The sequence below is a fragment of the Enoplosus armatus genome, chromosome 11 (assembly GCF_043641665.1).
Source record: "Enoplosus armatus isolate fEnoArm2 chromosome 11, fEnoArm2.hap1, whole genome shotgun sequence".
NCBI lineage: Eukaryota > Metazoa > Chordata > Actinopteri > Centrarchiformes > Enoplosidae > Enoplosus > Enoplosus armatus.
In genome coordinates, this window is record NC_092190.1 from 9,743,084 (window position 1) to 9,875,758 (window position 132,675).

Here is a 132,675-nt window from a genome sequence, read left to right on the forward strand (position 1 = left end):
GTGAAAATAAAAAATAAAATAATAAAAACAGGATTGTCAAACTTAAAGTGTTCAAACATGGAGGGGTGGGCTATATATATATATATATATATATATATATATATGAATAACTTTTAAAAAGTAACTTTTAACTGACAGTACAGAAATACAACACATTAAAATGAACTTTTTATCTCAAGTTACAACAAGTCATTTCCATCCAATGCTGAAATACATCAGTGTGCAGCATAAAAACACCAAATTGTGAAAGAAAAACAGCAGACATTCATGAGTACTGGTATGTATCCTGTCTCCCCCTTGTGGTGGCATTTTTCCGCAAACCCCCCTCACAAAGTACAGGTGTGAACGGGCTTCTCCACTGACACAAGTCTGCGTATTTTCATCTTTTTTTGTGATTTTTTAAAATATTTTTTTTATTTCTTAAGTAGATTAAAGCAGGTTTCACTCAGTCTTGAGTTAGAAATGAGGTATACAACAGCTCCATTTTGCCTTACTGGTGCTCCACACTTCCTTTGTCAAGGCTAAAAACCAGCAAACCAGTGTGGTGGGTCAACGTACTACAACTCGATGCACAGCTGATCCACGAGAACGTCTTGAAATTTCTCAGGATCACATTATGAAACTAAAGCTTTAAAGCCAAGCCAATGCCAAAGAAGATCGGCAGTTGACAGTTAATAAGATCATTAGTAGAGATGAAACAGTCAGACTATGACCACAAACTGTAGTTTTACCTTTATAAACCAAATACTCGCTTGCTTTAAAGGCTTTAGTTAATCAGTAGAGACACACACACCCCCCCCCCCCCCCCCCCCCCCGCCTTGGACAAAAACAAAAGTAAGTACTCTGTCTCACCATCTTTTTAAAAATCACTCTCATAACACCCGCTGGAAGATGGAAAGAAAAATGCACCATAATGGTTTGCAGACTGCCCTCCCTCTTCTCTCGTTTTAAGACACTCACACACACACACACACACACACACACACACCCACCTGCTGGAATTATTAGTAAAGCTTTTCTCACAGGTATCCTCAACCTGTCTGAGTCTCACCTAAAAAACATAGGTAGCAACATAACCACGCTCCAAAATGCCCAAAGTACACTGTATTGTTTCAGTGAAAAACAATGCACCAGGTGAGCTCAACGTTCAAGCTCTCTCTCACACACACACACACACAAAATGCTACAATGCGCATGTCTTCTACGTAACAATAAGGCATAAATGATAACGTTAATCTTCTTTGTCAAAACTAAGAAAGCCAGTGATCTTGCCCTCTCACACTATACAAAACAATTAAAAGGCATAAAGTAATAGTTAAAAAAAAATCAAATGATTGTTAAAGACAGCACAACAAATCAAGTCCACAATTACTCAACCCAAACAAAAACAAACAAAAAAAAAGAATCTATTAAAAGATTAAGATCAGATGCTTCAGAGTCAGGAGGACCTGAACAAGCCCCTCCTGTTGAAAAGACCTCGCAGATACACGACAGACACAGGTGTCAGCAACTCACGCACCTCCGAGGCGTGGTCTCAGGTTTCTTCTCTTATTTTTTGGTCTTGACAGTTTTCAAAAAAAAAAAAATCATATTTTGCGATAATAAAAAAGAAGATTTAGGGGGGATTTTTTTTCTTTCGAGTAAGCATGATAAACACTACATTCAGTCTTGATAACATACTGGTTCAAATATAAAATATGAATATCTTACAAGTGTTTATATATATATTTATATGTATAGAATTAAGAAAAGATCGTTTCTCTAATTCTTAAGTCTTTCCTCAGATAAATATTTCAGTAACATCCTATGGTGCCGATGGCGACTGGTTCATCTTGCTAGCACATGTTCAACTCTTTAGTAACTACAAACAGCACTGCAACAGGACCTGTTGTGGCCTTAAAGACGGGGAAACCAGCAACATGAGCAGCCAGACACCAGCCTAGCTGCAAAGAGAAAGGCTTTTACTTTGGCAAGAAGGATCTCAAAATAATATTAAAACCTGGAAATACCCCATAAATAGTAGTACTAGAAAATAGCAGTAGTCGGTTGTCCTTTTATGTATGGTTCCTATGTATGGTTCATCAGTATAAACTTTGAATGGCAAGCCAGACAGTACTTATACATTCTACACTGCTCTATACACAGAAATGTCTAAAGGTGAACCATATGTTTAAGTGCTGCTGAGGTATATTCAGTCAAAATAATAAGAGAAAAGAAGTACACAAGAGGATAACATGGACAAATTTCACTGCTTAGCATCTCAATGATTTCTCTGTGGTAATTCATTTTGATGTTTGGAAGCTATGCTGCTTTTATGTGGGGTTTAGTTGAACGTGTAGCACACAACAGAACAGCCCAACGCTGTGTTGGGTAAGATAATTTATCAGGTTTTAAAACTAGTCCACAGACAGATTTAGGGAGCAGCATATTGTTTCATAACATGCTGGTTCAAAAATGGCGGTACTGAGAGGAGGAGTGGTATGTTTTTTGATGATCAGATCTATGCATTTACATAGGTGAGCCCTCCAGACAGGAGGGTCTAAACCACAACACCTGATTTTCAGGCTGTAGTCATAAAGCTATAGGAAAACATGCAGGCCTCTCAACAGCTCAACTCCACCAGGAGTTTCAGCAGCAAGTTGTTAAAGCTAAGTTTCTGTGATCCTTATCCAGCAGCACCAAATCAGGAATATCAGATATTAACCAAGGGGGGAAAGGAGGGGTAATAATTTATCAGCAATGTGGAGAGTTAGAAGTCGTGTGAACGGCAACTTGTGTGCTCAGACAGGCACAGCAACTACTGAGGAAAACCACTTTGGTTCAAGCTGTTGTTTTATGGCTGAATATTAGTACAAAACCAAAAAACAGAACCTTTCCACTATGCTTCAGAAAAGTCCAAAACTGCTACCAAAACTGCCAAAACAAAGGAAAACAAGCCATCAAATGGCTCAAAGAAAACCAGGATCAGGCGTTAGGGGCGAGGCCCCGGTGATAAAAACCAATTCAAGAACAGTAAAAGGAAACTACTTTCTCATGCCCCGACCCGCCAATCCTTCTCTTTTTGGTCAGTCGTGCTGCCAATTAAAATTTTGAGCTATGAGACACTTGGTCAAATGAAAAAAAAAAAGGTCATCTTTGGAAAATGATCATCAAAATATTGCATTTCTATATTCTGTTGACAATGAAGAGAGATTCTGTACTCATAAATATATTGACTAGACTAAGCTACACCGACTACACACAGCAATTATTTTAACAAATATTTTTGGTATATCTTAAAGTACGTAAGCCAGTCAAAAGACTGCAGACAAATAAAAAGACAGAATTTCATTCCTCCCAAAACAGGCAGACTGCAGCTCATCAATCCAGTTTTTTGGTACAGATACTGTGCACAAGTAGATACGACGGTACTACTATTAAAAAAGAAAAAACAAAACAAAAACACAATACAATAACCCCATCTAGCCAATGCCACCATACATCTGGTATGATGGCCATGCCCACTGACTAGTCCGCCACAAAACAGACCAGCACGCTGCAGAGCCTCGTGGATCATGCAGTTAACTGAACTCTCAGCATCTGCCTGAGCTGTAGACAACACATGCAGACTTCTAATTTCTACCTCTGAATCCAAACATAATATACAGTTTTCCAATGGACCACCACCCAAAACAAATTATCCTTAAATCGGACACGGGACTGCACGTCTGCAGCTCTTTTTAAAGCTCTCAATGTAATGTTTTCAGTCATCTTCTATCAGTGTCTATGATCCACACTCAGACCGTCATTTTACAAAAGCTGGCAGTTACGTTGCCACCGCCGCGAAATGTAAAACTCAGTGTTTCCAGAAAGAGAGACTCAGAGAGACACATCTGGTCCCTCCGACCCTTAAAGCAATGATAACCTTTATATCGGCCACTTATTACTTGTTTTTAAAGCCTTATAACCTCGATTAAAAATTGATAGTTAAATCTTAACTTAATATTAGACTTACAAAGTTCTGAAAATGTCCAAAAATATAGACAGCAAAGATAAAAGGAAAAAAAAAGTCTCTACAATATAACTTTGATATGAGTTACGTCAAAGGCCTGTCCAAAATACTCAAGAGATAATTAAAGATGGGGTGACACACAAATCCCCATTAGTGATGATGAATATTGTGAAATTAGTAGTAAATCAGTTTAGCTTGAATGTTAAAAGAGCAAAATCCTAAAGTTTTTGGTTAGAAGTATTTCAGAGAAAATTCTGACCTGGAAATAGGAGGATACATATATACAAAATGTGAACAGCTTGATGGTGTCGAGGATATTTTTCTTCCTGGACACTTGTCAAGGTTCATGAGGAGCGGCAGGCCAACAACAGTGTCCATCTGGCTACTGTTTGTGGAAAAAAAACATCCAAGAATCATAAAGGAAAAGACAGGAAACAAACTTAAAAAATCAACCCCAACCTCATTTGAGGTTGTTTTCTTTTTGGTGGCAGCAAAAGGATTAAATAATGATAGATACAATGGAAAGAAGGTGGGGTGGTTAGTGAAGCACAGAGCCTATATCAAACGACCTCCCTATTCCCTACATGGTGTGATAGGAGTAGTGCACGACATAAGAAATAGGGCGTTAATTCAGGACGCAGCCCGACTGGCGTCACTGAGCCTTGGAGGCAGTGGTAATGGTCGAGGCTTGCACAGGCACAGCAGCCGTGGTGGCTTGATGATGACCATCAGCAGTGACCTGCAGCCCCCCCGCCCCGGCCGACACCAGGCTGACGGGGTTGCTGGTGAGCAGCGACAGGTTCTGGGGGTTCAGGAAGAGCGGCGTTGTCACCAGGTTGGGCGTGCTGCCAGCAGAGGTGTTGGCGAACAGCAGGTTACTGCCATCCAGAGAGGTGATGGGGATTGTGCCGCTCGATGCCAGAGCTGTGGAGAAGATGAAGAAGTTGGTCATCAGTTTCAAGTATGGAAGACCAATCATGTCTTAAAAAGAGTTTTTACTGTCACTGCACAACGTTTCTTTCTGCAGGATTTGTTTTTTCCTCATCGAGATGTATGATCACTCTGCAGGATTCATTTCTCCATCCAGAGAAGTAATTTTCTCTCAGCAGGATTAACCTCGTGGGCGTGGCCTGAATTATTTTGCTGTTAATATGCAAATCAACTTTGGCCTCATTAAATCTTAGCATTCATTATACAAATTATACAAACAATGGGTTATCTTGATTAACCCATGATGGAGTTTCACAATCTTTTTTTACAATTTTCTTAGTAAATTTTATAGTTATTAGTTACTCATGTTATTTTTGTTCATTTATAAAATCCACTTCTTTGGCCACTTTATTGATTCATTAATTCATCTGTTTCCTAATGAGTCAGGTTTGGTCCTCATACCAAAAGGCTTCCCAACCCACAGACCAGTACTAGGCCTTGGAACATTTGCTAACTGGCCTCAAAGAAATGACAGGATTTCTCAAAAAGTATGCGATACTTATTTATACAAATTTATCACAAGAGGTCTATATGTATTTTTTTTATTTAGTAATAACCATTATGATGTCCTCTGCAGAGCAAACAATCTTACTTTAGGCTTCTCTCTCTCTTTGCAAAAAAGGTTGGGAACCCCGGCTACATACCATGCGACTGCCTGTGAAACTGGGTATGTATTGGGTGTGTATTGTTTCAGATTAGAAAATATTTGTACTGTATTTACCATATTGTCATAACATTGGTACACACCTTGGATGGTAGCCAGGGTGCTGTTGCTCATGAGGGCAGGACTCAGCGCACTGCCAAGGCCACCAGGTGTCAGACTGAGCAGGGCCCCCCTGGACACACAGTCAGATAATTTAGACACCATCCACAGAAGTAATAATCAGAGGCCTTGTTTGAACATGACCAATACTAACCCTGGAGCGAACTGGGAGGAGGCCATCAGTCCTGGGTTGAGCCCCGCAGCAGCAGCAGCCATAGCAGCAAAGCTGGCACTGGTGGAGAACTGGCCAGCACTCTGCAGTGCCGCAGACAACCCTGGAGCCGTCACCATCACCTGACCAGTCCCTAACGTGGTGGCTAAGGAGGTCGGGGCCTGGGTGAAGATGGTTTGCAGAGTGCCAGCCCTGCTCTCAGTGGTCGTGGGCTGAATGGTTGTTGGCGACGGGCTTAAAGATGGAGAGGTGGTTGCTGTGGTAACCATAGGTGCAGTGGAGATGACGGATGCTGTGTTTGTGCCTTTGAGGGAGGGTGGGGAGAAAACACAAGTTAACATTAAATTTTATTATGCGTTATTTAGATACACACTTTCATCAAAGGCACATGTCAAGCACAGACGTTCACACCTGTGAAAGACAAACTGGAGACGCTGGTGCTGGTGAGAGGCATCACTGTGTTTACAGTCAGAGTGGTGGGTGTGTTAATAGTTGGACTGCTCACAAGGCTTGCTGTGCTGGCCACCTGGGTAACAGAATATCAGAGAGGATTTAATGAGCTACAAAAAAAAAAAATAAACATTTTGGCATGTTAGCTAATTCCAGAGAACACATAACAAAATCCCTACATCATGATAAACCTCCAAATAAAAGTGTAACTGATCCTCAAACTACATGTGGGTGTGTCCATCCTTACCAACGGGCTACTGGGGGTAAAGATGGTTTTGATGGGGGTGTTGCCTCCTCCACTGTTGCCACTGCTGGGAGGGTTAATCCTCTTCTCTTTCTGCCGGCGATTGCAGAACCAGACCCGAATCACCTCTTTCTCCATGTTGAGCTGGTCGGCGATCATGGTGATCTCTTCAGAGGTAGGTTTTTGGTTCTGCTTGAAGGGGGCAAAAGAGCCAGGGATTCCCTGTCAGCACTGAGGAGACTATTGCAATCACTGCTACATCTATTATAGGGTTAGTCAAGATAGCCCGGCCATATATCAATACTGTTAACTTCAGGAATATGAGTTTCTCACCTCCAGAAAGCTCTTTTCTAAGGCCACTCGGATGTTGGTCTCAATACTGGTCCTCTTCTTCCGTCTGCGGTTGATCCCTTCTAATCCCATGCCTGGGGAGCCCAGGGCACTGGGGCTGGATAGGGACTGGTCAGAAGTCAGGTTCTCTGCACAAACAGCACCGACACAAAAGAAGAGAAGGGAGGTAAAGACAAGGTAAAGACACAACACCCACACTGCCCTCTGCCCATTACAGAATACATATGCAGTGCTTCTGTATCGCTCATTCAGGTGGGTTCAGGGACAAACCTGCATCATTGAGCCACTTCTCCAGCAGTGGCTTGAGTTTGCACATGTTCTTAAAGCTCAGATTCAAGGCCTCAAAGCGAGAGATGGTAGTTTGACTGAAGTCGTTTCCATACAGCTTCCCCATGGCCAGGCCGACATCCCCCTAGTGAGAAGGAGGGAAACGGAGAGAGAGACAGAGAAACATGAAAAATGTAATAACCAGCATCACGATTAATTGTGCCTGCAGAGAATATCCACACAAAAAAATACATGGAAATGAAAATCTAACAATCACTGAATATGTGAGGATCTACTCATTCTTACACACACCTGTGTGAAGCCCAGTTTGATACGCCTCTGTTTGAAAGTCTTGGCAAACTGTTCCAGTTCCTCCAGATCACTAGGCTCCTCCAGAGTGGGGGTATCCAACCGTTTGGGTGGTGTCTGACTGTGGGGCAGGGACTGAATAGGTGTGGCTGCTGTTGTGCGGGTTGGAGTTGCAGGCTACAGAGAACAGCAAAATACAAAATGTGATTGTTATTAAGAAGAGTCAGCAAAGGGGAAATGTAGAAGCGTTGGCTTTGTAGTGTGTTTTCATTTAAACACCTGGAAAAGTGTCAGCACTGCCAGTATAACTGAGATACCTCTTTTTAGTTTTAAAGTGGTGTTTGCATCATTACCAACCTGAGTTGCAAGGGTGATGCTTGGTTGAGTCGGCAGGAGGTTAGCTTGGCTTTGAGGTAGTTGAGTTAGAAGACTCTGGGCTTGCAAAATGCCTACAGAGTGAAAGACAAGGGAGTTCAGATAAAAAGAATGCCTCTATAACAATCAAATACTTGGAATCAAGCTCTTTTCAAACACTAAAGGTGTTTTACTTACCCTGTTGGGCCTGCGGTGTCTGTGAGATGATGAACTGAGCGGGCTGCAGTGACGTGGCGATCGGGTGGCCAGGCTGCACCAGAACAAACTGAGGCAGACTTAAATGATTCTGCTGCTGTAGCTGCTGCCAGAAAAAAAAATACATCAATAAAACCATGTAGAGAAATAAGCTGTTCATAACATAAACCAGATTAAAATTACATCACCACAGCAGAAGTTTTGCTGTGGCACCATTACAACTGGAAAACATACATCCTAACTTTGTTTTTTGTCAGACTAAACTGTGAATTACAATACTGTCTGATCATTGTATTTTAATGAACAAGGTAAATCAATTAAGCCAATAAATATAATATACACCAACCAATGTTGTATTTGTATTTTATTATTTGCAGTAACACAGTTCAATGTCGCTGTATGTATTCATGTGGAGTAGTTCTTTAATTTAACAGTCCTCAGGTACTCTGCTGTCTTAAAGCCATTACCACACACACAGTCAGAGCTGTTATTTTGGTCCTTGTCTTCGTCTAGTCTGAAACCTAAACATGAGTTATTTATTAAATGTCCATATTATTCACATTTCACTTAGTGATCTGATTGTCCAGAAAAGCAGTCAGCAGTTGATTCTAGTTGTAAAACAATAACAGTCATACGTTCTGATCGACTACAGACTCCTCATCTATAAGATGTGTATTCTCTGTTTGGATCCATTATTCAGATCAGATGCAGAATGTTCATGAATGCAGTTTTATTTTGATCCTGATAAAAATGTGTTCACTTAACACAGAAGGTAACCTACACCGGGAGGTTTGCTTCAGCACAAATTATTTTCTAATACTAATTCAAATCCCAGAACCAGATGTGAACTGTCTGAATTTAGGTTTGAAAACAGAATGAAAACATTTATATTATTACTATATTACACAGTGTTTTCAGATTTAGCCTTCTCATAGCGGTTTCTTAATCAAGTTGAAATGGCATATACTGTAAGTCCCATATTTCTTTGGAAACTAACTGTGGTGGCGAGTTTACAAACAGGAAGTTTTGTTAAAATATTTGCAATAACCCTGGTGAATGGGTGATTGTGTCCTACCGGGGCAATCTGGATGGGCTGTGACAGGGGCAGCTGGGTAATGGGTGTGGCTGCAGAGGCCGAGATGCTGGCCCCAGTGGTGCTGCTCTGCTGGCTGGCTGAATGCTGCACGGCCGCAGCCAGGAGCTGAGCTTGGGCCTGCTGGATCAACAGCTGCTGCTGCGCTGGGGTCAGGGTCAACTGAAGAGCAGAGAGAGAGAGAGACACAGGAGACACAGACAAAGATAGACAGACAGACAGAGAGAGACAGAGAGAGACAGAGGACCACAGTAGTGACAAGAGGTCAGAGAGAGAGAGGGGGGAATCAGAAAGACACACAGTGAGTAGCGTCTTGACAAATCAGTTTTACGTTACATCATAGAGATAGGATGAGTTAGTGTTGTCATGATAATTGAGTTTTGGCTTCGATACCCATGAAAAGTTCAATATCTAACATGATAATAATTACTACAAAATTACAATGGGACATTACAAGAACGTGTGTGTTGCAGAAAACATTCACAACACATTTTACACAATAGTCTCGACATGTCGACTAGGAATCTGTTTTCCTTCCTTTCCTTTTTTTATTCAATTAATTCCTGCAACAGGTGGACTGCATTATTTGATGCTGTTGCCAACAGTTGTTTAAATGGCTGCTCCAGTTTGCTGCCATGAACGAGACTGTCTATTCAGATTTATCCTTTATTTTATTATTCCAATTTGTATGAACACACCCTTACAGATGATACTGAAGTGGATCGCCAACGCACTGAATACATCAGGTCAAAGGTCAAAGTACTGATTGTTTATCAACATTTCTCTATTTAATTGAACTTTTCAGAAAAGGTATACAAAGTAGTATTAAAACTTTCCATATCGTGGAAACACTAATATGAGCCCAGACAGGCAAATGGAGAGAAGACTCATGCAGCTGAGCCAGGCACAAGTGCAAATGAGCATGTTGATGTCATGTTCAAGCTCAAATCCACATGCACAGTAAACATTCACTCCCGCATTCAAACCCGGCCGGTCTTCTCAACTACAGGAATGGCCTCAGGGAGGAACATGGATGGATATGAAATGTCTCATGTGGTTGGCCTGACCATGAGTGTACAGACACATCATGGCTATGTCCAAACACATCCCTCCGTGGAAGAATTTGGACATAGCCTAACAACCACTGGGATGAACAGGCAGACAGGCAGAGAAGACACCAGCCTCAGCCACAGAATCAGGGCAAGCGATCATTTCATCAACCAATCCTTCAGCCAGGGTTGATCATGTTGAGATGTGACCCCAGATGCATGGCTACGACTAGGTTTTAACTCAAAGAAATTAGGCAACAGGCCACTTACTCCAGCAATCTGTCCCCCAGCCAACATTAGCTGGGTTTGAGGCAATACGCTCTGCTGGACGGAGGTCGGAAGAGCACTCGAGTCTTCCGACTTAGACTAGTGGAGGTGAAGCAAAGAGGGAGGCTTAGAGGAAATCTTCCTACGAGTGTAACTGAGCATTGTTGACAGCACAAGGTAGGCCTGGTCAAATAAGTCATGTCATAGTTATCATAAAAATATAAATAAAATCATAAATGTTTGAACTCAAAGACAGTTGAAAGCATGTTTAATTCAGACAAAAAGTAACAGTCTAAATAAAAGAAGCATAAAACTGAAAAAATAATGAAACATGAAATCTCTGTGCAACCTGAACGGCTCTCTGAGAATGAGCCTTTAGTCTTTGAGCAGGGAGAGGAATTTGAATTAAAAAGGAAGTGAGAAAGTGGGTATTTAAAATGTGCTGCAGCCTTCAGAGACAAGGAAAGTGAATGGGAAGGGAGGGGAGATTTGAGATGCTAATTAAAATAACTGTTATGCAGTGCATGTAAATTCTGCATAGATTTGCATATTCTCGGCCATCTGTTTCCGAGCAACCGCAGAGCAGCTAATTAGCATACAGGCTTGATTAATCTGCCGTGTTGCCAGGCGACACAAGGAGAGCCTGGCTCATTTAAATGAACTCTTTCTGCTTGTGCATGTGTGCGTGCTGATGAGCATTCCTCTGTTCAAACTTCATACCGTATTTCATTGTAAAACTACAGTTAAGCTGTGTCACTACACCTATACAATAACAATAGCTGTTCAACACAACAAAAAGTAACTTAAGGTAAAGTACGTGATGGTGTGCATCATGTGTTACCTGTTGGAGGAGGGCTTGTGCATGTGCATTAGTGATTGCACTTGTGGTTGGCACCATCTGCCTCTGAAAGTCCAACCCATTGGTTTGGATTCCTGAGGACAGAAATACAGTTAATGAAACGTGCTGTCAGAGCGAGTTTTTTTATTATTATAATCAAAGCTGTTGTTGGTTAAACACAAAAATGAGAATCACAATACTAGAAGCCCAAAGTGAACCTGTAGAAGGAGAATAAACTGCTGTCAGGTGCAAGAAAAATAGACTAAAAACATATTTTTAATAAGTGACAGCATATGTAACTGCAATGATGATCCAAAGTCATTACACAGCTGCATAAATCTGCTCAAATGCAGGCTGGTGAATCATCACAGAATTAAATATTAACACTATGGGATTACACGAAAATTGGAAGCATACATTAATATTTACTTCATTCATTGCACTCTCCATTACACAATAGGAATATAACGCTGAGCACTGAATCTACAATGTTCGTTCTGAGTTTCAATAATTCGGATCACAGATTCACTGAAGCACCGACACAGAGCAAATTAGTGTGATATTCAATAGGCACAAGCAAGGAGAAACTGCTCTGTGAGGTAAACACTTAATTTGACAAAGAGGATTGCTCACAAGGATTTTGGAAGGCTGCCATGTCTCTTTTCTTTTTAACTGAGTCAATAGCGAGCTTTTTCTGATTTGCGCTGCAAACATTTTGGCTATGAATTTGAAACCTGTTGAATGAGGAGGTAAAACTCCTGATTTCAGTCCAGTATAGAAGAAAAAAAAAAAAAAAAAAAAGCAGGTGGTCACTCACCGGTGTTCCCGTCACCACTTTCCATTGCACATTTAGTAGTTTCTGACTGATTATTCACTTTAGCATCTGGAAGAGCCAGACAGAGACAGATAGTGAGACAAACTCACACCCACTGTCAGTAAAAAGCATAACAACCTCATCTCAATGATAAGAGGAGCGCTCTCACTTTTGTCACCTTGAGTATATCCCATAATTGCCTGATACACCTATTCTGCAATATAACAGTTCAGTCACATTCACAATTCAAAGCAGCAAACAACACAACCGAACACCAACACAATCCAATTGCATTTACAGTCACGACCTGTCAGAAAGAATGCCATGATAACATCGTCAACGTCACATTAATACAATAAACGCTTGTAAGTAACATTCGAATGCAAAGAGTGCCAGATCAACCTTCCCGATTTCACACAAGGACACGAAGCAGCAACAAAACTCAGCTGAGCCCCTCATCAAAAACTCACCCGCTCTTGCTCCACCTGTGTTTTCCAGCATGGCTGCAAAACCTATCATGGAAAAATTGCCTCTGCCGGGCAAACCCACCGACAGGGTGTCCGGCACTCTGTTCCTCCTCCTACTTCTCCCTCTCTTCACTCTCCACTGGTCAGCAGCGAGCAGAGTTCAATACAAGCAGAGCTACACACAGACACAGTGGCACTGTCCACCGCACGGTTCACTGAATAACACTGGGATACGCACACTGGGAAAGCCAACAGGGTTTAGGCAAACAGCTCTCCTTCCCTCTCTCTGCACTCTTCTCTTTTCTTATAGCTCTGCCCCTTTCTCTTTTACAGTGCCTACTTCGCTCTCTCTCCCTCTTTCGTGTGCCAAGATTGTACTTCTGAAAAAGTTCAACCTCTCCCTCTCTTGCTGGAATGAAACAAACGACAAGTGCAGCTGGCGGCCTCCTCCAACTCTGCTCCCCTCCCTCCAACTCTTATAATGAAGCATAATCAGTATTCAGCTGATTAAAGCCGTATGCAAATCTGCCCCTGCCTCGTTAGCAATGCAAGGCTTTGAAGTCCTGCGAGCGACGCATTTCACACCGGGCTCTGAAAGCTTTCTGCATAATTTAAACCCCTATAAATATTTATCAGCTCATTAGCATATTAATTGGATGGCTTTTGGAGGACGATAAAAAACAGGGGAATAAGGACGACACAGAAGGGGGGGGGGGGGGTGCTCAAACTAGCACTTGGCGCAGCAGAGGGAGGGGAGGCAGCAGCACAAGACCAATTATTGTGCGAGTATGCGGCTAAAAAGTAATTAGCTAAGAGCAGGTAAAGGGCTGAAGATATCCCAGAATGCAGTGTGAGGCCTGTCTGCGGTGGTCTGGGCATGTTAGCAAGGTGGACTGCATTAATAGAACGTCTAAGACTGCTCGTTCGTAGTATCTCCAGGAGTCATGGAGACCTGGCCTAACTGCTAAAAAGGGAGGGGGGTCTGGAGTATGAGTGGGAGGGGGACTCGCTCAATCGGAAATAAATAACTCCACATTAATCCACCACAAGCCTGTCATTACTGCTAGACCCCCTGTGGCTAAAGCATTCCACAGCGAGCGACTACAGAGAGTGGGTGGTGGGCTGTTGCTGTCTATGTTTATGAAGTGTTTGAGGATTAGCATATTTAGATTAGCTGTACATTCCATTAGTATTTCATTTTGGAGCCCTTTTAAATTCACTTCCAGCATGCTCTAAGAATTAATACAGCGGGGAAACAGGCCTGCGATGGTGCACAGGTGTCCAGTGAATCAGAATGACTGGACTGGCTGGCTGTATTGTGGTCTACAGGGGAAGGGGCTTACCAGCTAAATCCACAGCAACTGCTCCTGGCTGAAGCTCTCATCAACTTCTTCACTTATCCTGCTGCCTGACAAAAGGCATTTACATACTAGTTGACCGAACCAAACCAAGAGGCCAAGAGGGCAGGGTGGTATTAACACGGTACATACTGAAAAACAAACAGAGTGCGAGGACATGAGGGGAATAACCTAAGACCTTAAACCAGTGGTTACCAACCATTTTTTTGTCTGATGAACACCTAAAAGCCCCATCAGTACCGCTTCATCAACACTACTCATCATGTCCCAAAAGTGCTCATTTGAACTGATCATAAACAGGATGTTATTTAACTTTATTAAATATGGCTACAACTAAAAAAATCTTTTGTCTGATGAACAGTCGAAAACCAGTCGAGTTTACAATTATACAAAAGATAAAATGTCCACAATTGAGTGCTGGAACCAATTAATATTCCGTATTTTTGCTAGAAAAATTACTTAAAATAGTTGCTGATTAATTTTATGTTCTTGGAGTGGCAGAAGCTAGAAGTTTACACCATTTTTTCATTACTTTTAGACGTCTATTTCAACTTTTCTACACCCATGCTACCTCAATTTCACAAACTCTCAATCTGATCTGTGATGTTACAGTGTTACAACTGACTCAGGTTGGTGGGAGGCACGTCCTGTGCAATGGGGGTAGTGTAGCTGGTAGTTTATCGATTATTATGACAAAAAAATATTCTAAAGATTAGCCTCACTCCAATTTGTAATTCCATGTATGTCTCTATAGCTCTCAATTAATCCCCTGGCTATTTTTCTATGAAATGTCAGAAAATTGTGACATCTTCAAACGCCTTGTTTTGTCAAACCAAAAGTCCAAAACCCAAAGATATTCAGTTTACTATGATATTTGACGCAGAAAAGCAGCCTAGTTCTCACATTTGAGAAGCTGTCTCTAGTTCTGGTAACTGCTGAAGTATCCCTGTTTGGAAGTCACTGCCCTAAACAATAAATGAACCCTGCATTATACTCCATACCACCCTCACACTGTTGATCTCTTCAAACAGCGCAGTGTTTAGTTAAACTCCAGCCTACTGTTTACCAAGACGGCCACTATAAGATCTATGCAGATACCACATTAGTGTAAAAAATCTGGAAGGGTTCGTCTGTCTGACCTCTTCAACAATCACATCATGTAACCAAATGAAAAAACAAAGGAGAAGTGAATGCAAAGGCAGTTATCAGCAGTGCGCTTCAACACATATACAGTTACTTGGTTGAATGGTTTGCAAAACCCTGCTGTGGAACAATGCATTACACAAATATCCTGCGAAGAGAATTTTAAATAGGTACCTCATTAGCACTGTAATATGGGAAGGCTGGCTGAATACTGCAGAGCCGTTAATGTGAGCAGAGAGATTCAACATGAGACGGAGCAAAACTTAATTAGCACATCCACATTCTGCCCTACTATCTATATTATTTATCTTAAACACAGAATACATCAAGACCACTTTTCCAAAGCTGAGCCAGTCTGAGCACTAAGCAGATTTTGGAATGGTTAGGATGTATGGTCACGACAGATAATCTTTCAATTTGAGGGAATTAATAATAAAACAACCTAAAGCTTCCTGGTTTAATGCAGACTCCACATGAATATCCAAACAATTTAAAAACAGTTTTTAGCACTAGTCAACGTATTAAAACAATACAATCTGACCACACATAGCACAAACAGCCACACTGGACTGAGCCCACAAATGAACCAAATACAGGATGCAGTGTGATGAACAGCAACGGGGCTAACGCTACTCTAAGTTACTGTGGTATCTCTTGGGTGGTCATTAGCAGTGTCTATAGGCTAAGTGGGATCTAACCAAATAAAAGCTAATTTTCTAAGGAGTGCCAAGTAGGAATATTGAATGATGAGTAGGAATATGAATTCACCACCTAGGAAGCTGATATTTGCATTAACAGATGTCTATTCGTGATGTGTATTTCACTTTCTTCTAACAGCAAAACATAAAACTTTTTTTTCAGATTTTAGAACTGTTCACTGCAAAACTCTCCCACTTTTCTGTCTATTTATTTGCAAAGTCCTCTGTTTTCACAACATAGGTTTAAACAATGTATGAAACTGTCTGTAACTTAAAAACTGTTCATTAAATTCTGGCAAATTTTTATTGGTGATAGTGGTGGACACATTTATCAGGGACAACACAGCACTTGTTTGGTAACATGTTTGGTAAATGCAACAACTTGTAGGTCATCCACCAATCATAAGCTCCTCTGTGTCTACTTTTCCTGAAAGCCCCAATTTTGTAGCTCATCTCCTGTACCTACATGGTACATAATCTTGGATCCTCACTATTTTCCAAAACCTAACTCTTCCAAAAGCTTAGCATACAAAGCCTGATATAACCTGACAGGTTAGTATGTTGTGTGTGCGTCTTAAAGAAACCCTGTTTTTACAGATAAAGGCCAAATGTCTGCTCTACCTTGCCATGTTCATAATAAGGCGTTCTTCTTCTTGGAATTGCTCACTTTACAACAGATCACCAGAAACAAGTTATCTGTTTTGAGCACACCACACAGCCCTGATTAGTTATGATTTTCTTCCTCCACAGTGAAAAAGCTTGTCTAACTGGAGCCTTCATGGAGGCCTTCTCAGTACTTTGAGATGGCATGTCCTGAATTTATTACTGCGAGGTATGCATTATTCATAACAACTGTGTTTACATCAATGAATATTCATGATGGAACTACAAGGCTGGAATGAGGGTGGAACTGTAAAACTAATTAAATGAGAAAAGTAGCCTAAGTGTGAGGATGACAGAATTATTTCTCATCTGTTCTTTAAGCAGCCCAGTTTAATACGTTAATTATATATTTTTAAGTAAGTGAGCCTATTTCCAGACAGAGGATGTCATTTTACAAAATGCTAACAAACAAACAAAAAAACTCCTTTTCTTGGCTTTGCTGGAAATAAAGGATATAATTTAGTAGCATGACTGTGTTGCAATATATCACACAATTGCCCATTACGCGATAGCATCATTACTCCGAGCAAAGTTACCCTGTGATTCTCCTCATAACAATGCAAGCAGGGTATGAATTTAGTGTATTTGCATTACAAAGAATACAATTGAAATCACCACTTAAGCCCGAGACATAAAGCTGAATTTCATTATTTAAACAAACCAAGCAAAGAAACTGCAGTTTCATTCAATATCCTGTTCTGACTTGCAAAGATAGGGATGTCTATCTTAGCATTTATCCCTCAAAACTCACAACACAATTCCATAACCCCTTTACTGCAACATGGCCTGTGCAAGTCAAAACCATCTAGTTTTGAGTGATACACCTGGTCCATCTCACATGTATCCGTCTGATGGTAAGGATACTTTTTCGGGTGTAAAAGCAACTTGGACTGTGAAGTCAAAAAGTAAAGATTCTTGTATGACAGATAATAAAACCCACCCTCTGTGGTGTCACTACAACGCACTTCGGACGGTTTCTTTTAAAAACAAACTAAAAGGCAAACTTGACTACATGGAGTGGGAAAAAAAGTGCCATCAAGCTGTGTCTTGCCCGGCCATGAAACCGGCAGAGTGAATAGTAAGAATGCCCTGCCTGTTATTATTGTGGCCTTCCGGAAGTGGGCCTCACTACCCCTCCCTGTGCCCGGGGGGATACACAGGTACAATCTTTGTATTCAGCACGCACAGACTGGGTCAAAACTCCTGCAACAACGAAGGGCACGACACCCACAAACTACGTTTTAAAAGCTGTTCCGTCGGGAGCAATGAAAAGTTGTAAAAAAAATTTTTTATTAAATATTCTAATGAGATGGATTAACAGTTCGCCAGCCACACCAGCACCGACCCGACGCCAGACTACTCCCACCTCAAGTGAAAAAAAAGTGCTCGGCCCAACTTCAATCAAACTGTACTTTTAACGGCTTAAACAATGGCGACGCGAGAAACACCTTTAAACACAACACTACGGACATCATCTTCAACAGCTAACAGCTACAATCCCGCTTGTGTTTAATCTGAATCAAATTAACGCAAATGTAAAGTTAGCTTCTAGACGAGTGGACCAAGTTAGAGAGGGTAGCCAGTTAGCCTCTCGGAAAACAACCGCTTTAAATTTGAATACACGAGACTAGATTTTACTGACGCTCTGCAGTCAATATAGTCATAACGTGTTGTGTTGACATGTAGTTATTGTGCCGCGCAGGATGAGCTCCAGCTTCTCGTCGGTTGACGGAATATGCTGAACTCCGCACTCTGGCTCAGGCAGGCCCGCATGAATAACACAACAGGCTGCTGTGGCTCCACTGCGCCGAGCACAAAAGGCTGAGGGGAAAACGCTCTGCTATAAAATCACGTCGAGCTGAAGCACACCGAGTTGACACTGTATTTGACAAAAAGCCACGTTGGCTACAATTTCATGTATTCCCCTTCAAACAAGCACTCGAAAAGAAACAAGCGCAGCCACTGTCCGGGCTCGCCAAAAATGAATATGCAAACCTCTTTCAAAAAGCTTCACGCCAGAGTGTGCATCAACACAAAGCCAAGCGTTAGCAGGCGAGCTAACGTTAGCAAGCTAGCATCCTCATTTCAACCAAACTGCGTTAGTGATTTATCTAAATATGTCACATATGAACCAGAGTCACGTCGGCGATTACTAATAAAATATGCTAAATTGTATTTGTCGACAGAGGTATGAATATGTAGCGGCGTACAGCCGTCTAATCACACAAAGGGGGGAGGCATGTTTCCATGTAATTTGCCGTCGCACTGCAATAGCTCGTTTCCTCCTCTGTCAAATTACAGTCGGCTAGCTGTGTGTAAACTCAAACAGCGCTGAATATCATCCCGATCTGTTAGTCAATCTGCGTTTCATCTGTATCCCGTTTATCATAAATTGTGAGTAACACAGTTTGAATATGAGTATGAATATGTAAAATGCTGTAATCATTACCTGGTCCTGAACTCTCATCTTGACTCGCTGCTCCTCCGTCCGCCATTTTGAATATTTAACCCGAAATCCCAGCCCTGAGCCTGCCAGTGCTACACACACACACACACACACACGTGCACGAGCACAGACACGCGCATACTCAGCAGGGCCTGGGCAAGTACAGAGAGAGAGGAGTGTGTGTTGTGATCTGTGGCATATTTACATACTTAAATAATCATTTGACTTTTCTTACACTGTGAATTTAGGCAGATCTGAAAAGTGTAGTCCCATCGTACAGATACGCTACTGTCTTTGACAACAACAATATTATAGCCCTACTAAATACTTAAAACTGTTAATGTTATTTGATTAAGGAATTCCTCAGAGCCTTTAGTCAGGTAAAGTCAAATCTATTTATATAGCCAAAAGGGACAAATCTGCCTCTTCGAATTTCATCTTCACACATCATCTTTATCTGTGACTAAGACCCAGATTTTTAAAGACAGGAATAACAGGATTTATGAGTAATCTAATTGTACCCAAAAATAATGCAGTATTACTCAAGATACATAAAACTGAGTTTTGTTTGTGGCTGGAAATCTAGGTGCAGCAAAATGTTTCCCATTTTTGGCTAGACATATTGATGAGATTTAAAGTTTTATCTCCAGAAAGTTTTTAAAATCAAATACGAAGCATGGAGCCATATTGGTTGCATGTTGTTGTCCTTTGTGTCTCCTTTGTCATATTTTGTGTATGTAATGTAGCCTGATGAAAGTTGTATGTTATTTTGTTTAGGTGTAATTAGTCACTTCTGGTACTTTCACTGTTTTTATTTGTCACTTACTCATTACTGAGGTAAAAAGATGCTTGGTTCATACTCGCACCAGCTCATAGATATCCAGAAACCATGTAGAGAGACAAATTGTCAGATGTGTTGCTGACCTCGCCTTGACCAGAAAAGGGAAATTTCACTTCTCTAATATGTAGGGATGTGAAGTGGGGGAACATTTCCTTTTATCTTAGCCACTTCCTGCATTTTGCACATTGATCTCATCTTAATATACCAAGATAACCCATTAGATTACATCACCTTCCTTGATTCAATCACCCAGTGTGCAGATTAATGAACATTTGTAAAGGACCGTACCAGTAGTATTGCATGTTTTAGCCCTTTTTATTGCCGATCACACATACTTAAGATGATCACTTTAAAAGATTAAAAGATTTATCAAAAGATCCAGAAAAGTAGACCTTGAGTTAAGAATTTTTGTCTGAGGTCAAGAATGAACCTTCAAGCTCAACATGTCTTCATGAGTTTTGGACACAATAATTAAATTTAATAATTAAATATGTTAAGTTTTGATCATTTTATTAAATGTACTAATCATAAACTCATCCATAAATGCCTACATAACCAGGCTCCCCAGGTGCTCAGTGACCTTGTGGTTCCACTCGGAGCTTTGGGCTCAGTAACACGTGGAGCATCCAGTGGGAACTATAAGGTGCCCTTACGTAAATCCTCATTTGGACAAACAGTTTTTTCTGTTCGGGGGATCAACATATGGAATTCCTTACCTACAGAACTAAAACTGGATCCTGACTGAAACAGTTTTTGAAGAGGGATCAGTCATGCAGTCATGAATGATCTGGTTTTATTATCTTGTTTTATGGTGCTTTATTGTATTAGTTTGTGTCTTGTATTGTTTTGTCTGTAGTTCTTTTGTTGAGTTCTGAGTTTTGTGTTTTTAATGTGCGTACCTATTGTTGAGTTTTTGTTTTGTACTGTCTCTTGTGTATCTGTTGTTGAGTTTTACTTATTTTAAAGGCCCATCTAGGGACGGGCATTGCAAATTAGCTTAGGCTACAAATGCTGTGGTGTGTGGCATTGATTTATGCTACATACTTGTCCCTATACCAATAAACATTAAATAAGTAAATGTTTGATGATGCTATGAAGATTCATGTGATTACAGCTATGTCACACAGTGTTATCAATCATTCATTAACTGTTTATACACCAGTTACAGATGCTTCATAGGCGAGGTTACAAAATGTTGATAAAAACAACAATGAATATAATACAAAATCTATGTTCTTATATCTGTTTACAACTATATTTTATTGTGTTATAAACCATTTATTAAGTGTTTATATACTGTTTATAACTACAAAATGGGGGTTAAAGTGTTAATAAGTTGTGTAAACATCTTAAGTCTGCATTCATTTTTGTCAAAGATAAAGTGTTATTACAAGATAATGCAATACAGTATTTTCAAATCAGTCTGCACTTCAGCTGCATCAACAGTCAATGATAGTGTAACACTGACAAACATTAATGCAGACTGGATCTTTAATATGGTTGATTACACAACCCTATAAGGCTTGATTACCAACCAGTTAATAGGGCAGTCCCACGTTCACTGCATGTCACTTTTGGTTTAATTAATTGCAAATTTGCACCACTAACAAACTATATTAACTGAAGCGGGTGCTGCATTATTACCTAATGATGTGGCCCTGTGTCAAAATGTAGTTTTAATAGTCTTATCATTTTCGTTTAAATTGTGCTCACATGGTACATAATGAAGTTGCCATCTACTGTGGGAACTGTACATCATGGGGTACAACAGGGTATATAGAGGACAGTGACAGAGGGGTTAATAGGAGTCCAATGGCTAATGTTTCCCCTGGGGCCCCTCAACAGGTTAATCTGGCCATGCACAGCTTGAGAAAGTCTGCTAATTGATTTTCATACCATACAGAATTGGTTGATGAAAGATAAATAAATACATAAACTCTAAATTAAGCATGATTAAAGAGCTAAAACCAGTAAATTAACTCATGTGGTCCTTGGGATCCACTGCTACTTACACATTGATGTGCCAGAATTAACAATGTAATAATTTCATACATAATAACATATCAGTCACAGAGGCCGTTTTTCTGCAGAACCAGTACTTTTACTTTTGATACTTTAAGTATATTTTGCTTATAATACTTCTGTACTTTTAATAAGTAGGATTTTGAACACAGGAACTTGTAATGGGGTATTTCATATTGGTACTTTTATATAAGTAAAGAATCTTAATATTTCTTCCATCATTGTTTAAAAGGAACAATGTTAATAAGTGAATTCAATACTACTTTTCCTTTGGGTGCTTATTATGAAAATACCTTTAGTTTTCTCCTTTTAGTTTGTTGAGTGGGGAGTATGTCACAGTTTGTCATTAATCTCTTGGCTCTCTCACACAACAAATGGTTAAAAAATTAAATAATAACCTCTCTGTCACAGCTCTAAATGAGAGTCTATAGCAGGTTAAAGCAACCAGATCAATGGTAATTATCTGATCAGATACTGATCCTTTTATATTGTCTATGCTATGATAGATTTACTGATTAGTGATCAGTTCTTGTATTGAACACATGCAGCATCATTGTCAGTCCAATACTGCTACCTGCAGGTCAAACTGAGTACACCACCAGATGTGGATATTAAATACACAGGTCAAAAAAGGTCAAAAACAGCAAAACAGTGAATCAAACTTAGTTTCTGACTGTGATCAGTTAAATTATGTATTTCAGATTGGCTTCATCATCTATCTATCCATCTATCTATTTATGTTTCACTATATCAAGGATCAATTAACAGTCTGTTTTTCCTTCTTTGTATGTTATATTTTATTATTTAAGGCTTTTTGTTGTCCCCTCCTTATCACATTCATCTCTAATGGGCAGGTTTAATCAAATGGATAACCGATCAATGATTGGCCCTCTGGTGACATGTGACCTATAGCTGTTGACTTATTACCAGGAAGTGTCAACTTCTCCATACCGGGGAATTCACCGTGAAGGTTAGGCGGGCACTCGCTCTCAGACTGAGAGCATCAATTTCAGATTTTTTAATGGCTGGATATTTTGATCATCATTTAGCAATGACGACAAAGAGGCAGCGTGTGTGGCGGAAGCTGTTTCTGATACTCACAGGTAGGCTTTATGCTTGTATTCTTTTTCTTTTCTACAAACCATACCACACCTTTATAGTATTATCACCAGTGTTAATCATTAATCCAACTTCTTGCTACTCAACCGGAAGCAGGATTATGGTTTACTCAAAAGAGACCTGTAGGTTAAACCATTTATTCAGTTTGCCCTGAAAGAAACATACTGTATGTATGTATTTTTCCTCTACCAATTTTGCAAAAACACCAAATAAACTACTATGACTGGGAAAGAGATGATCTGTTATTGTGTATTTCTTTTTTATTTCAGTACTCCCCTGCTGCAGGAGTATGCAGGTTTCCATTCCAGAGGGAGAATATGAAGTTGCAAGCGGAGATGATATTAACTTGATCTGTTCCTTCATCCCAGCCAGACCGGGATACAACACGCTCGTCCTCACATGGGAAGCTTACCCTGACAATGCGGATGGTACAATGGTGAGAGGTTAAACTAGCTGCATGCACAACGTGTGGTTATAACATCTTCCATATTGTAGTGAGCTACCTAAAGGGGAACTCCTACTGATTTTACATATTGCAATCATTTATGAGTGCTACGCAGCCTGTCTTCTGTTGCTCTGCGGCTTTGTGGTGGGCGGAAAAGTCAAAGTATGACAGACAATAAAACGTGACGTGTGAAAGACAAGGGTGTTTACCAGACAAGGAGGTCAAATGCAGGTCTTTTCAAACAAAGAACATTATGGGAAGCGTCTATTTTTTGGAGCTCTCTGATGCTTTGATTTTTAAAATTTGTCTCTCACAAGTCCCCCAACTTTATATTAGTAGCATACTAAATTGCTGGAGTACCCCATCAGTAACATCTCCATTTTATATTCATATTATTGTGTACCTTCCACTCTATTAACATTCTCAATCACATTGGTATCAGAGAATGTTACTCACATAAAATCACGGGGTTAAAAATGTACCCTATGTAAGTGAACATGGAACATTTTATCCATGGGTAAAAAACCACCCAAGACAAGGGGATGTTTTGAGCCAACACTGGTTACATTGACCCACATAGGGTCAATTTTTAATGTGATTTTTTAAAGTGGTTTTAGTGTGTAATAATATACACTTTATTCATATCAAGACTGTGGCTTGACAATGATTCACTGTGGTGAGTAACAGTTTCTATAAGGAGGTGTCCTGTGCTTTAACTGAATGTGATACCAAATGTACAAGTTATGTAGCAGTAATGACCTTTGGCCAGTGGATGATGAATAAGTCAAGATTGCCTCATGCACACAAACTGCTGCAAGTACCTGCTGAAAATGAAACTTCTTACCGATTCTTCTTCTTCTTTAGATATAGGGCCGCAACTAAAGATTATTTTCATTATCGATCAATCTTCAGATTATTTTCTCCATTTATCATTTAGTCCATAAAATGTCAGAAAATACTGAAAAATGCCCATGACTCATGATTTGCGTAAAGTCTAAGGTGAAGTCATCAAATTGTGTGTTTTGTCTAACCAACACGCCAAAATCTAAAGATATTCAGTTTATTTTAATACAGGACAGATAAAAGCAGAAGGTGGGGAAATTTGGGCATTTTCGTTTGAAAAATTACTTTTTCTTTGACGTTTACCAAAATAGTTAAAGATTATTCTTCTGTTGAATGAGCAATGGATTAATCATTTCAGCTCTAAGCAGATATAGCCCTACTTATAGTCAGTTTTATTTATATAGCCCAAAATCACAAATTTGCTTCAGAGGGCTTTACCATCTACTTCTTACTATGGAGCTCAATATTAAATAAAGAAATAATTATGAGATAAATAATGACACGAATAAACTGTGGAAAATATATAAATGAAACAATAAATTGTGAAATAATTTAAGATACGTCTGCAGTAGTATACAATACACTGAAACATTGAAACTCAGCTCATTATTATCAATTGTTATTTCATCCTCGTTATTTTCCGTCTTTTATAGGACTTAATAATAAATATAACAGACATTTTTATTTTAAAATACCCTTTTTCATAATGTTTTCATGACAGTGGTGTGATCACCGCCCTCTCACCTTTCAGCCAATCACGTCCCCCCTGCCTCTCTTAAGTGAGCAAACTCAACAACTGCTACCAGAATTAGCCAGTTAGCGCCTGTTAGCTAGAGCAATGTCAGTATCATTCTGAATCAACTATCTAGTTACTGCTGTAAATAAACACAGTACACAGACACAGCTAACTCATTTAATTTATTTAGCTTATCAAGGCAGCACATGCTACCTACATAGCTGGCTAGCTTGGCAGGGTTGTGAGTTTGGTTTATTACTCATCAAAGTGAAGAGACAGTGTTAACGGCAGCAGCTAGCTAGTTGCTAGAGTTTAACTAAGAGTTGTTTTCACAAATTGTTGGTTTATTTATATATTTTACACAGTTCATTCATATTATTATTCATTTCACAATGTTTTTTTATTCATTTAATAATGAACATTTTGGCATTTCATACTGTACAGCATACGATACACTCTGTTCTTAAACATTACGTCATATCATGGTGAAATGTGGCATGGATTTGCGTGATTATATTATCATTACTGTTGAGTATTGAGCCGGCATTATTGTAATATTATATTATTATATAAAGAATATATTTTTGTACACATATGTTTGTGTTTATTTCTCTAGAAATCCGTGGCCACCTACTTTTTAAACAATCCGATTGACATTGCACCTGCTTATGAAGGCAGAGCCTTTTTGGAGGTCGACATCAACAAACAAGTGAGCACACTCCGCTTAACAAAGGTGACCATGCAGGACAGCCGCCGTTACCAATGCAGTGTCATGATCCCCAATGATGATGAGGGAACAACAGCCGCCACCACTTCCCTTTTGGTCCTGGGTGAGAATAAAAAAGTCTATTTATCTGTCTATTGTTAATAATTGTAAGTATATGTTGTCCCCATGAAGATGTAAAATCAATTCTGCATTTTGTTGCACTTCTTGTGTAATAAAGTGATCATAACTTTTTATGTTAAATCCTGTGTTTTCTTCTAGTGCCTCCCTCTCCGCCAATTTGCAGGATTCAGGGGAAAGCAGAGTACTTTCAAAACATCACCCTCACCTGCCTGTCTGAGCAGGGATCTCCAAAACCTGTGTCTGAGTGGAGGACCTACAGTGTGGAAAACCTTCCCAGACAATTTCCATCTAAGACAACCGAAAGTATGCATTTCAACCATCTATGTGTTACTATGAAGCACACATCTCTGGCAGGCTGCTGGAGAGTTTGTTTACCATCATCAGTGTCAATGTTAAGAATGGCAAAATGAGCTCAATCATTTCAGCATTGTTTAGCCTTATTTTCGTCATTATGTTGCAGAAAATGGAGCTCTATCTCTCTTCAATATTTCAAGAGAAATGTCTGGATTCTACATTTGCACGTCAACAAATCGAATAGGTTCTGCCAGCTGCAACCTTACCTTAGCTGTGATACCTGGTGAGTGTATATTTTGCTTAGTTCAAAATGGTTATTGAAGCTGTAAATGCAGGCAGTGTGAAACTCCTCATCTTTCCTCCTTTCTCTTCAGGCAGCATGAACGTTGGGTCAACTGCAGCTATAATTGGAGGAGTCCTCGCAGGTCTTGTGTTTTTGGGGATTCTCATTTACTGTTGCTGCCGGAAAAAGGGCAAAAAGGACAAGTATGCTGAAGGGTATGATATGTCCTGTGTGTTTCTGCCATTATAAACCACCACTAACATTTATGTTTAAGTGTATTGATTGTTAGTAAGTGGTGTTTACAGGTGCTTTAATTAATTCATCTAACCACCCAGCCTCACCATCCTTTTGTGTATTTTGTCCCTCTTTGTCCATCAGGTCCCCCGGAGAAGTGGAGTTTTATGACAAAGATGCTCCTGAAGCTGAGCAGTACTGGGACGACAAGTCAAACAGCAGGCCAGAGCAGCTCAACCAGCACGAAGACAAAGACGTTCCTCAAAATGTTTACAGCGTAGGAACAGCTGGACATAAGTTTGAGGACAATCAACACAGTTATAATAGTGGAAAAGAAAGACATGATGCTAAGGGCAGTGATATTGAGTCTCAACGTTACCAGGACGACCAGCATGATCACTATCGTGGAAGTCGTGATCGTCTTGACGATCAGCGTGATCGTTCTAGTGGCAGTCGAGATCGTCTTGACGATCAGCGTGATCACCACAGTGGAAGTCGTGATCGTCTTGACGATCAGCGTGATCACCACAGTGGCAGTCGAGATCGTCTTGACGATAAGCGTGATCACCACAGTGGCAGTCGAGATCGTCTTGACAATCAGCGTGATCACCACAGTGGCAGTCGTGATCGCCGTGACGATCAACGCGATCGCTATGGTGGAAGTCGTGATCGTCTTGACAATCAGCGTGATCGTTCTAGTGGCAGTCGTGACAGGCTCGATGGTCAGCATTATGGTACTAGTGGTAGTCGCGATCGCCTTGACGATCAACCTGATCGTTACCGGGGTAGTCGCGATCGCCTTGGCGATCAACGTGATCATTATGGAGGCAGTCACGATCGCCTTGATGACCGCCGTGATCGTTATGGTGGAAGTCGCGATCGTCTTGATGACCACAGTAATCGCTAATGTAGCAGTCGGGATAATCTGTGATCACCATGGTGGCAGCCGTGAACACCTCGATTACACTGACGATCAACATGGAAACCGATTTGAATAACTTTGTGTTACTGAAACAGTTTTTTCTTTTTTAAATATTTTACTGGGTTTATGGATTGACTTGTGTCTGGTCTCATCATAAAGAGACACAGCTAAATTAATTTGCACATCACCACAAATATCTTGAATTCTGTCGGTATTCAAATAATAACATTGGGAAATTAGAAATATAGGCTTGTCTCTAATATAAGCCTGTCCCAGGCGGTGACATTGTGAGTTTCCAAGGTACTGTAGCTGAGCTAACTGGACTTAATTCACTCCCACAAGTGAATCCACTAATCCCAGTGATTCAATTGTTTAAATGTTTGCGGTAAATAATGCTGGTCTGACTTTTAAAATTAGTTGAGAAAAATACACCAGACAACTTTCCAGCAACACCAAATATGCTTCAGCCAAACCAAGTCAACCTGGTAACGTCTGACACTGTCTGCGTTAAAACTGACGTCCACTTTTAAAGTTTGTTTGTAGTTAGGTTAGTTTCACCAGTGAGAGTAAACTGGTAACATGATAAAAATGAATCCTTCAGCAAAAATCTTCTAATGTTAAGCACAGAAAATGTAATTTTTAAATTCTTTTTAGCATTGATATTGTTTGTTTGCAGTCGCAGTACTAATAGTAATACATTTATAGTTCACATATTCAGGCCACCTATACTGCACTAATTTGGGCATTGTTGTTAAAACATTGTTTTGGGCCAAAAAAGGGCATTCTTTTGTCACTCCACCATGTAAAATGTGTACATCATCTAGGATTTTAAGTTTCTTTTTAACCCATTGTTTGTGAGTAAAAGTAATTAAGTGCCTCAGCTGCACCTGCATGAGATTTACATCTATTTTAAAACTTGTTTTTAACATGTGTGTGGAAACTTTGTATAGGTTATATTGCATTTTTGCTTTTGCATGATTTTTTTTTGGTTGATTGGGGGCTAAGTGAGTGCCAGTTTATATTGAATTGATTTTTTTGTTTTACTTAAAGTGATCATTTGTAACATCTTAGTGTGCAACTTTTTGTTAATGTTTTTGAACGATAAATGATTTCCCTTGAAGGTAAGGTAATATGAAGCAAAATCAAATCGAGTTCAATAAAGAAAGTGGGTCAAATGTTGCCCTTTAGTGTGCAGTAAAATTCCTCAAAACTCACAAGTCTGACCTGATTTCATGACCGGGCTGCACCCCCCACCCCCACCCCTCCACCTCCACCTCCTCACCGGGCAGACCTCTCTACTTTTCCCGGTATGCACTGCTGCTACACCCGCTGCAGAACATTACAATTAGCCTCCAGAAGATGAACTAAAGAAACAACTGCACTAACCTCATGTTTTATAGAGACAGCAGCGGAGGGGTAGTCGGTGTTTGAGAGCCGTGTTTGTGCCGGGACTCACCTCTGTGTGAAGTGGTACAGTCCCGTTAGTCGCAGTCTGTTTGTTAGCGGCAGCAGCAGTTAGCGGACAACGAGAAGCTCCAACATGCGGATAAACTGCACTTTACTGTAAAAAAGGACTCTATAATGAACTTTTACCGGCTGCTTATTTTACTGGGAGCATCAGGTAAGTCTTGTTCTCTTCATTAAAACACGTCTTCTTCTCTAAAATGTGTCGTCTTTACGGCAGCAGCGCAACAGGTTGATCCTCTATGAGCTATTACACAGACGTATCTGTGTACATAGGACTTAATAAAGTGCTTCGTTTTGTTTTATATTTCCATTTGGGTGAGTTAAGCGAGATGGATGCGCCATTATAGTGATGGTTTGCCCCGTTTATAACACATGAGGGGTTCATGGGACAACCCTAACGGTAATAATCTGGGACACTGTAAGTGTCTGTTTAATATTGCGTTATTGTACTTTATAGTTTACTTTACCTCCTCAGATATGACAGTAATATTCCCTAGGGACTTTGCTGTTACAGGCCTATATGTGTTGTACACTACTGCCGTTTACTATGTTAAAGTGTAATTGTATATTTTAAAGTACAATGTTTAATGGTAGAGCAGGACTTTAAAGGTACAATATACTATGGTAGAGCTGCAACGATTAGTCGATTAATCAATTAGTGGATCGACAGAAAATTTATCTACAACTATTTTGATAATCGTTTCATGGTTTTAGTCATTTTTCAAGCAAAGATGTGAAATTCTCTGGTCTCAGGTTCTCAAATGCGAGGATTTGATGCTTTTCTTCGTAATTCATGATAGTAAAATGAATATTGTTGAGTTTTAGAGTGTTGATCACATAAAACAAGTTATTTAGATACATCACCTCGGGCTATTGGAGATTACAACCAGCATTTTTCACTATTTTATGAAATCTTTATAGACAAAATGATAAAGTTATTAATCAAGAATATTATTGGCAGATTCATTCTAAACTGGAAATAAACGTTGCAGCCCTGTATTATGCCTGTACTATAATTTAAACCTTTAAAACTACATTTAGAGACCACAAAGTGCTCATCAGGTCTCAAGATGTACCAGTGATCTGTGAGTTCATCTGTGAGCAAAGCACTCCTGACAAAAATGCTCGCTTCACAAACTTTTCACACACTTTCTGAGTGTTGCATTGAAATCATTTATCAAACATGGAGACTATATTCAGTCTTATCAGTGTTTTTATTGTTGGACTAATGAGTCAATGTGAAGGAATGTACGACTCAGTAAAAGCAGGAAATGTGACAGCTTTGGAGAGGAAACAGTCCGACCGTGTTCAGGAAACATGCAGCGTCCAGCCGCAGAGCTTTGACCTGGAATACATTTGTGGCCACACACTTGTTTTAAAAGGTGGTGCAACACTGAAATGAGGCCTTCAGTCTGTGTGCAGGTGGAGGAGGAGACTGTCTGCTGCCTCTGTAACCTGTTCATTAACAGGTTACAGAGGCAGAAGTGAGTCACACCTGATGTGAACCTCATAAACAATATAAACAATAGTTAACACTTTGAGGCTTGGCCATAACGCATCCAGCAGTTTCTCTGTTTGTTTATCCAAACCTCCTCTCACCTCAGACTGATGGCATTCATGGAGTAACGGTTCGGTTTAAATCTCGAGCAGTTAATTGGTCGGTTCACACCCAGCTGGAGGATTCCAGATACTCCCATTGGTTGGGAGTGTGTGACCTCCTCCCCCTCTCAGCTCCTCAACTGGGACAGAGGAGGAGGAGGGGGGTTTCAGCACAGTCCTAACAATGGACTGGTCCATGAAAAAAAGAAACAAAGGGAAGACCACAGCTCTTTCGTGGGAGGAATTTAGGAGCTCAGTCACCCCTCCTCTTGTTCTCTGTAAATATCATTTGGCTTCATCCCCACCATCACTGTACTTAGAAATGTGCGCTTAAAGTGTAGAAGAAGAAACCTGATGATGCTCATCTGTCTGGACTCAGTATTCATTAAAACGACCTGATTTAGGTTTGAGCTGAAACGATTAGTTGATTAGTCGACAGACAGAGAAATAATTGGCAACAATTTTGATAATCTATTATTAGTTTCAGTCATTTTTCAAGGGAACATGAAAACCATTCTCTGGTTTCAGCTTCTCAAATGTGAGGATTTACTGCTTTTGTCTGTTTTATATGATTGTAAACTGAAGGTCTTTGTGATTTGGACTATTAGTCAGACAAAACATCTGAAGACATCACCTTGGAGAAACTGTGATGGGCATTTTCTTTTCATTGTTTTCCAACATTTCATACACTGAATACTTCATGGATTCATTTAAATGGATTGAAAATAACTCTTAGTTGCAGTTGTAATGGTGGCCTAGGAATAAGCAGACAGGCACTCAAATTAGAGGGAAACCAGGAAAAGCGTCCATTTTAGATTTTAGATACGGCCCTAAGGAGAGGCAGGCTGGTGGACTTGCTTTTGTTTTGATTTCCTGTCTTCTGGTAAATGTTTAGAGCGAGTTCCTGCCCCACCTAGACTTAACATGACTAACAGAAAGCACCCACGAGCGTCCAACCTCTCCATCCCCTCCCTCTGTGATGATTACCCCCTGCCTCTCCACAGGCCTCCCCAGACTCCCCCCCCCCCCCCCCCCCGACACACACACACACACACACACACACACACTGGAATTTAACCTTCCTGACCCTGGTACCGAGCAACAGAGGAGCCCCCCCCCTCCACACACCTAATCTCTGTTCCTGTCTTTGCTCCTGGTTTGATACGATCCGAAATATCTCCCAGGTGTCGTCCCCCACACTCGCACATTCATCATTCGCACAGACAAAGAAGAGGCACAGCTGTTTCTTCTGTGATCAAGATGTCATCCTTTTCCTGCTTTTAAACAGTTTTTGTCAACACTCAGCTAAAACTAATGCAGTTTAATACAACAGTCCTGCAATGGTTTGTCCACCTCCATTAATGTTAATGAGGGTGGACTAAATATGACTAGAAACTAGAGCTGAAATGATGATTTATATTTTAGTCCATCAACAGAAAGATAATCCTCAACTATTTGGATTTTCAAGCAAAAATTCCAGCCTCTAAATTGTGTTGTGAAGATTTGCTTGTTTGATAGTAAACTGAGTGTCTTTAGGTTTTGAACTGTTTGTTGGACAAAACAGGACATTAAAGAAACGTCAACTTGGGATTTAGGAAATTATTCATTCATCATTTTTCTGTCATTTTACATACGATTAACACAATGAACGCCATTAACTGATGAATTACTATAAACTGCTCCTGATATAACCCAATTCAACAGCACCACAAATGTCCATCTCTAAAATAATCATAATGTTGACTCAAAACCTAAAACAGTTTCAAGAAAAACTGAACATTATAACCTTCATGAAGGGAGGATTTATTGCAGGACCACTGTATTATGCTGCATTAATTCAAATATGTGTACCTAATAAACTGGCAACTCAGTCAGGGATGAACCTATTCATTAGCTGGTTTTATATGATTGTAAACTGAATATCTTTGGGTTTTAAACTGTTGGTTGGACAAAAAATGCAATTTGATGTCACCTTGGGCTATAGTCTATAGGATTAATCGATTAATCAAAAAATGATTTACATGTAAATCGATAGTGAGAAAAATCATTAGTTGCAGCCCTAGACTCAGTGATTTTCCCCTCTAATGGACTAAAATGAGTGAATAGACTCTATGTGCAGGTGCCTGGTTTTAATTACTGTGGGTTAATTAGGTGAACATGGTATTTCTCAATGTTGATAACAATGCTGTGTTTGAAGTTTTCAGCACACATCTTAGAGTAACATTTGCATGGCTAACTGAAGACAAAATGTATATATATATATATATATATATATATATATATATATATATATATATATACTGCATGTGTGTATATTTTTTTAAAGAGTGACATTTTCATTTTTACTCATTCCCATTTTCTTCCTCTCTGTTTGTTTTGTCGGTCAGTGTGTGCGTGTGATGGTGTGCATGTCACAGTGCGGGAGAAGCAGCGGTTTGCGATGCTCTTCCAGTCCGTGGTCCTCCCGTGTCAGTACCAAACGGCCTCCACTCAGACCCCGGTGGTGCAGTGGTGGTACAAGTCCTACTGTCGAGACCGCACACGAGAGTCCTTCACCCTGCCGGAGAGTCTGGGCGTCCAGGCCTCTGAGCTGGGTGCCACGTCCCACCTGGAATGCTCCGACAGCAGCCGCACAGTTCGGGTTGTGGCCTCGGCGCAGGGAGCCTCCATGACGCTGGCTGAGCACTACAAAGGCAGAGACATCGCCATCGTAAACAGTAATGTCATCATTTTTATCCTAAAGTTATGAATTTAGGAGAAAAGGCTGCTGCAGCTGTTTGCTCTGAGGAGTCAGAGCTGATGTGCTTTGTGTTTCCTGTCTTTGTCTCACAAAAGAGTCACACACATGATCACAACCCCCCCCCCCCCCCCCCCCCGCTCTCACTCCTATTCATGTTGACTCCTTGTTAAACCTCAAGCCTTATCAAGTCAAAACACCCGTCTTCTATCCAAATGTGTCAGTGGAACGTACCACGTTCAATGATGGCCTCATGTCGTCCTTTAATACAGTAAAAAAAATAATGATTGAGAAATTAATATATGGTGGTGATCACTGAATTCTGTTTTAAATAGTATTGTTTTGTTTTTCACATGTATATATTTAGTTTTGTCTGTGCAGATGACAAAAACATGAACAGTTACAAGATTAGATACACGTCACTTGCTGTAAAGTGTCCAGCTACAGATGAGTTCATTAGGACTGCATCTCAAACCTCAATGCTTCTGGTACCAACCAAAAGGTGTCCATAGCGCGGCGTATAGAAATTTGTCAAGTACTGAAAGCTGGCATCAGTCTTTTTTACTTATTCATTGATCAGTAGTTTCTGATTTTCGACTATTTCATTTAGGCAAAGTTCTTGTGCAGGTGGTTGTGTTTCAACAACTTTTAACGTTTGGCTTCTTTTGTTAAATGTAAAAAAGGGTTATGTAGAAAAACATGATAATACTTATTAAAAAATATAAGTTTTGATATCGGTACTGAAACATATTCATACATAACTGCGCAGGTGTCAATGTGTTCTGCACCCAAAAACTGTTTATACATTTAGATGAATGTCAGAAACCAAGTCATTTTAGTCAGGTTGTTGTCAACGCTCACCTCTTACAGCACATATAACCTTGTTTCCCGCCTCTTTGCAGGAGCAGACCTGCGTATTGGGGAGCTGCAGTGGGGCGACAGTGGAGTGTACTTCTGTAAAGTCGTCATTGCTGATGATCTGGAGGGGAAGAATGAGGCCCAGCTGGAGTTACTGGTGCTCGGTATGCCCACACTTACATATTTCAAGACTCAAAAGGAACTTCGAGCCTCATCGCGATCGGCTGGCTCGCTTGTTTGTTTGGCTTCATATTAAGCTCAGTGAAGTTTCTTTCTATATGTTAGCAAAGGCTTTAGAAACAGTCTCTTTGTTGCTCAGCGTTCCCAAGTGTCTTTACAACAGTTTCCATGGAGACGGCCAAATGATGTTAGCCTCTTTACATGATTTAGCCAGCGGTTCACTTCACAGGGTTGACTGAGGGTTGGACTCGGCTGGACTGGTCGACTTTAGGTACATCTTCAGTTAGACACAGGGACAGCTGTGATGATATGATCAGCTGTATAACAGTGTGTGTGTGTGTGATCATTTGTTGCTGATTAATGATTATACAAGGCTCCTCACACCCACCCAAATATTTCAGTGCTGAAGGTCAGAGATTCACCGTCTTCTGTCAATGAAACTTGAAACAGCGTGTCCATTCAGTGAGAGAAATTGTGCAGACTGTTGTTGCCAAAGCCACTCCTTAAGCTGTTACCATAGCAACGTGCTTTTTAAGAGGAGACTGGGGCATTTTAAGGGTTGCTGCTGGTGTAGACATGAAGAGAGGGAGAGACGCAGAAAAAAAAGGGGGCAGGCTAAACTCTCACAACAATGTGATCCGAATGTTACCCAAAATGGTTTCCTTTAAGTTTGACTAACCCGATGTGCTTGTAGTATTAACGTCTGCTCATTCATACAGCCCTCCTCCACTGAGCACTAATCTGATTATAATCAGCTCACAGGAGAGATGGGGGGGGGGGGGGATTAAATGTGTGAGAATAACAAGACTACACTGGGTTTTGGTAGTAGATTTTTTGTGACATTGACAAGTTGGAATTAGACAGTGTGTAAAACCACTTCAGTGCCAGTTTTATATACTAAAATTGAAAGTAATAGTTTGAGAGAATTAGAAGACAAGATTGATGTCTGTCGGCTCAATATCAAGCTAATGACAGCAGCCAGTTAGCTTATCTTAGCAGTAAAGACTAGAAACACCTAGCCCAGCTCCTCATACCAGCACTTCCAAAGCTCCCTGATTAACACGTTATACCTTGTTTGTTTAAACCATAAAAAGTCTGAACATAACCTCCCACAAAAACACAAATTCTTGATTTTAAACTTCTGATTTTGTACGAATTAAACGAACGAGATACAACATGTCAGCTAGCTGTTTCCCCCTGCTTCCAGTCTTTATGCTATGCTAAGCTAAGCGTACATACACGACAGTGACGTCAATCTTCTCACCTAACTCTCAGCAAGAAAGCAACTGATCTATTTCCCAAAAAGTATTCCTTTCAACAAAGTTGTGGTGTTTCTTCTCTCGCCACCTCTCTAATCTCTGGTTTATTTTTTCTTTTGGATTAATTTTTCTCTGACGTTCACTCCCTTTCCTCTCCCTTTTGTCTTGCAAAATCTCTGTACTCCTCCATTACTCATTCCTGCATCTCTCACTGCCTCCCTCCCTCTCAGGGCTGCATAGCTCCTCGGCTCTCTCAGGTTTCTCAGTGTTACTGAGCTTCATGGTATGTAGATGAGTGTGCCAGGCCAGGGAACCAAGATTACTTTTTTTATCAGGTGGGAAGGGTACACTGTTTTTTCCCCCCCTCCATAGTAACAGTCTACTCAGCAAACTCTGGAGCCAGTGGCTGTTTAGTCTATCCCTGCAGTCAGACAGTGACTGCTCTTTACTGTAATTATAGACACCTCATGATAACCACATACATGAACACCTGTTGTGTCTCAGTCTCAGCACACCTGTTGTAGTCCCTTTATTTTTCTTTATTTTACAGTTTTCTAGCTGCCTTTGAATCTTCTTTGACCTGTTTATCTTGTATATGAAGCACAAAGAAGACATTGTTTCACAACCATACAGCTTGTGTGACCTTCTTCTCATGAGCTCCCATGGAAAGCTGTCCTAGAATCGTTATGTGCCCCCCGTTCCCAAAACCCCCTCTTTGTCCTCACACTGCCTCTCTGTGTGTCCGTGTGCATGTAGCATGTTTGTACGTCGGCATGTGCATTCACTAATTTGTGTGCAGTCTTTAGAGGGAGGCACATGTGTGTGCACCTCATTACAGAAATATAATACAGCTGGCTTCCTGCTAAAATTAGAGTCAAAGTAAAGTGCGTCTTGAACTCTGAACTCTGACTCACATGACTTATGTTCATGTTCACAGGTTAGTATTTCTGAAAACACTTCTAAGAAACTCTATGGCATCATGATTTAGTAGCATGGACTCTGGACACCACAACATATCATTCATGTGATTACAAGAGTCTACAGTCAAGCTAGCAGCTCTGTGAGGCTGGACTTAGGCACAGTGGTGTTTTGAGCTAAATGCTAATATCAGCATGCTAACATGCGCACAATGACAATGCTAACATGCTGATGTTTATAATGTTCACCATTATAGGTTAGATGCTTAGAAGCTTAAGTCTTCGTCTAGATTATCAAAGTTATTACAATTCATCCTGATGGGAACATGAATGTCTGCGCCAAATTTCAAGACGTACGTATTCAGTAATTGTTGAGACATCTGACTGAAGATATCAACCTCATGGTGGCGCTAGAGGAAAAGTCAGGGAATAATCAAGATCATTAATATTTATCCTCTGGGGACCATGAATGTCTTTACAAAATTTCATGGCAATCCATCCAACAGTTGTCGAGGCTGCTAGCATGGCCGCTAGCATGGCTAAAATTGTCCTCATTCATCACCATGACAGCATATCAAAAGATTAATAATTTTCAAATTGAAGTGGGCAGGTACATTTATTTCTACATGAATTGGAAGATTAATGCGTTGTTACTGTGTATTTTCTGATTTTGGTTGTGTAAAAACTTTGTCCCTTCAGTTTCTCCATTAGTGCATGACCGTGAATCATCCACTCTGCTACCAAATTTTCTGATTTGCCTGACCTTTTGACTCTTGCTTTCTGCTTGCTCTGCCGGCCTTCACCTGTGCTCTCCCTCTCTCTGCAGGCAGGACAGGTCAGCAGGACGATCTCCTACCTGAGTTTGATGTGGAGATTATGCCAGGTACGGCGCCTCACCTGCACTATTGTCTCGCTGCCTGCCATCTTCTAGCTTCCCTAATGCCTCCTAATGTTTAATTCTCACTGACCAATCAAAACCCTCTTTGACTAACGAATGTATATTCATGAGCCTGTGTTGACACTGAACCTTGATCTGACGGTAAATGTACAGAAAGTAACTGACAGCCCTGTTGAGAGAGCGTCTAACCCAACCTGAAGTTACATACAGTCAGTTATTGAAGCTACATGAAGGAAAAATACACAGAGTCACAGTTCTTATCCTTTCCTCCCCCTCTGGTCATGATTTAAGTTCCACAGGGGATGTATGTTGACTTACCGTGGGGTTTTGAATGGATTTTGCTTCTCGGCACACCCTGAGGAAGTGTGTTGTTAGGGTCTAGATGCTTTAGAGATGTGATGATGGATAAGAGTCATTCAGAGTTCCCAAGAGTTTGCCTGAAGTTTCCTTTTTTGTACTCTGTGTCTCTGGATGCTTCATTGAAGGGGAGGCAGAAACATCTGCATGGTTTTAAAAGGAACATTCTGGTTTATTATAACTTGATTTTTTTTATTATAACCTTGTAATCACGAAAGTAGTTGCTGAGATCTGGAGGTGAAACCAGAAGCAGGTGCACCCTGTTGTGTGAGCGCACAACTACGGCTACTACAGCAAGTCAAAGTTTAACCAGGAAATCGGTCCGCAAACTGTGATGCCTGCTTACGGTGGACGTTTTTGTGATATTTTTACCATTCGCCTTCATTATCACTTCTAAATTAAGTTGAGTTAAACTTGTGTGATCGCCTGACTGTTCTTGTTTCTCACCCTGTTGGACTTTTAGTCAAACTTTTTAGGGATGACGCTGACATTGTCAGACCTCAGCAATTAACGTGATTATTTTATTATCAGGCGGAATGATATGAAAATACAAGCCAAGTTGTAAAAACCCAGGATTGTCCTTTAAGTATAGTGTGTTTATGACGTTGGAGGTTGTCAGTAAGTGTTGCCATATTTCTAAGTCTAACCTGTAACTTGTAATTTTCTTGTAATCTTTTGAGGGGAGCACACCTGCTGTCAGTCAGCTAAGAGCATCCTGGATAAATGTCAGTTATCCACCCACAACTTGGACCAGGACACCAGTTATTTTGCTCATCATTCTGTTAAGTGCTTTAGTTGTTTTACATGAGCAATAAAAGATGTCCATGTGTTGTGATACTTATTGACTGATCCTTGCAGTGTATATAAAGTTTTTTCCAGTTGTAGTAAAGACGTCTTGTATCCACATTTTAAAGGAAGGGGGGTTTGTGGGACAAAAGGAAACAAATGAAGGACCAAAACATGATCAAGAGAAATCTAATCGTTACATCTAGGAGATAAAGGACTCACAGACGTCTCTGTAATACCTGAAACTCATAACATGCCTTACAGAAATGTAGAAGGAATAATGTGTGTGTGTTTCTTAATTCCAGAGTGGGCGTTTGTGGGATCTGTAGTCCTGGGCAGCATCTTGGTCCTGTTACTGTTGGGGATCTGCTGGTGCCAGTGTTGTCCTCACTCCTGCTGCTGCTACGTCAGCTGCTGCTGCTGTCCTGATACCTGCTGCTGTCCACGACACTGTGAGTAACACAAACAACTACACAAGTTCCTTAAAAAACATTATTTATTAACTATAAGTTCCGTGTGTGTGTGTGTTCTCACTATCAATCGTTGTTCTCCTACGCAGTATATGAGGCAGGAAAGATGGCAAAGAGTGGACCGCCGGCTCAGGTTCCTGTGTATCCCTACTACATTCCTGGTGTACCTACAGTGGTTCCTCTTGCCCCTTCATCCCATGTGGACCCGAAGATTGCCTCTCTCCCCTCAGTGGAGAATAACCTGGCTGGAGGTGAGTGTCAACAAAACAATTTATAATTTATTTCCTTTCAGAAACGCTGACTTGACTAACCATCATTTCATCTATCATCATTCATCCTCGAGTCCGTCTCTAACCTTCATAGAAGCCGTAGAAATGACAGAGATGTCTGTGGGCAACATGCATGTTTGTTATTTAATTTAACATATTTGAGTATGGTTGTTAGTTTCTGCTTTGCAAGAAAGTTCATTGGACACGTACATGTGTGTGTCTCCTTGCATGGGTATGCCTGTGTGTGTGTGTACATACTGTGCGTGTGTGTGTGTGTGTGTGTGTGTGTGTGTGTGTGTCCACAGTGCGCAGTGGTTATCGACTGAAAGCCAGTCCAGACCAGGACTCAATGAAAGTTCTGTGCTACGTAGAGAAGGAGCTGGCTCAGTTTCCCTCTGTCAAGATGGCTGCACTCAAACGTAAGCCTGCAGAGATGAGGCTGTGAATCTGTGCGGCTGTGTGACTGTTGATGTGTTTCTCTTTTATGTGCATGGTTTGTGTAAATTAACTAGTGCTAGTTTCCATCTAATCCTGACATCCATTTCATAACATCTAACTATCTGTACTGAGATGAGAAAAACATGCTCCTCATTTTCAAAAAGGAAGGTTATTTTTTACACAATTTAATTTGTGGTGTAAAGACACGCACACAGAATATATTTCATTCATCATCACAGTTTCATATGTTTTTTGGAAAATCAATTGTTTTATAATAAGCATATTAGATACCTGTCAAATCAAAGTACTTCATCACATTTATGCTAAAATCAGAAAAAAACATATCTGCTGTTAATATAGTCTCGCGGTACATATCGTCATAACGATACGACCCCTAGTTCACTATGTTATGTATCAGGACATCTCAGAGTGTAATTATTGTGATGATGCCAAGGTCACTTTCAAAAAAGAATGTTTCCAAAGTTTGTTAGTAGTCAGTTTATTTTTAGGTTTATTTCACTGGGGATATCTGTTTGTGTCAACAAATTCCATGAAAACACCTTGTCCGTCACTCAACTTCGACCAGCCTGTCTGTAGTTCTCAGGCCATTGGTTCCTACTGAAGATGTAAAAGATCTAAAAACACGTGTAAAGGTTTATTTATTAAAAAGGCTCAGTAATTCACTAAAACAGCTATTATAACTATTTTCAGCGGTGGATTAATATACATTTGGTGCTGTGGAGAGTATTTATGGCAGGAGGACGGTGAATGTAGATTTGACGCAAAATAAACTGAAGGAACATGTCAGCCAGTGCAACAGTGTGGCTCATTGATGTGTTTTGTAATCGTTTTTGGGCAACAATGGAGGTCTATGGCACAGAGGAGCTGTATCAGGCAACATGTTAGTAAGTGTAAAAGTGTTGTTAGTGGGATCAATTCATTTTATGTTTTGGTCCTTTCATAGTATTTGTTGACAATGAGGAAAAAGGAACATCTCTAGACTCATCCTTTTAAGTGGTTGTGACAGTAGTTTGAGGTGGCACATGAGACATATCTGCTCTGAGTAATTTGCAGTCAGCTATAATCAGTGCTCATAATTATATAGTCGTAGTCATCATGCTCTTATCCCAAACACCTACATAGTGCTTCCAGCTGACCTCGTCTTACTCTGAAACACCTGAAAAATGTTTTCCAAATGAATTTTATGACAAAGATGTCGCTGTACTGATGTGTCTGTCCCAACAGCCAGTAGCCTATCAGAGCTGAGCTCTCTTCATGATGGAGGAAATACAGACTTCAGACATACCTATCAGACGGTGCAGATGAAGGCACTCCCTCCCATCGCAGACCTCGACGACCAATCAGTGCTGAGAGCAGCTCCACCTACACAGAGTCGAAGGCTCAGGCGGGACAGAGGCAACCACTCAGACGATGAGCTGGACAGAAGGTTTACTTACCGTGTTATTTACTGCATGCATGTGTTTATGTGTGAGGAGGGTAAAGGTCCAATGAAATGGTATTATTTATTATTTAGTTCTTCAATGTGACCTCAGTCAGGGAGCAGAGGATTGTTAGAAAATCTCTAATTACTTTTTGGTTGAACTTTTTGGTAAATCCACTCTGTGCATCATGACATCACCACTAAGGATGAACTGTTTTCCTGGAAGTAGTAGTTTTCCAGGAAGTTCAACATCCCCCCCCCCCCCCCCCAACATTTGGGACAACTGGTCACTCTCTTGCATAGGCTACAATATTTAGCTTTACCGACAGATATTACAGGCATATATTTGCTGGATTTTATGATGATGTCCAGCTGTACATATCCATTGAATCTCCAACTCACTCCACGCTGACCAACTGCCTCACTGAAATCTTGGGTGCCGAGTCATCTAAACACAAACGTTTTCTGTTCCCCGCACATCCGTGTCCTTGGAGTGATCTTCGACAGCAAGCTTTCATTCAAACACCACGCTAATCTCATTAGCAAAACTTCCTTTTACCACTTGAAAAACACCTTCGCTGCTGCTGAAACTCTGATCCGTCCCCCACATACATCCTCCAATAAACTTCAGTACTGTATATCCAGAACTCTACTGATCATCTACTCCCTCCCATCTTTCAGCACCTTCACTGGCTTCTTTGTCCCACAATAAATTCATTTCAAACTCTCTTCACTCACAAAACCCTCCACAACCAGGTCCCTTCCTACCTCCTAGTCCACCACACTCCCCCCCTTTGCTCCTTCCACACCACCCACCAATTGTCTTTTATTTTTCAAGATTATTTTTTAATGTAAAGTGTCTGAGTACTATGTGCTCTATTAATAAAATGTAATATTGTTAGTACATGTCACTGTGTGCTGAGTTGTGTGCTCTTGTTGTAGGTGGAACCCCCGCTCAGAGCACCTGCAGAGAAAGACGTTAAGCAGAAGAGGGCGCACCGGCTCTCTGGACGAGCTGGAGGACTTCGCCCGGTCTTACGGCTCCCGTGGTCGTCGGGCTGAGCATCCTCCGGACCGTGCCTACGAGCGGGATTACAGCCCTCCCAGGCGTTTCTACAGAAATGAAGATGAAGGATGGGGCCGCCGCAGCCCCTCACCTTTACCCCAGAAGAGAAGGGACACGTGGGACAGTGATCGCCCCTGTCGACCGCCCCAAAGCAAAGGATACGACGACGCCTTCCTCAGCAGCGTGCTGGACAGCAAGGCGAGGGGGCGGGGAGGGGACAGAGGTGCTGCTAGACTGGACGAGGACAGTGACACTCCCTCTAAAGGCAGCTCCAGAGGAAAGGGCAGCGACAGTTACTACAGCCGGTCGCCTAGCAACCGTCCAGAAGAGGAGGACCCTTTGCCTCCGTACTGTGAGTGGGAGGCGGAGCGGTACCGCAGGGCTGCCCCGACCACAGACCGGTACCGCACTGTAGAACCTCCCAGATCAGAGCGATACAGGACCACTGAACCAGCCATGAGGCCTTTCTCTTACACCCGCCCCCACCAGGGGATGTCCCAAACACTACAGGGGGGCAGAGAGGAGAGAGATAGGAGCCGAAACCTGGTGAGTTACTTGTAGCAGGAACAAGGACTCCTCTTCAGCTCTTCAGGAAAGAGCCTCTAAATCCTGTAAATAGTCACAGGATAAGTCTGGCTATATTCTACATTTTTCTTATTGTCAACACAGCCCATGACACGTCCAATGTTCTGTGTAGCCAAAGCCTGATGTAGGTTGTTCCTCCTTATTCCTCGTTGTCCATAAACTAGTAAACACACATCAATGAGCCACACTGTTGCACTTACCGACAGTTTCCAGTAGCGTAATTGTTCTCCTCACATCAGCACAGGAAGATAGAGTTCCCAGCAAATGCACTCTTTACTCCTGTTTGAGTAGCGTTTTCTAAAAACTGCAGTGCCCAGCTGATTTAGGAGATTACTTAGCCTTTAAAAAAGAAATAAAACTATGAGATGTCATAATGACTCAAGGGTAATTGCAACATCCCCGGTTCAAGTCCAGCTGAGACCTTTGTTGAATGTTGTCCCTTCTCTTGGGGGCGTCTGAAAATACTGAGAGATGTTTTTGGTCTTTTCATGGGATTTGTTGACAATAAGAATAGAATAGAATAACGGCAGCTTTATGCTTAGACATTTGAAAGTGTTTTACAGTATTATGTACATAATCTGATCATCTCTTGTGCCATGTACATACAAGATTTATGGTCTTAACACTGAATCATTTTAATTTTGTTCTGACATGATTTTATCTATTTAGCTGTAACATTTTTTTGAGTAAAAGAAATTACAAATGTATGATTTAACTCAGATATGTACTGTATAATCTGGCCACGCTTGCAACCATCACAGTGTTACAAATGCTCACCACAGTCATTACTACTTACAGCATGATTTCTGTGAATTTTAACAAAACTTGGACGCCTCAGGCACCAGGCTGGACTAACCTAGCATGAAAGTCTCTAACGTCTGGCTTTTTGGTGTATTTCTTTAACAGAGCACTGCACTGAGCAGGGACTCTCTCATAGTGTGACAAGGTTTCCCAGCCTCGACCCGCACAGCACTGCCAATCCATTCATTTAAACCGTCCTGTCGCTACGCAGGAGAGGCTAACTGTTCTGCCGTCAGCCACATGAAGTCTGGCTCGTCTCACTGAAATAACCGCACCGAAAAAAAACATCAGTAGTGGATGGAAAACGCTGAGAAACTAACCTGCACATAGCAGCATGTGCAGTCGTTTCTGTCAGTACAGGATGTTTTTCCTCATGTGCATGAATTATATCTGGGTATTTCTGCATGTGTAGTCTACAGATGTTACGTATGTGGTGTGAGTTTGATGAGTTGAGTGACTGGATTTACTTAAACCAGTGCCAAGATGTTTTTTTAATTATCTGCCAATTTCAGAATGGTCTTTTCTAACACGAAGCAGGACGCCACAGTCTTGTGTTCTCCTACAGACTTCATTCTTCTCACTCAGTACTCTGCGACTCAGGTTCACTTTGTATTTGTGTGTTTGTCTGTTGTTGATATTGCATGTAAGTACTGTACCTTGACTTTGTTTTGCAGATTTCAAATTGCACTGCTTAAATACTTTTTGAATAAATAAAACTCTAAGAAGTCTTCACTGTCTCACATGAATGTATTTTTATTATCTCGGCTGGAAGATACGCACAGCAGCTAATGATTGTTTAATGATATTCAGTTCACTGTCACATAAGACAAAGAAAAGCAGCAAATCATCCCATTTGAGAAGCTGGAAACAGAATTTTTGGATTGATTTTTTGCCTAAAAAAAATTTAACGGCTGATTAATTTTGTGTTGATGGGTCGTTTCAGTTCAACATACATCACAATAATATCTTTTAGAGAAGTAAGACATCACACTTACACAGATAAAAACATATGTACATTTGTCATGTTGCTCAGCAGTCTCAACACTTATTCATTTATTTTTACCAAATAATGAGATCCAGTACTGTCGTCAGACATTAAATGATGTAATATCAAAACCAAGGGTACAAAGGCTTACTGAACAGTGAAGCAGGCAAGGGTTAAAACCAGGAAAGTAGTTCAAAACAGGAAAACAAATTCAATGGAGCAGGCTGAAAGTTCAAAGTCCAAAACAGGCAGGTAACAGCTGCAAAGACACAAGGCAAGGAACAAAGGAACAGACTGGTAGAAGTGGTGAGCGGCTGATGAGGGAAGTGAGAGCAGGTGTGTAGATGGGTGGGGCAGTCAGGTGATGGGGAAAGGAGGGATAGTTGGAGGACATCTGGTGGACTAGAGGAGAATAGCACTGAAGGACCTGAACAGAACTGTGGCTGGAGAGGACGGACAGGGAGACAGACTGCGACAATGTAAACACTAAAGAATTTGATGTGTACATGTAATTAATGATAGGGAGATCAAATCAATTTATGAAATTTCTTAGTAAGTCTCCTTTAATTTTGGTGTGATTTTGTTCTCAACACATGACAACAGCTGGTCCTCGGGCTTGAATTTATTTTGCATTTCAACAGTTTTGACAAGATGATTCTGATGTAAAATACCTGTTGACTTCTGTCGTCACAAACTCTGATGTTTGAGTGGTTATTATGTTTGACAATATGTGTGAGTGTGTGTACCTTGAATAAAATCTGTGTTTTTTTATCGTAGCTTATCAAATATACACAACTAAATAAACACTAGAGGTTTACACACAGTCAGCACACGTTATCATGTAAAGCGTGTTGGAGCTTTAAAAGGTTTATAGAAAGTATTAAATGGCACATCATTATCTCAAAACGTTACAGAACTACATATTACAACAGTTTTGTGTCTCTTGTAACCATTGTATGACTCTTTGTGGTCGCTTTGTGTGTATTTGTAGTCATTTTGTGTGTATTTGTTGTCATTTTGCAACTCTGTAGTTTTTTGCGAGTCTTTGTGGACGTTTTGTGTCTATTTGTAGTTGTTTGTGTCTTTTTGGTCCTTTGATTGACTTTCCAACAAGAAATGGCTCTGGCCTGTGCCCTGTCTGTACCCAGTAGTCCTGTCCAGTAATCCATCCATGATACTAACAAGCCAGCTACCTATCACCTTCAGGCTCTGGAAGGGGGGGGGGGGGGGGGCAGTGGTGACAAGCCGGGCTCACCTGGCTCATGCGACCCCTGGCCGCACCTCTGGCCCCGCCCCTGCACGTTTCCACTGTTTATTTAGAGCAAAATGAGACTGAATGTTGATAGAAAGAAAACATAAGAACATTTGGTATCGTTTTAAAACAAATTACAGAGTAGATATTTTGTTCAGACTTGATATAGAGACATAGAAAACGAAAGGTTGTGTCTGTCCTCTCCAGAAACTGATAAGGAAGGAATTTAACTGGCATGTCTTGAGGTTCAGAGTGGAGCCAGACACGGATGTGATGGCAATGCTTTTCATCCATGCAGCATTTTTCACAGGATTTCAAGCCCACTGCAGTGAGCTGAGAGCAGCACTTGAGTTCAGCTCAGGCGAGCATTTTTGTGTCAACAATGGAGCTCGCTGGGGTCCATGTCCTGGATAAGAGTAATGTAAACATCCTCGCACAAAGAGCTCCAACACTCGTCCAACATGACTCATCCTGAGAGTGAACTTTACACTCGGGCTGTTTGTGAATAAACGAATGAATGAAAACCATCGTGACAGACGAGCTGACCTTCATCTGCTTTCTATTCTATTTATTCTGATTATGCCAGCTTCACTCCTTCTACTTTAATTGTTTTTTTACACACTTCTGAGGTCCAGAAAGCCGTAAGATTGATGGACTGGATGTTGACATTTACATAAAGAATGATTTTATCTGCCATGTAAACAGCATTTGAATAAACTCATCAGAGGCGCTGAACTCAAAACACAGCAGAGAATAGAACAATGACAGTACTAATTAATAAATTAGTAATTTGCTAATCAAGCTGTGTGTTTTCCTTATCATACTTTGGACCATTAAAAACTACAAAAGAAGAGACTGACTAAAAGAACGGGAGTGCTTTCTGCAGAGATAAAATTTATTAATTTGTATGTTCAACATATGTGTATGTTTAACTCTGCCCTCAGATTATCTGATTGATTATCTCAAAATAAATCAGCATTTAGCCTTAAGTCATCCTTCTCTCATCGACATTTGTCATGATGTTTTTGATTTACATCATCACAGTAAAATGTGCCAGTTTTATTAAGATCTTAGGCTGACACACATGGAAATACTGCCCAGCCTGTATATGTACCCACATTAATAGTGCAGCTGGTAAAGGTTGGTCTAATCTAAATTAATTTATATATATTGATAAATGAAACGATATTGATATAATAACATCATAATGTATTTGTTGAATATAGTATGTATTATTAATCTGAATCTGGAAAGTAACTAAAGTTATCAAATAAATGTAGTGGAGGAAAAAGTACAATATTTAATATTTACTAAAAGTATAAAGTAGCTGAAAATGGGAATACTCCACTTAAGTACAAGTACCTCAAGTATAGAACTTGAGTAAATGTTCTCAGTTACGGTTCAAGGGTACAATATCAATAAGTCTAGTGTAGTATATTTTAAAAAAATCATTTATCTGAGAAAATGAATTGTTTAGTCATGAATTAACAATATGAGGATCACCTCGTTGCTCTTCCTCTTCCTTCCTCCTCCTCCTCCATGTTGCACCTGCCACGGGGGGCGTGGTCAGTGATGTCACCTGAAGATGGAGGAGGGGGGAGGAGGATGATCCGCCTCTTTGATCGTCTCTGAGGGAAAGTTGTTCTTCAGTGCGGCTGTGGATACTCGTCTTTTTCCCCTCAGAAAACAAACACAGCCTGACCAACATGTCGTCCTAAGTCTGTGAAGTGGAGTTACTATGCAGAGCAGCGGCTGCGTGACGTTTCTCTCCAAATATTCCGGGTTTCTGGCGGGTTTTGAGTCGCCTAAAGGATAGAGAGTGAAGCTTCCGCGGAAGGATAAAGAGCAACGAGATGGGAAATTTGATACTGATGGCGCTTCTGCTGGTTCACCTGCCGACAGGTGAGGCTTTAAAGGCGTTATAGTAAACACACTCTCTGCCTAAAGTTTAAACTGTATACAAGTCTTATCTGGTGTTATCTGTTTATATGCAGGAATTTAGAGTGAAGCCACTTCAGCAAACAGCCGAAACCAACAGTAATGTGTAAAAGTTAATTATCGACAGGTGTAAACAGGACAAGGCCAACTGTTGTCACGTGACCGCAGGACATTTTCCTGCGTGTTGTCCAAAATACAAAATATACAACATGTCGCACACTGGAAACAGCATCGTTTTGTGGAAGAAAACATTAAATCAAATTATTTATCAGATCAAACCTCCACAGAAAACAAATGTTCGTCATCAGAGTAGAGCTGCGTGTTAAGATTATTGTCATTATCTGTTAATCTGATGAGTTTAAATAAGTATCGACAGAAAGTGAATCAATCATTTTGATAACGGACTTTACTTCAAAGTCGTTTAACAAGCAAAAATGACAATTATCCGATTCCAGCCTCTCAAACGTGAGAATTTGCTGCTTTTTTTCCCCAAAGAAATGCCAACATGGTATCCACATTACTAATTAATCGAAATCAATACTTAAAATTACAGACCGTCATTAAATCATCTCTCATGTCACAGACCCTGCGGGTTTTTTTATTGTCTTAACTAACCTGCAACAAGTGAAAAAACACGCACTGCTGAGCTGTAGAAACATCTGATCATGATGTCATGCTGATTCAATTACTGGATGAGTTGTTCAACAGAAAACTATTCTGTGACAATACACATAATCGATTGGTCACAATGCCTCGAAATTCACTGGTTCCATCTATTCAAATATCTTCTACGATAGTAAACTGAATATCTTTGAGTTTGAGACTAATTGGTCCATGAATGGATTAATGGAGTAGGTTGAATTATGTGACACAATTACAATAAGAGATTTATGAGGCAAAACTGCCAAACATATGCTGGGTCCATCCTCTCAAATGTGAGGATCCTCTGCTTTTCTCTGTATTATATCATTGTAAATGTAATATCTTTGGGTTTTGAGCTGTTGCTTGGACAAAAAAAACTCTTTGAAGGCGTCAACAATGATGAGCATTTTTCACTATCTTCTGACACTTAATGCATCAAACATTAAACTGATTTCTTAAGAAGATAATTGTCAGATTAATCAATAATGAAAATACCTGTACTGTAGTTGCAGCTCTAATCTATCTTTGTATTGTGAGACATAAAACTGATGACACATGTCAGACATTTACTGACAAACATGCATCTCTGTCAGAGATTTTGACAACAAATTCAAAGAGAAAGTGTTTAAACTTTGACTTTAAACCTTATCTGATACTTTTCTCAATTAGCAGAGGTTGCCTGTCACCAGCTTGTTTTCTCTACATTCCTGATCATGATTGACAGCTGGTATTACGTCTAATGATTTAGTACATTGCGAGGCTTCTGTAGTAAACTGTTAACCAGTCTGGTCAGATTCTTTTCAATCCCGCATTCGACAGCCGTCACACAAAACACACAAGAGTACAGTGATTTGAATATTGTGTCATGTGTGCTGCTGGTTTACATTTTATCTCCTCTCATCATTGTCAGAGCTGCTGTCCATCCAGGTGATCGTTCCAGAGACGGAGAGGAGCACGACTCTGTTCGCCTCTGTGATCCTGCGCTGCGACTACTCGACTTTAGCGAACCCTCAGGATGTCCTGGTCACCTGGAGGTACAAGTCCTTCTGTAAAGACCCCGTCCTGGAGTACTACTCCACAGGTGAGGCTGCATTTGGAAGGAGATGGTGATTTTAATGTGTAATAATGTAGCTGAAACAAAGCATGTGATGGAAAAATACAGCAGTACTGAAGACGTTTAGATAGAAAGATAGTAACACCTGAATTATATTTTTTTAATCAACATAATGAGGAAACATGTCAGTCGAAAAATGTTCTTACAACTTTTTTCATTTGTTTTTCACATAATATCCAATGCAATATCTGCTTGTAGCAACTAAAGCTTAACTAGTGCTTTTTTATGGTGATGTTCTGGCACTCTGGCAGTTAAGCACTTGGTTAAAAGAGTATAAGAGGGGGCGTCCCATGTACAAAGGCTGAGTCCTTACCGCAGCGGCCCGGGTTCGATTATGGTAATATAAGAGTATAAAGGTTCTAATAATAGAGATCAAATCATTAAAAACAAAAACAAAAATCAAATACATTTCCTCACATCACTTACACAAGTGGCTCTCAGGCTCCAATTTTTCAGATTTTTTTGTGCAGTCGTATTCCCGAAGGCCTATAAACAGACTTTGATAAGTGAAAAAAGATTGGTATTGATTTAAATATTGAAAAAGTCAAAAGTGACTTGGAGCACGAGACAGGGTGTTTACTTTAACATTTAACTGAAACAATCTTTTCTTAACCTTAACCAAAGCACCTCTGTTGCCTAAATTTAACCACACAGGACTCAGGATGCAAACTGTCTCCAGTATCAAAGTCTGTGTTTTGTATGTCCACCATCCATCCCGACCATCTCCCTACTTCTTTTGTGGGGTACAAAAACATGCAACAGCATCTCCAAAAATATTTCCACAGAACATAAATCGGGCAGTTTTCCCCAAAACATACTTGGCAAAACAAATGAGTACATACAACATAATCTCTAGGAGACAGGATTGACTGTTTGACCGAGTCTACACAAACTGTTTGGTTGCTATGGGCTTCGACAACAACTAGATGTCAATAAAAAGTTGAGCACAGCTTGAAAGTTAGTCAGATGTGTTGTCGACATTCTGGGAAAAAGGGGTTTTTCACAGCACACGTTTTGACACGTCAGCACAGGTGTTACTGATACCTTCAGTAACAGTTGTATTGTGCATGGCTCACTGGGACAACATCATTAATGTTGCTGTTCTTTTCCTGCAGTGTCGAGTCAAAATGTCTGCTGTGAAAAACAGTTCAGGGGCTTTTGTGTGGTTGAACAGTCGCTGCGATAGCTCAGTGTGCTCAGGTGACAAAAACCAACATACTGGGACCAACATGTTTCAGCCCAGAGCCTTCATCAGGTTTCTTACCTGAGGATTAAACCCACTTGTTGAATAAAGAGCAGGTTCTTTCAGTGCTGAGTAATGTTTAGATTTCATTGTATATTTCCAAACAGAGAAAGGCAGAGGGCCAAGTATTGGCTTTTTATTTGTTACACCAAAAAAACCTGCAGTTGTTCACATAGAAAATAGTCCCTTTATAGAATACATTCTCAAAACAGAGATTAAGAGATTATTCTCAGGCCCATGCTCGAATGACAGTGACGTGTCCTTAATGATCTACAGGTAAATGGAGGGTAACTTTTTTTTTTAATTGTTTTATCCGTACTGTTTTTGAAAAGTTATGAACTGGAAAACAGCTGTAGACTAATGACACTATTTTTGTTTGACACAGTGTATTTTTATGTCATGGTGAGTGAGTGCTGTTTACATTATATTCGCTATCATATTATTATTCAGTGACTTTAGCTTCATTATCCTGCAACCTGAAAAGCTGGTTGGTTGTTGTAGGAAGGAATTAGTCAAAGTGACACAGTTAAGATGGGTTTAGTCGTCTGAGGTAGTAAAATAATATGCAATAAATAAACGTATTTCATCCTGTTTCTCTCTGTTTCTGAAGGCTATCAGGCCGCTCTGCAGCTGGGTCAGGACCCCTCCAATGACTGCCCGGACCGCCAGCGCACAGTCCGCACTGTGATCCAGAAGAGGGGCCTCAATGAGCCCATACTGGGCGCAGAATACAGAGAGCGCAAAATTACCATTCAAAACAGTAAGTTTGATCCCATCATGATGACAGTGTTGATATTTTTGTGATCTAATTTTAAGACACAGATACAGATACAGGCTGCATATTAGTTTAACCCACATTACTTTGCCTAATTACTGATTTAATTAGCATAACTGGGGAAGCTATATTGACAGAGTGAATACATGTACTGTATGTAGAGCAAAGAAAAGAAATTAAAACAAGATATTCAAATACCTATAAAGATTTTGTGAATTGTTCTGCAGTGATCCAGTTCAGAATTTCACACATTTCATCGTAATGTTCAGGTTTTATGTGCTAATGTGACGTTATCTGTCAACAGAGGCTGACCTGGTCATCACTGAGGTGATGTGGTGGGATAACGGCGTGTATTTCTGCTCCATTGATGCTGCCGGTGACACGACGGGCGACTCGGACCGTGAAATCAAACTCATTGTGTACCGTAAGTTTCCTCAGTTGAGGTTGTGGCACTCAAGGTGACGCAGAGCCTGAAAAGACTTTCAGAGGTTCTGATTAAAAAGAGATAATAAAGTGTCTTCTCTCCTGCTCCAGACTGGCTGACAGTCCTGTTAATCATCATCGGTGCTCTCCTGCTCATCATGCTCCTCTGCATATGTTGCTGTCAGTGCTGCCCGCAGAAGTGCTGCTGCTACGTCCGCTGCCCGTGTTGTCCGCAGACATGCTGCTGCCCGGAGAAAGGTGGAAGACATGCTTTTTGTTTGTTTTTGTTCCGACTGTTGATGCTTCTATACTCTCTGTGAAACCATAAACTACATCACACTTTACAGCACTTCAGAAAGTAATCATCAGGGATGCACAGATCCAAGTTTGTCTCTTGTGATACCTCAACTCAAGGCTCTTTGCTCTTCTCTGATTTCAGCTGTGATGCAGCACAGGATGCTGCGAGACGCTCAGAAGGCCATGGTTCCTTGGATGAATGGTCAACCCATTTACGCTCCCATTAGCTCCAATGCCTCCTCCCAGGGCGTCCCCATACTGTATTCAGGTGAGTGACACAAAAGGTACAATAAGCCTTATCTTTGATGCTTTGTTAAATGCTTTGTTGCATCATTCTCGCTCAGAACGAAGGGCATATGTTTGCTTTGGTTTCAGAAGTGGGACGACGCAATGAAGTAAAACAAAAACCCTGAAACTATGTGAACACTTTTTTTTGAGATTTCAATGATAGTCCTGCAAAAAATAGAAAGTCTGTATTAAGCTATTATAGAATTAAACACACTTAAACAGCCCAACAATCTCCACTAGTTAGAATGTGAGGGAAGTCTGTATGTAGCCTGAGAGGCAAAAATCAGGGTAGAAAGTTCACCGCACACTCACTGCTGCTCCTAAAGTTGATTGTTGTGAATACACAATAACAACTGAAGGCGACCCATGGCGACATCTTGTTAACTTATAACAGTGGATCACATGACTACTTGAAAGGAGAAATAATTATCAAAAATAAATAATTATGAATAATAATTATAGCTCTACGCATTGTTTTGGTTTTCCATTCCACAGCTTTACAGTTTTGGTTCACTCTCACCGCTCTCATAGTGTTGTTTTCAGTGAAGAAAGCTCCACCTGTACACCACATGCCCAACACCAAAAACAGCAAACAAACAAGTGACTAGCTGGTGAACGCAGTGGAGCATAAAGAGCCAGATATTTTCTTCCAGAGTGGAGAACAAAACAGAGCTACAAGAGGGTGAATAGTGGACTTACATTCATCAAGTAGACACAAACACACAACTTAAAATGAATGATGATGTTTTTCTGTATCTGTTGGATGTGTAAATATTAAACTTTTGACAACTTTATAAGACGAAAGCTTCTGAAGGTTTCTGCTGCCCCCAAGTGGCCAAAAAAATCAGCTGTGGCAGGTGAACGGTTATTCATGTCTCTCCTAATTCTGTTTACTGATCTGTCACTTCTGTTCCAGGCTCGTACTCGGACCACCCCGCCAAACAGAACTTTGCCATGGCTCCCATGCAGCTGTCACCCATGGCCCTGCAGCAGCAGCCCCCTCCTCCTCCACACCATGTGAATGGCAGCGTGCGTGGCAGCATTCATGGCACCGGACAGGTGTTGGACTACCTGGAGAACCAGGTGAGGGGGCTGGACGTGGGACCACCTCAAATGGCTCATCACGTGGGTGTCCAAAATATGCTCCCTTTACAACCCCAGCACCAGCCGCCTCCTCCATCTGTTCCCTACACACCCGGGCCCCCGAGTATGTTGTCAGCCCTGGATGAGATGGGGGTGAGAGGGATGGAGAGAAGGGTGATCACCCTGCCTCCTATTATCCAGCGTGGGCCCAGCTTCACTACACACAGGGGGCCTGGAGGTGGAGATGGAGCCAGAGGTGGACCTAGAATATCCAGCCAGTCCAGTGGGAGTACAAACCGCTCTGGAAGAGGTCTCTACAGCAACAGTCGTGGCTACAGAGACGTCTCTCCTCCCAGACGGGGGATCCTGCGTGATTACAGCGACGACTCCGATTGGGACAACAGGCGAGGAAGAGCGGCACACAGGGGTTCGAGGAACGAGAGAGGAGGCTCAGCCAGGAGGAGAGAAGGCGGATCCAGACCGCGTACTCGTAGTCGTGACGACCTGATGGAGGAGCTGCACAGCAGAGCAGCTCGGAGGGAGAGGAGCTATTCACCTCCTCAGCGTCGCAAAGGATCCTGGAGCTCAGATGAAGAGGACAGCGGGAGAAGAAAAGGAGGTAAAGGGAAGGATTGGCCAGAGAAGCCCCCCAGTTACTTCTCCATAGAGAACCAGCCTGGACACGGTAACGGCCGGAGGAACTACAACCGCCTTTCTGTAAGATCCACACTCAAATACTGACATACACTCTGAACCAACGGAGAATTATTCTCTTTGTCTCCTTTTCTTTTTTTTTGTCTTGACTTCTTTCTTTGTAGCCATGCTAGTGGCGTCCATCTATGGATGGCAATTGGTCCACCACTTTGATCCAGACTGAAATATATCAGCCACCACTGGATGGATTGCTATTAAATTTTGTACAAACATTCATGGTCCCCAGTCGATTGTATTTTGTAATGAATTTGGTGATTTCCTTACTTTTCTTTTATTGCCACCATGAGGTTTTACCAGATGAGTCTAGACTTATTTGATAGTTTGGCACTATCTAACAACATTCCCATTAGCATCAGCTGCACTTTGCTAAATTAAGATGGTAAACATTAAACCTGCTAAACATTAGCATGTTAGCATTGTCACTGTGAGCGTGTTAGAATGTTGGCGTTAGCATTTAGCTCAAAACACCACTGTGCCTGAGTACAGCCTCACAGAGCTGCTAGCATGGCTGTAGACTCTTAGTCTTGTTTAATTGTTTAGTTTGACTATTTTCTGTCTTTCATCACTTTGTTGTGCTTCTTTGTCTTTTCTCTTTTCCTCTGCTTGTGTGTATTGAATCATCGTATCTCCCTCTTTAACTAAACCTCACCTCCTTCACTTTTCTCTCTTAGGATAGAAGCTCCCGTAGCAGCACCAGCGTAGTCATCTGAAGCATTTCTGTCTTTTTTTACCTTTTCCCTGAATGTTTCCAGAGCGGTAAAAATGAAGACAAACAGTAGGTACCTTAATCTGTTCAATCACCTTTCAGTGATATAGTTGTTGTGAAATTTGATAGTGAGTCCTGAAAATGTACTATATGGATATATTTTTACTCTGTATGTATGTACGTGCATCAAAAAACATAATTTATATGTATGAAAAAAAGTTGTTCTGTTATATTGCGCCTTGTTGAGATGATTAATATGTGTGATACGTGTCCTACTGTATTCAATGGTGTGTTTTCCTTCTGGTGATGGATAAAAGTATCCGTTATTCAGTGTTTGTGAAGTAACAGTTTAACAGTTTCAACAAGCAGATTGTTGGTGAGATTTTGTGGGTTATTTAGGTTTATCATTGTGAACATGTTATGTGTGTTTTTGCAGAGACAGATACAGTATGTATTTGTTTGTTTGTTTTTAATAATTTTTTATTTTTGCATAATTTCTTGTACTATTTAAAGTGTCTCTTTTTTTTATCTTTGTCCATAGTAACATTATTAGACTGTGAGGGAAGTGTAAAGAATGGACATTTGTAGGAAGACGGACAGAGTTAGTGGACAGTTTGGACGCTCTTATTGTGCCTATTGGATGAACAACACAAACATATAATTGTGATTTTCATTAATGTTTGCTTTTGTTACAAACATGAATAGAGATGTATCATGATGAAATGTGCATGTTTTAAATAAACCTTTTTAGATACAGCTGGTGTGTAAAGTGGGTCATTTAGGTACTTAGACATTATATATAAGGTGTGATGGTCCCAGCCAAAACTAAAAAGCTGCTCCTAAAACTGGATTACAAAGTGGGAAACTGCCCCAGGGCCCCAGACCTCCAGGGGTAACTGGTAATTTGATTACTTTCAAATTATTTTGGAAATTTGCACCCCTAAAGTAAGATATCAACCGGGTCCTGAATGAATATGTAATCTTGTGGCGCCGTCTTTTAGAGGAGCCTTGTGTCAAAATGCAGTTATAAAACCATAATTATTTAATTTATTACATGGTGCATAATCCTAAATAAAGTTGTTTCATCAAATTACCATAAACTAATTGACACCCAGATAAAAGCCAAATTTAACCCAATTGAAACCATATGGGGAAATGTTTAGCTGTAAGGATCTTAGATGTTTATGGTTTATGTATATCAATTATGCTAAGTGTATTAAAACAGTATGTTTGGTAAATATGCAGATTATTTTTATTCATATGATGTATATATAATCAGTTGCCAGTTTAACATGCACATCAAGCTAAAACTAATGCAGACTAATACAACAACAACAACCTGGCAATAAATCTACCTTCATGAAGGTCATTATGTTCAGTTTTTCTTAAAATAATGTGTTGATTTAACTTTCATGGTCATTTTGGAGGCTGTAGTTTGTGGTGCTGTTTAATTGCATTGTGGTACACTGAGAGGCCATTTAGTGTGAAGAAGCATTGCTGTAATATTCATGTGATTCTGGGCAGAAATACAGTGAAGCTGCCATTTAAAGTGTGCCGTGTGCACTGCACTTGATAAGAACGCTTGAGGTCACAGGGGGCAAACTTTTTTTTTCCAACACTGGTTATGTCCAGCAGGTGGAACCAGAGGCCATTAATGTGATCTACAGTGTTCAGACTGGTTTGAGTTCAGTGCACCGTGGTTCAGTGGTGTCAATGTCAGTGCATGACTAAGAGTTGAAAAATGTCTGGGTTTTTTCTCGGCTTTTTATGAAAAAGAATGAAGCCGTGAAACTTAAACCGTGCCACAGCTGTATCTCCAATGCAGTAATCGTAACCTCATACTGACAGGTAGTTATGTTGCATTCTGAGTGCAGATGTTTAAACTGAAGATGGAGCCTGTGTTTGTTTACTGAATCAAAGCAGGGAGGAGGAGGAGGAGGAGGAGGTGGTGGGGTGGGGGGTTGGGCCTCCTCTCAGCCTGTCATGCTGCTGTCTGATTGGTGGCTCCGGTGCTCGGAGAGGCTGACCGACCGGGGAAGTGAAACCGCCAATGTCAAAGGATCCTGGATCAGCTGTTAGCTGTCGATCCTCCCCAACATCCACTGATAACAGCGATCGTCAATACGAGCACCGGGGCAAAGAAGTGCCTCCTATGAAGATAGAAGTCAGAGGCACAGCAGCGTCTCATCGTTTTCAGGTAAGGCTAATTGTATAGTAGCTAGCCGCTAGCTAGCATTAGCAGCTGCGCAGATTTTTCCATTAAGAAATCACTAATTATCATAAAAACGGCGGGCGGCTAACACAAGCTAGCTGAACTGATGCAGTAGCACACAGCAGCATATAGATGTGAACACACTGAACACATCGGCTGAGGGTTTAGTCTCCACCACTGAATTATTTCCCTGTCTATGTATTTTTCATTCGCACTAAAATAAATGGCAGCTGTAGCTGCAGCACCTGTTGTTTGTCACGGTGACCAGGTGACTCATGTAAAGCTAATGGTTCAGGTTCACTCCTCTGGTTGTTTACAGGAGGACAGACCCGTTGAACTTGAGTTATTCGTGGTATGTCTGGCGTTTCTAGGTCGTGCGTCCGTTTCTTGTGTGAGCTGGAAGGTGACTTGTACCACCAGCAGTATTTGACCGAGACTCACTGTGTGTGTTGTGTTTTGCTCCCTGGTTGTTTGCAGGCAGCATGAACTCCCTCCCAGGAAGAGCCGCGCTGTCTCTGTGCAGGCGCACGGCTGCGGGTGGGATGAGGGTCTTCGCCGGCTCCCCGGGTCTCCCTGCTGGTGGGACGCCGGCCTCTCTCCAGGCTGTATGCCTCTCCGGGACGAGCCGCAAGGGCAGCGTCAGCACCAAGAAGCGGGGCTACGACATCATGAGAAACCCACACCTCAACAAGGTGAGCTCTCCGATGTGTTTGGTACTTTTTTGCATGTAAAAAAGTCACTTTACTAATTTTTATTTTATTCTACATGGACACGACAACCTTTCGACCACTAAAGGTCTTCCTCAGGTAATTATCTTCCTCAGGTAAAGGTCTTCCTCAGGTAAAGGTCTTCCCCAGGTAATTATCTTCCTCAGGTAAAGGTCTTCCTCAGGTAAAGGTCTTCCCCAGGTAATGGTGAGGGTGTGAGCTCACCTGTAATGTACATGTGAGGACACATTATGCTCTTCTGTATTAATATGAACATAGCACAGCAGAAGATATTGACATTTGTCTTATTGTAACCATTTTAGGTCTTCAACAAACAATTATTTTAATTATTGATTAAAACACTGATTTTTTTTTTGTAATTAATCAAACAATCAATTGTCTTTTAGTCTGAGATGTCAGCAAATAGAGAAAAAAGCCCACCACAAGTCTTCAAATATCTTGTTTTGTCTGACCAACTGTCAAAAACTCAAAACTATTAAGTTTGTTATCATAAAAGACCAAAAAATATATACATTTGAGAAGCTACAACCAGTGAATTGTTGGCATTTTAGCTTAAACAAATACTTTGATAATGATTAATCAATGATAGAAATTGTTCAATCACTGCTGAATGATTGGGCATCTTGTCCTCACATGTACATTATGAATTACCTAGTTCTATATATTAGCATCTCCTGCTACATTTTACTTCTATTCTTAAGGTAGCTTTTCTTGAGTATAACACTGGTGGTGGATTATGTAGGTAATGTTATGGGTGTTACACATACTTGAGTCTGTAGTTCTGACCATAAACCACATGTACGGAGGAAATGAACAATGGACTGTCACATGCCTGATGGTAATGGACAGTGGACATGCTGCAACAAAACACACACACATATGAAGCTTCAACAGAGCAGATTATATCATTACCATAAGTAGGCTAATTAATGCCTCCTTGAACAAATAAAACACTCAACTTTCTTGTTTTTACATTCATATTAAATGTGTCTTAAAGCTTTAGTCGTGAAAATGAACAACTTTATGCAGCAGGGTACCTTAAAATCAGCTCTTTCCGTTTTCTGCTACTTTATACTTCTACTCCACTACTTTACAGAGGCAAATATTGTACTTTCTACTGCACTACATTTATCTGGTAACTTTAGTTGCTAGTTACTTTGCAGATTCAGATTGATAATGCAAAATATAATCAACAAATTACGAATGATGATGTATTATTATAGGTTAAGATAAAATAAGACATTATTGATCTCCGGGCTGAAATTCACAAGCTACCCAGCAGTTTATAAAGTAATTAGTCCCAAAAAAATTTGTCCAAAAAAACTAGCCCCACCTTTACAACATTTAAGTGATATACACATCAATAATTAGAATCCAGTATATTATAATATGTATTATTCTCAAATGGGCCATTCTACATAATGAGTACTTTTACCTTTGGTACTTCAATGTATTTTGATGCTATTACTTTTGTATTTTTACTCAAGTAACAGTTTTAATGCAGGACTTTTACTTTTACAGTGATAAAGTATTTCTACGCTGTGGTATTGCTACTATTACTTAAGTAAACTATTATATAATATAGTACTTCTTCCACTTCTGCCCTGTGGTCACATGAATGTGTCTACAGATAACATCATATCCCACATACTGTGTTGTATGGTGGTGGAACATATATAAACAGAGAATACCATGTAAGTACCACATGGTGCAGCACAGCAGGGCCACATGAATGCAACAGCTTCTATCTAAGTGAGATAGTTGAGTGGTTAAACCTCTGGAGCTATGAATGGTCTCCCTGTTGATTCCTCTGATGTGTCTGTCCCACTCTGCCTCTTAATAAAGCATATAAAATAGGAATAATATAGTTTGCTTTTTAAGATAATTGCTCTGCATGAGCACAGAACAATGTCAAAGCTTCTGCAGCCACAGTGTGGAAATACTAGTGAGTTAGCTCGAACATCCACTAAGTGACTCACCAGTGGTTTTACTGTATTATTTTCCAGACTCTGTGTAAACAGGGAATACTTTCTGCTGCCTCGCTAGCTCTGTGAGGACAGCAGGACAGATACTGACACTTTAGCAGAGTTTATTGCTTTTGATTTAGGTTGATAGGAGGTCACAGTTCCTGATGCCCAGTCAGCATTTCCACGCTGACTCACAGGTCAGTTCAGTGAAAACAGTCAGCAAAAACCATACTTAGATGAAAAAAAGTAAATGTGGATTCATGTCGAGGGTGTGCTTAAACATTTTATTCAGTCAGATGCAAAGTCAAATGTTGAACAAGCATAATTATTATTCCACTTTTAGACTTTCTACTATTCAGTTAAAGTTTGAGTAACCTCTCCTTTCTTCACATTTTGTCACAATCAGACAGTCTTTGGTGTATTAACTGTATTTATTGAGGAAGGCCAGATTTCTGTCCCTGTTCACTAACCTCTGTCTTTCTGCAATAACCTCTCAAATGTGAAACAAACTCGGCTCATAACCATATAAATGCATCACGTGTGATTAAATGATGTTGTAACTTAATAGTAATCCATGATAAGGTTTGTATTAGAGACACTGCAAAGGTTAATCTCATGGCAGTTTATACCTCTCACTCTCTCTGTGTGTCCTTGTGTTGACAGATAGCATGTAGGCTAGCTTAATTACAGCTGCTGGTTAGGAGTGTCACCTTAATGGGTTTACTTTAGCCGCTCTTTACCTGCTCGCTCTAAAAGGTTTATCTTAACTCTGTTAATCTGTGACTTTCTCTTTGGCCGTGTCGTTCACAGCTACGCAGATGCATTTGTTATTAGCCTTTGTGTGTAAAAAGTTTTCCATCCACATTTGTTAGTTTTTGAGTTGCCCAGCACACCGACATTGTCCCTCCTTGTCTAGTGTTTGGTTTGGTATTTATCTGTGTATCAGAGTATCTCCTTTTAATGACCTCTGGCAGGCAGAGCTTTTGTTGTGCAGCTATTCAGCATGCAATTCCTAGCTGCACAGTACAGTTTTGTTCAGCTGTTGAGCATCTATCATCCAAATACTCTTCAATGGGAACGCGTGCAGCTTGTGGAACAACTAAGGATTGTAAACTAAGGGTAATATTAGCGGCAAAATATCAAATCCACTATCGCATTTCACACTCGGCTCCAGCATGAATAATTTACTGGGACACGGGTGTGTTCAAAATTCACAGACCAACAGTAGATCAACATTAGATCAAACTGACCCTAGAGGGCCGGTTTATTCCTCATGTAGGTCAGTGTTTCCTCTGCCGTGCAAGAATCAAGAGGAAACAGAGCGGAGATGAAGAAAGATATGTCGAGCTGACAGGGGAGTGAGTTCAGGCTCCCACACCATTGGACAGAATAAATAGATTAAACCTCACACTCCCCTCCAATCGCTCTTTGGGAAGCCTGCCAACGCCGAGACAGAGGAGTAGCAGCACTAACCATAACCAGAAGGCAGAGGGGTACGAGGCTGCTCACCAGAATAAAAGCTTGGCCTGGTGTTGTTCACTCCTCTAAGTTACTAAAACATTTGTAGGACTTTTCAATGATGCCTTACTTTGTTTTTCTGCACCAGTGTTTCCACACATAAATAGCAACTAATTCATGATTTCGAGGAGCCATCAAAAAGACCACGTTTTTTGGGCGCGGGCATGAGTCATAACTAACCTTGTACTGTGATGACTAACACATGACTCACTTTGCTCTGGATGGTCTTATTTCTTATTTAGTTTGTGGAGTTCCGCCCTACGCAAACTCTCTCATAATGTTGTATAACCGCTCCTCTCCCACCCTGCAGGGAATGGCATTCACCCTGGAGGAGCGCTTACAACTGGGCATCCACGGCCTGCTGCCCCCCTGCTTCCTCTCCCAGGATGTGCAAGTGCTGCGTGTCATGAAGAGCTATGAAACACGCATCAATCCTCTGGACAAGTGAGAGAACAGACTCAAGACATTTACAATAAAGCATGCTGAAGTGCTGTTCAGGATTGCCACAATACAGCTGCAAATGCTGATGTTTACAACTGACTGAAAGCGTTCTCTGTCGGGGCTGTCCCACTTGTTTGGTCAAATCTTCTTTAGCGTGTCACAACTGTTTCCAGCGCACCATCGGCTGTTGTTCTTGTCATTCATCATATGATTCAAAGTTTATTTAGTGTCACATCAAAGGCTTTTAAAGCAGCATCAGTGGCCTAGTAGTTAAGACCCATATATTACTGCAGCACCCCCCCCCCCCCATCACTATATTTACTGTCTATATTTACACTGTAAGCTGTCTAATGAAAGCAAATTGCCAAAAAATAATGTTAGAAAAAGTCCTTGACTAGACTATACTTAGGCACAGCGGTGCTTTGAGATAAATGCTAAACATAAGCATGCTCACATTGACAGTGTTAACATCCTGATGTTTAGCAGATATAATGTTTACCATCTTGTGTTAGCACGCTAACAGGCTAATGGAAATGGCAATAGTTTTACAGGTTTTTGGTCAGGTCTTGATGGCTCTCTCCGTCTCAGGTACATCCTGCTGATGACGCTGCAGGACAGGAACGAGAAGTTGTTCTACCGTTTGCTGACCTCTGACATCGAGGAGTTCATGCCCATCGTGTACACTCCCACTGTCGGTCTGGCCTGTCAACAGTACGGACTCGCCTTCAGGAGACCGCGGTGAGATTAATCCCCAGAGCCCTGGCAAAAATAACAAACAAACCATGTCTGAGTAGAAATAAAATCACAACACTACATAACCTAAACAAAAAAGATTATAACAATTATAAACACATCTTCCTTTCAACACAAAAAAATGTAACAAAAATGGCAGCTCTTCCCTGGGGCTTCCTGGCAAGGAGTTAAAGGTCGTTAAGATACCATAAAACATGTAACAGTAACTTAAAATAATGAATTGCTTAACTGAATCTAACAACAACATACAAAAAAGCGATGGACTCCTGACAACATAGCTCACAATACACAAACACTCAGCACAAGAGGCCAAGAGGAAGAGCATCTCCTCAGCCTGAGGGACTAGAGCTTTATCAGTTACACATCAGTCACCTGTGGTGGGGGGGGGTGTAACAGGCATCTAAAAACATACATCATGAAATCAGTCAAACCTGTAAGCTTCGCTCACTGAGCTGTACAGCAGCCTTATAACTGAAACCTGCTTGTTTACAGAGGACTCTTCATCACCATCCATGATAGAGGCCACATCGCCACCATGCTCAACTCCTGGCCTGAAGAAGACATAAAGGTACCCCCCCCCCCCCACCTGTGCCTGAGAAATTAATGTGTCATACATGTTGCTAATATGTTCTCTGTGTAGGCCATCGTGGTGACGGATGGGGAGCGTATCCTCGGCCTGGGTGACCTGGGAAGTTATGGGATGGGCATTCCTGTTGGGAAGCTGGCTCTCTACACAGCCTGTGGTGGTGTTCAGCCACAGCAGTGTCTCCCTGTGCTGCTGGACGTTGGCACAGACAACCAGGTGTGTGTGTGTGTGTGTGATCACAGAGCTGCAGGAAGGCAGTAGTAAAGGTTTTATGAGCTGCTGCAGCACTTCATTATCTGCCTGTTATCAGTTGTTACTTGATAGATTCCATATCATATAATTTACTGATTCATACGGATGATTGGTTTCAAAACAGAAAGGTTGAAAGTTGCCTCTTAACAATTGACTGAATGGTTTTCGGTCGGCAGGCACTGCTCGACGACCCCCTGTACATCGGAGTGAAGCACAAGAGAATCAGAGGGAAGGAGTACGACGAGCTGATCGACGAGTTCATGCAGGCAGTGACGGACAAGTGAGTAGAAACACACGAGACCGACAAGTGTGCGACTGATCCTGATGTCTGAAGGGTCGCTCTGTCGTCCTGCAGGTACGGGATGAACTGTCTGATACAGTTTGAGGATTTCGCCAACAGCAACGCCTTCCGCATCCTCAACAAATACAGGAACCGGTACTGTACCTTCAACGACGACATCCAAGGTTCTTAAACACTCAAGGGACTCTGCGTTAATGCTAATGTATTCAACCTTATTACTCCATCAGGCAGCCGCTGCCATAACTGTAGCTTATTTATACTATATTTATACATTTATTTCGTTAAAATTGAAAAGAAATTTTTTTTTTTACCATCTGAAGATTCCACATGATCGTCCCTCACTTCCCCCCAGTAGTCCCAACCCAGAAACATCACATTCTCAGGAGGAAGAGAAAAAAACATAGTAAACATAAGATTAAGATAAAAACACCTCATCACATTACATCACATCATGCACATCACTTACTAACGGTACATTTAAGGTAAAACTTAAGCTTTTGTGTCCAACACAGGGTCAAAATAATCGTAATCTAGGTAAATAACACCAAAACTGGGTCACAACCAATTGGTAGTGGGTAAAGTTAATCCAGTATTGCGTTGGTGCTATATTGGCCCAGTTTGGCCCATTGCAATACTTTTACATTTCTAAAAACCTGCCGACTGAGCGCTCCTGAGATGATTAACAGAATAGGGAAGCAGAAAAAAACAAAAAAAACAAAATATATATACATATATATAATGTATATATGCATGTATTCAAATAAAACAAGGGGAATTCGTCTGAACTGGTCACAACTGGTAGACCCATGTAAGCAGTTAAGAGTGGTCACAAGTAGACATTTCTTTACCTTTGAAATACCACAAGCCAAACAGATTGAAAAGCACTTATCTAAATTACAGAGCTCTGTGTGTGTTTCTTTCAGGCACGGCCTCAGTAGCTGTTGCCGGGATCTTAGCTTCTCTGAAGATCACCAAGAACAAACTCTTAGACCACACTTTTGTTTTCCAGGGGGCAGGCGAGGTGAGAAGATTTGCTCACTAGGATTTTATTCTGTTTTTAAATAAAAATAGCTTCTTTAATCCGTAAGAGATGAGACTGTGCCTCAACTCTGATGACACATTTAAAACTAGCAGAGGAAGGAGACTGTGATGGACAACTGACGATCCTCTTTTCTTTTTTCCAGGCTGCTCTGGGGATTGCTCACCTGCTTATAATGGCCATGGCCAAAGAGGGAGTAACTAAAGAAGAAGCTGCCAAGAGAATCTGGATGGTAGACTCTAAAGGTCTCATTGTGAAGGTAATGTGTGTGCCCGTCTTCCAAGATGTAAATCACCAAACACCACCATGTAGCGTTTTAACAACATTTCACACAAATTTAGGGAAGAGGCCATCTTAACCACGAGAAGGAGGAGTTTGCTCACGATCACCCACACCTGAAGACCCTGGAGGAGGTGGTGCACACCATCAAACCCACGGCAATCATAGGTGAGTCAGTGCAGTAAAGCATGCACGGGAGACAAGTGTGGGATTTCCTCGAGACATTGAAATATACCTCAAAGAGCTTTGTGGCTTTTGATAAAGCCCCTTTATAACCCACATTGTTTGTTTCATCCATCTATGGTTCAGTAGTTCCTGAGCAAAACTGAGAAACATATTAAAGGTGAATTTATTTCCCTCAGCACATTAACAACTTGGTAATTTGCAACAAATCAACTAATCCACTCTGTTTATTTATAAGATTTTAGATGTCAGAGTTAGTATTCACGGGTCTAAATTCATACACCACATGTGTGATGAACTGGAAGACACTTTCAGACTTTTAATCAAAGCTGTTGCACCATCATGACAACATGACAGCACTGATTCAAGTCAACATCTGTGCTTTAAGAATAAAGAAGAAATTATTAGAAAAATCATTAAAGGTAGAAACAGACCCACGGTTGCTAAGTTTAAAAACTACAATTTGGAGATTGTAATTAGTTGCTTGTAATTAAGTAATTGACTCCATGTGATCTGAATCCTGCAAAAGTGCTGGAGCTTGTGAAATTTCAGTGATTTCATTTGGAAATCTCTGACGGATTCTCCCTCTGCTCTGGTTCCTGAACATGAAGGAGTGGCTGCTATTGCAGGAGCATTTACTGAGAAGATTATCAAAGACATGGCGACCTTCAATGAGAGGCCAATCATCTTTGCCCTGAGTAATCCTACCAGCAAGGCGGAGTGCACAGCAGAGCAGTGCTACAATCTCACGGAGGTAATAATCAGCTATGATAGTGTGTTTAGAAGTTTTAAGGTACACTGTGGATGGTTATTTTGTTTACATTCAGTGTTTCTCACACAAATATACTATTGTATGTGCTTCATTTTCTAATGTTTTGTCATTATTTTCCTAGCGGTTTTCTTTTTCTGCGCTTTTATTGATACATTACTGCCACAGCTGTAAATGTCTATAGGTGGAAGTGATCCACAAATACAGTTGTATAGTTGTAGTCCATTTAATTTGGTAAATATGGACTTTGAGGTTTTAGAGCACGTCAGGAAATTTGACACCAAGTACTAGTCAACAACTGACAGGACGTTTCAAGGCTCAGGAGAATTTCCCAAAAACATTAAATGTAGAAAGTGAGCTTGCCTTTTTAGCATGATGATAAAACGATCACATGTAAAAACTAAACTCAGCATGGACACATGGTTAGCTGCTTCCATGATCAGCTGTAGCCACCGTCCAGTAAATTCAACTTCAAGACAGCTTTCCTTGTCAGACTGCAGAGTAATCATGTAAATCTGACATCCACAGAACATCCCAGTACACTTTTGCATTACTGCCCTCTGCAGGCAAAGAAATGTTGCTCCACAGCCCCCGAGTGGTAAAAAAAAAAACCCTCCACAGTAATCAAACAAAAAAGAAACATTCCTGTCTGTTGTAACTCACAGTGTCTGTTATGTTTTTCTCTCTGTCCTCCTCTTCCTCTCTGTTGTCAGGGCCGGGGCATCTTTGCTAGTGGAAGTCCATTTGACAAGGTGACGCTGGCTGACGGACGCACCTTCTACCCCGGCCAGGGAAACAACGCCTACGTCTTCCCTGGAGTTGCTCTGGGTGTTATTGCCTGTGGAGTGCGCCACATATCTGATGATGTCTTCCTCACCACAGCAGAGGTTTTGTCTTCACAAATTAATGACACATTAACATATATTTATGAGGACGTGATTTCTACAACAAAATACTTTTTGTTTTGTAGAATGACACTTAAACGTCAACCAGCCTTTATATTATTGTAAGGCTTTTTCTTTGTCTCTCAGTCTATACTGAACTTTCCTTCTACTCCAAATCAACTTCACGTTTTCGGTCTCTTTCAGGCGATAGCTGACATGGTAACAGAGGAGCACCTGGCTGAGGGAAGACTCTACCCTCCCCTCAACAGCATACGAGAGGTGTCCTTCAAGATCGCAGTGAAGGTCGGTGATCTTTCCGTGCGGTCGGTCCTCATTCCCCACAGTGAAATATGTAACCTCAGTCAAAACTGGATCAACAAAATCTTATTAATTAAGTCTTTTAAAGTGTACTTGTTTGTGTTTACGGCGGCTCAACAGCTGCCTGAACATGTTAACATGCTGACTTCCTTAACAATTAAGTCTCCAGCTAGAATTAAGTTTCGTTGAAGGTGTTTTTGTTGTGGTTTTGTGACTAAGGCGGCGCTTTAAGATATAAAAGCTGATTTATCTTTTCAAGAGATTCTATTGTTTGCATTGAAAGGAAAATTAAAACATTTTAAAACTTTAATTCTTTAAAGTAACATTAAATATTCACGATTTAATAACTAACAATCAAACATCTTTAGTTAGTCTGGCGTTCATAAACTCAGCTAATGTTCTTCATCAGGACTGTGTGGCTGTGATTTGATCGGATTTGATTGACAGTGACCAAACAAAACCACCAACGTCAGACTCTGAGTCAGTTGTTGCTGAATCCTGATTGATGCACAGAAGTATATGACACCTTTTTCTAAATGAGCCTGGTCCACTTTAAATCAGCAACAAGAGCACAGAGGAACAAAAGATATACAGAAATCTCTAATGTGAAACTATGGCAGAAAATCCTGTGCTCATGTAGGACCCCATCACATAAAGTAAGAAGCTGGTTGAGAGGGCCTTTAAAAATAAGAGCATATCAAACTGTGTGAAACCTGTTGTGTTGATCTGTCAGCTGAGTGTTATCGTTCACTTCATTCAATTTGGTCTCTCCCAAATGTCTATTCTTTACCGCTTGTCCTCCTGTTTCCCTCTCTGCCAGATCGTCAACTACGCATACAAAAACAACATCGCTTCGCTGTATCCTGAGCCTAAAGACAAGGAGGCGTTTGTGCTGTCTCACATCTACAGTCCTGACTACGACTCCTTCTCTCTGGACACTTACAGCTGGCCAGAGGAGGCCATGAAGGTCCAGGACGTGTAATCCTGACCATCTGTCTCTCTCTCTCGCTCTAAACTCAATTTAATGTACAATTTCTGCATTGCCTCCGTTCAGAAATGTTGCCAGTGATTCTTGCCTTTTAGCTTTTTTTGTTCATTTATTATTATTAGAAAGTCTCTGCCCCCCTTTCACTTGGATGGTGGTCATTATAATTTAGATGCCAAACAAAACATTCTCTGTGAGCTCTTAAGTGTTGAAATGTCAAGTACAAGTTGTTTTTTTTGTTCCTCTTTCAGTGCTGCACTTTTTCTTTTATCAGTTTGATTTGTACTGTACCTGATAGAAGGTCTGACTGAGTCAAATATGTCATAGCCACACAACAGCATATCAAATATCATAAACACGACCTCTATAACTTGACAATTAAACTTCACTCCGATCACTAGATTTTCCAGCTGAAGATGTTGAAATGTTCAGCGCTTGCAGTGACTTTGAAATCCCTTTTTTGAGCAATGAACCAGAGCTGGTGCATAAAAAACAAAAAGCTCACACTGGCTCACAGTAACGCACAATGCTTTCTCTTGTCTTGACACAAACAGACAGACGACTCATTTTGAATTTGACAGAAACTCTCAGTGCCTCTTTCTGTGTGACCTCAGGACATCACTGCTCCACATTATGAGTTAAACCTCATAGGTCACCTGTAGCTGCTTCTCCGTATTTTACACTCCTGTCAATCTGTGCGCATGTTTTAACCTGCACACGGGACTGAAAACACTCCAGCATCAGCCGGTGTTTCTTGAATGTGTCGAGAGGAGGGATTGTTGGGGATTTAGTGTCACTATTGGGGCGTTTCTGTATACAATGAGTGTGTTGTCCTTTTTGTTTTGTACAGAGCTCTGCCTGTTGTCGTATTTTTGCCAAAGTTACTGATGAACTGTGTCTTTGACTCCGAGAGAACATGATGCTCTGCAAGCTTTAGTACTGAAAGATATGTGTTTAAGTTTTCAAAGGGAACATGACACTTTTTAAATAAAATTCTTAACAAAATATGAGAGGCATTTTGTCTTTTTTATGGATTTCATTTTGCATCTTGATAGCTGCATAAAAACGCCAGCGGTTACTACTCGGGTGTACAATTTAATTTGATCATTTCTTAAGGCCCAAGCAGTGTTGTGTCTCATCCTGTGTTGCCTGGTTTGCTTGGGATATACTGCTCCCTGCTGGTGGACCCCTGAGCTGTTTTAAATCTGTGTTTAAAGTGTGTCAGGTATGGCCTGGATGTACTGTATGATATATGAGTCACTTTTTCCTACACGTGGTCTGACCCTGAGCCTAAGGACAAGGAGGTGTTTGTGCTGTCTCACATCTACAGTCCTGACTACGACTCCTTCTCTCTGGACACTTACAGCTGGCCAGAGGAGGCCATGAAGGTCCAGGACTTGTAATCCTGACCATCTGTCTCTCTCTCTCTCGCTCTAAACTCAATTTAATGTACAATTTCTGCATCGCCTCTGTTCAGAAACGTTGCCAGTGATTTTCGCCTTTTAGCTTTTTTTGTTCATTTATTATTGTATAATAATATATATACTTTATACAAGAATTTATCGCAATAATATCTGTTTCATTGGCAAAACATTTAATGGCATTTTGACAAATTTTAACATTATTCAGCAGGGAGGTCAGTGGTGCAGGTCCTCTCACTACACATTCAGATTAGAATAATTTATTCTTACAACTATGTCAACTGTGCAACAAGCATGAAACAATGTCAGAATAAAATCACATCTGTTGACTAACTGGTCCATTCCTGACATTTTCATCTATCTCAAGACAGAAAAATCCTCAACTTCTTTTTCTATACTTTCACAGAAATAAAGCACACAAATAAAACGCAGTCATTGAGCTTTTGTATAATCTCATTTTTAATGTCTAATCTGCCGTTTTAAGACCAACAACAGTTTTAAAATTCTCTGAAATCTGCTGCATTTGCAACGTAAAACTGATCAATATCTACCACCGATGCAAGCTTGTCAACCTCAGCGCTGAACAGATGTTTCCATGTGATTTGTCCTGCAGGAATTAATTGTGTGATTCCATCAAACCAGATATAAAATGTGATTGAGAGCTGCATCTGTTGTGCAATATGATATTGAGGGCTGTGGGTTGGTTAAGCTGTCAGCCTTCAAACTGACAGCTGATATCTTGATCTTATGTTTCCCTTTTCCTCAAACTACAAAGCTTGGCGATGTGACCAAAAATCAATATCACAATGATTTGCCCATAACAATAAATTGACAATGAAATGTTTATAAATCATATGAAAGTGTCCAGTCTGACACATCAGATAGTTGTTGGCGTTGGCATTAGTGTTCTGGTGAAAACCTCTCTTCAACATGAATATGTTAAAGACCAGACGAGGTGGAAGAATGCCACATGACAAGATGGTGATGTTTTTCTTCTTTTCTTTGCAGCGCTCCAAACGCACCTCTTGTTTTCTAGTGTGTGACATATGTCTTAGTCCGTTTGTGTTTTAATGCTCTTTTGAAAAAGAGATTTCAATCTGAACTTTTGCCTGTTAAATACAGAGGGAAAAAAAACACACAAGAGAAACGGAGACTGATCAGTGACTCCTAATGCTGCCATTGTTACAGTTTAGTTTATTTAACTGTACCAAAGGCTTTAAGATCAGCTTCACCAGCTTCTGATCCTGATTAAATCCTGACGATTATCATAGCCACATATAGTGATATAAACATTATATAGATATATTACCCCGCTCCATCTCAAACCTCCTTTTACTGCTTGATCTAACCTCCAGTTTGAGTAAGCAAACAAAAATGGCTTCCAAAGTCTTGTAATAGTCCACCTCTGATCATTGTCAGGGACAAACAGAATTAGACAGAAAAATAGGCACATTTTCTCTTTCTATCACACAGACTTGATAACTTCAACCGTCACTCTTTTCTCCAATCTTCACTGTCGTCTTATGATGAACATGTGACAACATGCAGTATTTGATCATGATAAATTAATCAGAATCACAATCAGAAATACTTTATTGATCCCCGGTGAAATTAACCCTCAAATGTCCATATAAAACGTCTCAAATTAAAAAGGTAGCTATTTATACAAAAGAGCTGATATTAAAAATGTATCCAAAGGCCATCCTCAAATCACCCCACACCACTGCCAGAAAACATTTGACATGATGTGTGTACATTTCCCAAAGCTGTGTGAAACCTGACACCTGAAGAGTGAAAAGCTGAACAGCTGATCTGTAAAGAGATGTTCCAAAAGATAAGTTGACTGAAACAATGCAGGGGATCTGAAGGAAAACTAGTACTGCCAGATCTACAAATGTAAAAGCTGAAATACAAAAACTGAAATTTAGTTCCTCAAGAAGTTAAATTATGATTTCCAAAAGAGTTGTCAAATCTATAGTTGTGGGTTTTGTCTTTTAAATAAATATATTAAGGTTTTAAGTCTGTTGCATATATCTTGATTACATCATCATGTTTACATGATTGAGAGGCAAATTATAAAGTCCTTTGGATAAATGCCATATAAATGCATCTATTTTTACCATTTACCTTTTGTCTGTTGTAATGAGTTAGAAGGATGTTTGTATTGTGTACTGTAAACACCTGAAATAACATTTTAAACTATAAACTGGGCACACATATAGAAGGGACTTAACAACACCGTAGTTCATGTACCGAGTAGTTTCAACAGATATTCAAAGAAAGCTGTATTTCAATTGTTGTTTTTAAATAGTGTGTATAGTGTGGTCAACATATTGCAACGTGTCTCAGAGCAAATTAACCAACGTTTAACACTGAACAGCCTGAGGAAAACGAGAACTCAGTGAGTCTTCGGCTTTGGCAAAACTATACACTGTAAATATAAAGTTCAAACTGCGTCAAACACCAAATATGAATAACATACACACACAAACAGATGGGCAGCAACAATCACTGTGCCAAAGTCTTTGGCATTTTCAGGATAAAAGTTGTCTTATGGGATTCAAAATTAAATATAGCAGGAAAGTAAACAGAGATCAGTACTAAAAATCTGGCAAATCTCTCAGTAAGGACAGTATTTAAAGGGTATGTAGCTTTGGAGAACACTTCAGTTTCTTAAAAAAAAGTCTAACTGTTGGGAATTGAAGCACTGATGGATGGTTTCACACAGTAAACGCCTCGGTTTCCTTCAACAACGAGATCCACTATCGTCGCTGTTCTTCTATTTCCGTTGCTTCTTTTTCTTCTCTGGGCAAACGTAAGACAAAAGCGTGTCTATCATGTTCTTGACGATGACAGGAGGTGGATGGAGGGCGTGAGGAAGGTGGTGTGCTAAACTCATTTGCCAGGCGTCCACCACCAGAACGTTCAGTCCCTTGAACATGGCCTTGAGCACCTTATCGAGCTGCAGGGAGTACCAGTCGCTGTTGTACAGGCTCACCTCTTGGTCCAGGGCTTGGAGGTTGGCTGAGCGGATCACAACAGTTGTCCCCGGCGCTCGGTCCAGAAGTCGCCCCAGCGCCCGCCTGATGTGACGGAGCCGCCGTATGTATATCTCCACGGGAAAGGTGCTGAAGTGAGCCCAAATGCTGAGAGCCACAACAGTGTTGGGACCCCCAGAGAGGCCGTCCAGCTCGTTTGAAATGTACCGCAACTCACTGGACATGACAGTGGAGAAGCGGATGGGTGGGCCATGGCAGCGGTACTTCAAGAGAATATTATGGGTGCTGTCCACCGCCATGAAAGGCCCGACGTTTTTAGGACTGTGCAGGTTGAACTCCTTTAATTCTGGGGATGGTGGAATAAATGGAAGTTACAGTGGAAAAGATACACAAGGGAAAATGCAGAACGTAAAAATAAAAGATGAGACAAAAAGACAACGCTCACCTGGTACTAAAGCAATGAGGTAATCAAACCACTGTCTGACGGTAGAGTCTCCGTACATGTTGATCACCTTATTCTTCAAACACTGAGTGATGGCAGATGATTCATTGAACTGGCGCATTGTAACGCCCCCCAATGGCCTCCATGAGTCCTCGTAGTAATATCCAGATGGTGCTAGTTTAATAGGTTCTGGTTTTATACTGCTGCTTTCTACCTCTACTTTATCTGATACAAAGAAATGTTGCAGACAAAATAAATTTAATGGAATAAATCAAAGCATGCACACACAGCACAAACTACAAATGTTACTCTGCAGGTATACTGTACCTTTCCTGGGAGGCAGCACATTGATTCTGTCGGGTCCTGAAGTGTGAATGCGCACTTTGATGTTTACACCACTAAGACAAAAGAAACATTATTGATCAGTGTTAAAACAGTCTGGTGATATTCTATATTTCTGTTACTGTCAACAAATCAAAAAAAAGAAAAACCAACAGCCCATTAGTCTGCCTCTCTATACTTTCCAACTTCCCTAGACAATCTGTGGCTCTCTCACTGAAGACAAAAATAACAGGTCACAAATGTATAATTTCATTTTTCAAAAGGGTAAGTCATTTCCTGCATCAAGATGGTGTGCGTGGGATTGAATAAACTACAGCGCTCATGTTCATGCTAATGAAGGAACATGTCACCCAGTGCAATGTGTGGCGCAATTATGTTTTTTTTTAGCCACGCTAGTGTATCGCTCTTGGGATGGCAATGCTAATCAGTCATCCACCACTTTGGTCCAGACTGAAATATATCGACAACTACTACTGGATAGATTACAATGAAATTCGGTACTAGCATTCATGCTTAATACAACACAAATATATGTCATATTACGACATATTTGCCTCATCCTATAATAGTACAAACCTCTGGAAGAGCAATGCTTCTTTGTTGGTGATGAGGTGTTTCAGATAGCCTCCTTTGGCGTGGTTGACTCTGGTGTCACAGCTGAGTATTTTAGGCTTGTAGCAGTACCAGGGCTCCCCTGTGTAAAGGTCTGTGTAGTTGCACAGAGGCTGTGGGTTAGGGGGCAGGCACATGTTGCACACAGTCGTTTCAGACAGGAAGCCCAAGCGGAACAGGCTCTTGAAGAAGACTCGATCAGGCCGTTCCTCTCTCAGTCGTCGCAGCACAGCAACGGCCTCGCTGGAGTGCACCAGCGTGATCTCAACATGTGCAGACCCCTCCCAGAGGAGCGGGAACAGAGCAGAATAAAATCCATTCCTGTGGTCCAGCACCGTACCTGCTACACCTGCTCCAAACTCCGGGGAGTGCAGTCTGGCCAAAAGGAAATCCCCGCCGTAGCGCTTAGGACGACCCTGGAAGTCATGCATTTGGACAAGGACTTCCAGCTGGTCGCCCACATGCCACTCCCTTTCTCCCTTCGTTGGAAGGATGGCGAACAGGCTGTGCACGGGGTCACTCGTCTGGCGCAGGGCGGCAGGTTTAGAGCGAGGTGGAGGCCCAGGCCAGGCGATAGAGTCCAACAGGTAATGCTCTTCCAGTTCATCTTGAGAGGAGGGTTTCTGGCCCAGGTGGGCACAGAAGGTGTGGTTGTGATGAAAAGTGGGGAGATTGACCGGGATGAAGGACGATTGGATCCTGCTCTGGAGCTGGTAGAGGGCTGAAATAGTGTGGCAGTTCCAGTTCTGAAGAGAGAGGGAGGAGAGTTAAGAGGTGCTGCAGGAGATGGGACCATCAATGTATGACTGGCAGATAAAAAGGGCATAATACTACTACATGTTTAACTCAACTACCTCACCTACAATAGAGGACTGTGTCATATATATATTTAGCAAATGTTATCCTAGATAGAAATAACATCAACTGTCCTCATAAGCAACAGTGTTATTAAAAAGATATATAACATGCTGTTAAAAGATAAAAAGGTAAATGATCGGTGTAACCCATTTCTCTCCTCACCTCTACAGAGTGGATGTTGTGCAGCAGAAAGATAAGGCCAGATAGGGCTAGGAAGAGGAAGATGAGGGCATATTTTCGGCACATGGTGACCTCCATCTGTCTCCCATGATCAGGCCCTGTTTCACTCTATGCTGTCACATCGGTGATGATGGCATCACTTTGTCCTCAGCGCCTGATGCCGAAGAATGAACTTTGTGATGAACAAACAGAAAACTAACATGTGTTCAATTCATGCTTACAGAGAAACACATAAAAATTATAGTTGACACAGGATAATGCAGATATTCTGAATAAGGTTTTATCTGAGCAGTTTAGGCGTCCTCATCAGACAAGTAAAGAGAAGTACAACTATTTATAGATGAATCTTTATCTCATATCCTTAATTTGGTTTTCATTTTTCAAAACAGGTTAGACAGGCCTGGGCAAAGTCCAGAGCTAACCCTTTTGTCAAGTTGAATCTTAATACACCAGATAAGTGACTTGAGTCTGACTCCCAAGTCCAAACCTCTGACAAATTATAACGTTATACATTAATCTGGCAATTATTTACAGCATTAATCAATAATATGGTCTACAAGATGTCAGAAAATAGTGAAGAATGTCCATCACAATTTATCAAAGCCCAAGTTGAAATATTCAAACTGAATGTGTTGTCTGACCAACAGTCAAAACCCAATATTTGATTTTAAAAAATAAGAAAATACTATAACCAGCAAATATTCATATTTGGCAACCTATAACCAGTGAATTTTGTACATTTTCGCTTAGAAAATAACTTATTCTACCAAAATTGTCGCCCACTCATTTTCCTACTTCATTTCTACGACTAATCGACTATTCATTGCAGCTCAAATCCTATTTATCCACTAACGCTATTCCATACTGTGGTTACTGTGCCGGCTGTTAAGCTGAGAAATGTCAATAAATTGAAACAAACAGATTTAACAGCCATACAGACGGTCACACCGCCCCGCATTCAAGTTACTTTTAAAAAATGGTAAACATGGTTCACATTTTAAGACTTAATCTTCCATCTTGTTAACGTTGCATCAATGACGGTCAGACGTTTTTCGAACAGTCAGCTGCTTGTATCCTATGCAAGGACGCCAACAACAAAGACGGAGGGACAATAATATAATATAATATAATATCTCTCTCTCTATATATATATATATATATTCAACACATGGGTGGAACATATTTCTAATATCATTCTTACAAACGTAGACCCGTTAGCTAACGTTACCACCGGTGACGGAGGGGTTTTAGCCATATAGCTAATGCTCCCCTACTTACACATGACGACGACGACGGATAGCAGGTTAAAAGCGTGATGTCGGACCGTCAGAAGCCGGAGGAGGGTGATGAGTCTGATGGCTGACCGGGAGAGAGGAGACAGCAGCGGTCTGGGAGACACGTCAGACTGTGTAGTAGACCTGCTTACTGAGAGTATACATCACGGTGGGAGGGAAACAGGACAGGGGTGAGGGGTGGGTTTATGGGTGGATGTCTTGCTGCGTCCTCTGGTGGTCAGTAATTCAAGATTTCAGCGCATAAAATGGGAATTAATGCCTTGAAGCTACTCACAATGATGTATGGAAGCTGATTCTCGACAAGAAAATACATACAGAATTAGAATAATTTAAATAGTCAACTTCCAACACTGCCTGGCAACAACTCAAATGTTCCACCCATGGACATTTGTTGTTATTTGCAGCCATGGTTCTTACAATATTTCAACATAATATGAAAACAAATAACAATAATTGGAAAACAATAATTGCAGATTTATTTAAATATTTTAAGACGCTAGAGATGCTACAACATTTTCAGGTGACATGATCTAAAGTTGATAAAAACAGTTCAGCTATTAACACTATGTGATAATAGATAGTATGCTTGTTGTTTGTATAGTATATATTTGTGGTCACAAGTGCACTATGTTTTACACACTAACTCCTAATCTGATTAATTGTTTATCACATGTATTCAATGCTGTGGATATTGATAGATATAGAAGAGAAAAGTTATTACCATGCCTGGTCTTTTAATCAGTAGAGGCTGAAACCTACTCACTGTATTTCATCATAATACCTTCTGAAGCTACATCACAATCATTGTCTTTGCAAAGAGAAAATGTCCATTAAATAACAGAACAGTTGCACGTAGTGGAAGTATAAAAAAAACTTGAGTTACATTCACAGTAAGGTATTGTTTTCAGGCCTGCCCTGGGTTCCGTCTCGATAAACAAAGGAAGCTAAGTGCACTGAGATCTGGGTCAGTAATCAAGATGAGTGCAGTTGACAGACTTGCCCAAAGTCTCAAGGGGGAGCAATGCATCTCATTCCTATAATCAGTGCCAATTTACACACACTCAGTAGTTCTGTACAGGTGTCTATTAGGTGACTCTCAGACAGAGCCAGGAGTGGTTTCCTCCGTTCTTTGCACTTCTGGTTGGTTGTCTGCTGCTTTTAGTGGGGGGGAGTTGGACTGTGCTGTTTTGCTGGGTGATACTGGTGAGGAGGGCTGTGGTGTTTCTGTTCTATCACTGATCACCTCCTCAGCCTCCTCCTCTCGCTGCTGTACAGAGGAGAGGTACTGCTCCAGAAGGCTGCAGTCTGCGCTGTCCACACCATCGCTACCACCAGCAAAGCCGCTACGAACCGGGCTCAGCGCTCGCACCGTCTTCAGAGAGTCGGCTGTCCCACTGCTCAGGAAGCTGTCCTCCTGCGCTGCCTGATGATCACTTGTTGACTGGAAGCCAGAGTCTGGGAAGGAGACATCGGTGCTGGGTGGGTTCGTCGTGCTGGATGCAACCAGAGGGGCGGCCTCACACAGTCCAGGAGCTGAGATCTGAGCCGGGGTGACAGGCTGACTAATGCAGGCCAGCTGCTGCTCCACAGACTGCTTCCACTGCTGCATCGACTGGAGCTACAAGAACACATGAAAAGTGTTCAATCAATGAATCAAGTTGCAAAGCCAATAACAGACAACTTTAAGGTGTCTCATCTTCAGAAAGCCATTTTTAGGGTCCCAAGAAGATGAATCCTAATGACTTTGATGATCCTCTGACGTTTCCTCTGGTGCCACCATGAGGTTTACATTTGTGACTTTGAGCGAAATGTCTCAGCTATTGGATGGATTGCCATGAAATTTGGTACACACATTTGTGTCCCCCACAGGATGAATTGAATAATAACCTCCTTTAACTTTTCCCCTAACCTCCAGGTCAATTTTTAATGTGTCTAATATTTTGGTTTATGACCAAATACCAAAACTAACAACATTCCCATTAGCCTCAGCTGTATTTTGAGTTTAGTGCTAATTAGAAAATGTTAGCATGCTAAACAAAGATGGTCAACTTGGTAAAAAGTATACCTGCTAAACATCACCATGTTACCATTGTCATTGTGAATATAATGCTATGTTTGCATTAGCATTTAGTGAGCACAGCCTCACAGAGATGCTAGCGTGGCTGTAGATTCATCTTGTTTGGAAAAAGGAGTCTACAGGAGACTGACATTACACCTCACAAATAATGACTGAGTCGTGTGTGGTAATTATAAATGACAACTTCGATCACTAACCTGTTTCCACAGAAACTGTACAGCTTCCTCCTGAACCAGCCTTTGTAACCTCTCTTCTTCATACTGCTGCTGCACCCTGCAAACACGTCACATTTATACCTATTAGTATTTTGAATCTTTGTACATACTGTCAAATATAGATTTATATATCCATAAACATATGTAATATCTGTTTAAGTGCAACCATTATCACATCATAAATAAAATAGAAAACAAACAATGCTGATGGTCAGTCAGTTACCTGTTGAATCTTTCAGACAGGAAGAGGATGTGTTCTTGCATCCTGCGCAGGCGGATTTCACTGCGCACCTCTCTGGCCATGGGGTGACAACACCGAGTGTGCTGTCCCCTCCACCATGACTGTATTTTAACCGCAGCCCTGTCTGCTTCCATCAAACTTGATTTACTAGCACACATACCAACTTCTTCCAGCTTGGGGGCTTCTTTCATCTCTGCTTTACCAAAGTCAGAAGATTTCATTTCCAGATCGTTTTGTGGTATGCTAACTCTGACCCCCAGTGATCCAGCTGTTGTGGCTGCGCCAGAAATAACCTCCTCCTCAAGACCCCTCTCTTGCTTATCCATTAGGGGAGAATGACGTGTCTTGTTTGTGTTGTGCTTTTTTGGCTGTGCTGGTCGCTTTGGAGCCAAAGAATCTGGTTCAAATGTCTCTGTCTCGTCCTCGCTGTCAGAGTGGGTCGTTTGTGGCTCCAGATCAGATGTGAGGGGGAGAAAGGTGGACTCTGAGGAAAGCATGCTGCCATTGAGTTTGTCCTCATCTGTCTGCACATCCTCCAAATAGATGCGCTCCTCTTCGAGCCTTGGGCTGCGAACTACCGGCAATGATGGGTGGGAAGAATCACAGCTCATCCAGGTGTTAAACTGCACGACTGGCTCTGTACAAAAGTAGACACACCAAACAGTTAAAATTATGAAAAAGAAAGCTACACAACTACTACTTGTAAAGAAAAACAATAAAAACGAACACATGACCTCCACCAGAACTGCCTCATACAGTGACAAACCAGCCCTCTTACCCGTCTCCCAGACTGATGGAGCAGCAGCTGGTGCAGGTGCACTGATTTTCTTCAGCTCTCTGGCTCCCCCCTGTGGCACTGCATGTGAAGGACTGTGCCTCTCCACATCTAGTTGAGTTGGACGAGGAGGGCTGGGACAGCCTCCTCGGGTCTCCTCTAACAGCTGCCTTTGGTGAAACCTGAGAGACAAAAATGTCAGTTCAAACATGAGGTCATTCAAGTAAATATTTTCCATTGAGACGGATATCATGGCTAAGAAGTCAGAAGTATTGGATGATAGTCTTTGGCATCAGGTTTTTTGAGCATCATGTTCAGATTTATACCTCTGCTTACTGAGGATCTTCTCCAGTTTGGCATCTTCTGCCGTCTCCAGGGCTGGTGATGACGTCAGAGGGCAAACAGTGGCCAGGTATTGAACCAGCTGAACATGCTGACCTGGTCGATATGAACGTCCTTTTCCCTGACTGTAGAGCCACTCTGCTTTGAGACTGTAATTGTGACAATTATACACAATAAATAAGAGATTCAAACACTGGATAATATTATAATAAAAATCTTGCATTAATCTTAACTAGCAAGTTGTAACTGCATAGAAATGCACGCACCCTTCTTTCTGTGACACTACATAGCCATCAAGGACCTTTAGGCTCAGGCACCAACTCATGATATATGGCCGATAATCAAAACCTGGCAATGAGGGGGTCGCCATAACACAAGGGTTGCTCATAATAGACAGCTGCTCCAGGTCATGGAGAGGTGCAAGGTATGACATCTATGGAATAATCAGAAGAAAGTCAGTCAATAATAATTAGCCTCCATATCATTTAAATGGTGATCAGTGCTGTTGTATAAAGTAAAGGAAAAGATAATTACTTCATTAAGATCTCTTATCTCATTTTCTGCCAGGGAGAGAATGGATACATGGGCAGGTAGGTGAGCGGGAACAGTACGGAGTGTTGTAATGCTGTTTCCATGGAGTAAAAGTGTCTGCAAAATTGACAGAAAATTAATTAAATATAAATAAACGAAAACTGACACTATAACTACATGTTATAGTTTTTTTTTTGTTTAGGCTTACTTTTTACCTCAGAGGCTCCAGCACTCACCTTTAATGCCACCAGCTTAGTCAGATCACCAACGGTAGATATGTTATTGTCAGACAGATCCAGGTGTTGAAGGGAAACACAGTTGTTGAGTTGCTCAATGACCTGTGTAAATCAGAATCAGAATCAGAAATACTTTATTGATCCCCGAGGGGGAAATTACACAAAATAGTGCACAGATGCTTAAACATGCAACTTACTAACACATGAGCTAAAACTAATTGTTTCATCTATGCAATGACATATTTGTAAATAAATGACGTATGCTGTATCAGTAAAATATGTGAGAATCTCTCTTCTCCTCACCTTAATATTGTTCCCAGACAGGTTTAGCCATTCAAGGTGGGGCAGGTCCCTTAGCCCCTCGATGTATCCAATACTGTTATTGGGAAGATTGAGGACTCTCAACTCTGTTAGCCGAGACACGCCCATCATTCTCACAAGACGGTTACTGGCTACAGAGAGCTAAAGAGGAAAAGACGATTAATCAAAAGGCATTAAATCAAGAAAATGTGCAGTGTTTAAGCACTAGTGAATATGATATAAGCCTGTAAATAAAGAGAGTGAACACTGAGCAAAAGTTTTAAAAGGTTTAACTACCTGCTGAAGGCCTGGGCTTCTTTCCAGATGGTCCAGTTTCATTATGTGGTTACGGTCCAGGATGAGAGTGTGAGTGTCCTCAGAGCAGGTGAAACTAGGATCCAGCTTTTGCATACCTCGGGCTGACAGATCCACCACAGGTCCTTGTAGGAGTAAATAAGGTGGAGATTAAACATGATAGTTGTTGTGGAAAACCACAACAACTATCATTGTGCTCATCACCATGGCTACATAACTGACGTACTAGCAGCTAAACATAAATACAGTATCCACCTACAGTAAAGCTGGGGGCAGACACTCCACTAATTTTACACAAAAAGGTCAGTTTACTGTGATCAGGCTTTTCTCGAGTTTACTGACTGCTTCAAATATTTGACAGAAAACATGTATTATAAACTGGGGGCACAGAGTTAGAAAAATTAGGGCATTTACCAGACTAATGGATGATGCTACTGAGTTGCATTATGGAAATTATGGGATATAGTGTTTTTGAAGCTGGACTCATACACGGACTAAAGGTTAAGATATCTTGGCCTCACTAATTCAGTTTTCTGTCTGCAAGTCCTCCAACTTTATTAAAGTACAGTAATAATACATCGCTTGAGTAAAAGAGTAATAAAGAAGACAAGAAGATGAGAAAGCAATCATTTTTGTTCTGTAGATATTGCCACCTCTGGGTAATCACGTCTCAATATCTGCCAGGTATGCTAGTCATTTTCACTAGCTTTGTGCATTGGTTTTACATAGGCTAATGGAGGAAATGTTCACAGGTAATGGCTACTGCGACATCATGACATCCGAGAAAGGCATGAAAGCTGACTATCAAATGAAGACTCACAAGGCCAGAGAGGAATCAATATAACCTAGTTTACTGCCAAATATAACGTTATAGCGTTACTTCGCCACAATTAGCCTCATACAATATTCCTAGACAACTTGTAGAACATTAACACAAAAGAAAATGAGTTGGTTTGATACAAGTTTTGTTAAACTTTGCTACAAGACAATGTGGAAGTCTGAGGCCAGAGGACTGACACGGGATGTTTTGATCTGCACCCTCTGACACACTTCACGTTAGGAACGTTAGCTAACGGCGATACTCTGGGGTGATGCACGCTAGCTAACGTTGGCGAGCTAATAATAAACATGCTTGCACCGGCTGCCGTTAAACAAAAATGAACCATCGCTGTCTGTCCAAACAACCACCAAGTCACTTACCAGCATTTGTATCAAATTGTAAATCTGACACACCCATCCTGTCGCCTCAGACAACACCTAACGTTAGCTAACAACTCTACAGTAGTGTGAAAGACAAGAAGCATCTGTGGCTTGTCAAACGGCTAAACCAAGGGGGTTTTGGGAAATATAGTTCAAACAGGCCGTCCAGCTAATCACGAAGTGGTGTCTTTGTGGCTCGAAAGGACTACAATTCTCGTCATTTCCTATCGCCAGCCCGATTGTAGCTAGTTAATAAAGAAAGAAAAAAAGGTAGCCAATAACGTTAACGTCAAAAACGGCATAGAAGCGACGTTAGCTATTTTTTCTTCTTACTTTTTCATTTGCTTGATTCACCTCTTTATCATGGTATTATTAAGCCACAAAGTATTGCTTGGTCGCTTGACTTGGTCGCTTGCTAGGCAACTGTTAGATTGTGACGTCATCCTTGTGATGATCATGATTGGCCAAAGTATGAATTTGATTAAAATATTTTTGCAAAAGTAAAGGTAATTTATATGTGTATATTACATGTAAAACATTAACAATAACTGCAACTGACTGAAAATGTTCACTGTTTATTAGTTCATAAATATCAATTTGTAGTCTCTCTGTTCAGTTTCCGCATCCGTCATCTTTCTTTCCGGTTTTGTGCCCTCTCGTAGCCATCATGAAGTGAGTCTACGGAATACTATCAAATGCCATCTCAACACTTAAATAAACATTGCAACGATGTTATCGACATTAAGAGATAGTGTATACCATTTTCTTTTAGTGATGCTTTATATTTGTCGTTTTCAGGGTCGAGTTGTGCAGTTTCAGCGGGTATAAAATATACCCCGGCCATGGCCGCCGATACGCCAGGATAGACGGGAAGGTAAGTTAACCATTCCCCTGGACAGCAGTTTCCAGCGGCTCTGACTACAGATTCGATGTGATGTGTGCTTTACCGGATTAAATCAGTTTTTTGTTTTAGGTTATAACATATATGTAACATTCTGAGGAATAGGCCCAGTCGGCGCCGTTGAACCCTATGAAACTTGCTAGTGTTAGCTGCTAGCTAAAACTGATAGCGATGCATTGTATAAACTAAACAAGATAGTATTTCCATTAGGACACGGCTTATTTGTGGGACTGCTGTGTTCGACTGCTCTAGAGTCATTTTTTCCCACAACCGTTGTAGAGCTTGGCAATGTTGGGGAGGAAAAAACGGTCACAGTTTTAATTTACTAGCTTGATTTCTAAGCTGTCAGAGGAACTTACAGAGGTCTTAGTGGTTACTTAAATAGTATGTTAAGAAGGTTGCATCACTACATTGTGCAATACATCCAGGGAAAAACATAAGTTATGTCAATATGTACTCTTTAAATATAAATTTCCTAGTCCTTATGGCTACGTGTAAAGTTACTCCCTATTAATGATATAGTTCACCATATTGCACCATGTTATTGGAGTGTATGAATTTATGTTCTACATAGTGGCCTCACAAATCCCCACAATGGAACAAAAAAAACTATTGGGAATTGCATGTACACTGCTTTTTGGTAACAATCCCACAATACAATGCGTCACGTTTTGTAGATCAAAAATTACAGTCATGCAGCACCTCAGTACTCAGTCAAGTCAGTGATTTGCAAAATGATTATGATCCATAAGTGTCCTTTGAGTGTGTATTATATAGGGATTAGTAAACTGAGGGAGTGATTTTGGATGCAGCCTATATATAACAAGGCATTTAATTGAGTGCTCTGTCTTCGTTAGGTGTTCCAGTTTTTGAACGCCAAATGTGAGTCTGCCTTCCTCGCCAAGAGGAACCCCAGACAGATCAACTGGACAGTGCTGTACAGACGCAAGCACAAGAAGGGCCAGTCTGTAAGTAATGGGCTGTATGTGTGTTTTATAGTAACTAGGTGTTGTCTGTGTAAATTGGAACTGGTACACTGATGGGGCTTTAAGTCTATATTACTGTACTGTGTGACAACGCTGAAAGCAGCCAAATATCCCCTTTTTTAAAAGTAGTATTTGTTATTCCAACAATTATCTGCAATTATTTGGCTGATTGTGGATTTTGATTTTTTTAGCAGGATTGTTTTATTAATTGTTGGATCGTAAAGGATCTGCTGACATGCCATCATAGTGGGTAATGCATAGGTAATTGGCTAAGGCCTCACAAAAGCACATTGATAGAGCTGTGCTTTTATCATTTATACACATTACTTTGGCTGCGGGTGGATAGTGTGCACAGTGTAAGTCTGTGTTATGTGTTGTTGCTGGACTGCGTTTTGCAGGTTTAGCAGCAGCGCTCACACTACACCTGCAGCCATAGAGCAACTGGAGATCATAGTACTGGCCTTTGACGTCTTTATTGACATCTCACCATCGGCCAGCCTCCAAACTCTCCTACATGCTACAATACCTTGTAAATCACCTGTAAATGTATTGTGTGCAGTCTGATTCCATTACAGCTAGTGCTAGTCAAACACCAGCATTTCAGGGATACTGCAGGGTATAATTTGGGTTAGAATTTGAAAGTTAAAGTATCTTTGGCACCTGATTAGTGGCTAATAAAAGTAATATTAAAAGCCAACATTTAATGTTTTGTTTTTTTTTCTTTCAGTGAATCATTTGTGAATGGTGAGGTATCAGGAAAATGCATAAACGGACTTGTTTATGATAGTTGGAGATGCTCCCTACACTCCACTATTGAGAAATGTTGATCAGGTTGCACCCATCCAGGGATGGATTTGCCTAGTTTAAGTTGCATTGGAAAAATTGTAATTGGTTTAGGCGATTCCTGAAAAGTGTAGTTAAAACAAAGGTCCACAACAAATGTTTTAGTTACAATCGTGTAGCAGCTTTACTGATGCAACAACATCTCTAGTGTTTTGCACGTGACTGCATGTGATCCAAGATGAAAACGATTTAAGCTACTGAATATGTAGGACACTCTTGATCCTTCTTTGTCCTTCAGTGAACAGAGGTTGGGCAATATATTGAGATATTGCGCTACAAATGCACTAAGGTCTCTTCATCATGTGTTTTAACAGGAAGAGGTGGCAAAGAAGCGTACCCGACGTGCAGTGAAATTCCAGAGGGCCATCACTGGGGCCTCCCTGGCCGAGATCATGGCCAAGAGGAACCAGAAGCCCGAGGTCCGCAAGGCCCAGAGGGAGCAGGCTATCAGGTAAGGAAACAAACCATCCATTTATGATTTTGAGGGTCTTTGGTTGCTCTTAAATCACGCTGATTAACTCAAATTCTGAGGGGCTGTACTTTCAGCAGGAGAAATATGGTGCACTTACATACAACGGTGGAAATTACATTTCCAGCACAACTGCATCTTTTCATCTAATTTAGCCTCTTTAATGTGTGTATCTCCATACAGCAAATCTGACCAGGTTAATGTTTCACTTATAGTTTTGGCTAATATTTACAACATAACACTGAACTATACTACTGTTATGGTTTAGATTCTGCTGGAGTCAGTGTAACAGTTTGGTTCAATGGGGTCCAGGAAAGAACCACCCATAGCCTGTTAACAAATAGCATTTTATAAAAAAAAATATCTCTGATGTATTACACCAATCTGCGCAATATTTCAAATCAATGAGCACGACTACCTTATGGCTATAATTCATTTTTTAGAAAACTTTTGCTGACTGATGATGTCTCCATATAAGGTTACATGGGTTTGGCTGATTCGTTTCTCTCTTTATTCTCTCAGAGCTGCCAAGGAGGCCAAGAAGGCAAAGCAGGCAGCCAAGAAGCCAGCTGCTCCCAGTGCAAAGGTAAGCTCTCAGGTTATGCAGAAGTGGTAGTGTTTTGTCTTTGCCAATATTAAATGTGGGGTGCTATATGTATGTTGTGCTATATGTCATGAATATGAGTGCTATTTTTATGCCATTTGTCAACAAACTAGATGTTTTACTGATTTCAAAACACTGAACTTTTTGTAGCAGACTAGAACATAATGCTGCCACAGGAGTTTGAGAACTACCTGCTTCTCTGTATTCACTGGATTAAGTAACTTTATTGTCAGTTTTAAATTGTATAAAGTTTGTACCACAGAGTACTGTACTTAATGTATTTCTCTATCTGTAGGCTTCTACCAAGACTGCCCAGAAACCCAAGATCGCCAAGCCCATGAAGATCAGCGCACCCCGCGTCGGTGGAAAGCGCTAAACCTGACTCACTGTTTATGGTTGTGAATAAAATTTTCTGGTTAACAGTCATTTGTGATTTTTGTACTTTGAAAACAAGACAATGTTGCAGCAACATATTTAACACGTTGATAAAGTCATCTAATCTTTCAATGGTGTCAACCTGCATTTAGTTAAAGTGGCTTTTCACTACAAAGAATGATCGTTTTTATTGAGCTCGCTATATTTGGAAACATGGCTGCAGAAAAGTTCACCAACAGGATAATCAGGTTAATATAATTGTGTGACTTAAATTGGCTGACCAAAGGTTTATCAGATGTTCTGTCACAAGTTGGAGGCTATAAACTGAACAAATTGAACCTAATATTGATGCCTTTTTGGTATCTTCGGTATGAAGCACTCCTCAGAACAAGTGTTATCTCTTGTTCAGCTGGTGGATGTTGGAAAGTGAGACGTGTTGTTCTGTAGTGCAGAGGTAGATGAAGTTTCAGGTTGTCCCACATCTCCTGACCAAAGTGAGATTTACTGTGTTTATACAAGAAACAGTGGCTCACATCTATTATGTAGCCAGAGGCTCATAAAGCTGCTCAGAGACTCCTGCTTTAACGGTTGTATACTTCACAATGTGTTAAACTCACACCTGAACAGTGATGGAAAGTAGGTACTTGTACTCTGCTACATCTCAATAAGACACATTTTGTACTTTACAGCTTTAGCTACTTTTCAGATTACAATTTTCATACACTTGTCTGACCAACAGTCTTAAACCCAAATTTTTTCAGTTAACAATCAGATAAAGACAGACAGCAGAAAATCTTGACTGAAGAACTGGAACAAGGTGATTTTTGCCTGAAATATGACAGATGAATAGTTTATCAAAGTAGCTGAGTGATAAAGTTTCTGTCAATTGATCGAAGTGGCACTCCAGTGATTTAGTATCACTCTGATACAGTTGGAGACCTTGACAGATTTAAAAATATCCTAATTTTTAGCTCCAAACATGCTGATATTTCCATATTGCAACTCCATTTTTGTTTGTTTTTGTTCTGGTGACCCTCCATGCCTTTCAACACATCCTTTGTATTAAACATTCAACATCTCAAGACATCATTATTTTCATAGACTGAGAAGCACTAACAATGACAAGTAAATTGATCTTGTATAAAAGTGGTTGAGTGCCCCTTTAATCCTCAGCTTCAGTCACTGTATTCTGAGATGTCCATACTTCAAAATCAGCTGTCAGTAGGTGTTAAACAGGATTTATTAGCATTACACAGCCACAGAGCCATAATGATCAACCTTCAAAATGCCATTTGTTCAAACAGTCAGCAGATCAAGAAATATTTAAAAGTGATGACACCGATTATTGCTAAAATAGTCCGGGGATTATAACATATAACTATAGTGGGAACATGTCAAAGAAGGTACTGCTGCTACTTACACAGATCAAATATAAAACATCTTTCTCAGAACAAAGAGGCATTCAGCAGCGACACTTTGATAATAAAGAGCCGTTAGCACATCAGTACCAGTGTTCACCAGTTGACTCTGTAGTAACAATCAATAAAAAGCTGCAGAGGTTAAATATTCTGCATTTGTGTAAGGACTCGTGATGAAGAATCTGAAACAGCGTCTTTCTATACAGTTTTGACTACAAGATAATTCAATCAAGTGATTAATAAGTTATGATTATTTTTTCCTCACACACATTAAAATACTTAAAGCCATTACGATGGAAGGAATCATTACATGGTGCTCAATAATGATTTAATAATCACTGAGGTACAGATGCCGTGACTGCAATCAAATTATAAATAAGTATATGAATTAATCAAAGAGTTAAATGTGATGACATCTTTCTTAATTTCATTTGGAGACACTCCTTAAACCACGTTCAACACAAATCCAAGAGTTACATTTTTTTGGGAAATGATTGCGCTATGAGGTACGGATCGCTACGCCTGAAAAGGCAAAAACTTCTCAACTAGTGCACGAGATATTCAGCATGAACTTAAATTAAAAAATGTACAATCATACAACTTGTTGAACAAGCAGTACTTGTGCGTTGATGACCACCATTCTTGATTGTGTGTTGACTACAGTTAAAAAAAAGTTCTCTCTCTTTTTTCTTTTACTTTTTTTTTTTTTTTACACCCTGAGGAAATTTGAAACTTAAGGAAAAGTGCACAATTCCAACAGGGACAACAGGCTTATTGTGGTAGAATAATGGTTATGGCAAGGATGTTATGGAGACAATGTGGGACGATACAGAGATGATGAGAAGGGGCAGCTTCGTGCCCGGTGTGAAGTCTCCCTTTCTGTCCACTGAAGCGAGTGGAGCGTTGGCAACAGAAAAGCACTCAGGACTCTGCAGCTTCTTTAGCCTTCGCCTTCAAATCCTGCTTGTGCCTATCGGGACGAAAAGAAAAGGACATATTATCAAGATTAAAATGTTCAGATTCAACAGAATCCAGGTGAGAGGAAATCTGAGTTCATAACAATGTTGATACACTCATTTGTGTTGCCTTCAGTTATTACGGAGCAGCTGTGAGCGCTACGGAGACATTTTGGCCCTGGGTTTCATCTCTCAGGCTAAATACAGGTTGCCCTACATTGCAACCCGTCTTAACTCGCAGTATTTTTCCACAGTGTCCAAGTTAAGACGGCAAGCGATTGGAAGTTTCTCAGAGCTCACTGGGACACGCCTGATTAATATTAATAACATCCCGTCACGAAAACACAAATTCATCCAAAAAAGGATGGAGCATAAATGTCAAAATCACACAGTAGACCCTGGTGGATTTTGGGATACACTGAGCTCTGAACACTGTGCATCAAGTGTGGGTTAAGTGGCCTGTGAGGAAGACTGCAGGCGCTACTCTGCGTTGAATGAAATACTGCCACCTCTCCTGAAATTGACAGTTTTATTTTCAGTTAATCTTCTGCTAAAACGGACGCTAGAACTGACAAAAAGTTCTTTATAGTAAAGAATATTAAATAGAACATTTCCTATAATACAATATCAGGTTGTCATAAACTTGTAATTTTAGGTTGTTTTTTTTGGCTACCATTATTAAGGAAAGTAAGTCAACTAAATTAATCAGAATTTGTAATTTGCTAGACTGATATACACTCAGTTGCCAGTTTATCAGGTACACCTACATGATGCTAACGCAGTCAAATACAACAATCCTGCAATAAATCCTCCTTTCATGAAGATTATGGAGTTCAGCTTTTTGTTGAAACTGTTTTAGAGGTGAAGTTTATGGTTAGTTTGGGGGATGTAGTTTGTGGTGCTGTTGCTGGACTAAATAGAAACACCTTCTCAGTATAACACAATACAACTCAACAGCAGCACAAACTGCAGCGTAAATGCATATAAATTCAGGAAACAGCATTCACCTTTTTTCTTTTTTTTTTTTAGGAGTCAACTACCATACTGGCAAACTATTATACTATTATCAGGAAGTGAGGAAGTGAATGTGACGATACCCGAGAGCCCTGCTGTCAGTCTACACTTGAAACTCGACCAAGTCTGAACTAAAGAACAGCTGAGTCAACCGTCTACAGGATTTTTAATTTGGTCTGACAGGGATGACGTTCACTCACTCACTTCCCCAAGTCTTCATAGTCATTCAGTGAGTTTTACTCTTTATGGCAAATGTTTCAACTCATTTCCCTGATGGAGGTCAGTCAAGTGTTGACATTGGAAGCAAAGCACACATGAAAACTACTGTATGTTATACATTTACTACAACTCTTACTGTATCTGCTGTGATACACTTAGTCAAACATTAACTTTAAACTCAGCAATGAGGAATACTGCCACTGTGCACTTATTATAATTGATCATTAAAATGGTTCTAACGGAGATAATAAGGTCAGGCAATTCAATCGTCAGTTATACTGTAAACACACAAACCTCCAGATCCTGTAGAGCTGGGAGGCTCCTGCGCTGCCGACAAAGAAGTTGACACAAAACAGGTTCCAGTTCTTGGGGATTATGACCAACGAGTATCTGGACCAGATCAGGCCTGGAGGAGAAGGACAGCGGTGAGTGTGAAGGTTATGCACACAAATGGCTCATGAGAACCCGAGTCTGCGTTTTGGCAAAAGAATAACAGATAAGATTTGTTTGAAGAAACATATTGCAAAAGTGGATACATCAGACAACCTTTAGCACAGATTGGTCAAATTATCTCTGAGCAGAGATCAAAGACAAATCCACTGACACAACTCACAGCCAAAACTCTAGACTAAGATGTGTAACGTTTATATTATTTTAAGTACAGGTCAGATAACTCAAACATTTTTCATGTTGCAAACTCCATTTGGAGTTCATATTAAAATCCATTTAATCTCATCTCACCTGTGGCTGTCAGCACTGCAGACTGGGAGACACTGAGTTTTTCTGCTGGTCGAGTCATATCAGCCAAACCAGCTGCAACCAGACCCTGTAGAGGACAAGAGACCATGTTTTCTGTGCTCCATCAAAACTGGTGTGGATTCTTTTACTGTATGTTAACAGATCAATCTGAATTGATAAGACTGATAATTACACCATGGTGACCCTTTGTGTCCATGGCAATGGTTCCCAACCTCTGCGTTGGGACCCCCATAGGGGTTGCAAGACGATTAACAGCAAAGCAGAAAAACACATTTCTGCTACACAAAATTATGTTGATCTTTTCTTACTTTTTGCTTGTGAATTACTGGATAATTAAATTTCTTAATGCCCCTTCAAAGTATTCAAATAACACAAAGTGCATCATTGATTGAACAGATATAAGCAACGTGTAACGAGGGGGTTGCATGAAGATAAAGTTACAAACAGGTTTGGAACCACTGGTCGAAGGTGTACTTACATACTGTAAATTAAACACTGTGTAAAGGATGCACTTACCCATTTAAACACCGGGGCCCAGAAGAAAACTGTTTTTGGACCTGGAATAAAAACAAAAAAGGGAAACATGAAATTTGGCAGTTACGTTCTGACAATGGATTAAACATTATTTGGTTTAATTTCAGAGTTTTTTTAAAGGTTTTCTTTCTGAGGTAACTAATCTGCCTGCTGGGACTTTCTGACGGGTGTAAAGATGAAGCCTGATTCCATATGGTCTGTGTAACAGATACCTGGACAAATAAACTTCATTAGCTCTGTATGGTTTGCTTTACAACAAGAGGAAGAAAAATGTGAGGAAATATAAAATGCTGCTGGTTTGGAATCGACTGTCCTCATATAAGAATATTTTTCCAATATTGATGCAAATTCGGGCAAAAAAAAAAGAATCACCAAAATGATCAGATTTCTCTTCTTATTAAACTGACTGAACTTCTATAACTCATTAAGCTAGTATTTAGTCACTCAAAGGGGACTTTTTCACTTTTTTCCCCCATTTTATAAACAAAACAATCAGGAGAAGAAAATAATCTGCAGATTGATTGATTATGAAATTAATAGTCAGTTGCAGCCCTACACAAGTTAATAAAATACCACATGGCAATCATGTCGGTGAGGTATGGTTCGAATTTTTATTGAGATTTTGATTAACACCACAATAAACTTAACCCATACAATGGTGGCTTTAGGACGACAAAATGTTCCAAAGCAATAACAAAAAAGATCATGTCATCAGGGGGATACCATACCACTGAACATCAATAAACGTGCCCAGCCCCTGAAAAATATGAAATTGCGTAGTTCAAGTTATACCAGTTGATATTACTTAATATGGTCTGATTTCATTGAGGTTTTCTCCCTAAAACAGCTAATCTTCCTATCAGGCTTTTCTAATTTGTGAAAAGACTAGATGTTAAACCAGACAGGCAAGCCTGAGTCTATGTGTAACAGATACTTGGACGCCTCAGTGCGTCCGAGCCTCTGGGAGAGAAGACACACATAAACTGAATTAGCTTCAGCACAGGGAAGAAAAAATGTGCAGGACCACAAAAAAGTTGCTGGTCTGGAATCAGCTTTCCCGCCCAACACTGCGGGCTAAACAAAAAGTAGGACTTCTGTCACCGCAAATCATTGTTGAGGGAGTTGGCTTTTGTCGCCGCCCCTTCATAAGAAATTCAGAAAGTCGTCCTTGACAACCGGAGCTCCAGCACCCTTACAGACAACACAAAGAGCAGACTGTCCCCTGTGACGCCTGTGACTCCTTAATCTCAGTACCCTCTAGTTAATATGGGTGTCAAAGAGAGCAGGATGTGTGTGTGCAAGTTGTACTTACTGAACAGGAGAAACACATTCAGTTTATTAGGTACTCCAAATAAAACATAATGCAGTCTAATGCAATAAATCCTCCCTTCATGAATGTTTAATGTTCAGTTTTTGTTTGCGCTGTTTTAGAGAGGGGTCACTCATCATTTTGGAGGCTGTTGTATTGTATCATATTATAGTGGGAGGTTTTTCTACTATATTTAGTCTGCCCTCATTTATACCTTCATGAAGGTAGGATTTATTGCAGGGCTGTTGCATTACACTGCAGTAGACTGAGCTAGGTGTACCTAATAAACTGGCAAGATATTTTTTAAGACATAACCTTTGAGTAATTATTATTTTTTATTTTATTTCATAGACTAAACAATGAATTATATAATAAAAAGGCTATTAATATGCAGCCCTATTAGAATGAACAGTACCATTATCAAAATATGAACATAAGAACACATGTTATATTTTATTTAAAAGTTAGAAGATAAAATGACAATAACAATGCCTATCGTGCTGGTTAAGTAGTACATTTTGATTGTTTTTTTTACGGCACTACCTTTGAACTCCTCTCAAACCCAGAACAGCACGTCCTGGCTTTAGGGCAAACAGAGCTACAAACTTTCCCTGTTATAAACTCAGCTCTTCTTCACAGTCTGAGCTGCTTATCTGGTGTTATCCCAGCAGATTAGGGGCTCCCAGAGCAACACGGAGACAATAAAACAAATACTTTCATACAGCTCAGGCATCAAGAATAGGCAGGAGCAGCTGTTTTATCCTCTATAGGTTCATGCATCCACATCACTTCCACCCTGTATAACAGCTGGACAGAGCTAACATCAGTCACCCACCAACAACAACAGAGAGAAACCACAAACACAGACACAGCCTGCTAATCAAGAGGCTGAGAGATAAACTCTACATTACCTGCCGGGTGGTTGTATAGAGGTCTCAGTTTGGCAGGCAGCATATGCTCGATCCTGTCCAAAATCCTGTGATAGGACACTCGCAGCGCAGCCATGACTGTAGATGTTCTGATGGAAATAAAGACACTGAACGGAACCAGAAGCTAGCTCGCTAAATGTTAAGCTAGCTAAGGACCTTTCTTAAGAGCCACAGAATTTAAAAACCTTTTGCCTTCGCCTGTTTGCGCAATGTTGTCAAACAAATAAATGACAGGTCGGTTAAACCATAGGAGAGGATGCTGCTGTCCTACTGTCGACCTTCCACCGATGCCACTATGACCATGCTAGCGCTGCTAGCTTCTCTGTAGCTTCTGTCTGACCGACACGACGAGGTGACTTTCCGTACGATGCAACCAACCGCGTGAGGGGCGGGGTTACACGTTTCCTCTATCCTCATTGGCCCGCCTGGTCAGAACACCAATATGATTGGTTTAGATAGCATTGTTACTTTTCATGTCTGGCGTATGGCAACTGGGTGGAGATAAATCGCCTCTTTGACAAGTCATTTTACTGAATGTATTCAGATTTTATTTGTGTTCGTCAGCATTATAAACACATTTTAGAGCTGTCTGTTAAAGACGGCATATTATAGTTTGAGCGTAAAGATTAAAACATTTGATTTGATTGAAATTTGTTGCAAATGTTATGATTTTAATGGCAACTTTTTTAATATAAAAATAATAGCCTACCTATGTTTACTGTATTCCTTTGTGACATTACATATTTGATAAACTCTCAGAAAAAGTATGTACACAATGAAATGTTATAAGTTGCATTATGTTGCATTCCTAAAACATCTCAAATGTAATCTGCCTTTATCTTTTTATTACATTTATTTTTTTCTCTGTTACCTTTGTGTTTTGTTGTTTTTTTGTTATATTTTCTCTTGTATGTTTTGATTGTACCCTACATTTAAATTGTTAAAACACTTGTTATGGAAAATTAAATTCTATTTTAATCAATAAAGTTTTGAATTTGCGTAGTTTTATATGATAACCAACAACACCCCCAGTCTTTGTTAAGTTGAATATTATATTTGCACCATGTGAGACTGAAAATTTGCAGTCAAATGGCAGTAGAGCATTTTCCAGCAGCATAATAGAGTCTTTGAGCAGGACTGGATCACCAAATGGGCAAAGTGGGCAAGACCTACTATAGTAAAATATCAAGAATAGCAGGTCCTGCATTACAACTTGATCTTGTCTGTCATGTAGGTTTCATAACAGGGGACCAACAGTCAGTGTTTGCCCTGGGGGGGGCTAACAGGTTAATCCAGCCCTGTGTTTGAGGACTCTGGAAAACAGCAGTGCATGTTATCAAACGGCAGTCCAGGTTTACTTCAAACTTAACTTAAATTGAATAAAATTACGTCTTACATCTGTACAAGGCTGGATTACCACCAAGCATGTAACTGCTAGACCCAACATGACAACATGTGCCCTGGTCATGTCCCTAGCCACCTACTAAACAGAGCTTTCTTTGCACCTTCTGCAAAATCAGAACCATCCGGTGTAAGCGCAGCAATGACCTCCAGGACATTTAATGTATTTACGTTAAAGACAAGATGTGTCGATTCCAGAGCAAACGTACTAGATAGATGTGATTAAATTAATGTGAATGCTGATTCAGCAGCAGCTTATATTCACAGGCTTGACTGATGCCAAACAAAAGGGAAATTCTGCAAGATCAAAAATGACCCAAAGCAAAAACAGAAAATGATTTGTTACTTGTCCCCTCACTTATAAACTGGAACCTAATCTTCAAAATAGTTTGGTACAAGCAGATTTCTGCCTTAAGAGCAAACATATCGTATGTTCCCTGATTGCCTGGTTGTTTTTGTCATCAGTCTGCTGTGTGTGATAAGATGTTGGAACCTATTTTATTCCACATCCAGACAGACAAACTAAACCAAAGCTCACTCCGCCCCGGCAGCTGTTTGGCGTCTTACAACGAGCGTTCCTATCCTCTCTGTGAAGTCACGCAGTTTATCGCGTTGTTTGGACACAGCTGTCCGCTAGAAGAAACAAACCAGGCTAGGCTAGCAGGACAGATAGTTAGCAGCGCAGAGAGCAGAGGTACAGTCAACGTAAACTCCGGAGGACAGCGGCGACAGGACAGGAGCGAGTCTTTCACCTCCAGCAATGCAAACGTTGAGTGTCGCAGCTAGCTAACGGTAACAGTTAGCGCTGTCCCGACCCACAGGGACTGATCTCGATGGCAAAACCGAAGCGACGATAAATAAAAGGCGACATCAACAGGGACGGGTTAGCTTAGTTTCAATGTTATTGTTAATTAAAAACCACATATGGTCACAATGTCCTGCTCTGGCAACCTGGTTTGGGATGTAAATAAACGCTTAATTGGATACAACGAGCCGAACACCATCAGGACCAACTATCTAGGTAAGAACAAAACAAGCCTCTTTGATGCTAACGGCAACGTAGGTTATATCACAAGATAAACATGTACTATTTTAAAATTGTCTCTGGCAGGTAACTCGGTTCATCTGCTGAATCAGATGAGCTGACAGCTAGACCCAGCATGACTGTGCTTAAATCTCTCTACTTAATAACAGAGAGCTGCTAAGTTACTCCTGCAAAGTCCAGTGTAAATACAGCAGAGACTGCTTGTACATTTAATTTAGCAGCATCATCTCCTATCGAGTCCAGAGCTAAAGCACTAGATAGATGGGATTAAATGTTATCTATAATCCTTAATAGTGCAGCACTCTGTGAGGTAACAGCATGAGCAAAATCATATTTATCTCCTCATGCAGAGATTTTCCTTTATTGTTTTGCACAGGGATTTCTGTGCAGTCACAGGGGAACAGATTCTGCCATAGATGATGTGCAGCAAAAGCAGCCATCTGCAGGCTACATCACCTTATACATATGTAACTGAGCTCTACGTTATAGCCTTAAAATGGCAAAAAATAATTGAATTAAAAGCAGGGATCAATGTAATGTAATTTATGGAGGCCTAGTGCATTATAAAGTGCTTTGCAGGAATGTGTAGGCAGTAGAAAAGAAAGTGTGTGCAACAAAGTGCTCAACATTTAAAACATGCTCACAGCAACATGTCCATCTGTGTCATATAAACAACCATAAAATGCCAAGTCTGAACTGCCAGAAATTAGAACAGTTGTAGAGTTAGCAGTCCTGTAAAGTAGGGATATATAGGTCTGCCTCATATAAGTTATCTTTCACCTTTTTCATCTGTGAAAATTTAAATTTGTTTATTGAAAAACTTTCTTCCTTGAAAGATTCACAGCCTATGTATGATCTTGGAAATGTAGCGTGTGCATTCCATTTCTATTTATTAAAAAACATTTTGCCACTGCAGTGTGTTGAAATTGTCACAAGAAGAAGATATCATGATTTATTAGCATGTTATTATGGATCAATGAGAGCATTTGTCATAATACTGGGTTCCTTGAAAGATTCACAGTCCACGTATGAGTGTGCAAAGGTATGCTGTGTCATGTGGTTTAAAACAATTTATACAGTTTTGTTTTTCATTCATGTTTCATATCCTCCCTTGTGATTTGGGAAGCTTAACCAGGGAAAAACTACAACAATCACTAGTCTGAGATTTCTTGCAGTGATCGTCCTCATTAGTGAGATGTCTGGATAGAAGTCAGTCATCTTTCTGTGTGCTGGTTGTGAGAGAGCAGCGTGGTGAAACAACAGTGACCGCGGTGTAAACAGAGGACAGCGCTGCTGGCTCACTGCGAGACAGAGAGGCTCATAAGACTTGTCTGCAATGTGGCCTGTCAAACAGTCGGCACCTGACAGTGGTTGAATGAAGATTTATGAGCCCGTAGAGGTGGGGCAGGTGCCACAGAGGTTTAGTCAGTGCTGCATTTAGCTTGACTGAGATATGGTTGGAGCTGGTATTGTGTACGGGTAGAGATAGAGATACATGCAGTGACGCGTGGGTCAGAGCTCTTGTAGGATATATTTAGCTTCAGAAAAGGGGGATGGGGGCAACAAGTAGTGGTCGACAATAAATTCCAACAGAGACACTTCCGGGGAGGTTAAACAACATTCATGTGTCGCAGGGCTTTCCCCGACCTTAACAAAGATTTAAGTGTTAATAATGGCATCGAATCTTGCTTTACATGATGATGGGAGACTCCAAAAAGCACAGAGTATCTCTAATAAAACAACAAAATGCATTTAACTGTCACGTCTGGATCCACTTTGGCATTTAGCTCCTTATTTCCATGTGTATCTGGTCCAACAAACGTGAGGATTTTCTGCTTTGTCCTGTTTTATATATAATTGTAAATTGAATATCTTTTGGGTTTTTGGATTGTTGGTTCTGCTCTGGGAAATTGTGATTGACATTTTTCAAAATATTCTGGCTTTTTATAAAGCATCGTTTTTATTTCATACCAAAAGTTAGTCACTTTTTAAATTATAACTTTCACACAGCAGATATCACACAACACATTATATAATAAAAGAACAAATAACAAATGTGGGCACTTGAAAAGATAAGATGTGAGAAGTCTGATCATGACTGTAGCAGGAATATTTTCACATGTGGCATTATTATTATTATTATTATTATTATTATTATTGGTCCTTGTGATTGGGAGCTTCAGAGGAGGCTATACCCGTAAACACTCCTACAACACTACTAAAACCTGTCAGTGCAAGTCAGAGCTCTCGTTTGGAAATACGGCACCTGGTTTTCACAACTTTATGTCTCTCTGAGACATTTGATTATTCTTTGGAAAAGAAATGGCAAAACATTACCACATTGATCTAGAGCAGTAATTTCTCATGTTTAACCAAGATCATTAATTAATGTCCCAATTCCAATTATTTGTAATAGTATATTGTTTTTGCTGTCGGTGTACAAGAAATCAACATACTGAATCGTTTTACACCAACAGAAAATTGAACAATAGAGGCAGCAAATTTTTCCAGTTATTTTTTGTTTTCTTTTCCTGGAGTTGTTTCACCACCATCCACACTTCGTTTTCATTTTTAGCAGCTAAGAGCAGCTCCTTCAATACCCATTGTGCATTGCATTGTGGGAGAATAATGTCAACAGCACACTCAAAGATGAAGGTTTGTTTTGAGTACACTGAATTTAGTCACTTTTACAGCGCGAACACACTACAACACAAAACCTGCTCAGAATTAGCGTGTAGCATGGAGCAGCTCTTCGCTTGCAAGTGATGAAAAGTATTTCATCAAAAATAACTAATAACACATACATAATAATACATTGAAAGATTTAGTTTTCCTCTGTCCCTCAGTTTAAACAGGACGTGACAACAGAGTTTCAGGCTCACTTTGGAGCAAGTTCATCAGCGTCAGTGTTTCTATCAGATCCTTTAACTTCAGCAGGCCACATCTCAGGTGTCGATCTCCCACAGTTCTTGATTGTTGATGGGATGAGTAATAAACCTTTAAAGAATTGTGACTTAAATATGTGATGCATCATATCGCCCTGAAGCTGCTCCTTCAACAGTAAAGGAGTAATCGATCCAGAGATCAAAATATAGGTGTTTTTTGTTTTCGCGTTTGAGTTTGTGTTAAAATAATCCCCAGTGGATCTTCCCTTTATTTTTAGTGTCTTATATTTTCACTTCAGATAAAATGTTAGTCACTCATTTCATGATTCAGCAGAAAGATGTCCACAAAAATAAACTGCACTCATATGTGAATTTCTTTGTTATTGATGACGTTTGAAGATCAGTTTGTTACAGACTACTGCTGTGTGGCACAAAGAACTGGAGTAAAATGCAGGCTTATCAGACTACTGCATTTATAGTTTTATAGCAGCATGAAAATGTCTCCTTTCTCTTTTTTATGTGTTGGCGTAAGCAAGTGCAAGGGAGGCTTCCTCTGCATGCATAATACAATACATGCCACGGAAATACTGAATGCAAATGTTCAATGTGATCATTTATACCAGACCACAGAAGTAGGAGTAGTAAAGATAGCATAGATAGATAGATAGATAGATAAGACTGTCGTTCAGTAGGATAAAACCTGCATTATTTCACAATTGTTTTCTCTTTTTTCACAGGTAGAAGAGAATTTGTCCAGAGACTTAAACTTGAAGGGACTCTGAATGTACATGATGGCTGTGTAAGTGCCTCAAACTTTCTAAACTACTACTCTTTAATTGTTTATGTCTAAGATAAAATAAATGTTTGTGTCGTCCCGCCAAACTAAAAACACACTTGCCACTTTTCCTCACTGGGTTTGTGAATCCTCAGTGTCTCTGACTTCAGGCCAGGTGGTTAATGCCTCTGACAAACCTGAAGCTGACGCAACAGTCACACGTCCTGTCAGATAGGCTGTCAGTCCGTCCAAAACATCAAAACAACCACAGCGTACAAGTCCCAGCACAGCTTCAGTTTAATAACTGCCTTGTCTTAACCAGAACTGCTGCTGCAGTAAAAAGGAGGAACGTTTTAATTGCATGTTATGAATATATTAGCTGTTTTATTTATGTATAGACAAGATGAGGTATTCTGTGTTAACATTATGGATTGTTAGAGGCAGGAAAGTGATTTAATTAGTGCTTAAACTATTAATAGTTGAATCAGTTATTTGATCAACAAAAAAACAGACATTGTTCACAGCTTTTAAAATGTGAGGGTTTTCTGCTTTTCTCTGTCGCATATTGTTAAAAAATTGTTTACTTTAAGATGTTCCTTTTGGCTCTAGTAATATGTGATGGACATTGTTATTATTCTTGACTCTTTATAGACTATAAATCAAACATATAATCAACAGGTTAATCAGTATTCTCTAAGACAAAGATATGTTAGCCTATATAAGTTTAAAGTTTTGAGGATTGGATGATGTAGCATCTTTTGTCCACAGAGGTTTTCAGCAGGAAGTCATTGAGACTAAAAGGGTTTTCTGAAGAAGATGGCTGCTAAGAGCTTCCATTGTGGGACATTAATATGTGGGTTTATTACCTTCTTGAAATATATATTCTCAATATTCTCTTCCAGTCTTGGGTGGAGGGGTTTATATTTGTACATACAGAAAGTAGAGCTGAGACAACCCGTTGATTCATTGAGAAATCGACTATTGTTTTAGCCACATTTCAAGCAAAAATATTAAAATAAAAAGCTAAACACTCTCTTGTTCCAGCTTCTTCGATGTGAGGGTTTGCTGCTTTTCTCTTTTGGCCAGACAAAACAAGACATTTGAGGACATTACCTCAAACTGTGTGGAAACTGGAATGGGCTTCACTGTTTTGTGACATTTCAAAGACTACTTCTCACTGATAAGCTGCATCCTCTTAGTAAGTGGACGGTCTGAGTATATTCATTTGTCTGTGGCTAAGCACGTCTCAACCATGTCAGCTGTCGTGTGGGAGACCTGGTGGTTATGATGCTGAAGAAAGAGCCTCATCAGACATTACAACATTTGTAAAAACAAAGAAGTAGTTGGATGTCGCAACTGATCTGAATCAGTTGATTCAACTGAATCAGTTGCGACATATAACTTTCTGTTATTGGTCAAAGAATGAGAGATTTACAGTTTATTCCTCGTCGACAGAGTATAAATATAACATTTAGGAAACATTACAACATTATGAGGTTCCATTTGTGCCAAAATGATGTCCCATGCGCACTGTCTATGTCGACTGTCGCATTTGTTCATGTCAGTTCAACTTTAAACTGTACGTTTTGTTGCACTCCCTGTCGTTTGACTGTTGTTCTGCATGTCGTCCTGTTTGTATCATTCTCCTCCGTCCTTGACAGCGTTGTTGAATGTCATAGTAGTTTAACTGTAGGCTTCCTTGCAATACAGTTTGTTCGTAGGCTGTAAATTAAAACCCAGAGTGTCAAGGTGCTGATCAATTTAGCATATTCACCCTCAAGCACTATGAGATCATTAGGACCGTCTCATCGTGACTCATCTGTGGGCCTATTGAGTGGGTATAGTAGCTTTTGAGTGAGTAGGCTAGCTTACTCTTGAATTGATCAGTGCCTTCATGCTATGGCTTTTAACTGCAGACTCCATGTTATTCAGTTTATTTCACGGTGAGTGACAGAAAAATATTGTGATTAAAATAATTAGTTTGAATGGTGGGATATAAAAATCTATAAAGAATAAATGTAAATAGCCTACTGGCGTAAGATTTTGTTGCTGCTTCGTCTCTCCTGTAGGCTAAAGGTAGGAAGACCTGCCACTGCCACGAGCGATAAATTGATCGATGAAGTGTTTGGTAGCCTACTATTTCTGACTTGTTTTTAGTCTATTTAGCTAATTAGCTTTCTAAATTTAGCTAATGCAAATGTTCAGTTGACATAGTTGACAGTGTGCATGTGACATCATTTTGGCGCAAATGGGACCTCATATATATATATATATATATATATATATATATGTGTGTGTGTGTATATGTATGACGTAGAGTAGATGGAGCTTTCACCGGATGTGATCTGTAGAAGGTGAAGACTGTGAGGCTTCCACATTGGACCATATTACACAAGATGCTCTGTGTTTAAAAACAAAAAGGCATAATGATACTCTACATTTAGATCACCTCGTCCCCTCTTTATCCACGTGAGCAACGTGAGACAGCTTCACCTGCACTCCACCCCACAGTCTGCTTTCCAGATGATGTGCAATTTGTCAGAAATCGATTTGAAGCCTGTTTGAGTTCAGTGTGCAGGATGTGGTAAATGGACAGGCAGTGTAATTTCACTGATTGCAGCAAAGCGAGTCTATGGAAATGAAAAGCAACTGTGTGATGATGAAACACTGTATGAGGCCACAACACACAGGTGTTAATGAAATATTGATCCGCAGAGTGACGGCAGACAGAAACTGAATGTTCTGTGCTGTTCTTGTGCTCTACTTTAGATTCACAGATGGATTACAGTCAGGTTAAATGTGTGGCCGTAATTTGATGGTAATGTCAGTCAGTTGAATGTTAATGAATGTGTTAATGAAAGTAATTTGAATTGGACAAGAAAATATGGATTTTAAAGCTCTATAATGGCTATAAATCCTTTAGAGCCGTTCTGTTCTTTAACATATAAACTAAAGCCACTACTAACGATTATTTTCATGACCAGTTAATCTCTAGATTAATGTTTTAGACCAGTGGTTCCCAACCTTTTTTGCTTCTGACCCTTTAAGACAAACCAATGTCTGCTTGCGACCCTTCATCACAAGGCGAGGGGAAACGCCTGTCACATTTTCCCAAAGCACAGAGTGACACCTTCAAATCTCTTGTTTTTATTTATCAGTTTACAATCATATAACATAAAGAAAATCAGTGAATTCTCAAGTTTGAGGAGCTGAAATCAATGAATGTTTTTCATTTTTGCTTGATAAATGAATCGATTGTCAAAATGGTCAGTCAGCCAATTGATTAATCAACTAATCTCTTTCAGCTCTAATGTAAACTGCAAAGTAAATATCTGCGTCTTCTTCTCTCTCTGCAGGTCAACACTATATCCTGGAACGACACCGGTGAATATCTCCTGTCGGGCTCAGACGACACCTTCTTGGTTATCTCCAACCCGTACAACAAAAAGGTGGGTCGCTCTTCCACTTAGAATATCTGACTTGACTAATGGAAGAACAACAGCAGGTGAATGAACTGTTGTCTGTGAATAAAAAGATGAAGTTGACTCTTTTTATACCTGCATTTGTCATTTAACCACTTTGGTTGCTTGTTGGCATGAGAGTGTTGGGTGCTGGTGCCTTTTTCTCTTAGAATTGATTTTAAAAATACTTCTTTAACTCAAAGAAAAGCCAATTCTTCAAACCGAAACAACATGTCAGCAGCAAGCAAGCAGCTGGTGTTGGAAACACTGCAGGTACAAATAGGATGAGTCAGTTCAGTTTATTTCTGTGATGTGATGCTGGTTTTCACAGCTGTTGTTCATGTGTCATAATGTTTGAAATTGATATTAATGTGTTTGTTTCCTCAACATGAATTCACAGAAAAAGCGGAATCATCTTGTGTGTTGATGTTTTGGTGATGATCAGCTGCAGGTTTTACACCAAATCATGTCAGCAGTTCAGTTGTAAATAACATTATAGAAAAAGAGGGAGACAAACACGTTGCAGTTCTATTTTTCTTTAAGCAGAGCACCCAATGAAATTGTTCACCTGCGTCCTCTTTTGCACTGGATATGTATGTTTAGGTGTGGTATGGTTTAGGTTGGAGTAAAGACCCCCTCAGCCTCTCTCCGCCATCATGTATTTTTGTTTTTCCTCTCTCAGGTCAAGAAGTCCATACGTTCAGGTCATCGGGCAAATATCTTCAGCGCTAAGTTCATGCCCCACACCAACGACCAGGAGATCATCTCCTGCTCCGGGGACGGCATCATCTACTACACCCACACTGAGAAGAGTGCCGAGCACAACAGACAGTGTCAGTTCACCTGCCATTATGGAACGGCTTATGAGGTACTGAGCAAGAGAAATGCTGGTCAACATTTCACATATGTTTCTCTCACGATTTCTGTCTCCTAACCTCAGCCTGCCTCTTGTTTTGTCAGATTATGACGGTACCAAATGACCCCTACACGTTTCTGTCATGCGGGGAGGACGGCACAGTGCGATGGTTTGACCTTCGCACGAAGACGAGCTGCACTAAAGAAGACTGCAAAGATGTACGTGACAGCTGTGGCGTTTTTCGTCTTTTCAGTTTGTGATTCATCGTGCGTTGACGCTGAGGGTGGGGGTCTCAGGATCACTAACATCTGGTTACTTGTTAATTAGTGGGTAATAGTGTGTAATGCAGCGTTTTTTAAATGAAAAAGTGGGCCTCATTTAAAGTTTAATGGGCCAGAATTGTTAGTGTTAAATTTCTATTTCAATCAATTATTTATATGTTGTTTTGCATTTTGTCTATGTATCTTTGGCTATTATTGTTAGTATTTATTATTATTGGCTATTGGAACTGGCATTAATTTAGTATTGATGATGTTCCAAGCATTCATCTCCTGCATTTCTTATACGCGTTTGTCCTCAGCGCTGCTTTCGTGACAAACAGCTTTCTGGAGTAAAACACTTTTCATGGCTTCAGGCTGCATCAGTGGGAGCTGAGTGCCTTGTGTGTGTGTGTGTGTGTGTGTGTGTGTGTGTGTGTGTGTGTGTGTGTGTGTGTGTGTGTGTGTGTGTGTGTGTGTGTGTGTGTGTGTGTGTGTGTGTGTGTGTTTGTGTGCAGATTGTGTTGCATGTTCTCCTATTTCATGCTCGAGATCAGTAACTGTGACCTTAAAACTGTCAGTGGTTTTACCAGACTCTGTTACCCCCCCCCCACCTTAATTATCCTACAACCTGTCGGTGTTACAAGCGGACGTCCACAGCTGGAGAATTAAAAATCCAGATAGGATGATTTTTCTGAATTGCTCAGCCGGATCTAACTGTTGGAGCATGATTGTCCTAAATCTATATAACTGTAAGTGTTCTTCTTAAAGTGCCGCCTCTGTTGGTGCTTGTGGAGTTTAGGACCAATTTGGCTTTTTAAACTTTACCGAATTGTGTTTGCTTTGATTTCAGGACATCCTGATAAACTGTCGAAGGGCAGCGACCTCCATATCCATTTCTCCCCTGGTGCCGTACTACCTGGCCGTCGGCTGCTCTGACAGCTCAGTGAGAATCTACGACAGACGCATGCTAGGCACCAGAGCGACGGGTAAACTGTGTTGCACGCTCACATCCTACAGATATATGATTATTATTAGCTGTTATTTAATAAGTCAAGTTGGGAGCTGGCGGTAATGAAGCAGGCCAGAGAGGTTTCTCTGTGGGTTTTGGGTCCCATCCTGCTGTGCTGTGTCTCGTCCCCTGTGGGAGCTCTGTATTGTTAGATGTTTACATGAATATGATTTTATCCTCTTCTCTGTTGCTACCAAATATTTGGGGACTCTCTTTCTCATCCTCAGGTAACTACATGGGCCGGGGGACGACGGGCATGTGCGTGAGGTTCGTTCCCGCTCACCTGTCCAACAAGTCGTGTCGCGTAACTTCTCTCTGCTACAGCGAGGACGGTCAGGAGGTGCTGGTCAGCTACTCCTCCGATTACATCTACCTGTTTGATCCCAAAGATGACCAGGCCCGAGAGCTAAAGGGCCCGTCTGAGGAGAGGAGGGAGGAGGTGAGCGCAGAGGGAGGAATTGTAATAACTTTGGTGAACCTTTTAATTCTTCAACTAGTACCATCATCAGGTGCTAATTAGCAAATGTTAGCATGCTAACACACTAAACTAAGATGTTGAACATGTTAAACATTTCCTGCTTAACATTAGCGTGTTAGCATTGCCATTGTGAGCATGTTAGCTCGCTGATAGTAGCACCACTGTGCTTAAGTACAGCCTCACAGAGCTGCTAGTATGGCTGTAAACTCTTACTCTTGTTCAGCTCTTTTCCTGCTTGGTTATGTCCTTACTTGATTCCATGTTATGGTCTTTCCCATTTTTAACATCATGAAATATTGTTTCAGATCTTTACTTTGATCATACGAAATCAGCGAAATATGGAAATTAGGGCTAACGATTATGTTCGTTATAGAATGTTTTGTCAGCAAGACAAAGAATTTACAGCCATGCTAGCCGTTTTGTGAGGCTGTACTTGGACACAGCCACAAAGTGGTGGACTGACAGACCAATATTACCATCCCTAGAGCCATGCTGCTTGCCTGGCTAAAAACATGGTGAAAATGCTGAGAATCTAAGGTGACGACTTCAAATGTCTTGTTTTGTTTGACAAATTCGTCCAAAACCCAAAGATATTCAGTTTGATATAATATAAAACAAAGAAAAGCCGAAAATCCTCACATTTCCGGAGCTAGAACCAGAAAAGGTTTGGTTTCTTTTTCTTGATTTAACAAATGAAACAATTAGTGAAGTGTCAAAACTGCAGAAGGGCCTGCAGCGGCCCCTATTCATAAACATGATGATGACCAAGCCTGGTATAAGCTTGTTATTGTAAACAAACACAACAGGGGACATTTCTGCTTCTCTACAGTCCCTTTCACACATGCAGTCTATCCCTGAAATGTTCAGGAACGTTTCCTGCATGGGGTCATGTGTGAACAGGAGGAGGGATCGATATTCAGGGAAATCTGTACCGCTAATTTCCCACCTTAAGACCTAGTAACATTTCAGGGAATGTGGATGGAATACGGATGTGTTGTGAATGAAGCAGCTTTTACATGGAGTGAGCGAACCAATCACAAAACTCTGTTGATGATGTATTTGAATCTGCGACTTGTTGACCGTTGCCTTGCCAATGCTCTTGCGGGTGATTTGTTGAATATTAAAAACATTACAAGAACACTGACACACAAAAACAGCTCCTCGCCCGTCATATTCCTGAAAATGATAAGAGACGCCCCAACTTCTTCTTCTTCCGTGGCGTTTTATGGCGGTTGGCATCCACAAGTGTTGCATTACCGCCACCTGCTGGACTGTCACTTGCCCCATCTATTCTTGCATTGCCATGGCATGTGTGAAACGGCGCAAGACGGAAACATTCCTGAATGTATTTGCATGTGAGGGTTGTGAAAATCACTAGCGGTGCCTGAAAAGTTATCCCACTAATTTACTGGGAAATATGTGTGAAAGAGGCTTTAGGGCACTGCAGATATCAGTGCTGAATCTGTGCTGGCTGATGCAGTGCAGTGGAGCAAATGACCCTGAAGAACAAAGGAGAGAAGAAACACGGTGAGAGAGAAAGAACGATGGGTTATAGATTAAAACCAAATCTGAATCTTCTTCTTAAGTGTTTTTCTTAAAGGTGTTTAGGTCATCATATCTGTTTGGGTGAGCATTTAGTTTTCAGTTATCAGATAAATTAGCAACCAGAGAAAGTGGTTGTCAGATAAACTGACATGTTTACTGGGAGCACTGGTCTTCACGTGTGTCTGAATGTGCTGGATCATGGTGCCAGCGCTTCAAAGCCTCGTGGTGAGTTCAGCTGTGTCGAGATGCAACCACCGCACACATTCCTTTCCAAATACAGCGACCGACGCAGGCAGTGTTCCTCTACCGTCCAAAATAGTTCAGGCCGAGGTGGAGGGGACAGCCAAGCAAAGGCTCATTACCCCCCCCCCCCTCCTTCTCCTCCACCTGTAACCTCATTTCTTCAGCCCTTTTTTCTCTCTCATTTATTCTACTATCTCTTTCAGCCTCTGCTCCTTTTCACCACCTCCAGCCCAGATCCAGACCTGATGACATTTCCTGAGTAAAGCAGTTGATATTCCCTGCACTAAGACCCCCTTTTTCTATTTCTGGCTCTCAGCCTGTTGCCCTGCTGCAAAGAGAGCCAGGGGACTGGAAAGTGAAGGCAACCTCAGTCGTGCAGCCAGAAGGGAGGGGGGGCACGTTAAAGAGGACACTGACAGAGACGAGCAGTGTTTTGCTTTGGCAGCGGAGCTATTTTTGACCATGCTTTGACTGACAAACTGCTAATCTTTCTCTCTCTCTCTGTGTGTGTGTGTGTGTGTGTGTGTGTGTGTGTGTGTGTGTGTGTGTGTGTGTGTGTGTGTGTGTGTGTGTGTGTGTGTGTGTGTGTGTGTGTGTGTGTGTGTGTGTGTGTGTGTGTGTGTGTGTGTGTGTGTGTGTGTGTGTGTGTGTGTGTGTGTGTGTGTGTGTGTGTCCACAGCTGAGGCAGCCTCCAGTGAAGCGTCTCCGTCTACGAGGCGACTGGTCTGACACTGGACCCCGAGCTCGTCCTGAGAGTGAGAGGGAGAGAGACGGTAAGATCAGAAAGTACCGCAACTGACATGTTGGAAGGCAGCTTTATTTATATTACACATTTCAACACTGAGTGCTTTACATAGGCAAAGAAAATCATTAGAATGACATTCAAAACAATAAGCAATAAAAAACAGAAAAAAATCGATTAAGATAGAATAAAATGAAATTTAAAAAATGAGATAAAATGGAAAAGACCAGAAATACAGTTACAGTGCAGTAATAAGTTGTAAGTTGCCTCCTAACAAAGGAAATAAGGAAGTGCAGTAGAGAAGCCAATCCATCAAATGCACCAGAGTTTTTCATTTAGATTTGAAAGTGGCTCAGGTTGAGGTGCATTGTTTGTTCTGTGTTTGGAACCAGCTGACTGCTTCCTAAAGATCTAAGGACCCTACTGGGTTTATATTCTTCAAGGAGATCAGAAGTGTGTTTTGGCCCAAGATTATTGAGTGATTTATAAACTAGCAGCAGCACTTTAAAGTCTATTCTATGAGTCAAGATTTAAGAACAGGAGTAAAGTGCTCAGTTCTCTTGGTTCTCATTGTCTCACGGTCTTTCGGGGAAGACCAGATGAGACCGTTACAGTAGTCCATGTATGTCTTGCTGCTTGTTTAGTTTAAATCAGAGGTCTCAAGTTAAGGACCTGAGGCAATTTCCTAAAATTTCTGTGTTCCACTTAAGTATTACAATCACTGCACTTCGTACACACCTTTTTATTCCACCTTTTCCCCTCAGTCATCACTGGGTGAAATTGTCATGAGTCATGGCAGATATTACTGCATTTTCCCTCAAACATATTTTTTTTAATCATGTTTGTATTAATATGTCCAGTGTTGTAAAAAGCAGCTACAAACCTGTGGACATTTTCCTCCTGCGCTCTTGTAGGAGAGCAGAGCCCGAACGTGTCCCTGATGCAGAGGATGTCGGACATGTTGTCCCGTTGGTTTGAGGAGGCCAGCGAAGCTCAGAGCAGCAGAGGAACTCGGCCTCAGACACGACCCAGAGGTGAGACATTAACTGGTGCTTTTATGGTCATTTTATTATACTGCATTATACTTATGCTTTCTGCTGATTTTTATATAATCTGTTTGTTTTATGTATTTTAAAGGCCCATCTAGGGAGAGGCATTGCAAATTAGCTTAAACTGCTGTGGTATGTGGCATTGGCTCATGCTATGTACTGTTCCCAATAAACATTACGTTCAGAAATAAATACCATAAACCTCTGAATGTACTGCGACATGTCATTATTTATTACAGTTTTTTTTACAGTATTTAAAACTTATGTTTTACTTATGTATATGTTTGTAGTATGGTCTGAGCTGGTGCTAGTAACAAGAAAGTAAAGCACCAGGTGTTTCAGGATTCTTCATATAAGAGATAAAGGCAGGTGATCAACTATGGTTACAGAGACCTTCTCGCAGCCCTGAAGATTGTAAACATCTATTTATTTTCTTGTTTCAGGAACAGCTGTCCGTCCAGCGGGGGCGCCAAATACTCCAGCTGCTCCTGCAGGAGGCTCCAGTCAGGGGTCCAGCATCCCAGAGAGGCCCGCGGGGACAGACGCCCCAGAGGTACCTGCCGGTCCTGTGGCTGCCGCCATTCCTAAATCCACTTCCTCTTCCTCCTCAGGGTCATCCTCAACAGTCACAGCACCTCCTCCTTCCAGCTCCTCATCAGTGGAGAGTTCGGCCCCTTCCCCCTCCCCCCTCACCTCCTCGCCCGACTCAGAGCAGAGGACTCAGACCGACATGACCGGGACCCCCACGCCGACCTCAGAACCCGCACTCTCAGGTAAGAGGGAAACAAAATAAACTCAGAAATTCACATTTTAACTCATCAGTGCAGTGAGTCCATGTCCTCAGGTCAACTCTCCTGTGTATGTGAGTGTGTGTGTTTGTGTGTGTGTTTGTTGGAGCCACTCCACTCAAACAGCAACCTCACTTCACTCTCTTCTCCTTCAGCATCCTGTTGTCCTCCTCCTCGTTTATTTTGCCTGACTCTCTCTGCTCCCGACCCTCTCCTCTCATCCTCCCCTCTAATCTTAAGTGCATTCACTCTCCCTCTCTTCCTCTGCCTCTTTGTCAGAGTACGGTCCTCATCGGCTGCCCATAAGTTTAGTGTGTAGGCGTTTGCAGAGGTTACTTCGGCTGGCCGACCCACCAGGACAGGGTCAGCGAGCGGCCTCTTCTTCTTCTTCTGCAGCCACAGAGAGACAGTCACAAAGAGCTGCTGCTGCTTCTGCTGAGACGCAACCTCGTACAGGTTACCCTCCCCTCCGAGCACCCCCCCATATGGGCTGTTTGCCTGAGCCCCCTCCCCCTGCTGTCTTACCCTACCCTGCTATGTAGGAAAGGACATGTCTGTTTGTAGAGACAGTTAGGCTCCAGAAAGATCAGGTCTTGTTAGAACTGACCACTAATCCCACAGTGATCCACTTTCCATTCCCCAGCAATGCACCTTGTACTTATTAACCTCTGTAGCTGTCACTGTATGGCCTCTCCACTGTTTGCTCAGCCCCTCACTCACTAATGCTCTCACTCCATCACTCCACTTGTTGCTTGAGTTTTCACCTGCAAACTCTGCTGTCGGAGTGGCACCAGCTAGTGTGAAGCTCTGCTTTGGGGTCCTCATGGCTCATGTGGTTGTTCGCCCATGTTTGATGAAACACACTGATCAGTCGTCTTAACTAGTGGCCGTAACGTCCGTAGGACTTGATTCACTTTGGTTTGATCTCACTTGAACTTGAGAATCATAACTTAAGCCCCTTTTCACACGTGGAATACATATTTAACTGGTTTCATCTGCTTCATCTGTTAAAGTGGTAGGTTTTTGTCATTCAGACGTAAGTGTCCGTTACATAAATGTTCCCTTTTGCTGAATTCAGACATGACAGAAAACTTTACAGAAAGAGCCACTAAACTCCCACAATATTTGACATCTGAAAATATTACTGAAAGTAGTGATATAAAGGGAGGAGAGTGTTCTCAGTTATCTCACAGACTGCATCGGTGGTGGTTTTTCTTATTTTGGAGTCTTAATTAGTGACCATTGCTCGCTGCAGCCGCTCCTCAAAGTGAATTCACAAGTAATTCAGCAAATTCAGCTGCCTATTTTCAAATGTCTGTCAGCACAAGCATAAATTCATTTAATTCCTATTAGCTTACATGGGTGTGTGTAAAGCATTTTGCTGGATATTTATTCATCCATCAATAAAAATTGAGAATATGCTGCTCCAATTATTACATAAAGGTGTTTTATAATGTTTAAACCTTCTTTTCCCCACACTGCAAGGAGAAAAATCTTTTTTTATAGGCTGATCTGACATCTGAAGGATCTCCTTGACAATGTAAAATCAGCTCGTTCACAGTGATTCAGATTTTTGTGACCTGAAGATGACAATTAAGTGATACATTTATTAAAGTGCTCTTAATGTGAACAAGACGTACATTTAATCTCTCTGAGCATATTTCATCTTGTGCTTCTGCAGCCTTTATGTTAATGTGCCGAATTCAGAAATGTTAAAGGGTTTGTCCCAGTAAAATTGCGGTCGTGACTCAAACATGAGAACGACGCATAAAGTTGCCATCGCATTTACGTTACGAGGTGCGAGTCTGAACTGGGCTTTACTGGGCGAGCTGCTTAACTCAATCACTGATGCATCCGACACCAACAATTCATTCATTGAATCAACGGCCATTGCTCGTAATGTTTGTGTTAAAACCAGGCTGCTGATGAATAGCAGAGAATTAGAGCTTTTGTTTGGCTGACACATTTGTCATCACTAATTTCATATCATTCAAAAAATGTGTTGGAGAAAAGTCAGCGTGTAGCAAGCAGACATTGGGATTGTTTTTGAGGTTTCTAACAGAATTGAATTATGGTGTGTATTTTCCATTGTGGTGTCTTACAGTAAGCTTAACATAGCAGGAATTAACCATTTGTAAGCAGGACGTGTAGTAAGCATGTGTGACTTACTAATCTCTGATACTTCTGCATATAAAAGCTGAAGCTGCACCTACAGAGTGTGAAATGATCTCCCCTGTTATCAGATGAAGCTTTTTTCTTCTTTGGCTGATTTTACAGCTCCTCCTGCTTGGCCTTGGATCATTTTTTTTAACATGACTTTGAAGTTTTCAACCCTCGTGGGCTGTGACTGTGTGAGCCCTCAGGTTTGACCTCTGTGTCCGATGTTTAGTCGGTCTCATTTGTGTTCCAGATTCCCCCTCGTCTGTGGTAAACAAACAGCTGGGATCCATGACTCTGGATGAACAGCAGGGTGCGTCCCCCCCTGCCCCCACCCCACCCTGCCACTCGCTTTGTCTTCTTCACCCTCCCTCATAAACACAAACATTTTCTCTGCCTCTGCACAGTCTGTCCTCCATTGTTTTCATGCTTTTTTTATTTCTCTCTGTCCATAACTTTACGTTCCCATTATTCTCATTATCTGTCCAGACACATATTTAAGTGTCTGCAGATAGACGGAGCATGTCTGTCCGACCCAAGTTACTCTTACTTGGACTGAAGGATACTATAATAATAATAATAATAATAATAATAAATTAAATCAAACTAATGACATCATACTCATCTCAGGAGCTGAGGGGATCTCTTAAGATTTTTTTAGTGTCATGGACATTCACCACGAGATAATGTGACAGTTATATTATCTGAATATTGACTCACACTAACATTTATTTGGTATGCATGCTGCAGGTGGGGGTCCTTAAGTTAACTAACTGTTTCTACCTGCAGTTAAAGGGTTAGTTCACCCAAATTACACCAAAAAAAACAACAACAAAACACATATTATCCTACTTTTACCTAGTTTATTTTTTTCTTGACCAGCAACTAATGATTATTGTCATTATTATTATCATAGAAATATATATATATAAGCATTTTTGATTCGTTTTCCTTAAATGTGTTCTTTTTAAGGAGTTCTCTGGTGGATAAACTACGTAAACTTTATTCATAATTGTTATCGGCAGGCATGTACACTGATGCTAAAATATCTGCAATAAGCTGATATCCCGGCCAATTGATCAGTCTATTTCTAGTTCACACCTGAGAGCTTGGATTAAGTACATTTTGGCATTTCAACTCTAATGCAAAATATCGACTTCAATGTTGCATTGATTACACTGGGGAACACAGTTTTTGTTGAGTTAGGTCTGACAGCTGTTTTTAACAAATTTTTGGGTGCGGAATCCAAAACTGATCTCAGTTTTTCCCTATCACGTCAAGTTTTTGAACTATAGGATCCCCGTTTTCTTAAAAAATATGAAAAATACTGTACTTAACAGATATGTGTGTGATAGTACTGACCTATTGGGAGCTGCACACACCTCTCACCGCACTGTCTCAATTGTGACTGCACAAACAAGTTGCCACGTAGCTGTAGATGAGTCCAATCGTAATCAGCTGGCAAGTCTTACTACAGCTAATCAGTGGAATTTTGCTTATCTGGAGGGTAAGCTGTGGAGAAAAAACTTGACGTGCTAGAAAAAAACTGACTGCAATTTTGGAATCAGCATGCCAATTTTAGTTTTAATCAGCATAAAAATCTAACTCAACAGAAACTTTTTTTCAAATTGTTCCCCAGTGTTATCGAAATAGCTTCTAGATGCTGCTGCTTCATTTTCTGTTGATCGACTAATTGATTTATTGACTAATCGTTGCAACTGTAGTTCTGAGATACAGTGCTTATCTAATTGTGCTTCTTCTTTCACATTAATAAAATGTTTTTTCCCCCCAAAGCCATATGTTGACATTTGAAACACTCAGCATGTATCATGCTCTCCAGACACAATGCCACGTTTACTCTTGATAGCACACAGTTTTCATTGGGAACTGTTTTGTTTCAAAGGTAAAAATAAATGTCCTTAACACCTTATAAATCAAATATAAATAAGGTTGTTGCATTACTGTAATAACCAGCCGAGCTATGCAATGATCCTTCAGGGGCTTTGACTTGTGTTTGTTGTCTGTTGATGTGTTTATGTCTTGTTGCTGTGGCTGCTGATAGTCGATACGTCTGTTACAGCGTGTCCAGCTTTGTCCGCTGCATGTTTTCACAAGTGTTGTTGATCAATGGGAAGTGATGCAACAGAAGGTTGCATGTTTCCACTGTGCTTTTAAACAACAATTACATGCTGTGAACAACTGGAAGAAATGACTCTTAGATAAAACTTTTTATCAGAATTATTCGGTTAAGCAGAACACCAATAAATCCTTCTTGCTTGCTTTGCCTGTGTCTTCTTCTCGTCTCCCAGGAGCAGCAGAAGCTGCAGGTTCACCTCCTGATCAAGCTGTTGCCGCACCAGTCGTCAGCACCGCTCCCACCACCTCCACCACCATGACCGGCACCAGTCGACCCAGTGCAGCGGAGCCAGTCCTCAGCCTGCACTACAGCTCAGAGGGAACCACCACCAGCACCATCAAGCTGGACTTCACTGATGAGTGGTGAGTCATTGTCTGAGCATGGGGACATAAAAGGTGAATATCTTGAGAAACGTTTTTGTTCTCGCCTTGAACGCATTTATTGTGTTGTTTAGATGGAAGTTCATTCATTTAAGCCCCAAATTAATTCCCTCAATCATGAGAGAATCTATCATTTCTGCACTATTGTCAACTTTATTTACATAGTAGCTCTTTATTCCTGAAGCATGTGATAATGGATCCTCTAGAGGCTGCCGAATACCCAGCTAATCAATTGCAAAAAAGTAAAATGATGCAGTACTTCATTAAAGGACAGAAAAATCCCCCAAGAAAAATACTATTAGGAAGGACGATGTGGAAAATGTTGGGCAGGCTATTCTCAAAAGAGGCGTCTCATCTCCATCTCAGAGTGCAGTGACTTCCATGAAAAGAATATGAAATGGAAAATAACGTGGTGGTCACAGGATCATTGCATCAGTGATTAAGTGTGATTGCAGTGCTTTGTCACTTGTTTTCCTTTTATTTTATTACCACGTTTCAGTCGGTAAACCTGCCCCAAGTAAAATTCTTTAAAAGAAAGAAGTATTTACGAAGTACAAGTTTGCAAAACAGAAAAATCTACTCAATAAGCAGATGGTGGAAACTCTGTAATGTATCAGCCTTATACAGTGCATCCGGAAAGTATTCACAGCGCTTCACTTTTTCCACATTTTGTTATGTTGCAGCCTTATACCAAAATGGATTAAATTCATTTTTTTCCTCAAAATTCTACACACAACACCCCATAATGACAACGTGAAAAAAGTTTGAGATTTTTGCAAATTTATTAAAAATAAAAAACCTGAGAAATCACATGTACATAAGTATTCACAGCCTTTGCTCAATACTTTGTTGATGCACCTTTGGCAGCAATTACAGCCTCAAGTCTTTTTGAATATGATGCCACAAGCTTGGCACACCTATCTTTGGGCAGTTTCACCCATTCCTCTTTGCAGCACCTCTCAAGCTCCATCAGGTTGGATGGGAAGCGTCGGTGCACAGCCATTTTCAGATCTCTCCAGAGATGTTCAATCGGATTCAAGGACATTCACAGAGTTGTCCTGAAGCCACTCCTTTGATATCTTGGCTGTGTGCTTAGGGTCGTTGTCCTGCTGAAAGATAAACCGTCGCCCCAGTCTGAGGTCAAGAGCGCTCTGGAGCAGGTTTTCATCCAGGATGTCTCTGTACTTTGCTGCATTCATCTTTCCCTCTATCCTGACTAGTCTCCCAGTTCCTGCCGCTGAAAAACATCCCCACAGCATGATGCTGCCACCACCATGCTTCACTGTAGGGATGGTATTGGCCAGGTGATGAGCGGTGCCTGGTTTCCTCCAAACGTGACGCCTGGCATTCACACCAAAGAGTTCAATCTTTGTCTCATCAGACCAGAGAATTTTGTTTCTCATGGTCTGAGAGTCCTTCAGGTGCCTTTTGGCAAACTCCAGGCGGGCTGCTATGTGCCTTTTACTAAGGAGTGGCTTCCGTCTGGCCACTCTACCATACAGGCCTGATTGGTGGATTGCTGCAGAGATGGTTGTCCTTCTGGAAGGTTCTCCTCTCGCCACAGAGGAACTCTGGAGCTCTGACAGAGTGACCATCGGGTTCTTGGTCACCTCCCTGACTAAGGCCCTTCTCCCCCGATTACTCAGTTTAGATGGCCGGCCAGCTCTAGGAAGAGTCCTGGTGGTTCCGAACTTCTTCCACTTACGGATGATGGAGGCCACTGTGCTCATTGGGACCTTCAAAGCAGCAGAAATTTTTCTGTAACCTTCCCCAGATTTGTGCCTCGAGACAATCCTGTCTTGGAGGTCTACAGACAATTCCTTTGACTTCATGCTTGGTTTGTGCTCTGACATGCACTGTCAACTGTGGGACCTTATATAGACAGGTGTGTGCCTTTCCAAATCATGTCCAATCAACTGAATTTACCACAGGTGGACTCCAATTAAGCTGCAGAAACATCTCAAGGATGATCAGTGGAAACAGGATGCACCTGAGCTCAATTTTGAGCTTCATGGCAAAGGCTGTGAATACTTATGTACATGTGATTTCTTAGTTTTTTATTTTTAATAAATTTGCAAAAAATTCAAAAAAACTTTTTTCACATTGTCATTATGGGGTGTTGTGTGTAGAATTTTGAGGCAAAAAATTAATTTAATCCATTTTGGAATAAGGGTGTAACATAACAAAATGTGGAAAAAGTGAAGCGCCGTGAATACTTTCCGGATGCACTGTACAACAAACTCCTCATTGCGGAACAATTAAAAACTAATGTAAACCTTATAGCCAAACCTTTAGAGGTTTGAGGGACTCTGTCACTGTTTCATCTTCCTCCACAGGAGCAGTAGCACATCCAGCTCGATGGGCAGCGGAGGTCCCAAAACATCTGAGGCTGTTGCTGTACAGAGCAGAGAGAGTCTGAAGATGGAGAGTTCGGTGTCAGAGCCACGTGAGTCCTGCAGCAGAATCCTCACAGAAAATCAGCTAAATAACTTAACGCCAGGCTGAAAAGAGATGTTTTTGAAAGTTTCACTGATGGATGTGGTTGGTTGTGGTCAGAGTACACCTGCACATCACTGCAAGACGATGTGAAATTAAACCACTTGAGGTCAGCAAAGACAAGATTTTCATGGGGCGTTAAGTTACTCTTAACTTTAGTATCCAAAGAAGGAAATTCATTCTTCAGTGGTGCAAAAAATACACGGAACATGGTTCCTGGTTTGAAAGGAACAATACAAAAAAAAGTAATCTCATCTCCGGGTACTGTGTCCTCAAGAATTAAGGAATTGCTGCATAGAAATACAGTCAGAAGTACATTTAAAAAACACACAAAACATGTGCTGTTGCACCTTAATCAGTAAATTAATTACAAACATACAAACACACATCTCCAACCACGCAGTAGTACATTTGAATGACCATTATTAATATGTATTTTCCCTCAGCTCCCTCTCAGTCCTCTCAGGGGCAGCAGAGTGTGCCGGCCGCCTCCACAGAGCCGCCGTGCGATGCTTCCTGCTCCGGAGCTGTCGGCAGCTCGTCAGCTCAGGCCCCGGCGGCGGGCTCTTCCGCGGAGGGCACCGTGGCTTCTTCAGCACAGGAGAGGAGCCCACCGGAGGGTACGGAGGACACGTCAGGAGGCTGCAGGAGAGCGGAGCCCGCAGCGGAGGAGGGGCGGGGGGGAGAGGAGGGCCAGAGTCAGCCTGCACGGGGGAACCAGGACTCTGATGACAGCGATGACGATCCGATTCTCATCCCATCGACGAGGTTCAGAGGACAGGGACAGAGGTACGTTAGACAGCTTTCTGTCCACACAAGCAAGAAAACACCCCCATGTATTTGAATGCCGATTACTGTCTCTTAGAGTAGACAAGATGTTGCTCTTGTTTGATATCACTTTTAAAGGTTGGGGATCATGATTTGGGGTGTTTTGTGATGCTTTGATTGACTGTTTTACGACAAATATAGATTTAATTCCAGAGGATCTGCAGTAGGAGATAGGATGATCAGGTAAAGTGTTTGCACTGGCAACTAAAAAAAAAAAGCATCTACCGTGTCAGGTGTGTGACATGCAGCAGAGCATTAAAACTCAACAGTAGTATGAAGATAACGGTTTGGTTTGGTCATTTCACTCACAACAAAACTAATATACACGCAGCTAACGGTAGCGTTAGAGTGATGTGCATGTGAGTACTGACTCCACAGATGGTCTGAGTAGAAACATAACAGCAGCAGTTTGAAGATTTTGTACAAAAGAGAGATGGAGAATGAAAAGAATGTGTGCATGACATCCTGATGGAAAGGAGCCGAACCGATATAAAGTTTAGATTTCCTCATTTGTTTCAACTAGTGTACTACATGAACCAGCGTGTATCTCATTTAATTTAGTGACACTACTGTCATGTAGTTAATGGACGAGACTACTTAGACTTGTGTGTTTTGCCTTGACAGTGGCTGCTTTCTAGCTTAAAAATATTTGAATTGACGATACCAGTGTAAATTTCACTCAAGATTCAAAGCATGAGGTTCATAAGCATCAGCGACAGCATGGGTTTGTGTCTCTTTTTTTTTTTTTTTTTTTGCATGCTTTATAATCACATGTATTGTTTTCTCGTGTTTCGCAGACGCTCAGCAGCTGCTCGTATACAGGAGCTGTTTCGCAGGAGGAAAGAGAGGCGGGAGATGGAGGAGAGCGAGACCCAGAATATCAGGAGACCTGCAGTCAAAATGGTCTACAAAGGCCATCGCAACTCCAGGACAATGGTATACCTCTCACCATTTACATCATATTAGAGACGTCATGAAAAAGCCTCTTGAAGTTAAATAGTTTGAAGAATAGTTTGATATTTTATTTTATGAAATATTTCCTTTATTAGAGTTACATGAGAAGGTCAGTACCACTCTCATGTCTGAGCGTTAAGTATGAAGCTGGAGCCGGGGGGGGGGCGATTAGCTTAGCTTAGCATAAAGACTGGAAAGAGGGGAAGCAGCTAGCCTGAGTCTGTCCAAAGTTCAAAAATACACCTACACATAAGCATGTATCCTAAAATGTTGAACTATTCCTTTAACTCTTAGCAGTGTAATCATTTAAGGTGGTTTCATTTCTAGATAAAGGAGTCCTGCTTTTGGGGCAACAACTTTGTGATGAGCGGTTCAGACTGCGGCCACATCTTCATCTGGGACAGACACACCGCAGAGCACCTCATGCTGCTCGAAGCCGACAACCACGTGGTCAACTGCCTGCAGCCGCACCCCTACGACCCCAGTGAGTCCAACTCCGCCTGCAGTCCTCTGCTCCAAGATGATAGGACAACGTTTCCTCGTACGATAACGTGTTCATTTTCTGGTCTGTTTCAGTTCTGGCCTCTTCAGGGATAGACTACGATATCAAGATTTGGTCGCCACTGGAGGAGTCGCCATCTTTCAACAGAGTCCTCGCTAATGAGGTATGACTGCTGGAGAGATCAGTGAAACCAGTGAACTGATTAATTAATTAATTAATTAATTGATTGATTGATTGATTGATTGATTGGTTGGTTGGTTGGTTGGTTGGTTGGTTTGGCAACTCAACATATCACCTTCACACAACCAAAACAAATCAGGATTCTGGCTCCTGGCCAAGAAATAGTCTGGCACATAACCCACCTTAACACCGCAACATATTGTTTTTACACTTTGGATTTTGTACGAACTAAACAAACCATACATAACGTGCTGATTAGTGATCTTATTAACATGCTGGTAGCTGGATTTTGTTACTGTTGGACGCAGCCAGGCTAGCTGCTTCCCCCTGTTTCCAGTCTTTATGCTAAGCTAACCAGCTGCTCACTTCATATTTACTTCTTCTCATCTCACACTCGCAAAGAAAGTAAAGAAGCCTAGTTCCCAAAATGCCCGACTTTTCCTTTGACTGACTCTAGCAGACGTCGTTGTATATGAGGCAATGAAAACGGTAATTGTGTTTAGCGTCACCTTCATGACATGGATTGTCTCTAAACGCAGGATTCCTTTGAAAAAAGCTTCTTTCTGGCGAAACAGTTTTCCCTTTCTTCCCCCGTCTTCCTGTTGTTTGTCACATTATTTTCTCTCTTTCTCACATCTTTTCTTTCAAGGTAATAACTCGGAACGAGCTGATGCTAGAGGAAACTAGGAACACAATCACAGTCCCGGCCTCTTTCATGCTCCGGATGTTGGCCTCCCTTAATCACATCAGATCAGGTACACACACAGAAACTCTTGTATGAATATTTGTGCCTATTAATAACAGACACTGTTTACTTGCCGTACTTTTCTCACGTTCGCGTCTTTTTGTCCCCCTCTTTAATTGCTGCTTTTTCCTTCTTGCAGATCGACTAGAAGGTGATCGCTCCGAAGGTTCGGGCCAGGAAAACGAGGACGAGCAGTAGCCTGCTGGCATTTTATTTTAAAGAAAACACTATTTCTTTTTTGCTGTATAGCACTTGAAAAAAACCTGAGATTTGTACAAGTATAGTGTAGAATACTTCCTTTTGAAAATTAGTGTAATTTCTAGCCCCCCTGTGTTTTTTTAAGATGACTTTCTTACTGATGTTTCTGTATGAGGATAAACTACATCTGTGTGAATGCAAAAGGCAAGGACGTCAGTATATATATATTAAGTGTGAGAATAATGGCGGCTGGTGTGCAAGGATGTTAAGTGCAATATTATTTTGTTTAGGAGAGAGTGAGCTTTGATCAGTGTTAACGTGTGACATTTTGAATTTGTAGCACAAAGCTAAGAAATGTTGATGTGCTGCTCCGGCAGTTACGCATGTAAAAAAAGGACTTTAAGTAAAACATACTTGGAGAATGCTTTAATTTTGTTGTCAAAGGGGAAAAAAAAGAAATGAAGCTGTGGTTCTTCTCCCCAAAGGGACATGTCAATAAGTTATAATCTTTTACAGAATTTGGAAAAAAAAATAAAGCTATGGCATCTTGAAGATGTCTGCACTTGGGTCTGAAAGATAAAAGCTTAAAACGACTAAAAACTAATGAATTTAAAATCACTCCCTAAAATAAACAGCAATCTGTATTTTGCACAGTGAGTTAAGTGAACTCCAGACAGTAGAAACCCTCCATTATACTACAGAAACAGGCAGCACCGTCCTGTGATGCACAAGGTTGACATGACTGTTGGTCTGTCATTAACTTAGCTTCAGTTTAAGACTAGTTTAAATCTGTGTTATCTGAAACTAAATGACTAAAATGGTCTCTTAAACCCATTTAGTTTAGTCGGGTGGTTTCTGTCTCCTGTAGAATCACTTAAATTCCAGCAGAGGTCATTGTATCTGAGACGTCTCTTAAAGCGACGGCAGACGTGGTCTGACTGAGGTGTAAGATGATGTAAGATTTGTAAAACTCACATAATTTTAATTTAACAACTTTAAGTCAGTCTTAAAGTCATCTAAGCATCGTTTTTTACCAACAAATAAATAACTTGCAACCTTTGGAAAAACCCAGACGGTTGTTTAACAACACTCACTGAATCTGGATGAAAAATAGACAATATAAGTAATAGTAAAAAATGGTTTAGATTTCTGGCTATCATCTTTGTTTGGATTAGGAAACTGAGTCACGACTTGTGAAACAGTCCTTTCTTTATCGTGCAGCAGATATCTTTTCATCCAGATGGTTAGAGGAGTCTTTAATGACTCTGGAAATACCTTTTCAAAGAGTTCTCCACTAATTTAGCATTGTACTCTTTGTCGGACTCACGATGGACAGAATCAAAATTGATGCAGCAGAATCAGAGATATTGTCTTTTTTATTCCACGCATTCTTCGTCTTTGTCAAAACCTGGCACCTACATTACCCACCCCTTTAAGAACATCAGTAACTTGTTAAACAACCTTGATTTTTCTAACAGGGCTGCGTATTTGACTTCAATACATGAGAGGCACAAACTGGTGTCAGTCAAATACTGAGTGAAACAGGCAAGAGCCCCAGTTCGTCTGCAGACTGCAGCACAGGTGGCCGTTGTTTTGGTAGCTGTTGTAAAGACACTAACATGGTTCAACTTTACCTCCTTCACTCACAGAATCACAGCAACACGAACAAGGAAAAGTTTTATGTAAAAAAAACAAAACGTTTTTAATAGAAGAATCTTGATACAAAACTTTAATGCAAATATTTGTATTAATACTAACTGTGAAAAAGTGAAAATCAAATGGTTACATCACTTCTCAGGTGTATAGCTTTTTCTTATAAAAGCAGTACCGTTCAAACATAATATGAAGATACGAGGTAAGACTGAAGCACCTGACTTGTGCTCTACTTATTACAAATGTCCTCTGAGTTCCTTTTATAATATTAAAGGGAGCGGTGGAGTGTATAAACTGAGGTAAACCACATGTACCAAGGAATATTTACTAAGACACAGTGTTGAGATTAAGACAGAACTTGTCCTCCAATTCGACACCAAACTCAATTTAGTTTTTCGGTGAGTTGACTTTCAATGTTCAATATATCTTGAAATACTGATAACAGTCAGCCTCCTAATTACCTTATTCTGGACTTCATTAACTCATTAATCCATTTAATTGTTACTTAATATCGTCTTCTGCTTTACCGTGGACGGTATGCAGAATGACTGACCAAATAGTAATAATTGCCTTCTCTAACATACAAAGAGAGTGGTTTCCATGAGAACAAGTGCACACTGCATGTTCACGTGCAACTACTGTGGCAGATGATCATGAAATGTCAGGACCGTTTCTAACACACCTGTCAGGTACCTACACAATAAGGAACACGTCACCTTATCAATATAAGTGTTGGCTCAGGGCTGGACAATATGTAATATACTATAATCAATTTGATATTTTCTTATGAGGAATTACAATACATAATTTACTTCTAAATCCATTGATTTTCTATATCAATTAATTCCTATTCAGGGTCATGGTTGGGGTCCCAGTAAGACGTGACTGTGTGGCAGTGAATTCAGCCATCATTCATTTCATTATTTACACCTGTGATTTTCCTGCTGTCACATGTTTGTTTTTCCACTTTTTTTTTCAGAAAGATTGTTGGCTAAAAGAGAGAACTAGTCTGCCCTCTCATTACCATCAGTCTGAATTATAACAAATGTCCAAATGTAAACAAATTGTGATTTACGGTCAGTGTCAGAAGTAGGCCTTTCACACAATCTGAGTGAAAACACAGACTCTGTCTTGTCCATGTGCCCAAGTCCAAACAAAAAACTATTTCTGGCATCTAAAGGACTCTGTTATCGGCTCCCTTTAAAATGTCGTCTTCATTACATTAAAGGCCTTGCTCACCTGCACAGGTGTTCTGATTCTGGCTGACTGATTAGACCTCTACTTTGCGTCGTACCAAAGATATCGGGGTCCAACTTGTAAATAAGGTTCACGTCAACATCCCGGTCGTAATTGTGACTGAGAAACTCAGATTTTTCTGAAAGCTCAGATATATCCGACTTGGCACTTAATATTACAGTATATATCTGAAAAACAAAACAAATATGGACGCCTCACATCAGCCAAAGTAAGTAAAACCCAATGCAATGGATATGGTGTCATATTATCAGTGCACAGTATTTTAACAGTCACATAAGCGCAAAATAAGTCCTAAACATGGGAATCTTTCCCATCCATCAGCAACAATAAGAACCTGAATAAGAGAGAATTTGGGTTTGAAATGTACTTTTCTTAACGTAATAAAGGAGGGATTTTAAAGTGATCTGATATCAGTGTTACGAGTCTTTTGGAAGATAGAAACGACTACTACTTTCATACTGCCCAGCCCTAATGAGGCACGTGTTATTGCAAATTCTGAGGACATACAAAAATATATAGTAATAAACAAATTACTATTACAATCAGATCATTTAGGTTACAGTAGTTAAGGCTTTCTATTTGATTACATGAATCCATACAAAAGCTTGCACTGACACTGACACTTGGTCCAACATAGTGGAATGAATGATGTGCCTCTTCCTGTTTCCTAATAATTTCAAGTATGGAGTTACCCATGTGTCGAGGTCAGACTTCATGAATTCACCACTCTGAATGGTCCCCTATAGTCGTGTTGAGGGTGTGAAGCCCTTGCAGTTCTCTAATGAATTCACCACTCTGAATGGTCCCCTATAGTCGTGTTGAGGGTGTGAAGCCCTTGCAGTTCTCTAATAAACTGAGTGTATAAGCAAGTCCAACAAATGAACAGACCAGCTGTGTTCAGGCTGGTTTCTCCTCCACATCCTGCTCTTCTTCATCTCTGTCATCTTTAACGATCCCTTCATCGATACTTTCCAGCCTCAGTCTCTGACCGTCCAGGTATCTGGGTCTCGGTGTTGCCCTGGTGGTAAACAGTCCTCCCGGCAGAGCCAGATCCTCCCCGAACAGGGTGAGCTTAGCGTCGCTCTCTATAGCCTTCGCCAGACAGGAGGCGAAGGTGTCGAGAGATTTGTGTACCTCCGCGTGGACTTGAACCGAGGAGGTGTTGGTGTTTTCAGCTGAGGAGAAAAGACATCATTTGTGAGGTCTAATTAGACAAATCTTATGTTTAGGGTGTTTTGTTTTGTAACTTCCAGACCACAAAGTAGTTTTTCAAACCCTCCATGAGTATTAAGTGAACTCCCTTCCCTCTAATCTTTTGTGCAGCGGGGGAATGACGGATACCTTTGGCATGCTCCACCTGGTCTTCAAAGGTGACCGAGCTCCTCCTCTTCCCGGACGGATTCCCGTGGTGCTGCAGGAGGGAGGAGCCGTCTGTGGAGAAGTTATCCAGCAGCATCACGTCTGTGCCTGCGTGGGACACATTACAAAAAGACGAAAGCATCTTAATAACAGAGCACAAATGAGTTGGATCATTTCTTTGTATTACACATGACATTACTTGCCCTCCCTATGCCATCCTGAACTGAAAACATGAGCTGTGAAACAGGAATGTGAGGCTGACTGTAACAAAGCTGTGAGAGTATGACGCAATACGGTTAGTAAGACCATCTGCCAGCCTGTCGAACCTCATGTTTACACTGTATCTCCATTTTATGTTCAGAACAACAGTCTAGTTAAAAAGCATGAAAGCATTTCTCAGTAAAGATGCAACTGCTGCTGAACCCCATTTGTTTCTGGTTAATTGATTAGTCATTTGACAGACAAATAATCAACCGCAATTTTGATAATGAACAAATTGTTTAAGCAATTTATCAAGAAAGATGTCACAAATTCTCTGGTTTCAGCCTTTCAATGTGATCATTTGCTGCTTTTCTCTGTGTTATTGTAAATGGAATATCTTCACTGTTTTCCGACATTTCATAGAGTAAATGTTTAATTAATTAATCAAACAACATAATGAAAATGATTGTTAGTTGCAGCCGTATGACCATATTGTATATATATAAGGTAGATTTAAAAATTTTATGGTAAAGATTTTTACGCAAACTCAACTACAGATGAAACTATTAGTCAATTACTCGAAAATTAATTGGCAACTGTTTTGATAATTGATTAATGGTAATTTTTGCTTACATACACTAAATACACTAAACATTCTCAAAGTTGCAGTTTGATTGACGTTCAACATCGTACGTATTGTGTAATGTCCCGTTAGTACAAAAAGGTAAAGTATGTAAATTAACAGTATACTATGAGGACAAGTATATAGTATATACTGTGTAGAATGAATATATCATCTGGATTTGGGACACATCAGGAAGTGTTGCTCCCATTACTTCTGCTTCCTGTGTGCAACACTTACATGAGTCCTGAGTGAAACTGAAGCCAGTGTCTCCTGTGCTGCTCCCTGGAGCCAGCAGATGACCTCCACCGGCCAGCATGGCTGTCAGGTGCGGCGACATACCCAAGTCTGAAAGAACGCAAGCAAGTTCTCATCATGCAACATCACACAACACATGAAATCACAACAGCACAGGAATGTAAATCTAAACAGGCTCTAAAAACTGTACATAAACCACACACTGTAAGTTTGTAAGTAACTTACACCCCCCCCTTACACTATTGTATCCCTGTTTACAGTTTACAGAAACAGTTTTACCTGTTTATAGACATGTGCCTACTTGTCAGTGTTTATGTTTGCTTTGTTCAACTTTGTTGTCCTTGTTTTGGCTGTTTGTCTATGAGTATCCTCCTGAACACTGTTCTAGGAACTGTGTTTAAGTACAGAGTTAAATTCCTCGTATGTGTAATAAAGGTCAATAAAGATGATTCTGGTCTATGATTTGGTATCTTAACATAAAGAAGTCAGAAATCAATACACACACTGATGTCAACATTTATTTGCATGATAAACAGAGACACTGCTGCTCTCCCACCTGTGATTCTGTTGGAGATGCTGAAGAGACGGGACGTCCTTTGCCGCGTGGCGAACGACTCTCTGTAGTAACGATCCCCGAAACACATCCCCAGCAGCTCCTTCCTCACCGTTTTATTCCACAGGCCGTAGATGAGCGGGTGGCACACTGCGCTGCAGAAAGACAGCCACGCTACCAAAGTCTCCAGTCCCGGAGACACACTCCCTTGTCCCCACAAAGCCTCGGTACACACCACTCCGACATACGGCCCCCAGGTCACGAAGAAGGTGCCAATCACCACTAAGATGGTGACAAAGGCCTTACACTGACTCCCTGCATACACAAGGCTCCGCCGGCTTCCATTAGAGGAAGTTGAGGTGCTTGAGTTTTTTCGTCCATTCCTCTGAGGTCCAGTGGAGTCATCCTGGGCCACAACAACTGTCCCACAGTGTACTTTCCGGGCTTTCATGCGGGCAACGCGGAATATGAAACCGTAACAGGCAAACATGATGAAGAAGGGGGGAAGGGTGCACCAGATGACCCAGAAGGCCGTGTAGCTCGGCTCTCTGTGCCAAGACGCAACACAGGTCCACTTGAAGCAGTCGAACTCGAAGGAGGACCAGCCGAACAGAGGAGGCAGACAGCCCACCAGGGAGTGTAACCACACATAAGCGATGACGACGACCGCCCGGTTTCCAGTGATCTTCATGGGGTAAATCATCGGGTAAAGCACTGCGTAGTACCTGTTGGGTTGAGAGAGGAACACAGTGAGGAAACCCTGCAGAAAGGAAACTCAACACTGTTCTAAAGAGAGCCCTCTGGTCCAAGTGACACGGAGGCTGCTCAGATTTGAGTGATACAGAAGCTAAAGGCTGCACTTTCTTCCCCCCGCCAACAATGCTGTTAAGTGTTTTCTGAAAAGCTGCAAACAGAACAGAAAAGGAGAGGCTTGGCGGGAGAACAAAAACATGCACTGTGATCAAAAATCCCCAAAGGTGTTGAAGGTAATTAGGACAGCAGTGAGAACAGTCAGGACCGTAAGCTACAGAGCCAATTTACAAGAGATCCTAGTAACTACATTTTACAGGAATAACAATATAATTTAACCAGAGTAGTAAATGATTAATGTCATTTCCAACCAACCTGAAGCGCATCTACAACACAAAGACATTAGTTTATTTAACGTTAAGGCTGCAACTCACAATTATTTTCATTTTCGGTTCATTTGTTGAAAATGTTTTAACTTACTGATTTATCTTTTAGTTTATAACATGTCAGGAAAATAGCAAAACACGCAGTTTAAAATTTCAGGGGTCGTCAAATCTCTTGTTCTGGTTTTCTCCAAACATTTGATAAATGACTTAAATCAAAATAATGATTAATCGATTATTATTAAAATTATTGACAACAAATGTTCCAACTAGCCTTTTTATGGCACACTAGGGCACACTGAAGAATATAAAAGACTTCCCTTCTTTCTTTTGTAAGTGAGCTCATCTTTTCAAATGCATCACGGTCTGATTTTACCTGAATACAAAGCAACTATAAAAGATCTTTTCCTAAATAAAATTAACAAACTATTTATTCAAAATCAGTTAATTTCTAGTCAAAGAATAAGCAAAGAGGAAAAATGGTGAAAGTGGAGTTTTGTGGAGATTAGCGATGTCAGTGTAGGCTGTGTATCAGTTTCTTCTAAAAATAGGAATCAATAGAAATAATCCCAGCCCTGCAGATGAATGGTGCATTCATGTCAGTCCACATTTAAAGTTACTTTGTGTAAGCCTGTCTAATGCTTGTCACTTGAGTTGGGAAAATCTCCAACAAAACACCACGACCTAAGTGCAGGGTTAACCAATCTTATTTACAAGGCTACATACTGACCTTAAAGGGAAATGCACCAAAAACTACATTTCATGTTTCTTACAAAGCCAGAAACAGCACAAACATATTCTCTCATACACTCATATTCACTTTCTCATGAGAATGAAGTAAAAACACATCTGACATTTACTAAATAAACAAAAAATAATGATAATTGTGCTTATTTTAAGAAAATAAACGATATAGACTTGTACAGAATTTCTCGCAGTATATCCCATATTAATTGGCTTTTATTAAGAGTTTTTTGTTGTATCAGCCACAAAAGATGTTAACTGTTGTCATTCAGTGTCACTACATGAGGAATTATACCACATATTGTATATTTTGTTGTTTACTTTTATACAAACTGTGACTGGCTCCTGCTAATCTCATACAGATTATGTCCCTAAAAGCGGTTGGGGAGGAATTTCCAAAAGACAGTTCCAAAAGTAAATTGAATGCAAATTCAAGTCATGGAAATGTCTCGTAGGCAAAAGGCATCTTTTGTTGAAATGTATTTAATATGTGCGGTCCTCTCCTCCAATGGACAATAGATTATCATATAACAACCACCAATTTAAGAATGACACATTTAACTAACATTTTTCTGATCTATTCTGTATGTATCTTTGTATTTCTATGAATCTATGTATTTCCTGCTGACAGAAATACTCAAAACTACTCCACTGACAGCACATACTGTGTGAAAACAGTGGTGTCACTCTAAAAACTGCACTTTTTCTGGTTCATGACTTATTAAATTACAATGGTGTGATGAATGTGTTCAATTTAAGAAGTCAAACATTCCTTCTCAACAATGTCCTGCTTAACACTCACACTTTTGAACAGGAGCTGCAACCACAATCAACATTTAGCAGCTAAAGAGACAAATATTTCCCTCAGTTGGTGGAGACCAAAAACAGAGCTAAAAAAAGAGTGAATATTGGACTTCTGTCAGGTGGTCCGAAACACAACTAATGCTAATGTTGCTCCGTATCTGCTTGATGTGTAAATAGGCAACTGTTTGCTAACACTGTTGCCATAACAACTTTGTATGGTGATAAAATGTTAATGTTGTGTTTACAGCTTGTTGACTGCTTTTACTGCAATCATCATCCAGCACTAACCTGTCAATGGCAATAGCTCCGAGGGTGAGCATGCTGGCAGAGCTGATGAGCAGGTAGAGCAGGGCAGTAAAGTTACACCACACCACCCCAAACACCCACTCTCTCTTTGCAGAGCTCACGGCCACAAACGGCAGCACCAACATGGACAGCAGCAGGTTGGACAGGGTCAGGCTGAACACAAACTTGTTGCTGGGTGTGAGCAGATAAGGCCTGCGATAGAGGGTTACCACGATCAAGAGGTTCCCCAAGCAGGCGAGGAGTGTGATGGTCACGATGGAGACTGACTCCAGGGCAGCCAGACCCACACCATTCCCCACCGTGGTGCAGTTCCTACTGGTGTTCATGGTGAGAGACAGGGCCATCAGACAGGTGAAGGAATGGTAGGAGACTGTTGGGGGAAAGACATCGTTAGAAATGATGTACAAGGATATTACTAAGAAAACATTGCTAAAATCTTCTACCAAACTGTTAAAAGGACCATAGCAGCACATTTTAGCTCCTTAACTACAACACATGTATACTTGTTTACATGTAATATTTCTTATGACAATTTTTTGTTTGTTTTCCCCTCTATTCCATGCAAACATTGGTCTCCATTCATTACCGCACACTACGAAAATCAATTAGTGTAATCCATCACAGTGAGCATCAAGTCTGCATTAATGTTTGTAAATGTTACACTATTGTTGTGTGTTAATGCAGTTTAGCGGTGCAACTATCAATTATTTTCAATATCAATCAATGTATTGATTTTTTTTATTGTTTTGGCTATAAACTGTCAGAAAATAGTGAAAAAAATGTCACACTTTCCTTGACCCAAGACCAAAATATATTTAAGTTACAACGATATATCAAATAAATAAGCAGCAAATCCTCACATTTAAAAATCAATTTTCATGTAATTTCACCTCTAATGCAGATGAAGAGCAGATAGATATGGTTCCTCTGCACTGCATGACCTCATAACAATAAAACAACTGATTGATTTTCATACTGCCCAGATATTAATCAAAACCAGTGGCAAAAATGTCCTCTCTTGGCTTTTAATCATCATCAAGTGTCACAGTTTTTGAGGTACTTTTACCAAGTGTTTCCACTTTGTGCAACTTCATACTGTTACTGTACCACATTTCAGAGGGAAACACTGTACATTTTACTTCAATACATTTATCCGACAGCTGCAGTTACTAGTTGCTTTGCAGATTAGCATTTTACATACGAAACATATCATTATCATTATAAACATATCATGGGTTTATTAAATACGATCTATTTGCATAGATTAAACTACCAAACAGTACATCAAAATGTCAATATTAGCTCCAACTCAACCAGCTACAACATTAAAATGCTTCTTACACGTTTACGCACAGTAATAATAATGTAATAATAAATAATAATAATAATAATAATAATAATATAACAATGCCAGCAGCAGATAACACATCTGTAAGGTTACTTATTAAGATTTTGAATGCAGGACTTTTACTTGAAGTAACTTAAGTACTTATATATTGTTATAATGCTACTTTTACTTAAGTAAAGGATCGGATTACTATTTCTACCACTGGCTTTACCAACATTAGCAGTCATGTAAATGAGCCACTATTTACACATTTTAACGTTAGACCAAACTCAAAAGCCTCACTAATAAATCGCATGTGTTCAGAGTTAAAGTTGTAGCCAAGCAAAGTCGTGGAAATTTAAACGGCCAGCTATCTAACGATAGCTTCATTAGTTAACATTATTTTGCAGCAGAAATGCATATTTGTTGCCATCTCTCCGCGACATTTCTTGGTTAAAACGTTTTAGAGAGTTGAAATGGAAATAAAATTGATATCTAATCCAAAGTCTACCGATATTTTAGGTTTCTGCACAGCTCAATACTGACAAACGTAAACTTTGTTAAAGTGTGAAGAGGCTACAGCGCCGTGACTACCACTAGTTTCGGCTCGCTAGCAGTAGCGCTAGCTAACATAACTACCGTTAGTTAACTTTAGCCGAGGTTAGCTAAAACTTCCTCCCCATTGTCCCCCCGAAACACAGCTATCCATCTTTACCTTCTTTGGTTCGGCGCTGTGGCTCCACATTTTCTCCTCCTCAAAGCCAATCCGTCCATCCTACTTGTCCGTTTTCGCACTATAATCCAGTAACTGATGGCTGAGCCTGAAAATGTCTCTGAAAGCCCCTCGACATCGTTAAGTTTGGTAACGTCTGTCCTTCCTCAGCCGGATCACATACGGCCAGCTGCGGCTGCAATGGCGTCCTCCTCCCACCTCAGCTTCAACTCCCTCTCTTCAAGCAGACTCCCTCAGTGTGTGGGTGGTCGCCGATGTGAATTGCCTTGTTTTCATATCGCCATTGAAGCAGCTAACGTTGTTTCTCTGTGGTCAAAGTGTGTAGCTTGTTATACTATTGCATTTAAGTTATAGGCGTTTTAATCATCATAACACTGTGTGCTGAAAACCATAAACTTAGATTTTATTATCTTTCGGATGCAAAATGTAGTTAGCGTAGGCGTTTGTATTTATATTTACAAAAGCTCTGTCAATCTACGCATGTGTATTTTCTTAAATAACAGGCTCGCGATGTTTATGAATGAATCTAGCGTCGTTTTTATCCGGCTGGACCACCCATGTAGATCAAAGCTTCCCGCACAA

The 132,675-nt window shown here is 40.7% G+C and overlaps 11 protein-coding genes and 1 non-coding gene across 15 annotated transcripts; 7 read left to right on the plus strand and 5 right to left on the minus strand.

Annotated features, from left to right (window-relative positions):
* Nucleotides 1-4,554: 4,554 nt before the first annotated feature.
* Nucleotides 4,555-18,992, minus strand: pou2f1b (POU class 2 homeobox 1b). The gene is made up of 15 exons (XM_070914606.1): nucleotides 18,947-18,992; nucleotides 12,172-12,237; nucleotides 11,358-11,449; nucleotides 10,520-10,615; nucleotides 9,183-9,362; nucleotides 8,090-8,213; nucleotides 7,895-7,986; nucleotides 7,541-7,714; nucleotides 7,237-7,373; nucleotides 6,944-7,103; nucleotides 6,614-6,802; nucleotides 6,316-6,442; nucleotides 5,899-6,220; nucleotides 5,729-5,817; nucleotides 4,555-4,915 (listed from the first exon to the last, which is right to left on the minus strand). Exons 1-15 carry the CDS (start codon nucleotides 18,990-18,992, stop codon nucleotides 4,644-4,646), a joined length of 2,166 nt encoding a protein of 721 aa, XP_070770707.1. The 3' UTR covers nucleotides 4,555-4,643.
* A 3,865-nt stretch (nucleotides 18,993-22,857) lies between these two features.
* On the plus strand, nucleotides 22,858-27,514 carry LOC139292635 (cell surface A33 antigen-like). The gene is made up of 7 exons (XM_070914998.1): nucleotides 22,858-22,909; nucleotides 23,195-23,361; nucleotides 25,566-25,779; nucleotides 25,935-26,099; nucleotides 26,257-26,373; nucleotides 26,465-26,588; nucleotides 26,752-27,514. The coding sequence occupies exons 1-7, from the start codon at nucleotides 22,858-22,860 to the stop codon at nucleotides 27,512-27,514; spliced, it is 1,602 nt and encodes a 533-aa protein (XP_070771099.1).
* A 1,530-nt stretch (nucleotides 27,515-29,044) lies between these two features.
* LOC139292214 (immunoglobulin-like domain-containing receptor 2) lies at nucleotides 29,045-44,374 on the plus strand. Its single transcript, XM_070914439.1, has 9 exons — nucleotides 29,045-29,150; nucleotides 32,983-33,312; nucleotides 34,235-34,354; nucleotides 38,893-39,039; nucleotides 39,147-39,308; nucleotides 39,632-39,745; nucleotides 41,010-41,211; nucleotides 42,148-42,817; nucleotides 43,763-44,374. The coding sequence occupies exons 1-9, from the start codon at nucleotides 29,111-29,113 to the stop codon at nucleotides 43,796-43,798; spliced, it is 1,821 nt and encodes a 606-aa protein (XP_070770540.1). The 5' UTR covers nucleotides 29,045-29,110; the 3' UTR covers nucleotides 43,799-44,374.
* Nucleotides 44,375-47,684: 3,310 nt separating this feature from the next.
* Nucleotides 47,685-55,264, plus strand: ildr1a (immunoglobulin-like domain containing receptor 1a). The gene is made up of 8 exons (XM_070915077.1): nucleotides 47,685-47,796; nucleotides 49,385-49,555; nucleotides 51,442-51,591; nucleotides 51,911-52,030; nucleotides 52,141-52,287; nucleotides 52,469-52,594; nucleotides 53,531-54,414; nucleotides 55,083-55,264. Exons 1-8 carry the CDS (start codon nucleotides 47,748-47,750, stop codon nucleotides 55,119-55,121), a joined length of 1,686 nt encoding a protein of 561 aa, XP_070771178.1. The 5' UTR covers nucleotides 47,685-47,747; the 3' UTR covers nucleotides 55,122-55,264.
* A 1,937-nt stretch (nucleotides 55,265-57,201) lies between these two features.
* Nucleotides 57,202-69,337, plus strand: me3 (malic enzyme 3, NADP(+)-dependent, mitochondrial). Its single transcript, XM_070914116.1, has 15 exons — nucleotides 57,202-57,314; nucleotides 57,807-58,021; nucleotides 61,853-61,986; nucleotides 62,572-62,721; nucleotides 63,229-63,304; nucleotides 63,377-63,538; nucleotides 63,751-63,854; nucleotides 63,930-64,039; nucleotides 64,799-64,896; nucleotides 65,060-65,173; nucleotides 65,256-65,361; nucleotides 65,988-66,130; nucleotides 66,859-67,032; nucleotides 67,234-67,332; nucleotides 68,168-69,337. The coding sequence occupies exons 2-15, from the start codon at nucleotides 57,812-57,814 to the stop codon at nucleotides 68,327-68,329; spliced, it is 1,842 nt and encodes a 613-aa protein (XP_070770217.1). The 5' UTR covers nucleotides 57,202-57,314; nucleotides 57,807-57,811; the 3' UTR covers nucleotides 68,330-69,337.
* A 3,195-nt stretch (nucleotides 69,338-72,532) lies between these two features.
* Nucleotides 72,533-75,252, minus strand: nxpe3 (neurexophilin and PC-esterase domain family, member 3). Its single transcript, XM_070915080.1, has 5 exons — nucleotides 75,159-75,252; nucleotides 74,113-74,896; nucleotides 73,522-73,592; nucleotides 73,198-73,419; nucleotides 72,533-73,098 (listed from the first exon to the last, which is right to left on the minus strand). Exons 1-5 carry the CDS (start codon nucleotides 75,250-75,252, stop codon nucleotides 72,533-72,535), a joined length of 1,737 nt encoding a protein of 578 aa, XP_070771181.1.
* Nucleotides 75,253-77,577: 2,325 nt separating this feature from the next.
* cep97 (centrosomal protein 97) lies at nucleotides 77,578-82,780 on the minus strand. Its single transcript, XM_070914999.1, has 11 exons — nucleotides 82,714-82,780; nucleotides 81,496-81,638; nucleotides 81,202-81,360; nucleotides 80,899-81,000; nucleotides 80,666-80,779; nucleotides 80,398-80,564; nucleotides 80,116-80,280; nucleotides 79,793-79,971; nucleotides 78,997-79,651; nucleotides 78,756-78,831; nucleotides 77,578-78,099 (listed from the first exon to the last, which is right to left on the minus strand). The coding sequence occupies exons 1-11, from the start codon at nucleotides 82,748-82,750 to the stop codon at nucleotides 77,578-77,580; spliced, it is 2,319 nt and encodes a 772-aa protein (XP_070771100.1). The 5' UTR covers nucleotides 82,751-82,780.
* A 570-nt stretch (nucleotides 82,781-83,350) lies between these two features.
* rpl24 (ribosomal protein L24) lies at nucleotides 83,351-86,942 on the plus strand. The gene is made up of 6 exons (XM_070914317.1): nucleotides 83,351-83,385; nucleotides 83,512-83,587; nucleotides 84,472-84,582; nucleotides 85,758-85,894; nucleotides 86,435-86,498; nucleotides 86,812-86,942. The coding sequence occupies exons 1-6, from the start codon at nucleotides 83,381-83,383 to the stop codon at nucleotides 86,890-86,892; spliced, it is 474 nt and encodes a 157-aa protein (XP_070770418.1). The 5' UTR covers nucleotides 83,351-83,380; the 3' UTR covers nucleotides 86,893-86,942.
* On the plus strand, nucleotides 84,938-85,118 carry LOC139293325 (small nucleolar RNA SNORA23). The gene has a single exon (XR_011597941.1). It is a non-coding gene; the product is annotated as a small nucleolar RNA SNORA23 (small nucleolar RNA).
* A 1,171-nt stretch (nucleotides 86,943-88,113) lies between the features above and the next one.
* mpc2b (mitochondrial pyruvate carrier 2b) lies at nucleotides 88,114-94,354 on the minus strand. The gene is made up of 5 exons (XM_070914318.1): nucleotides 94,012-94,354; nucleotides 91,774-91,814; nucleotides 91,240-91,324; nucleotides 90,793-90,904; nucleotides 88,114-89,279 (listed from the first exon to the last, which is right to left on the minus strand). Exons 1-5 carry the CDS (start codon nucleotides 94,103-94,105, stop codon nucleotides 89,231-89,233), a joined length of 381 nt encoding a protein of 126 aa, XP_070770419.1. The 5' UTR covers nucleotides 94,106-94,354; the 3' UTR covers nucleotides 88,114-89,230.
* Nucleotides 94,355-104,405: 10,051 nt separating this feature from the next.
* On the plus strand, nucleotides 104,406-121,695 carry dcaf6 (ddb1 and cul4 associated factor 6). 4 transcript variants are annotated; one of them, XM_070914201.1, is made up of 17 exons: nucleotides 104,406-104,464; nucleotides 104,557-104,670; nucleotides 105,563-105,698; nucleotides 105,949-106,160; nucleotides 108,667-108,760; nucleotides 109,644-109,763; nucleotides 110,222-110,551; nucleotides 112,977-113,036; nucleotides 115,033-115,222; nucleotides 117,577-117,686; nucleotides 118,183-118,525; nucleotides 118,706-118,747; nucleotides 119,362-119,500; nucleotides 119,846-120,002; nucleotides 120,095-120,183; nucleotides 120,850-120,955; nucleotides 121,085-121,695. In XM_070914201.1, the coding sequence occupies exons 2-17, from the start codon at nucleotides 104,560-104,562 to the stop codon at nucleotides 121,141-121,143; spliced, it is 2,298 nt and encodes a 765-aa protein (XP_070770302.1). In that variant the 5' UTR covers nucleotides 104,406-104,464; nucleotides 104,557-104,559; the 3' UTR covers nucleotides 121,144-121,695. The 4 variants fall into 4 exon arrangements, with proteins under 4 accessions (XP_070770302.1, XP_070770303.1, XP_070770304.1 ...); XM_070914202.1 differs by having other exon boundaries at nucleotides 118,718-118,747; XM_070914203.1 differs by lacking the exon at nucleotides 118,706-118,747.
* A 3,220-nt stretch (nucleotides 121,696-124,915) lies between these two features.
* Nucleotides 124,916-130,377, minus strand: gpr161b (G protein-coupled receptor 161b). The gene is made up of 5 exons (XM_070915174.1): nucleotides 130,016-130,377; nucleotides 127,050-127,771; nucleotides 126,476-126,583; nucleotides 125,395-125,520; nucleotides 124,916-125,228 (listed from the first exon to the last, which is right to left on the minus strand). Exons 1-5 carry the CDS (start codon nucleotides 130,375-130,377, stop codon nucleotides 124,951-124,953), a joined length of 1,596 nt encoding a protein of 531 aa, XP_070771275.1. The 3' UTR covers nucleotides 124,916-124,950.
* Nucleotides 130,378-132,675: the final 2,298 nt, after the last annotated feature.

Bases quoted from the DNA above. Each gene is read 5' to 3' on its own strand.
- pou2f1b (XM_070914606.1), bottom strand. From the start codon at position 18,992: ATGGCGGACGGAGGAGCAGCGAGTCAAGATGAGAGTTCAGGACCAG. The intron at 7,987-8,089 runs GTAAGTAAAACA...TTCACTCTGTAG, and splicing joins GACACCGCAGGCCCAACAGG to GCATTTTGCAAGCCCAGAGT. The intron at 6,221-6,315 runs GTGCTTGACATG...CCTCCCTCAAAG, and splicing joins TTTCACAGGTGTGAACGTCT to GCACAAACACAGCATCCGTC.
- LOC139292635 (XM_070914998.1), top strand. From the start codon at position 22,858: ATGACGACAAAGAGGCAGCGTGTGTGGCGGAAGCTGTTTCTGATACTC. The intron at 23,362-25,565 runs GTGAGAGGTTAA...TTATTTCTCTAG, and splicing joins ACAATGCGGATGGTACAATG to AAATCCGTGGCCACCTACTT. The intron at 26,374-26,464 runs GTGAGTGTATAT...CTTTCTCTTCAG, and splicing joins TACCTTAGCTGTGATACCTG to GCAGCATGAACGTTGGGTCA.
- LOC139292214 (XM_070914439.1), top strand. From the start codon at position 29,111: ATGAACTTTTACCGGCTGCTTATTTTACTGGGAGCATCAG. The intron at 29,151-32,982 runs GTAAGTCTTGTT...TTTGTCGGTCAG, and splicing joins TATTTTACTGGGAGCATCAG to TGTGTGCGTGTGATGGTGTG. The intron at 41,212-42,147 runs GTTTACTTACCG...CTCTTGTTGTAG, and splicing joins GACGATGAGCTGGACAGAAG to GTGGAACCCCCGCTCAGAGC.
- ildr1a (XM_070915077.1), top strand. From the start codon at position 47,748: ATGGGAAATTTGATACTGATGGCGCTTCTGCTGGTTCACCTGCCGACA. The intron at 47,797-49,384 runs GTGAGGCTTTAA...CATCATTGTCAG, and splicing joins GCTGGTTCACCTGCCGACAG to AGCTGCTGTCCATCCAGGTG. The intron at 52,595-53,530 runs GTGAGTGACACA...CTTCTGTTCCAG, and splicing joins CGTCCCCATACTGTATTCAG to GCTCGTACTCGGACCACCCC.
- me3 (XM_070914116.1), top strand. From the start codon at position 57,812: ATGAACTCCCTCCCAGGAAGAGCCGCGCTGTCTCTGTGCAGGCGCACG. The intron at 63,305-63,376 runs GTACCCCCCCCC...TTCTCTGTGTAG, and splicing joins GGCCTGAAGAAGACATAAAG to GCCATCGTGGTGACGGATGG. The intron at 67,333-68,167 runs GTCGGTGATCTT...CCTCTCTGCCAG, and splicing joins CCTTCAAGATCGCAGTGAAG to ATCGTCAACTACGCATACAA.
- nxpe3 (XM_070915080.1), bottom strand. From the start codon at position 75,252: ATGTGCCGAAAATATGCCCTCATCTTCCTCTTCCTAGCCCTATCTGGC. The intron at 73,593-74,112 runs GTTTGTACTATT...CTTTTGTCTTAG, and splicing joins GAAGCATTGCTCTTCCAGAG to TGGTGTAAACATCAAAGTGC. The intron at 73,420-73,521 runs GTACAGTATACC...TCTTTGTATCAG, and splicing joins TGTGCTGCCTCCCAGGAAAG to ATAAAGTAGAGGTAGAAAGC.
- cep97 (XM_070914999.1), bottom strand. From the start codon at position 82,750: ATGGGTGTGTCAGATTTACAATTTGATACAAATGCTG. The intron at 81,639-82,713 runs GTAAGTGACTTG...TACTCCTACAAG, and splicing joins ACAATTTGATACAAATGCTG to GACCTGTGGTGGATCTGTCA. The intron at 79,652-79,792 runs GTAAGAGGGCTG...ACTTTTGTACAG, and splicing joins TCCATCAGTCTGGGAGACGG to AGCCAGTCGTGCAGTTTAAC.
- rpl24 (XM_070914317.1), top strand. The intron at 83,588-84,471 runs GTAAGTTAACCA...TGTCTTCGTTAG, and splicing joins ACGCCAGGATAGACGGGAAG to GTGTTCCAGTTTTTGAACGC. The intron at 86,499-86,811 runs GTAAGCTCTCAG...CTCTATCTGTAG, and splicing joins CAGCTGCTCCCAGTGCAAAG to GCTTCTACCAAGACTGCCCA.
- mpc2b (XM_070914318.1), bottom strand. From the start codon at position 94,105: ATGGCTGCGCTGCGAGTGTCCTATCACAGGATTTTGGACAGGATCGAG. The intron at 91,815-94,011 runs GTAATGTAGAGT...TTTTTATTCCAG, and splicing joins TCTATACAACCACCCGGCAG to GTCCAAAAACAGTTTTCTTC. The intron at 90,905-91,239 runs GTGAGATGAGAT...CTTCTCCTCCAG, and splicing joins TGCAGTGCTGACAGCCACAG to GCCTGATCTGGTCCAGATAC.
- dcaf6 (XM_070914201.1), top strand. From the start codon at position 104,560: ATGACGGTACCAAATGACCCCTACACGTTTCTGTCATGCGGGGAGGAC. The intron at 104,671-105,562 runs GTACGTGACAGC...CTTTGATTTCAG, and splicing joins CTAAAGAAGACTGCAAAGAT to GACATCCTGATAAACTGTCG. The intron at 106,161-108,666 runs GTGAGCGCAGAG...GTGTGTCCACAG, and splicing joins CTGAGGAGAGGAGGGAGGAG to CTGAGGCAGCCTCCAGTGAA.
- gpr161b (XM_070915174.1), bottom strand. From the start codon at position 130,377: ATGGCCCTGTCTCTCACCATGAACACCAGTAGGAACTGCACCACGGTG. The intron at 127,772-130,015 runs GTTAGTGCTGGA...TCAACCCAACAG, and splicing joins GGAGCTATTGCCATTGACAG to GTACTACGCAGTGCTTTACC. The intron at 125,229-125,394 runs GTATCCGTCATT...TTTTCTCCTCAG, and splicing joins CCAGGTGGAGCATGCCAAAG to CTGAAAACACCAACACCTCC.